General features: G+C 37.4%; 6 protein-coding genes across 12 annotated transcripts; 5 read left to right on the top strand and 1 right to left on the bottom strand.

Moving 5' to 3' along the window:
- Nucleotides 1-28,844: 28,844 nt before the first annotated feature.
- On the top strand, nucleotides 28,845-49,139 carry LOC149011829 (phospholipid:diacylglycerol acyltransferase 1-like). 3 transcript variants are annotated; one of them, XM_089161268.1, is made up of 7 exons: nucleotides 28,845-29,574; nucleotides 32,461-32,683; nucleotides 32,812-33,095; nucleotides 33,707-34,034; nucleotides 37,697-37,950; nucleotides 38,670-39,162; nucleotides 48,688-49,139. In XM_089161268.1, the coding sequence occupies exons 1-6, from the start codon at nucleotides 29,120-29,122 to the stop codon at nucleotides 39,151-39,153; spliced, it is 2,028 nt and encodes a 675-aa protein (XP_089017394.1). In that variant the 5' UTR covers nucleotides 28,845-29,119; the 3' UTR covers nucleotides 39,154-39,162; nucleotides 48,688-49,139. The 3 variants fall into 3 exon arrangements, with proteins under 3 accessions (XP_089017394.1, XP_089017392.1, XP_089017393.1); XM_089161266.1 differs by having other exon boundaries at nucleotides 48,586-49,139; XM_089161267.1 differs by lacking the exon at nucleotides 48,688-49,139 and having other exon boundaries at nucleotides 38,670-40,078.
- A 7,732-nt stretch (nucleotides 49,140-56,871) lies between these two features.
- On the top strand, nucleotides 56,872-66,077 carry LOC149011828 (nuclear transcription factor Y subunit A-3-like). The gene is made up of 6 exons (XM_089163090.1): nucleotides 56,872-57,186; nucleotides 60,720-61,104; nucleotides 63,243-63,355; nucleotides 63,436-63,507; nucleotides 64,512-64,679; nucleotides 64,792-66,077. Exons 2-6 carry the CDS (start codon nucleotides 60,951-60,953, stop codon nucleotides 65,164-65,166), a joined length of 882 nt encoding a protein of 293 aa, XP_089019216.1. The 5' UTR covers nucleotides 56,872-57,186; nucleotides 60,720-60,950; the 3' UTR covers nucleotides 65,167-66,077.
- Nucleotides 66,078-69,196: 3,119 nt separating this feature from the next.
- On the top strand, nucleotides 69,197-84,603 carry LOC149011827 (alpha/beta hydrolase domain-containing protein WAV2-like). 2 transcript variants are annotated; one of them, XM_089163916.1, is made up of 8 exons: nucleotides 69,197-69,666; nucleotides 70,352-70,387; nucleotides 70,508-70,586; nucleotides 70,709-70,763; nucleotides 71,004-71,120; nucleotides 81,737-81,901; nucleotides 82,086-82,326; nucleotides 83,989-84,603. In XM_089163916.1, exons 1-8 carry the CDS (start codon nucleotides 69,273-69,275, stop codon nucleotides 84,003-84,005), a joined length of 1,104 nt encoding a protein of 367 aa, XP_089020042.1. In that variant the 5' UTR covers nucleotides 69,197-69,272; the 3' UTR covers nucleotides 84,006-84,603. The 2 variants fall into 2 exon arrangements, with proteins under 2 accessions (XP_089020042.1, XP_089020043.1); XM_089163917.1 differs by having other exon boundaries at nucleotides 83,995-84,602.
- A 1,326-nt stretch (nucleotides 84,604-85,929) lies between these two features.
- On the top strand, nucleotides 85,930-87,886 carry LOC149011826 (6-phosphogluconate dehydrogenase, decarboxylating 1, chloroplastic). The gene has a single exon (XM_089162307.1). It carries the CDS (start codon nucleotides 86,137-86,139, stop codon nucleotides 87,619-87,621), a length of 1,485 nt encoding a protein of 494 aa, XP_089018433.1. The 5' UTR covers nucleotides 85,930-86,136; the 3' UTR covers nucleotides 87,622-87,886.
- Nucleotides 87,887-97,090: 9,204 nt separating this feature from the next.
- Nucleotides 97,091-112,233, top strand: AL4 (alfin-like 4). Of its 4 annotated transcripts, XR_016174357.1 has the most exons (7): nucleotides 97,091-97,459; nucleotides 97,621-97,653; nucleotides 105,630-105,858; nucleotides 109,142-109,277; nucleotides 110,701-111,368; nucleotides 111,491-111,734; nucleotides 111,837-112,233. XR_016174357.1 is itself a non-coding variant. In XM_089160965.1 (5 exons), the coding sequence occupies exons 1-5, from the start codon at nucleotides 97,363-97,365 to the stop codon at nucleotides 110,971-110,973; spliced, it is 768 nt and encodes a 255-aa protein (XP_089017091.1). In that variant the 5' UTR covers nucleotides 97,091-97,362; the 3' UTR covers nucleotides 110,974-112,233. The 4 variants fall into 4 exon arrangements, 1 of the variants encoding a protein (XP_089017091.1); XR_016174358.1 differs by having other exon boundaries at nucleotides 110,704-111,734; XR_016174356.1 differs by having other exon boundaries at nucleotides 110,701-111,734.
- Nucleotides 112,234-123,547: 11,314 nt separating this feature from the next.
- LOC149011824 (uncharacterized) lies at nucleotides 123,548-125,924 on the bottom strand. The gene has a single exon (XM_089164233.1). It carries the CDS (start codon nucleotides 125,257-125,259, stop codon nucleotides 124,180-124,182), a length of 1,080 nt encoding a protein of 359 aa, XP_089020359.1. The 5' UTR covers nucleotides 125,260-125,924; the 3' UTR covers nucleotides 123,548-124,179.
- Between the last annotated feature and the right edge of the window lie 18,255 nt (nucleotides 125,925-144,179).

Below are 144,179 nucleotides of genomic sequence, written 5' to 3'. Positions count from 1 at the left end.
GTCCAGCCATATAAGAAGCTAGAAAGGGAATGGGTGGCTTCTTAGTCCCTAGCCACTACTACAAAGTGCCTCATGCTTTCAATAAACAAATAGCCCATTAAGGGTCTTTGGCTTTTGATGCTTTTAGTATGCTTGTGACTTGTCTCCTCATTTCTATATTCATCTAAGTTCACCTCACCCATTCAAGAAGAAATTAAGAAGATCAGATAGCTTGTTTTGTATAGTAATTCTAGAGAGAAGTGCAGTAATAGGGGCGGAGGATCAAAGTTGTAGAGTAAAGTCAAGGAATCAAAATAGCCTTCAGTAAAAAATTGCTAGGGGGTTTCAAGTGGGTAGGGTTCTCCATAACCAAGATGGAGCCTTTTTAGGGGGTTTTGCCAAAGAGCGTCGGTCCGGGAAGCTGAATTAATTGCCATCAAAGAAGGTTCGACTCTTGTACAGGAAGAAGGTTTTTCTAATATTGTTTTGGAGTCTGTTTTGTTGAAGGTAGTGACTCTAATCTCTCCTTCATAGGTAGTTTATGAGAGGTTCGTCATAAATTTTAGATATTAGAAGGATGGTTGTTTAGATGATTGAGTTGAAGTGTATCATGTTGTTACAGATGCAAATAATGCTGTTGATCGAATGCAGGGGCGGAGCCAGGATTGAACATGGAGGGGGGCCGAATGTATGTGGGCCAATGTGGGACCCATTGTAGGTCCCATCTCATAATATATTATTATATTTTAATGTAGAGTCTACATTAAAAATTAGGTAAATTAATAAAAAATTCGTGAGTGTGAGAGTGAATAATTTTAGAAAGAGAGAGTGAATACCTGATGTGGAGAAGATTTAGGAAAATTCCAAAGTTTGCTAACAACTTCAATGGTTTGTGAGACTGTGAGAAAAAAAAGAGAAAAAATAGGAATAAGAGAGGAGATTCATGAGAGAATAAATATAAATGAAAATAGGAGAGAATATATCAGGAGAAATTCATGGATCGTGAGTTAGTTTTTATTTTTTAATTAGAATTTAACATTTTATTCCTTAAAACTAGGAATTTAATGATAACCATTAGATAAAGATTATGAATGACATTTGCACCCATCATCTTTATTTTAAATTTTTATTTTTAATTTTTGGAGGGGGCCAAATAGTGGTATTTCACATTTAAAGATAGAGAAATAAGGAAAAAAATAAGGATCTTTACAATTTCAAAAAATCCGGGGGGGGGGGGCCATGGCCCCCTCCGGTCCCAACGTGGCTCCGTCACTGATCGAATGTCTAGATTCTCTCTCAGAGAGTTGAATTTTAGGATCCCCTTTTGAGCTTGTGGAGATTGTTCTTGTTCAGGAGATGTTGGACAAGGCTTGATGACTCGCAGTCTTCCCCTCTTTGGAGTAATTTTGTTTGTTGGGCCTTCGGCCTCGTTATGTATCAAAGGGGGGGGGGGGAAATCCCTGGGATAAGATTTTGTAAGAAATTAACCCCTTGACGTATATTTATACAAAAAGACTTTGGCACTGGGTTCGTCCTTTTAGAAATACACTAATGATGCTATAGAATAAAATTATATTTTAAAATACAACAAGATTATATTAAATAGGAATAGACACAAAAGAGAGGATTTTTAAATTTTTTTTTTTTTTGTACTGGTGCTTTTTTAATACTGGAAGGGTAATGCCATCCACAAGGGTCAAATCCAAGACCTCTCCACTGAGAAGTATGGATCTTTACCACTCAACCAACCCTGCATTGGCAAAAGAGTGGATTTTTATTTACGGTAGCATTGTCGCCAGCAGTCGACGGTCGATATTCGACCACGTCATCAAAAAGTAATTCGACAGTCTATATTAAAAACTCAAGGGTATTATATGCAACTATAACTTCTTCTTCTTCTTTAACATTTTAAAGGCTTCAAAGTTTGTAAATTTACAAACTTTAGCCCCTGGTACCGAATCTAAACCCCATTGTTTCAAAACTTCAACTCCACGCCATCTTCTTCTTTTATCGAAAATCATCTTTTGTAAATCCTATTTTAGAAATGCCTACCAAAAGTTGTCACACCCCACCAAGTTGGATTTGGACTCACCTAAATACCAGTGTGAGGGTGATAACACTACAAAATTAGGTTCATAATCAATCCAAAACAATATAATATAACATAGCATAATCCAAAAGTAGGAAGGAAAATAAAGTATTAAATATCAAGGTATCAAAATTTATTACAGTTATCCTCAAATCATTTATCAAAGTTAGTCAAAATCATAATTAAAGTTTAAAAGAAGAAATTGTTTAACAACAGAAGTCTAAATGTTTTCAAAGAGGATTAAGAGTTCAAGTAACAACCCTGCCTAACAAATAAATAAAGAACATTCCTAATGACAACTAAGGCCACTACTTTCTCCAATGATATCCCTAGAACATCAAAAGGGTTGGACTCCATAAACACAGTTCCGTACGGGACTCGACTCTTCAGATATCTTTGTGTCCTCTCCTGTCCGTCCGTCGTAAGACTTAGCCGGCTGCGGACCCTCCGGGTAAAAAGAGTTCTCATAAGTTGCAGTAAAATCTAAGAGAAAATACATATAAATGAATGAGTTCCATAAAACTTAGTGAGGTCAACATAATCACACATCGTATAACTGTCGCACACATTAATATGCAATATAATAAAATGAGATAATAAATGAATATGCAATTATGATCCTAGTCTCTAATAAATGCAATCTTTACGGTAGACACACATTAAGATATAACACTAGCCTCCTCTGGGTGGTTTCGTCACTTTCCTTCACGGCACTCGAGCCGTTTTTTGGGTTCTCCACGACAATGGGGTTAAGTCACATCATACCATGGTTGAGGGTTATGTCACCTCTCACTCACAATTACCAATTGGTCTAAGAACTCGAGTGTGTCAAGGATAAGTCTAGCCCACATGCAAGGTCAACTACATCTCTTGCTACATGTGATCCGGATACCTTTCTTCATGCTTAGTGCCCTTTTGGTCTGCGTATCTTTCTCACCTAGGAATGTTATTCCTCACGCCACTCAAGATATTTTTTAGACTACCATTCCTTAACCCTATAGTTGTCACACCCCACCCGCTGGTATTGGTCCTACCTGACAATCCGTGGGTGCGATCCACAGTCACAAGATCCACGATTTAGCCATCAGTAATATATAAATGCACACAATACCAAATCAAAAGCAAAGAACAATCCAATAATTAATATGAATGAATACAACTGCCCAAAATCCAATAAAAGAAAATGGTATAAACCAAAGAAAAGAAACATGTCCAAAAAGGGTATTTCATTGGAAGCAAAGAGAATATCAAAGTCTAATTATTATTTTGGTATTTCTTGGGGCTAGCACTTTTCTCTTCTAATTTCTCGATAAAAGGAGTCATGAAACCCTCTCTCATCGATTTATCCAAATGGCAAACCACCTGGATCTTCTTGCCGTCAATAGGTGCTACTAGCGCACTCCATGCACTAGTATGAGGTTTCGTATTGTGTAGCACACCCATTGACGTCTCTAGAGTCTATTCATGGGGGTTCTTCCAGACATACGGGACTTCTCCTGCGTTAGTATAGTCGTCTGAAGAACATAGAAATAATCCACAAACGATGAGTTCTATCGAACTTAGTAAGGCAACAATCTCATATACATGTCAACATCATAAACATGACAAAATAATAAAGAAAATATGATATACATAAGTATGGATGCATCTAGCAGCTAACCATACAAGTCTTTAATATGGCAAACATGCTTTAAGATAAAACACCAGCCCTCCTCTAGGTAGGTCTCGTCATTTTGATCCCTCACAGATTGGCTACCTCTGTTGGTATCTCGGGCAAGGGGTACAGTCTTCGTCAATCAACCATGGTTGGGGTTTAGGTCCACACTCTCTCACCACAACCATTGGCATGAGTACTAGCGCATGTCAAGGCTTCTAACCCAATGCAAGGTCCTACGGTAACATACAACATGTGGTCCAGATACTTCCTCTATGGCACCGATCAACTCGATTCAATATCCTTCTCCACCTAGGAATGAGAATCCTCAAAGACTGATTACCTTTGTTGGACTCTATTCCCAACCCTATGGTCATTCACATATTGTTGGGGCTGATGCTCTCATGTCCCCTCACGACTCCTAAGCCGCTTATTGGACTCCCATGAGCTCAACCTTAACATATGCAACCTTATCATTGCATGATTAATAGAGGACCACTGAGTCTCCACATGGATTGACTACGATTGTAGGATGAAACAAAGTTACATCACCATTATCACTGGTCATTTGGTTCAATACCCCTATCGAAAGGGTAGTAGCATGTAAGAGTATCTAACCATCTAGTCTAGATCTCCTAGGTATGTAATCCAACGACCATGATAGTGTTGGGGGCATCAGAGAACAGTGTCTCATACCACAGTCCCTGATATCCTAAGCTAGGAATACCTAGTAAGGATAACCCTCAATCATAGTCACACCAAACACATTATCCCATATCAAATAATGAATCAAGTACATGTAATCATCATCCACAACATGTCATCATCAAGTAATCAATTTAAACTACTATTATAGCAGGTTATAAGACTACTTACACATTCAAAGTAATATACAGTTTATCACATTACAAGTCAATTCATATATATGCAATTATAACCTTACCTGTCTAAGTGGAAAAACGACTGAGAAAAGTATTAGACCTCACAAGTAACCACCCTAGCAGACTTCATAGATCACCTAGATTAGGGTTAGGAAGTTTCATTAAAGTTTGAGATCCAAACCGAGCAAAGAATCAAACTAACATGGCCATTGTGACCCAGAAAGTCATTCAGGGCGGTTGGTTGGGTCAATCAATTGCTCCTTCTTGCGCAGAATCTCAAGTCAGAAATTCAGACTTTGATCACCCATCCTCGATCTAATTTTTGGATGATTCAAATCCGAATTTTGTCCTTACAACTATAGAGAGATCAACACATTCCATATTACAGAAGAGGAAGATTTAGAATCCACTTCATCACATTCATCAAAATCAACCCTTGATTTGGATATAGAAATCCGTCTTCAGGCGTGATCTAGTCGTAATCATTGATGGAAAAGATTCTAAACACTTCAACTCACCATCTACAAAATCATAGAAGATGGAACAACACTCTAATAACAAAGAAAAATCAAGTAAGATGAGAGTGTGTTTAACTAACCTCTAAAAGATTCGAAAGTCCCAGCGAGATCCAAGCCTTTTTCGCGATTAGAGGATTCTTTACCACCAACCACGTGTACACTATCTCCCAATTGTCCACAACAGCCTCCATGAATAAAATAATACGAAATTAGGTCGTGGATGACTATTTATAGAGGGCCGGTGCTCAACAGGGTTTAAAACCCGCAAAAAGGTTGACCGATCGCTTAGGGCGGTTGATGGGGTCAATTAACCGCCTTACCTTGATCTCAAACATCTTCAAGCTTGACTTGACTTAAGCTTGAAATCCATTTGCCCAGTCCATCAGGGTTACCATTGGATCTCCTTCGGGTTTTCAGTATGGTAGGTTCTTCATCTGTAGAATCCAGATCCATGGGCTTCAATCAGAATAGCCCACAACTTCTTTTGGCTAGAACTTCGGGTACTAGGACCTGCGATATGGATCCAAGGTTAGAATTACAAGGGTTATTACAATAGTCATCCATATATGTTGGGGCGGATGTCTCTCATGTCTCCTCTCGACACTTGAGCCGTCTTTTGGACGCCCCATGAGCCCACCCCTAACATAGGCAACTCTACCATTACATTATAACAATGGGCCTCCATAATGCTCATAGGACCCAGTCACTGCCATCACGGGTCACTCGACTTCAATACCCTTGCCAATATGGTAGTAGCACTCAATCAAGTTTACTAGCCAAACAAGTCTAGACATAAACCGACCATGCACCTAGTGAGTCTATGTGGAGGCATAGGCACTAGGGGTAATGGGTGAATCCATAACCCTAGGTTGGTATATATATTTGTAGGTAGCATTCTACCACCAAACATCCAACATGTTACATTCACAATCATCATTTGAACGAAATAAATAGTAACATAAACATAAATATCAAATTACCGTGCAAAGTCTCACGCAATTCATAACAGAATATTCGGCATTTGTAATAGCAAGAAATAGAATCAAATTTAATACACAATATATGATGATGTCTTTCCTCACTTGTTAATGACAATAAAGATATACAAATGCTAAAAAATTCCATAATTAAAGAGTACAAACAACCCACAATTAACCTAGAAAGCATAAAAGTTAATAGGTTTAATTTGGGAATTAATCGATCATCAAACAGACTCAACTTGAGCTCCCGAATAGGGGTCGGTTGGTCAGGCTCACTAGGGCCGGTCGATCGCCCCTCTAGGACTGCAACCAAAATGTTCAATTTAAAGTTCAATCTGAAATCAAATTAAAATTTTTTTTTTGGGGGGGGGGGGGGAGTTGGGACTTTGATGGGACAATAGTATTGTCCTAAAAACATCTTTCAATCATTCCAATTAGTCAATAATACAAAAGCCCCAAATTGGTTCTCAAAGAGTCGTCCACGGCCCCAAGGGCATCTCAGAGAGGTTCGATTGGCCTCAAATGGGTGAAATAAGACCAACTAGCACTCAATAAGACTAGGAGATATAAAAGAAAGCTTCAACCAACACCCAACAACAAAAATTTACTCTCTTATCAACATTCTCCAACATTTTTCAAGGAAGGGCAACTTTGATTCTCTTCTAACAAAGATGGGAAATAAAATGACCACTTGGAGAGCCTCTTCTCTCTCCTATGCAGGACAGGAAGTTCTCATGAAATTGGTCCTCCAATCTCAATCCTTATACCTAATGCAATGTTTTTGCTTTCCTAAAACCGTGTGCAGAAAATTGGATGATGTTTGCCAAAGATTTTGGCTAGCGAAACCAAACAAGGTGAAACAATTAATCATATCTCTTGGGATCAGTGTTGCAGAGCTAAAGAACAAGGAAGACTAGGGTTTAAGATAATGGAGCACATTAACTGTGCTTTACTACTTAAACAAGGTCGACGACTTCTCAACAATCCAAATTCACTATGGGGAAAAACTCTCAAAGTAAGAAGTAAAAGAGAATCATTGATTTGGTAGAGTATCTCTAGTATCCTTCACTAGCTTCAGATAATGATTCTAAGAAAAATTGGGGATGGAGAGAATACTTGCTTCTAGTTTGATCCGTGGGTTCACACTTCAAGGGATCATATGGTAGGTGATCACGACTTTCATCTTTAGCAAAGGTAGTCCACAATACAAGAAGTCTATACTTCTTACCAACAAAGAAACAAAGAGTTACAAAATCCGACCAATGCTATTTCCATTCCACCCTCTTTATCTCAATCAATTCTATCACTTCATCTATCCTCATGAGCATCTATCCCCAACTCATGATTCATAGTTATCTCTATTATCGACAACAGGTGAATTCTTGGCTAAATTAGCCGGAAAGTCTTGTCAAAATTGAATAACCATGAGGCATCAACACCCCACTCTAGATGGTGGAAATTCTTCTAAAAATTACCATTTCACCCAAAGTTTAAAACTTTTTTATGGCGTTTCTTGAATGTAGATTTACCAACCAAGATCATTCTTTCTAAGTGGGTAGGGACAAATCCAACGTGCAAGTTGTGCAATAACAGGGATGAGTCTATTTGGCACATCTTCCTTTCATGCAATTTGATGAAGAGAATTTGGGCAGTGGGACCATTGGGACTTAGGACAGAATTGATCAATAATATCTCTCTCATTAATTTCCTTTGTATTTGGTTATGGCTTTGATAAAGAAACTAAAATCTGGTTCTTCTTTATATTCATAATAACTTGCATATCTTGTTAGAAAGTAATACCTAAGTCTATAATAATAAAGATCCCAACCTGCTAAGACTAATTACCAATGTCAATAGATGGGTTGGTGATTTGAAGTTAATCCCTAAAAATAGACCCAAAACAACCAATGTAGAAATTAGACAATTCTCTGCCTCCTTTAAATGCCTTAACTCGTCTAAGCATTTTGGATACTTACAAATTTTAATGTATGCAAGTTTACCTAATGAATTATAAGGTGACAGATGGAGTGTAGGACTTTTTTGGGAATGAACCATCCAGGACATTACCACTCGGATAGCACCAGCTAAACAACTTTTGGAGGAGTTAATAAAAGCCACTTGGACAGCTATAACATTAGCCCAACTGAAGCAAGTACAAATTAAACACATGTGGTGTGATGAAGTAATAGTAATATATATGCTAAAAGGCAAAGAGATAAAACACTTATCTCCTTCCTTATTACCCATTTTGATACATATTCTACCTATAACCACTTAGCTAGAAATTTGTAATTTAAGATAGGACATTGCTAAAAATTGGTTACTTAGTCTAACAACCCACATGTAAGACTTTCTTGTTTAAAGGCCATGACTCATGATGGATGTAATTGCAACTCTAAATCCTAATAAAAGTTATCTTATTTCTTATTTTTAAAAAAAAAATTCTCCAACATAAATGCTAACCACCAACTAAACAACTTGTAGAAAATGAAGAGAGATGATTTCCTTACCATTTCGTGCAATAAACTCCACAATTCATGCTTCGGCATATTTCAATCCACAATGATTTGGTTCAACTCTCCACCTTTCTCTTTCTCCAAACTTTCAACCTCCAAAGAATCACAAAGAATTTGTTTGTGAGTAACTTGAGCAATAAGATAGGGTTTTAAAGGTTGGATTTCAAAAAATGCCCCTTTTCTAGGTGGGGGCGATCAATCAAGGTGACCTACTACCCCAATCAACTACCCCCATAACTTTCAACTATGAAAACCGTTTTTGACGAGCTTCAGAGGGTAGGTACTCCTAAATATTTTCCAATTAATGGTATAATTTGGCATTTGAGTCCTCTATCTAAGGGTGTCAAAACCTAACCCGAACTGTTAAATCGGACCGAATCGGCCCCTTATAGCCCAAACTGGCCTAAATCAAAGCTTAATGGGTTGTGTTTCGGCTGAACAACCTCAGCCTGCATTGGTTCGGAATAGTCCGGGCTAGCCTGTGTGTGGCCCGCTAACCCGAACCCTTTGCCCGAAACCAGCCCGTTAAACCCGTTATAAATAAATAAAATAAAATAAATTTAAAAGTAAAAGACAAGAAAACCCCCCAAGTATCCATTTGTTTTCCTTAATTGTTTTGCTTTGGAATATGCAAACAACAAGCTTGTCAAAGCCTTCGCCATTTGGAAGATGGGTTTAGTAAATATTTAGCAAGTGTATTATCATTTGAAAATCTTTTAATGCTATATTTTGATATATTTTTACGAGTGTTAGGAAGGGGGAGGAGAATAAGCAGAGACAACCCACTAAAATTCATCAAGATGCCAGCTTTATTTTGTATATTAGTTCTATAATTTTACTTCTTTGTAGAAAAAAAGTTTTTGGTTTTGAACACCCAACAAAAGAGACTTTGAGAGAACTTAATGCTTATATGTGTTCACATGCTCTTGATAAATTCCACACATCAACAAGGTACTCAAAACATACCGCTAGTAAATTCGAACCCAAATCATTAGTAACCCAATTCTAAACCATTAGCCCAAACTGTTAGTTAGCCCGAACTGAAACCGCACCAGCCCGAAACCATTATTTTCTTAATGCGCCATGTTTGGGTTGAGGGTTTTTCACCTCGAAACCGGCCCAACCAGAACCGTTGACACCCCTAGCTCTATCATTTGTTTTCGTGCATGCTAAAATCTCATTTTTATGTTTTCCAGGTTAGCTTTCTCTCTCCTGTTGAACTCGATTAAAGTGGTCGAGTTTTTTTTCTAGTTCACCCAACTCCATAGGTTTGATTTCCATACTTTCGGGCTCAACTCGAATGATCCAGAGTTGCCTTCTACTAGAACTCCGAGTTTGCGGACCTGAAATGATGGGTTACCCAGGTTAGGATTTTAGGGGATTTTACAAAAGTCATCTTCTTCTTCTATCAAAATGTTTTTCATTTTCCCCCCTGGCTCAACTCGATCCTAAACCAAATTTAGCAAGTCCTAGTCTAAGAAATATGGATTGTTCGATTCCAACTAAAAGACCCAAGTTGACTTGAAGATGGAACCATAGTTCCAACGTCGGGGATTCCATATGAACAAGAAATCGCAAGATCAAACCAGTAAAAATCTTCTATGGCTGTAGCAATAATCACAAAATATCCTTTGAAATCATTCCTCCATTTACGGACAGAAGAAATTGGAGAAATTTTGGTGGTTACAACTCTAATTTGATTTGGATTTTCTTAAGTGAACTTCCCCCTTTTTGTTTGGCAATGGTTTCAAGTTGATTTGTTCTTTGTGCTGAGTGATTCAATCTAGGTACTGGGGGAGAAGTGCAGTGGGCCTAGAACTTAGAAAGTGTAGAAAAACAGATGGGAAGAAATGGAGAAGCTCGAGAGACGTTTTGGTGAGACCTCCTACGCCCACTCCTGCAATAGGATGGAAGAAATCTGGAGCATTGGAGAGTTCGATTTCAACGTCAAGGGTTTATCCAAGGATTCCTTCTTTACCTCCCGATGACCTGAAGAAAGATATAATCAAAGAACAGAAACGGCTGCAGGGTTTTGTTTTGTAAAATTTTCAACTATAAATCCACGAAGAAAAAGCGTATTTACAACTGATTTTACACCGTCCGATTACTTTTTAATGACGTGGTTGACCGTCGGCTACTGGTATATATATATATGCCATCCAATATCTTTTTTTTTTGTATCTTGAGGTTCATTCGGGCCAGCTTGCGGGCACCTTGATTACATCCTCAGGGGGGATGCTTGTCGTCCGCAAAGGTCGAACCCATGACCTCTTCACTGAGAAGTATGAATCTTACCACTCTACCAACCCTGAGTCATACATCATAGCGTCCAAAGTCAAGCAATATGATTTATACAAAACGACAATGCATCTGGATCAAATTTTATTTGATAGAGGTCTTGATTCTTGGTTTGACCTCCACTTTTAGCCATTATTTCTTAATTTAATTAATAAATGACAAAAAATCAATAGAGTTTTTGTTTGTGACAAAAGCAATAAAGGATTTTACTTGTGACAGTTGGCTAATTTCTTGTTCAAAAAAAAAAAAAAAAAGAGAGTGCTAAAATCAGGAGATTAATTAGCTTATAATGGGTTTTCTGAAATTGGAAGTTTTTAGAGGAAAACATCTTCTGGGGTGCATATCTTACTGCTGTGCATAGCAGTGCACTTTTATACCAAATGGTTGACTGAAAAAACAAAGCAAATTCAAGACTATTGAGAAGTTTCAAATTTTAAAATTTAGCTTTTAATCTTAGCATTCTATTTAGTACAAATGCTCTGCTGAGCATAACAGAGAATTTTTTTTTTTTCTTTTCAATTTTTATAATCTAGATAGTTCAATTAAGATTCCTCATTCATATGTCACAGTTTAATCTGAGTTACTTCATTAAATGAAATGAGATTTTTGTTTAATGAGAAAATAAAGTGTTAAAATTAGGTAGTGCATTACATCCGAAAAGGAACTTAGCCATTGTACAACTAATCCTCACATGGTCTGTAGTTAAATTGAGCAACCATTGTCTACTGGTTTGAGATCTGAAATTATAAATTTCTAACTTACTTGTAGCAGTTAGAACTTGTGCCATAATTTGGATTAAAGTTGGAGAATGATCCTTCATTTCTTTGTCTTGTAGCCCCTCCATTGCACCAGAATTCTTTGAGCTGTACTCCCTGTTGATGACCTGTTTGTATGGCTTTTAGAATGTGATGCATTAGTTCTTCTAAAATATCTCTTGATTGCCCTATCCCTGAGGCCTGGACGATGCCTTCGAATGCATCAACGATTTGATTTGTACTGGTGGCGAACTTAACCAAACCTCGCAGCTTGATAGCAACAAGCTCTTTCACATAGTGAAAATCTATTTCCAAGTGCTTTGTGCGGGAGTGAAATACTGGATTCACAATAAGAAATATAACACTTAAATTGTCTCAAAGAATAGTAAGAGCAGCCAATTGATAAACCCCAAGCTCAAACAATAAAGACCAAATGTGAATCAATTTGTGCTAGTGGAAACTATGGCCTATACTCAGCTTCTGTAGAGGAACGGAAAACCGTTTTTTGTTTCTTAGAACTCCAAGAAATCAAATGATACCCAAAGTATCAAAATCAAAATAAGCGGTAAGAGAAATGATGAATTGTGTTGAAAAGAAAAGCCCGTAAGTATTTGCGATGTATAAATAGCGTAAGATGCACTTTACAGCAGCCCAACGTACATCAGTGGGGGAGTGCATAAATTGCGCAACACGACGCACATTAAAGAGAGATGGGGCCTAGTGAATGACAAATATTGTAGGGCCTCGACAGTTGCAATGGGCTTGGCACATTAAAGAGTTAATGGGCTTAGCTGTACGTGATCTACAATATAAATTTTGTTGGAATAGAAGAAGCCCATCAGGGGAACGGTGTACTTCAAACACCTAAAGGGTAACTACATGAGAAGTCAATCGCAGGCCCACATTATTACCCATGATGAGGATATCAATGACACGTATAAAAAAACATAGAAAACTAAATCATCTTGTCGAAATTAAAAAAGAGACGTATCGCCGTATCGGACCGAGACGCAACAAACCCATGTGGCTGAACAAAATAGCTCAGTTTTGTTTAGGGGTGCATAAGTTCAGAAGGTGTGTAAATAAATTTTTTTTTTTTAGAGAAAATTACACGGCACTTACTATTTTTAAGGTGAAACTAATGACTATACACTATTGTCTCGAAAATTACATGGCACCTGTATGCATAATTACAAGTTTTCCACAGTTAAATTTGTTGTTACATGGATTATGAAATTATCTAAATGTCCTTACCTTTACTTAAGTTATTTAAAAATTGAATTTCAAATTATCCAATGCCCTCTGGGCAAGGAAATGACATCAATGCCCCCATTTTGATTAAGCAAATGACACTAATACCTTACTATCATTTTAGTGATTCAAAATCTGAATTCAAATTATGTAAATGTCCTCCGGTAAGCGACATTACCAAAATACTCCAAGTTAACTCAACATGGCCCTAATAGTGTCGTCTCTCTCTCTGCAACCCATCTTCTTCGACAACCCCTTCGCCGCTCTCCACCGTGCAACCCGTCTTCTCTGGCCACAGCACTAAGTACTAAACATCTTGAACAATCACCAAAGTCGAAGTGATTCCATCAACTCTATTAACACAACTTCTGCAACTCATTGACTCCATTAACGCAGCCTCTGCAAATCGCCTTGACCTTGATTCCGTCGACTCCATTAATGCAACTCAATGAAGGAATTGCATCCACCGGTTAGGGTTTTTTTCGTTTTACACCTCACCTCAACTCTGCAACACTCACCACCACTACATTGTCAAAATGTAAGGTAATATTAGGGTTTTTTCTTTTTACACAAAATCACATGCACAGATGATTCAAAATGTTCACCATGCCTGACGTGAGCTTCTGTGACAACCGCTGCTAGTCACGTTGGGCCATTATCAAGCGACCTAGCGCCCCACACCTGGTGCACTCAGGGTGCTCAACGAAATGCCTCTGCGAACAGCATGCAATGCACCCACCCAACGCACAGACGTAGGGCCATTATCAAGCGACCTAGTGCCCCACACCTGGTGCACTCAGGGTGCTCAACGAAATGCCTCTGCGAACAGCATGCAATTCACCCACCCAACGCACAGACGTAGGGCCACAACCCCCACCCTTAGCCCCACCTCGACACCCACAACCTCAGCCCCACCACCCACACCCTCACCCTCACCCTCAACCCCACACCCACACCCACCCCCCACCCCCAACCCCCACATCATTGTGAATGTATATCTTGCTTCAATGATATGTTCTATTGATTGAGTTTCCTATTTGAAATACAGACTTCACTACTAGTTGAGTTTCCTATTTGGAATGACAAATCCCTTATTGTAGTATCTGCTTGATGGATGAATCGTTGTCCTAATAATTGGACTTATTAGATGATGCATGTAACTGATATTATGAGGAATGATAATTGATGTAGCATTTGATGATGAACTTCAATAAAATTTAGGTTATTTGTTAACAATTTGAGTACCTAATTCTTACCTAGATTCCAAAATCTGATGACAATCGTATGACCCCCTGTTGGCCAAATGTGAGGAACCTTGACGACTTCCGCGATAAATTTACCGGAGGACTGGTGCAAAATTATTTTTTTGGTTGGAATCTTTGGACAACTTAAATTAGTTTGAACTTTCTAGTAAATTAGTCTAAACTTTCTATTAAATTAGTTGAACTTTCTTTAGGCCATATAGAAATACTAGAGACTGTTTAATGATATGTGTTATCTTCTTACAACATTTGATACACTATTTATCATGTAAGTGGGGGTCCTATCAATTAGTGAGGATTGTAACAATTTAAATTACTGATAACAACCTTAGACAATCTTAATAGAACATTAAAAACATTACTGATAGCAGCCTTAGACAATCTATAAACTGGAGCAGGGCAGAAGGCCCCAACACATAACTATGGTTATCAACTAATTTACAAGAATGAAATACCAACTCCTGTTAGAGTTGATGCTATCAAGAGAAAATATTATCATCCAAATTTGATTAGTTGAAATTGACCAATAGCAAACATGTTCTCCCTCCAAACCCTCCTTGTATTGTCAATTAAGGCTTAATACATGTAGAAAATATGTTACCTGGATATGACATTTGTGCATCGTTTTCATTCATCCAAGATGAGATATATTGGAGATGAAGTAGCTGACATCATATAAATGATCTCAAAATACTTCAATGGGGATTCTTGCATGATATAGGTATATATTCTGGATTTGAGAATTTGGTGGCATGATCAATAAAGAAATAAATGGAATTACAAGCCTCTCTCTTTGCATTGAAAATAATCAAAATATATTATTTGCATTGAAAATAATCAGTGCAAAATGGTTTGGACAACTTATCTGATTTGTATCTTGCAATTGAAAGAAGTGCATTGTATAGCTTTTGTTAGCATCATGGAATACTGAAATTATTGATGCATATGATATGGTGCATAACAGGTTAAGAAACTACAACAATGTTGTTGTTAACAAAGAATATAATGCATATATTACTTCTTTGTTGTTTAGTCTATAAACATATTTTTTTTGCTATTTTCGGATATAAATATCAGTTTCTAATGCATATGTTGTGTTTTCGAATGCAGGAAATTGGATATGGATATTACTACTGCTATTGAGTTTCATTTATATGGGAAATGTTCGAACATTTGTTGATCTTGATAAATATAGCCGCATAGATATGATTATTGACATATGGAACAAGGTATTATGGGATATTACAACGTCACCTTCAAAGTTAGAGGTGAGCTTGAATCTGGTGAAGTTCATAATGTAGATGGTGACGACACACTACTAGATATGTAAAGAAAGCATGAAGGGGGCATTATTATATTACGTATCAGTGGTGTAAACCACAACCCTTCAATAACCCCAACTTGTATGATAAACAATGTGTCAAATGTTGTAATTTGCCATGGACGAAGATCCCTAAAATCAATTGCTTCGGTTTCATGTCAGCATCAACAGAAAAGGTACAAGACAAAGTTGAGACTAGCAGGACACTGTTAGATGCCTCCAGAAACTCAAGCCATTCATTGCAGATATGGAGGAGGATACTTCAACTAACACACTCTAGACATCAGCAAGTCACCCAATTAGTAGATATGAGTTTAAGGTCGGTGACTTGTTTGAAGATGTATATGGTTTTAGGGTAACACTAGTGAAGTATGTCCATCAAGAAGGATTCGAAAGATGCTTACTGAAGAATGACAAGGGGAAGGTGCTTGTTGTTTGCAAGGCCCGCCATTGTAGTTGGAGACTGTATTCATCGAGGGAAAAAGCTAAAAGTCAAAGCTTTGTAGTAAAAACATACTACCCACTCCATAGATGTAGAAAGGGGGTTCAAACTATAGTATGTAAAGGCTACATTTATTTGGTTATATTAAGCTCCTTTATATAATACTGTTGACTTGCCCAACCTATGTTTATTTGTATGTAGGGATCTCAAGTGGGTGGTGAGCAAATGATGACTAGGACCATAAAAAAGGGTTTGGAAGAGGAAAATTTTATTGAGAAAGTCATATCTAGGAAGACACGAGAGAAGAAGAGGCTTCTTATGCAAAGACAACCAAGTAGACTTTGTAATTCAGGCTCTCAATGTCTGGCCGCGAGCGTCTCTGAGAGGTTTGAATTGGTTTCGAATACAAATGATTGCATGAACCGATTCTCACAAAGATTGTGAAACATTAATGGGGCAATGGGAAGCATTCAATGTGACCCAACAATGAAAACCAACTAACAATGTAAGAGATTCTATCCTAATTGCGTTCAGAAGAGAGGTTGCGAAGGGTTATCGAATATCCTTACCTTATCGCACGATTTCCTTTATTTCTCGCACTTTGGCACCACCCAAAGAGTGAAGAAGCTTCAAAATCATGAGCTCTCCTCCTCTCCCACGTTATCAGCCTCCTTTTTGCATAAACAATACATTTATGGGGTTAGAAAATCATAAAATAGGGTTTTAAACTCGAAAGTCTGAATCTGCTCCGAAATTGGGCAGAGGCGATTGGTCTAGCCGGTCAACCGCCTCCGACCAACCAGTCCTATATCCAAGGTTTAAAGTCTCGGTATTGAGTATCATATCAGTCAAGTGATTTTAAGAGACGTATCGTCCTATATCGAGTATTGTATCGCTCTGACTAATGTATTTTTGTGTAATTCAATGGAGAGACGTATCGAGATGTATCGTATCGGTTGGGTCAAATATGGATATGTATCGCATGGTATCGTGAGATACTTTAAACCTTACCTATATCTCGGTCATGAGAAGGCCTATTACGACGGGCTTCGGATGGTAAAAGGGTCATTTCAAGGGCTGATCATTGGTATAGTTTACCTCGAATTTTGAATCCTCTAGCGTTGGTTTACAGCCATGCGAAAACCTCCTTTTTATACCTTCAAGATTAATCTTCTCTCTTCTTTTGAAATCCATTAGAGTGATCAGGTCTTCATCACGATCATCCACCTCCATAGGTTTTATTTCCGAACACTCGGGCTCGTACTCCTTTCGCGGTTCTAGAACTAACGGGTTAAAAGAGTCAGAAATCCTGGGGATTTCACAGTTTTAAGGAGGTACATTATCTATTGAAGGAAATCCAAGAGAGAGTGTTATAAATAATATTTATTTGTGGATATCAATCACCCTCAAAGAAATAATATCAAAAGATGTAGTTTCCAAATGAAGATCTCTGCCACCTCAACATACAATTTTGCCAGTTTGCATTCTCATATTAACTGAAAATCACATCAATCTACCCTTCCATATCAAAAGCATCTTATTTTATGCAAGAATCATATATTGCATTTTCGTGTAGACTCTAATATTTCCATATCAGAGAAAATGCTATTTCCACTATAAATAAATAATGCACATAACTCAATGGAAGAATTTGATTCATCTTGTCCTAATTTTCTTTCTTGTATTTAATATATCTTCTCCATTTTATATAAAAGTAAAAAACAAGTTCCATCCACGTCTTTTATTTTTTACGAAAATCATCTCTATTCACCCCTGTGAAGGACCGAGACTACGAGGGTCTTGCCAAGCTTTACTTCTAAGTTCTAATGGCGTTTATTAGGGGAGAGCCTTTGGTACTGGCAAGGTACTGAGCTCTTCTTGGGGCGATGGTAGCTTCCTTAATCTATCCCCATGGGAGGAGTCTAACAAGAAGAACGTTTCAGCTTCCAAGGGTATTAAAAAAAATACATCCAAAGGGAATATCTGCAGACCTTCTATAATACACAAATGTTAATTCTATACTGAATTAGAATTGAAGGCGAAATGTCTCATGCTCCTGCAATTTGTTGATTCATTTTGTGGATCAGTTTTAGTACTGGAAAGCTGATTTGTTTGAATTTATGTGATCAAATTGGTTGATAATGAATCTATTTGGTTCTCAGGAAGAATTATGGAAGTAGGAATTAAAGATTTTATGTTGCCTGCTGATCAAAGCCTTCTCATTCAAAGGCATTCCACTGGAGATGACTGGTTGGAAGTCCTTATTTCATAGGAGTTCTAGATAGAGACCTTCTCTTACCAAAAACAAAGAAAACAAAAAGATGCCTTGGGTAATCAAAACTTGTTTTTGATTCATTTTGTTGCTTCCATTGCTCTTCTCTTTAATTTAGTTCATATATGAACATGCGTGAGCCTTCCTTGTAAGTTGTATAATGTTTTTCACTGTTCTCATCCCTTTTCTTGTTTCCATTTTTATGATCTGCAGGTGATTCAATCATATATACCACTTGGTATTCTCACCTGATGATACATGTACTTGCATTTATATATTGAAAATTCATTTTTGGTTGCACGCAATGTGATGATCATATGAACAGAATTTCTGATCCTTTCCCTAGTCAACAATAGGTATTAAATTATGCAATGGGTAATTAAAAAATTAATGAATATTTTATTAATTGAGGCGAGTTTTATACTTTTATGAAGAAATATCCAACAATCGCATCATTTTTACTCCAAAGAGGGCGAGTAACCCCAAAATTAGTACCAAGGGGATTTGAACCGCTATGAGACTTCAGGAGCTGCCTTATATTACACCAACAATCAGGGGCGGAATCAGGATTCAATATTGGGGGGCCGAAGAATGGAAGTCCATATTATGAAAACACCAATGGTTTTTTGCTACACATATTGTATGGGTCCTTAAGACCCATTGAAGGTCTCACGTATGAATTATTTTATTATATTAAGGAATAAACTCACATATATTTTGTGGGGCCCACACATATTTGATAAAAATAGGTAAATTATTGATAGTGATAGTTTTTTTTCAACAAGATGTAGATAAATTAAAGCATCAATACCAAAAAAAAAAAAAAACACGGCTTAAACCCTAAAATGTCATACGCAAACCAAATTTTTTTTTTAAGGTAAGAAATGCAACCAATGGTACTTAGTTACCTTACTAACTATAGACATTTTATTTATAATATAAAATCAAATAGCAAAAATTGTAGACAAAATAAAGAAACAAAGAATATAAAATAAAAAAATTTTAAAAAATAATAATAAATAAATTGAGAAATAAAAAGAGTAGCTAATTGTGGGGAAGATTTTTTCCCCAAATTTTCGTTAACCCACGCTTATAAAAAGGGAAGAATAAATAGGAAGAGAGAAACTTAAGAGAATAAATAGGAAAACAAGAGGAGAGAGGAGAGAGGAGATATGAGGAAATTTTAAGATTTTTTTTTCAGAAATTTCCTTTAATCCACATTTATAGAAAGAGACGAGAATAAATAGAAAGAAAAGATGTGATAGAGAAGTGGGGAGAATAAATAGGAATTGAAGAGGTAGTTTTTAACTAGAGATGACTTTTATACCCATTGTTTTATATTTAAAGTTGTTCTCAATATTTGGGGGGACCAAATAGTGACATTTCACATGTGACAAGAAAAAAAAGTGAAAAAATGAAGAAGATTAATATAAAAAATCTAAAATTTAAAGAAATTAATCAAAATTTTGAAAAATCCCTTAGTAGGTCCGCCCCTACCACCAATTGGCCACCTACTTCATTGCTTTTGTACCTGTGATTGGAATAAAAGAGAAGTACTTCTCAAAGGGGTCGTGCTTCAGTCCTATCATCATGCCAAACAATTTCAATCGTTGGATAAAAATCTCGGTCAATATCAAAATCTCGACCAAAACTTATAAAAAAATCTTAAATTTAAATAAATTTTAAAATATGACCAAAATACATTTATATGTTAAAATCACTCAAGTACCCCTTAGCTTACACCCTATTTTTGTACTAAAAGGGGAGCCACGAGTTTCATGGCAGGTAGGATGTATATGTAAAAAATTTAAATTAAAAAAAGAATAAGGGCAAATTGGTCATAAAAGTGATAATTTGTCCTTAAAATTGACCTTTTCTATAGTACAGGGAAGGCAAATACAAAATCTCAATTTTTTGGACTAAAAATGACATAAATCAAACCTCAAGGAGTCCAAATGAAATTTGCCCAAAAAAAAAAAGAATAAGGGCAAATTGATCATAAAAACGATAATTTGTCCTTAAATTGACTTTTTCTATAGCATAGGGGCTGCATATGCAAAGTTTCAATTTTTTTAGACTAAAAATGACATAGACCAAACCTCAGGGGGGTCATATGAAAATTACCCATTTTTAAATTATAAGATTCAAAATATTTTTAATATTTTACAATGAAAAGTTACAGGTAATGTTATTCCCTATTTAGATACCTAAAATAGTCAATAGATAGTCTATGGAAAATCTTGTTTGAATAGTTAACAAACAACACTTAAGGAAAAAGACATGGTCTGGAAGGTACCTTATGGAGATACCCCTTTGTAGGTGTCTCTTCCTCTTCTATATAAAGAGAAAAGTTGATCCCTGATGACTCTATCAGTTTAAACACCAATATAAGTCTCTTGGTTTTATACCAAAGTGTGTGTTTTGTTGATGAGTTTGTGAGTATTACCTTCGGACATTCGTTGCAAGTACCTCCCTTTGGGTGCATGCCATTAGATCTAAAGAGTTGTTGTATTTGAAAGTGAAAATGTCAACGTCAAAACCATTCTGCACTATGGGGGGCATTCAAATACCTTAAGGAAAAGTACTGATTTGTAAACCTCAACTCACCTTATTCGAGTTCTTATTGCTGTTATTGTATTGTTTATTCGATGACATACAGATGAATAGTAATGTTATCGATTTATTCTTCAACTTCTACAATGACATGTGTATCGTGTTAAACCCGATAAGTTTTATTTTGTTAACTCTTGGGACCTTGATTAATTCAAATATAAGGAATAATCAATGGAATTAGAAGTTGTTAGCCTTCCTACCTAGAGCAAGAAGAAGGAAGAAGGGAAAGACAAACAAATAGAGCAAATACATAAAAGGCAAGAACCTTACAATAGGCATCAAGTCCAAGAGAATTTTGCCATAGAATCAAGTCTCGTAGGCAAGTTAGTACCTATACCTCATTGTAGATGATATGTTCTTGAGAATACACATTGGTGTAGAGTGTAGATTCCTCTCACACTAGTAATTTAGTTAACTCTCCCTCTTAAAGGTTTTTTTTTTCTAAAGAAATCTTAAGGCAAATGAGAATCTAGGTGGTATGTAGAACTTGTTTTTGTGATTCTATTGATTTGAATATAGAAAATTACCTTACAATAAGACATTCACGTCTAAACACAGCGTAAGAAACTTACCAAAACAGAAAAAAAGGAAAAATATATTTTATTTTTGGTAGAAATCTTGTGTAGGTTACATATAGATTAATCCCCATGTTGGCGCTAAGGTCATATTGCACAATGGAAAACCCTCTCTATCACGGAAATTCTGAATGCCCTGCACCCAAATGTAGCTGCTCAACAGAGTCAAACTCTTTGTAACCCACCTTCGGAAGAGGAAGTTAAAGAAGTCCTGTTTAAGATGCAACCCCTCAAAGCTCCTGGAGTTGATGGCTTCCCTCCTCTATTCCTGCAGAGATACTGGGAGTTAATCAAACCAGAAATTATGTTTTTTCTAACAAATTTCTTTGCAACAGGTATTTTGCCATCAAAGGCTAATGAGACTTTGATCAGCCTTATCCCCAAACGTCTCTGCCCTGAGGAAGTGGATCAGTTTCGGCCTATGAGTTTGGTGAATGCATATATGAAAGTGGCTACTAAGATTCTAGCTGATTGCTTAAAGCAATTTCTACCTGAGGTAATTGACCCAGAACAATCAGCTTTTGTTGAGGGACGTGCAATCTCCGATAATGTTATGGTCGCGCATGAACTCTTCAATTATGTAAAGAAATAAAAAAGGAAAGAAGAAACTAGTCATCATGAAGTTGGATATGAGCCGTGCTTATGATAGAATGGAATGGGATTACATTCAACAGATTTTACTACGCATTGGTCTTCCTAGTAAGTTTGTGCAATTGGTTATGGTGTGTATCACCTCAGTAGAATATTCATTGATCATCAATGGTGCAATCCGATGTGATATCAAGCCTACGCGTGGGTTGAGACAAGGTGACCCCTTATCGCCATCAATCTTCGTGCTTTGTACTCAAGATTTTTCAGCTCTTTTAAGGCAACGAGAAGAGCAAGGATTGATCAGAGGAATTCAGGTTAAAAATAGGGGTATGAGACTCTCACACATGCTCTTTGCTGATGATTGCTTGGTTTTCTCGAATTACAACTTCAGGGCTCTTCATCAAGTAAAGGACATCCTCACTACCTACTGCAAAGTGAGTGGCCAACAGCTAAATTGTTCAAAATCAAGTCTATGTTTCAGTAGTAATACTCACCCCAAGTTCAAACACTGGGTATCTCATCTGCTCAAGATTCCTTATGGGGATGGTCATACTAAGTATCTTGGCTTGCCTTCTACAATTGGCATATCTAAGGTACAGCTGTTTCATGAGATTAATGACAGAGTTGAGAAGAGATTACAAGGTTGGACTCAAAAGCTTTTGTCAACAGCAAGTAAAGAAATTTTGTTAAAAAGCTCAGCCCTCTCTATTTCTAACTATGCAGCCAGCCACTTCAAGCTTCCTAAATCCTTCCATCGCACAAATTCTAAAATGGCAGCATCTTTCTATTGGGGTAACCAAGAAGGAACCAACAAAACTCACTGGATCTCTTGGGACTGACTCTGCAAATCAAAAGCACAAGGGGGACTAGGGTTTCATGATGGCATGATGCATAACAAAGCCATGTTGGCCAAATTAGCGTGGAGATTGCTAATTGAACCACATTCTCATTGGGCTAGAGTTATGAAGAATATATATTATCCCAAGTGTTGTTTCTTAGAAGCATGGTTAGGAACTTCTCCTTCTTGGGGCTGGCACAGCATTTTACTGGGTAGAGAGGTGCTTCATCTAGGCCTGGTGTGGAAGGTTGGACAAAGGGATTCCATTAACATCTGGACTAATAGATGGATTCCTGAGTTGGTAGATGGGAGAATTCCAGCCACAATTCCGACCTCAGAGGAATCAACACAAGTTGCACACCTTATTACCGAGGCTGGCATATGGAACATTGAGAAGTTAAATCACTTATTTCCAGTTGACATCAGTATCGCCATTCAGCGAATTCCCTTGCCGTTGTTCCCTGCGGCTGATCAACTCTTGTGGTGTCCAGAAAAATCAGGTATCTTCTCGGTTAAATCAGCATACCATCTATTGATGACAACAAGAAACAAAAAGAGAACAAATAAAGCTTCAACCTCTTGACGACATTCATGGGAGCTGATAGATAAAGGAGTCTGGAAGAAGGTGTGGACCATCAATGCACTACCTAAGGTGAGAGCTTTAATTTGGAAAGCATGTAATCAAGCTTTAGCTACGGGTGCCAATTGTGTTCATAGGGGTATGCAGATGGATGATAAATGTTCCAGGTGTGGAGCACTTGAAACCATTGAACATCTATTCTTCCATTGCACCTTTGCTCGAGCAGTTTGGTTAGGTTCAAATCTAGGGTTACGCTTTGCAGATCAGCAAGAATGTTCCATAGCACAATGGATAAGAGAGTGGGAGTTATTGAAGATAGAAGATAAAGGCAGATATAAGGCGTTGGAAGCCCACATAGGATTCATTTTATGGTATCTCTGGAGGGCACGCAATGTCAACCAATATACAACAGATCGATGGACTCCAGAGGAGGTGATTCAGCTAGCTACACATGCTGCAACAGAATACATTGAAGTGCAGAGTTCTGCTATAAGAAGCAGAACTGGGTTGCATGCAGTACCTCATTCACAGCCATGTACAAACAGACCTAGTACTATACGCTGGCAGCCACCCCTCAGAGGTGTGATCAAGATCAACTCGATGCCTGCTCTAAGGGCAAATAGAACAGCTAGTGGTATAGGTATTATAGCTAGAGATTGGAATGGAGATCCAGTTGTGGCAAAGTAGATTCCAGCAGTGTTTGGCGAAGCTGAGGTTGGAGAAGCGATGAGAATTAGACAAGGGCTGTGGTTAGCTGTTGAAGAAGGTTGGCTTCATGTAATGATCGAGCCTGATTGTCTCTCGGTGGTGAGGCTACTCTTACAGCCAAAAAGCCCTGTCCCATTTCAGCTTCAAAATGTGATAGCTGATATTAGATATCTGGCTACGGCCCCCCTTTCATGTGTTTTTTGTTTTACCCCAAGAGAAGCCAACTCTGTAGCTCATTCCTTGGCCTAGGAAGCCCTAGTGCTTGAGACTGCACTGGTTTGACAAAATTCCACTGTCTGGCTGAAGGAGCTTGTTCCTCAGCCAGAGCCTATGTCTCCTTCAATATAGTCTTGTTTTCTACAAAAAAAAAAAACAAAAAAAAAAATGGAAAACCCTCTCACATAAAAATAAAAGGAATAGAAAATATCGAATACTTCTTTGACATTTTTGTTTTAATATCCTTCTCATCTAATAAATAATGGGGTCTATACTCTATAGTGACACCGTCATGTGGACTCTATTTGATGAGACTATTTTCTAAAATCTTATGAGCATAATATGTAGATTTATTTTTATCACTATCTTAATTTAAAACTCTCTTCCAACCCAAATGAAAAGGAAAATTACAAGGAAATTGGTGTGTATATTTTTGAATTTTTTTTTGAAAAAAAAGGGATAATTACTATTGTTCTCTTATACTATTACTTAATTAGTAAAAATATCTTAATTTTTATAAAATTAATGTTACCCCCCTCAGTTCAAACATTGTTAAGAGACAGTTATAGTTAAATGTTTAATATTTATTTTGCCTTTCTAAAATTAAGAAACCAAAATGACCATATTTTCCTCATTTAGGAATAAAAAAATTATATGAAATACCAATTTTATACTTGTATTCTTATTATTATGGATTCACACACACACAAAAAAATTGTATCAATAATAACTTCCTAAATTTGATAATATCAAATTAGAAAGTAATAAATAAAAACCGATTAGAAGTAAGAATTTTTGAAGATTTGATAATGTCAAATTAAAAAGTAAATAAATAAAAAAGAGAATAAAACTGTTTAATCATGGTAAAATTTTCTAATTACTAAGAATGATAATATAACTTAATATAAGGTGGAAGTAAGTAAAATCTTAGGGTATTTTTAAATTTTTAAATAAATCAAATATGCCACATCATCACTTAATTACGGAACTTAATGGCAAGGGGCATTAGTAATTATAGAAAAAGTCTAAGATTGAATCAGTAATTTCAAAAAATTTAAAGAATATAAAATCATTAAACAATAATACAGGGTGACAATAGTAATTAACCTTTTAAAAAAAGATTTCGATAGAAAACCTAAGATAGATTAGAATTAGGTACATAAAATTTGTCTCTATCGATATTTTAATGCACTGAGTGGTTCCTCTTCTGGTTGGCGCTAAGATCATTTGTTTTTGTTTTTTTTTGATAATAAAACAGAAATCTGTTACTTAGAATTAGGTTAGTGTGAACCCAAAAAAAGGAAAAAAGAATTAGATTAGTGGGTTATCCATGCCATCAGAATTCATGGCTAATTATTTTGTTTGGCAAGCTTGTTTTTTTAGTTGAAAAAATTGACTAGAACTGAGTCGGGCTCAGGGCAGATTTGGACCGGTCCGAGTCAACAGGATTTTATTGACACCCAAATTAGAGTCTGTCATTATGTTAACCAAAAGTGGAATTAAACTCATGGACCATGCACTTTGACGCGGTCTAGGTAGAAAATCAAGTGCTTCATCTAAATTGCACTAAACTTCATGAACTTGTATGCTTAGTACTTTCGCTTGATCTAGTCCTGTCACAGTCGCAAGAATCAGAGTCTCCAGGCCATTTTTTTCGTTCGATTTGCTCAACGTTAGAAAAAGTGAACTTTTCCATCTCATGCTATCCCCACACTCCATTTAGACTTGCTCAAAAGTTGATTAGATGCCCCTCCACAAAATAAAGTAGGTGAGTGAAAAGAATGCATAGAATGCATGGATCACTTATATATCTTTGTATAACATTATTTGAATTGATAAATTGGCATCTCTAAGCTCCACCCTTTCTAAAACCACCGGGTTGGTTTTTTTTATCTATCTGTGGATTAGTTAGAAGAAGATTGGACACATGCAGGATTGAGTTTTGGGTCAAATGGTTTGTTCTTAGTCCTAATGGTTTTGTCGCTCAAATTCTCTTGATCTATTCATATGATATAAAGACAAGGTATGTGGTCTTTGTCTTGTCACAACAAAATTAACAAGTAGGGTTCGTCTCTGCCTATTTTGATAAAATAGACTTAGGTTGTATCCTATCCTGCATTTAAGAGATGTCAAAAAAATATTTAAATTTAGGATGTAGTGGTAATTTCCAAAAGAGTTTTCCGCCACGATAAAAACTCATTGAAATAGGTGGGGTATTTTTGTTTCATCAATGGTTACCACACCAGTTTGGTTGAGAATAGCGATACCCACTTGTCATTTGAAAGGGATAAAATGAAACTGGAGAAATTAGGGTTATAAACCCTGAGAGTAGAGAGATACTTCCCAATTCCTATTCATCTGAACATTCTTTGCCATTTGTGCCATCGTTGCTTCTATAGACCAAATCTCCACATCACTGTTTTCTCTTGAAACCCTTTTAGAATTTGTTAACCATGGTTAATTTGGACGAAAAAGAAAAAAAATCATGGGTCAAATCAAAATGATGTTTTTCTACCATTTCCAGTCTCTCTTCGTACCATATTTTTCAAAGGAAAAATGATGCTAATAGGTTTTTTCATGGCCAAGATTCATTTTTTCTTCCCATTTTTAGACTAAAGAGGCTAGTTTTGGGGAAGTATTTTGCTTTCAAGGATTTTGCCACAGTGAGATCAAAAACCCTATAACATAATAAAACAAAAGAATTATTAAGTATAATTGTGGGGAAATTCCCTACATCACATTGATAGCAACATAGAAAATCTTAAAATCAACAAAGGTCCCATGATCAAGTTAAAATCCATAAAGCAATTAAAAGAAAAAAAGAAGTTTGAAATTTGCAAATTGATTAAGATGTTAAGGTGAAACTTTAGTTGAATTATCGGATTTCATCTAAAATAAAGAATGATAGGAATTTTATTAGGTAAGAAATGGATAATCCATTTCCTTCTAAACGAACGATGCATGTCCATTAAAAGATTAAAAAAAATTTAGGGTAATTTTCATATGGACCCCCTAAGGTTTGATCTATCTCATTTTTAGTCCAAAAAAATTGAGACTTTACATATGCCTCCCCTATGCTATAGGAAAAGTCAATTTAAGGACAAATTATCGTTTCTATGACCAATTTACCCTCATTCTTTTTTCATTTGGGTCCCTGAGGTTTAGTTTATGTCAGTTTTTTGTCCAAAAAAATTGAGACTTTGCATCTGCCTCCCCTATGCTATAGAAAAAGTCAATTTAAGGACAAATTATCGTTTCTATGACCAATTTACCCTTATTATTTTTTGAATAATTTTCATTTGGCCCCCCTGAGGTTTGGTGTATGTCATTTTTAGTCCAAAAAAATTGAGATTTTGCATCTGCCTCCTCTGTACTATAGAAAAAGTCAATTTAAAGACAAATGATCACTTTTATGATCAATTGCCCTTATTCTTTTTTTTTTTTTTTTTTTTTTTTAAATAATTTTTTTACATACACACCCTCACCTGCCATGAAACTCGTGACTCCCCTTTTAGTCAAAAAATTATAGAAAAGTCTTCAAATTCAAATACATTTTAAAATATGACCAAAATACCCTTATATGTTAAAATAATTCAAGTATCCATTAGCTTAACCCTATTTGTAAAGTAAAATATTGGCCAAGATGGATGAAGAGATTCCCCCTTCACCCATCTTCTTCATTTCATATCTGCTCAACTCAACTAGGGAGCAAACATCCATCTCCATTTAATGTTAGTCTTTGTAAATATGGTTTAATTTAAGGGTTAATTGAGTCATTTTAACATATAAGGGTATTTTGGTGATATTTTAAAATTTATTTGAATTCTAAGACTTTTCTACAATTTTTGGACTAAAAGGGTGATCATGAATTTCATGGCAGGTGGTGGGGGTGTGTATGTAAAAAATTTAAATTAAAAAAAGGGAAGACAAATTGATCATAAAAATGATAATTTGTCTTTAAATTGACTTTTTCTATAGCGTATAGGGGAGGGAGGCAAATGCAAAGTCTCAATTTTTTTGAATAAGGGCGAATTGGTCATAGAAACGATAATTTGTCATTAAATTAATTTTTTCTATAGTATAAGGAGACAGAAGCAATTAGTTTTTTTTTTTTTACTATAAATGACAATGACCAAAATTCAAAGTGTAAATGAACATTTTTTAATATTTTAATTTAATTTGAAGTTTGAATGTGACTGATGAAAATGAAATGAATGATCCAACTGGATTGGCATATGAGTCAAGATATTCTTCAACTAAAAGGAAATATAAAAGTTAAAATGTCCTTCTCAACGTTACGAGGCATGGGGGAGAAAGGTAAACGGTTCCGATTGCCTACGGAAGCAACGACAAGCACGCAGAGTCCTTGATGAATACACCGTTGGATTCGCATCAAGGACGTTCATCTCTGACAGTTAAGACTAATTAGCCTCGTGATCATACAGAAAAAAGTTAAAAAGCCTTTAAAATAGCTAAAGCTGTTGTTGATCAGCTCATGGCTCCAACGTCATATACGAAGCTGTTGCGTGATACGTCACACCGGCTTCTAGGTTTTCCGAGAACCAAGAAGTGGAAAAAATTTATGTTTTTTATTCTTTTTATAGAAATTTCCCTTTTTGTGTTCTTGAGAAGATTCAAGAACCAGTCGACACGACGATTCCTTTACAAATGCAGTTCAGTGGATCAGATGCTACTAATTAAGTAATTGTTAATGCGGGAACTAACGTAGCATTAAAGGTTTTCAGCTTTTTCGATTTTAAAAGTTTAGTGGAGGAAGAATATGTCGATGTTAAGGCGGAGGAAACCTTCTGAAAATGAGAAAGCCGCCTCGAATTTAGATGCTGAGAGGAAAGATGAAGATGATGAGGAGAAAAAGGAGAAAGAGAGTAGTAAGGTGACGAAGAAGAAGGTGAATGTCAGGAAGAGGTGTTCTTGTGTTGATAGCTGTTGTTGGTTCATTGGTTGTATCTGCTCGATTTGGTGGTTTTTACTGTTTCTTTACAATGCTACACCGGCTTCCTTCAATCAGTACGTGACAGAGGCGATTTCAGGAGGGCCATTGCCTGATCCACCTGGTGTAAAACTGCTGAAAGAAGGCTTGGTAGCGAAGCACCCAGTGGTGTTTATTCCGGGAATTGTCACTGGCGGACTCGAGCTTTGGGAGGGGCACCAATGTACGGATGGACTGTTCAGAAAGCGGCTTTGGGGCGGTGCTTTTGGAGATATCTATAAAAGGTATATATTCTTCTGTTAGTTGAATGCTGTCTATTTGAGAGTTGTTTAAATGCATTTCGACGCTTTACTACTGGGATACGGAAAGCGAATTAGAATTTTGATATTGTTGACTTCTCGACAATGAATTTCTATAGATTTTGAGTTCACAGTTTTCTACTGTTTCAGTTCATTATATAGCTTATTTTGTTGGGCATTCTGAAGTGGAAATCGCATCTCCTTGGATAAACAAAATCTAGAAATTGGTGCTATTTTTAGGTCAGGAACACAAGAGTAGAGTGGTTTATCATCTTTCTGTATCTTGGACTTCACAATCTTAGCTTGGAAAGGATATATGGTGAAATTCTCAATTCCAGTAAAGAGTTGTGGCATTTCAATGGTAGCTGTACTGGGAGAATTATGGCATGACAACCACATGATGATTCTTTGAGAGTGAATGGGGTGGTATTAGAAAGTCGACCCCATTTAGTTGGAACTAGGCTTATTGTTGTTGTTGTATTGTGGTCCAACAATGATAGAATATTTGAAGTAATGGCAGAGTTATCAGTACACAACAACGAAAACAGCATAAGCTCAGCCTTACCCCAACTTAATGGTATCGGTTACACAGATCCAAACAAAACAAAGTAGAGGAAACTGAGATCTAAATGAAAGAGTTGATGGACAAATTAGGTGAGAAATCAAGTGGACATTGACAAATGGATGTAAGAGTAAAGAGGCATTGCCTAGCAAGTCTGGACTCTGTAGAACCTCAGCTAAATGGGGTTTGAACTCTGCTCTCTGGATCCTTGCCCTCCAAAGGGTCTATCCTAGGTCATAGTTGGTACAAACCCAAACTTTGGATGTCTTCCCTAAAATGCTTCAGATACTCAAAAGGTGTTTTAGTGTATTAGGTTGCCTAACCCAAACATAAACCTGTGTATCCAAATTGTTAGAGTTGCCACACCATCATGCCACATAGCTCAGGTAATGGACCATTGAGATAAAGCCTTTCCAACAGGTCAGTGTGATATGAACTCGATTTTAGGGTTAGGGTTTCTTTGATGAATTCCCTAAAAATTTAGGTTTTGCCAAGGATAGTCTTTTATGAACCAGCAAATAATACTATTAATGGGAAAGAAGGGGGATTTAGGGAGGGTTCTTGAGATTGATTAATGATAAATGTTACTGTAATCGAAGGCTTCAATGGGTGTAATTCAGGTATCCAAATATCTATGGGTAAACTTAAGGGTTATTGGGTAGCTTGCAATTGGGTCTTGGATGGGAAAGGGAACGATTGGGATATTTGTGGATCTTCAAAGAATTTATGGGAGGGAATTACTTGGGAAGTGGTGGGGTGATCTGTCTTCACCTAAGATTCTATTAGTTGTTTAGTTTAAGTTAAAGTATTTTGATTGTGTGGCTGAGATTAAATGTAAGGATCCTAAGTTATAAAGGATTCCCAAGTAGATCTCAAATCTTTTAATGTAGGCTATAACCTAAAAGTAGCCTGATCTTTTCATTGTAATCTTTAAGTCTGGATTAATAAACTTATTAAAGAATTGCAGCCAAGAAGTGTGGTGGGCTCCTGTTGAGGGGGGACCTTGTAGTTTCAAGCTCTCTTATTTTCAGCCAAGTTCTGTCCTGCGATTCCAGCAACCAATCTCTCTAGATTCTGCAAACAAGTAAGTTGAACACGTCCCCGACCCCAGCCCTATTCTCTCTTGTTTCTTCTTTTCTCCGTATACCCTGCGGCTCCTATTACTTGCTGTTTCAGACCAAGAAACACCAAGAAACCCTTCCCCATGCTTGCACAAATCCTAGAACCCCTACCTCTTGTGAAACCAACCTCCTTTCCCTTTTCTTTTTTTGAAATAACCCCCCAACCTCCCCTTTCTGTTTTTATTTTCTGGTTCTTGTGGCAATAGTGACAGGGCAGGAAAAAAAGGAAAGAAAATGAAAAAGACTGAAACAGAAATAAGAGAAAATAAAAGAAGAAAGGAAGAAAAGAAGCAAGACGAAAGAAAGAAAGGAAAAGAAAAAAAGAAACAAACAAAGAACGTCGCAAGACGCCTACCCATTTTCTTTCCTAACCGCAGGCCTTCCCTACCTTTTCCATTCCCATTCTATTATTCCCTACCCATTCCTCAAGTTCTTCATTTCAATTTAGGTTTTGCAAAATCCTGATCTTTTCCCATCCTGCCCCAATTAGATTTTGTTAAAACCCTAACTTTTCTCTACCAACCCATAGGATCCCAATTTTGTTTACTTATCCTTCTCTCCAATTTCCATCTAAATCAGAACATCCCATATCACTTCTAAGAGCGTTCCACAACTTTCCTAGTAACCCATTTACATCCCGTAATATTTTAGACTTGGTTGTTTGAAGATTCTTGGCAAACCCCTAATTTTAAGGAAATCAACCTAGGAACCCTAATCCTAAAATCAGGTTTCCATCACTCTATTTGGACTCAACCCAGGGCTTAGAAACCAACTTAACTAGGGTTTCTTTCATAACTAAGCATGCCCTTTTCAACTAAATATCAACCACATAAATTAAAGGAACTCTTCTTGAAATAAAAGACCTAAACCATTTGTAAGAGTCCTACTTAAAAGAAATTAAGACTCAAGAATTCAACTACCAACTCAAACTTAGACGTCAAAACATGACTGGACTCTAAAAATTAAAACTAAAATTCTGAAATTAAAATTGGCCTTGGGGCCCACAACAAGGTTTTGGCCAGGGGTGAGCCTTGTTCATATCACAGAGTGAATGGTTTTAGTCCTAAAAGCGATCATATTCATGATGAATCATGTTTACTTCATCATTCTGCATTTTACTCTTTATGGTACAAATGTGAAATTGACAACTCAGATTATTTTTTTGGACTTCTGTTTGGTGTTATGTAGACCTTTATGTTGGCTAGAGCATATGTCATTGGATAATGAAACTGGATTGGATCCTGCTGGTATAAGAGTTAGGCCCGTCACTGGACTTGTTGCAGCAGATTACTTTGCAGCAGGCTATTTTGTGTGGGCAGTTCTGATTGCCAATTTGGCTCGGCTTGGTTATGAGGAGAAAACTATGTACATGGCTGCATATGATTGGAGACTTGCATTCCAGAACACTGAAGTACTTTTTTTTCTTCTTCACTTTGACAGTTCTTTTTCTGAATTTTTATTTGAATAAGCTTTTCCTCTTGTTTTAGTTGATGAATATCTATTCTATCTGCTTATAAGTCCATCAAATTGACTGAATAGGTACGGGACCAAACCCTGAGCAGGATAAAAAGCAATATAGAACTCATGGTAAGTACAAATGGTGGGAAAAAGGTGGTTGTTGTTCCACATTCAATGGGAGTCCTGTACTTTTTGCATTTCATGAAGTGGGTTGAGTCACCTGCTCCAATGGGGGGTGGTGGTGGGTCAGATTGGTGCGCTAAGCATATAAAGGCAGTGATGAACATTGGTGGGCCATTTTTAGGTGTTCCAAAAGCAGTCTCGGGACTCTTCTCTTCTGAAGCCAAGGATATTGCTGTTTTCAGGTTTGCTCTATTTAACTACTCTGCATTGTTAGGTATTTTATTGTGTGGCCATACAAATATGTAGGTTTAAATATCTGAAATATAGGGGAACCCTACTTTCTTCAATGTATAGCCTCCTTTCAATATTTACTGTAAAATCTGAATTTGTAATTAAGATCTAGAACTCATCTGATTCATGTAGCAAAAAGGTATTCACTATCCATTACTTGGCTACATTGAAGTACACTTCTAGAGCTTGGCTACCGTCGGACCATAGAGTCATGCACAGCTCTTCTTAGCTCAAGTGCTCAACTACTTATATTTATCTTTTCACAAGTTGAAAACTCAAAGTAAAAAAGATTAAATTGCCTATTACTACCAAGAACCAACTTACCGGTCACTATTTTGGCTATAACATGCCTACTGAAATACTAGGACTGAGAATCATAGGTCCTATATTTCTTAACAACTGGAACTTAATAAACATATTAAGATTTGAACTACTATAAGTGGCTTCTTCTTTTGTCCATGTTAGCATTAACAGCTCCAACATCCATGCTATTGCCTTTCTCTATCACAGGGATCTGATTTTGGTATATTGTTTTGATTTCTTCCCTATCTCCCTAATGCAGGACAATTGCCCCTGCTGTTTTGGATAAGGATGTTTTTGGTCTGAAAACTTTGAAACATGTAATGAAGATGGTCCGCTCTTGGGATTCAACAATGTCAATGGTACCAAGGGGTGGAGATACCATTTGGGGCGGTCTTGATTGGTCACCTGAAGAAGATTATGTATGCAATTCAAAAAAGCAACGAAACAATGACACAACAAGTGCTGCCAACGGTATAACAGATAGTGTCCTCTCTCAAACGAAAAGTGGAAATTATGGAAAAATAATATCATTCGGGAAAGATGTGGCACAAATGAGATCATCCAAGATTGAGAGGACAGATTTTAGGGTAATGTTCCTAGTTTGCAATCTACTTTTCCATTTGATTAGAAACAATAGTATAAAATTATTTATTGGTTTATTGTCTCTACCACTGGAGTTCTGTTCGTGTTGATGCAAACTTGCAAACTTTTTTCTTTCTTTTTGACCTGTATTTTGTCAGTGGTTGATTATTTAACTGATATAAGTAATCATGTTGTGAAGTATAATATGATGATTGATAAAGCTCATATTGATGCAGTAAACATAGGGCACTGCCGCACTAGGACTAGGGATTTGTTTTATTTAGTTTTGTAGTTTCTTTCTTTTTTATCCTTTGATAGAATTTTAGGTAGAGTCCCTGGTAGGACCCTCTGAGAACTGAACTTGCCTTTCCCTCAAATCAGTAAATAAAGCAGTAATTACCCAGATTCACAAATGAAGAACATTAACATATTAGAGAATTGACTGTCATTCCATTAGCATCATTATGACATTCATTCAAAGGATTGATACAACCCAGATTCTCTACATCTGATAACCAGTTCTTGGAATAATAAAATAAACGAAACTAAGCTGCAAATAATCTCCACACAAGACCATTCCCTTTACCTGAGAGGCTCCCTCTCCCCGCAAGCTCAGCTTGCTGTTCCTTTCCTTCCCCTCTTTCAATCTCTCTCTCATCCCGGATGTATCCCCCCTCCAGCCTACGTAACAAACTCTAACAACTCTTATGCTTATCCAATGTCCTTCTGCCACCTAAACTGTCATTTCTGTCCCTCTGCTCATAACAGAATGGTGGAGGCTTCCACTAAGGGATTGCCACTTGTCCTCTCCCTACACCAGCTGCTGGTGTTGCTATCTTCTCCCCTGTATCAGTTGCTGTTACTGCCTCTGCTGGTGTTGCTATATTCTCCCCTGTATCAGCTGCTGCTGCTGCTGTCTTCCCCTGCTTCTTTCTACGTTTGTACACCTGAGTAATCAGGGGCGTATCAACACTCCCTCCCTTCAGTTTCACCTTGTCCTCAAGGTGAAATTCAGGAAATTGACTGTGTAGCTCACGAAAATCTTCCCAGGAATTCTCACAGCTTGGCAGCTGCTGCCATTGAATCAGCACCTCCAGTGAACCCCGAGTTGGAATAAGTTGGAGTTCCCCATCTTCGGCTAAACATGATGGCAGGGGCTGAGTTGTGATGTTGAGACCCACTACCTTCTTTGATTGTGACACATGAAAGACCGGGTGTACCTTGGAGTCAGGTGGGAGAGTAAGCTTGTAGGCAACCGGACCAATTTATGCTTCAATAGGATATGGACCGTAGTACTGGTAGCTGAGCTTCTCATTGGGACGTTTGGCTAACTTCTTAAATCGGTATGGTTGGAGTTTGAGAAAAACTTCCTCCCCTACTTGGTAAGTAACCTCTCTTCGGTGTTGATTTGAAGAAGATCACATACGGTCTTGAGCCACCCTTAGATTGTTCTTCAGCTCATCTAGGATTTGATACTGTTCCTGTAAGTAGATATCAACTTCAGCCACCTTAGAGTAATTCCCTTCCCACTTGAGCAAGGGTGGGGGCTTACGGCCATAGACCGTTTGGAACGGTGTCATCTTTGTGGACGAATGGTAAGTAGTATTGTACCAATATTCAGCCCAAGAGAGCCAAGTGGTCCAATTTTTTGGTTGTCTCGCACAAAAACAGCGGAGGTATATCTCAAGGCCTCGATTCACCACTTCCGTCTGGCCATCTGTTTGGGGATGATAAGCACTACTGAACTTCAGATTGGTTCCAGCTAATTTGAACAACTCTTTCCAGAAATTACTCATGAATAACCTGTCCCGATCCGACACAATCGACCTTGGAAATCCATGGAGTCGTATTATCTCCCTGCTGAAGGTTACAGCCACATCTCTTGCTGAATACGGGTGTGTGAGTGCAATGAAGTGTCTGTATTTTGAAAGTCTGTCCACCACCACCAATATGGTGTCTCCCCTGCGACTTTTAGGCAATCCACCGATGAAATCTAAACTGATATCCTCCCATACTTGGTCCGGTATGGGCAGAGGCTGTAGCAGCCCTGCTGGCTTCATGGCTTGATGTTTGCTCCGTTGACATGTGTCACAACTCGCCACAAAGTTCTTTACAGCCCTCTTCATACCCACCCAATATACAATTGCTGAGAGTCTTTTGTAGGTGCGAAAATATCCCGAGTGGCCCCCAAATGGAGTGGAGTGAAATTCAGCTAGCAATTTAGGAACTAACTTGGAACTTTCGGGAATGACCAATTGCCCTTTAAAGAAAAGAGTCCCATTCTTCAACTTGTAATCTGAAAATTTAGTAGAACCACTAAGTAGTGATTGCGTTACCTTTCTATAGCGTTCAGATGTTTGAAGTTCAGCTTCTAATTCCTCTCCACCTTCCCATATTGCTGTTGAGAAACTAGAAAGTTGGATTGGGCCCTCCATTTGTCGGGATAATGCATCTGCGGCCTTGTTTTCACATCCCGGTTTGTAAAGGATTTTGAAGTTAAACCCCAACAACTTCATAATCCATTTTTGCTGATCTTCGGCCACTAACCTTTGGTCCACTAAATACCTTAAGCTCCTTTGGTCTGTGTGAACCTTGAAGTGTCTTCCCAAGAGGTAATGGCGCCATTTTTGAATTGCTAACACCATTGCCATTAACTCCTTCTCATAGACTGATTTGGCTCAGGCTCGTGGAGATAAGGCTTTACTCCAATAGGCTATGGGATGCCCTTCTTGCATGAGGACAGCCCCTAACCCTACTCCCAATGCGTCTGTTTCTACCACAAACTCTTTCGAGAAGTCAGGCATAGCAAGTACAGGTACGGATGTCATCGCCTCCTTCAATGCTCCAAAAGCTGTAGTAGCTGAATCATCCCATTGGAAAGCATCTTTCTTAAGCAGCTTTGTGAGAGGTGTGGCTATCTTCCCATAATCCCGAACGAATCGCCGATAGTACCCCGTGAGGCCAAGGAATCCTCCAAGTGTTCGGACATTCCTCGGAAGTGGCCACTCAACCATGCAACGGATTTTTTGTGGATCTGCTGAAACTCCTTCAGAAATTTTGATTCTGTTTCCTAAAGAGTTCTTGTCAACTTTCCATTCTGATTCCTTTCTTTTTTCTCAGAAAACCTATTACTTCTGAGAAAAAAGAAAGGAATCAGAATGGAAAGTTGACAAGAACTCTTTAGGAAACAGAATCAAAATTGAAGGTTCCACCAAACTGTGCAGGACTATTCCTCGCCCAGATTAGTCCATTCAACCAGGTGTCTAGATAGACTATGCCGAATATTGTTCTTAGTTTTTAAATATGCTCTTTCTCCTTATACATTTAGTTTCTACTTTATTTTGTGCTCATATTAAATCCTAGTTTCTTGCTGGATTTTCTGGTTAAATGTTAGCCTGCATTATGACTAGCCATGCAGGAATAGACAATTGCTCTCTTGCTCTGCCTTCCTTTTTCTGTTTTGTGCATTCTGTTGTGAAAACCATCATAGGTCTCATCTAACCTCAAAGGCATCTTGGTTGTTACAAATTGAATTTGCATTTGTGATGTTGTATTCTAATGTGCCCTAGCTTCTGTTCCATAATATTTGATCGACAAATTGTTGTTCACTGAAACAATATCTTTGCAATTTCTGCATTTGCATGCTGAGCTGTTTTTTAATGTCTAGGGTGCTGTTAAGGGTTACGCAAATATGAGTTGTCAGGATGTATGGACGGAGTATCATGAAATGGGCCTTGAAGGTGTCAAAGCTGTGGTGGACTACAAAGTGTACACAGCTGGATCAATTTTGGATCTGTTTCATTTTGTTGCACCAAAGATGATGAAGCGGGGTGGTGCTCATTTTTCATACGGAATTGCTGAGGATTTGGATGACCCTAAATATAATCACTACAAATATTGGTCAAACCCCTTGGAAACAAAGTGAGCATCTATATTTAAGCTTTATATTGTTAATTGAGTTCCTTATTTGACTGGGAATAGTTCTTGCTCTTGTATGAAAGACTGTTTACAGTGGCTCAGTTCATGTTGGTGTCATAAGAGACATGCTGTACATTAGGTTTTGCACGTCATGCATGTTGATAACACTTTTCTGCATATACACTGCTCTGAGTCTTCAAAATATTATGTTTTTCTTATTTGACTGGAGAGGAATGCTTTTGGTTTTGCTTATACTTGTTGGTATATCATGTTCTACTATCACACTTATGGACTTCTTAATTTTTCTCCTTTGTCTTGTTTTTAAGTTAAAAACTTGAGGGGCCTGAAGGCTAACTGTAGAACTTGAAGCCACTGCACATGCCAGGTGGTCTTGATGCTTAGCTTTGTTACATTCACATATATGCCTCTTTACTCGTTAAACTCTGGATAAGGTTAATGTTTTTCTTAATGCAGATTTGGAAACTTTCTAATCACAAGTAGAATTTTTGATAGCACAGAATTGAGGAAAATATTGGCGATTTAGGAGACAAATTATGGTGTCATGTCGTGTACATTTGGGAGACATGTTTCTTGCAGATTGTGTTATCAGTTCAATACATGTCTATGCTGTTATAACTGCAGATGTTACTTTCTCAAATGTTAGCTAATATCCATTAGGGAGTAAACTAGTGCCACTTCATCTTCTTGAATGATTTTTGCAGATTACCAAATGCTCCTGAAATGGAGGTATATTCTATGTATGGAGTTGGCATACCCACTGAAAGAGCATATGTTTACAAGTCAACTCCTGCTGCTGAATGCTACATTCCATTTCAGATTGATACGTCAGCTGATGGTGACAATGAGGGTAGCTGTCTCAAAGGTGGGGTTTTTTCAGCGGATGGGGATGAAACCGTGCCTGTCCTTAGTGCTGGCTACATGAGTGCAAAAGGTTGGCGTGGTAAAACCCGTTTCAATCCATCAGGAATCAAAACTTACATCAGGGAATATAATCATGCTCCTCCAGCTAACCTTCTGGAAGGCAGGGGCACCCAGAGTGGTGCTCATGTTGATATAATGGGAAATTTTGCATTAATTGAAGATATTATGAGAGTAGCTGCAGGGGCTACTGGAGAAGACTTGGGAGGTGATCAAGTTTACTCTGATATCTTTAAGTTGTCTGAAAAAATCAATTTACTGCTATAGTGTTTACAGGTAATTCCTCGATCTGACTAATCTATTATTATTATTGGCAGTGGGTTTCTTAAACTGAATGCATCTTGTATTCCTGTCTCCACAGACAAACAGTTCTTGAATGGTTTGATTTCAGAACCAAATTTTCTGTTTATGTCTTGCACCCCGTATTTTAAAATCCTTACCGTGAGTGATGCTATTAGGAAAGTCTTTCTATGCAGTTCTCTATAGCTGCTACGGTTTTGTTCTAACCTGACTGTTCTTTTTATACTTGTGAGCTCTTGGTAATCTAAATCAGGTGATGCCAGTTTCTATGAAAAATTTGCTTTTTGTTTCCATACTCATCCATTTTTGGATACTTTGCAAAAACATTCAAATTCTGTTATTGATATACAATTGATATAATGAATTTATTAATATTCTTTCAGTTCCACCACCCATGTTCCTTTACACTAAATACCTGATGGATTTTCAGATGCCTATAGAATTAGGTTCAGGTACTTGGATTAACCAGGATAATGGTGATGCAACAACAACCTGAATGAAGGAAATATAACAGTAGATCAATGAAATAACGAAAGCAAAAAAAGCCATATGAAAAAAAGTACTAGAACAAGAACAGATTGAATTAGCATCCATCTCCCTGCAAATGATAAACAATAAGCTTTCTAAGAAGAAAAATGAGAAGACCCTCTGTCAACAATCAATTGTAAATCCTCACAGTTTGAATGGGTTGGAAATAATGAAGTACCCAATTACCTATTAAAGATGTTTTAAGTCAGAAATATCTATAATACTAGGCAGCTTCTTTCGATCAATAGAACCCAGATTTGTGCTAAGAAAAAGCTTTCCTTTCTCAAAGATTATTTGCTGTCCTGAGAGGTCCGAGAAAAGATAAAGTGCAGAATTGATAGTTAGAAGGTCCTGTTCCTTAACACAACAAAAAAATGAAAGATGCATCGGCAAAAGATGAGGGAGTGATCTCAGGACCTTGCTGGGCCACATGGATCCCTTTAAAAGAGTTCAACTCTCTATGAGCAGTGAGCGCTTGAGACAAGACCTGCATAACACAAAGAAACTGGTACAGCTATGGGGAAAACCTTGCTGTAACCTCTCTGAGGAAAAAAAAAAGAAATCAAAAGCAGAGCCCTCAACTTCTAAGGAGAAAGAGAAGGAAGAAATAAGAGTAGAAATAAACTTTAGCCAATGTTTTCCCAATCCAATAACAGAAAATAAACCCTAGGGCATTCCCCACTCAGCCCGGTTGTAGGCTTTAGAATTATCAAGTTCAATAATAACATACCCCAATTTCTCCTTCTTTTTGCTCCTGGAAATGAAAAATCTCATGAGCAATAAAAATATTATCACCAATGTGTCGACTAGGAAGAAAAGCACCTTGCGGAGGGGAAATAAAGGAAGCTAACAAAGGATGCAAACTGTTGGACAAAAACTTGGCAACAGTCCTGTAAGAAACATGACATAAACTGATGGGCCAGAATTGAGACACAATTGAAGCCCCCTGCAACTTTAGGGACTAAAACGTTACCCAGTTATTAATACCAAGAGGCAAAACTGCATTGTTGAAAATATTGGAAGCCATCAAACGTACATCAATAGAAACCATCTCCCAAAATTTTTTTGGAAAAAATAAAATAAAAGCTTGAAAACCATCTTAGCCAAGACCTTAAAAGCACCAAGGAAAACACAACCTTCTTAACCTTAGCTAAGAAGAGGTGATGGTCAAGGACACCAAGTCAGAAGAAGAACAAGGCTCAAATAAGCAACCAATAAAAAAATCCAAATTGTTAGAAGTTTGGAAATTTTGCTTATAAAAAGCTGAGGAGGAAAAAGCAATTTCCCTAGCCCTTGAAATATGATTCCCAGGTTGTGTGAACAAGAAACCCCAGAAAGTTCTGGTTGGATCTAAACTTGGCAGCTGCGTGGTAGAAACATGTATTGCAATCTCCATCTCTAATTAAAGACTGATAAGATTTTGAAACCAAAATGCTTCTTTAGCTGTGAAGACCAACTGCAATTTTGCACTCTCTCAAGAAATCCCTTAACCCATTTAGTGAGTCTTCCTAGTAAGATGCCTAAAGCATGGTTGTCAAAGCGTCCGCCTAGGCAGCAAAGCGGTTTTTCAACCGCTTTGTTTTGAACCGCTTAATTGACGCCCAATCTGCAAAGGAACTCCAAGGCCCAAAGTGACATAGAACCTAGAGTGGGACCCCCGTGTCCGTCGGCAAAAAAATGTGAAGCATAAGCCATGCTCAACATCAAGAATCAATGAATTAGTAAATGCCTAGGCAGATGCTTTGATAACCATGGTTTGATGAGATGAACTTATGTTTGTGTTCTTTTTTTGAATAATTTTTCATAATTATGATTCTTTAATGCTTTTTCTTTTTGGATGAATGTGACTATTGAGTATTTGTTTAGCTTATTATAGAAAGTAGTTGTATTAATTTTTAAATTTAAAATTGAAATTAATTAGTTTTTTTAATATTAAAAATTTTAATTATTTAAATATATATTAAATACAGTAAAATTACATAATTAGCAGAAAAAAAAATTAATTCAACACCATCACAGCAATATGGTGTCTCAACTCTCACATACATTCATTTGAAGCTTAAATGTACTATACATATACATTTTTAGCAATATACATAATTTAGTAAATAATTTTTAATAACAGAAAATTTAAAAAATAGTAGGAGGAATCAAAAAATAATTTTGACACTACAAATTCATAGATCAACACTCTAAAGTAAACATACATAAATTTGGAAACAATCTAACATGATTTAAGGCACAAATGAAACAAAAATAAAAAATGAGGAAGTTGGTTACTCACCTTGCAAGATTTGAGAAAATGCACAAATGGAAGAGCAAATCAAGTGTTTGAAGGAAATGGAGTTGTAGAAATTAGGTGTAAAAGGGGATGAAAGCAAGAGAAATCACAAAAAATTTAAAAAAGAGGTCGAAATGCAAAGGGCGATATCGCTCGAAATGTCGAAATAGCGTCGGTAGGTAAAAAATGACTCGATTTTGGGTATTTTATAACCTGCGTAAGTAACATTTCGGCCTGATATGTATTGGGCCGAAATTTCGACTCGTATTGACTGATACGAAACGATATATTACATTTCTTGTACCTGTACATGCATTTCGTTTTGATTTCATTTTTTGCAGACATTTCGGTCGAAATATCGAGCATATCGGTCGAAATATCGAGCATATCGGTCGAATTTTTTTCCATGATTAGTGCACAAAAGATTAGCAGAAAATTTAGGAACATTCAAAACAAAAGATAAAGTAAGGGAAGATATTAGATAATATATCCCTTTTCAAAGATAGGAGAAAGAGACCTATCAGCAGTTCGAACAACCTAAGTCAAGGGAATAAAAAAATTTAATATAAAACAAAGATGAAGAACCATTCATATGGTCGGTTGCCCCAGAGTCAATTATTCAGAGGGATAAGTCAAATTGACTCTGTGGCAATTGAAGATACCTATAGTAGATTGTGTATTTGAAGGGAGAACTATGACAAAAGTTACAGTTGCACTGGGAGTTGGTGCAAAAGAGGACACATCAAGCTTGGTCATCAACAGGCGAAGATGCTAGAGATTTTCAGAGTAGAGAGGTCTAGAGTACTTTGGGTGTCAGAGTTAGCTTAATGGGCGAATACTTGGTTTCCTCCCCAGTTGGTATTCCTTCCTCCTCCACAAGAATTTGTTGGACGACCATGCAACTTCCAACACTTTTCCTTGGTATGCCACTCTCTATCACAATATTCACATTTAATTGGTGTGCAAGAATCACTTGTATTAGTCTTATTATTACCTGTACCAACCACCAAAACAGATCTATCAGATGTCTAAGCATGCACCGTTGTTGTCTTGCGATTATCGTCAGTGTCAACCATTGCATAAGCTTGCTTCAGAGATGGAAAAAGGATCTGGTGAAAGAATTTGAGTACTGATATAATCAAACTCAATGTTGAGACCACAAAAAATCATACACTCGAAGCTTGTTCTCCCACTTTTGATAAGCAGCAACATCAGTAGCACAAGATGGAGTAAAGCGCCTGTAGAAGTAAAGGGTCTGATAGTAACCTCGAAGAGTATTGTAACATTGAGATAGGGTGAGCTCTTTTGTTGAAATTGATGACTTTTCTTCGAATCTCAAAGCACTGTGCATCGGTTCCAACCTTTGAATAAGTCTCATTGGCAACTTTCTAGATTGTAGTAGCCTTAGGAAGAAGAAGATAACTTTTTGCAATACTTGGTTCAATGGAATTGAGAAGAAATCCCATAACCAAACACTCATCAGTATCCCGCTTGTCTTGCACCATACCAAGAGAAGAAAGCTTAACAGAAGTCCTGTTAAGATGGTTAATAAGACCACAAGCACCAAACGCAAAAGAAATAGATCGAGACCAGTGAAGATAATTTGTCCCATTAAGTTTAATAGTGGTCATCTGAAAGGGAGAGAAATTACAATCCCGAGAAACAGAAGAAACAGGAGTCTCCTCCATACCAGATGTTCTAGAAGAGGCGGAGGTAATTGAATCGGCCATCGCATGGGAAAAAATTGGTCTAAAAAAATTAAATAGGAAAAAATAGGATCCATTGGCAAGAGAAAAGTGCTCACCACCAAGAAGAAGGCATAAAAGGGATTATTAGGGAATTTTTTTTTTTTTAGAACATTAGGGACAAAGGGGCAATGGCCCTAGAAGCTCTCGCAAGAGGGATGTAAGAGGCCTAGAGCCAATCGCTGGGGGACCCAGGTGGCAGTAGCAAGGATCAATGACCCTAGGAGTGTCGCAGGGTGAAGGGATGCTCCTACAGCTATTATTAGGGTTTTCGGGGCTAGATGTGTGGTGTGAAACCCCTAAGAGGATCACTATTAGTGAGTGATGCTCCTGGGAAGAGTCTCTGGGTCTGGCGGTGTTTTTGAGGGCTAGTGACAGCCAGGTGCTTGGGTACCTCCAAGGGCTATTGCAGGTTTGAGAACTGGCCGGCGATGGTTAGTGATGAGAAAGAGGAAGAGAGAGAAGGTGGTGGTGGTGTATCTGTTAGGGTTCTCAGATTTGAGGTGGCTCTAATACCATGTTGTAGAATTTGAGAAAATCTTGACTTGTGTCTAACTGACCCAGCAGGTCCTTTACTTACATTAGAACTTAATAAAATAGGAACAGATCTCCCCCATGTGGGATTGTTACCATGAGAATGATAAAATATCCTAACAAGGCAATTCTACTCTCAGTAATAAAATAACCACTGCTATGCCTTACAACAGAATCTTTATTGGAATCAATCAAACCAATAACTTTCTGATTCCACTTGTGGAGGATAGAAGAGATAAGAGGATATATTAGTAGATAGCAAACGGGGGATGAATCCAACGGACTAAATAAGAAGGAAGGAAAAGCTGGGTGATAAGTTCAGGCATCCTGAAAATGAAATAATTTTCGGTAAGAGCGACAAGAGGGATCAACTTGGAAAGCAACAGGTTATGATCAGACCCAGACGAAGCAAGTTTAGAGACATAAGAATGAGGGAACAGAGTGAACCAGCAAGAAAAAACAAGGACCCAATCAATTTTTCTCGGATTGTATAGGGGGCTTTAGCTACCAACAAAACCAAGGTCAACATGTGAGAACGACTCCAACAGGCTAACAGACAGTGGGGTAGAAGATAAAGGAGTTAAGCCAAGGTGCATACCACTTTCCAGATTTCCACCTTGAGGACAGTTGAAATTGTTGGGAGAGGAAGTGTTGATAGGCCTCTAGTATTGCAGGTGTATACTCGTAAAAATAAAAGGAGAAGCAAGGGATCACATGAGCAGCTATAAAAAGGGAACCAGATGATGTGAACCAGGAATCTAGGGTTTAATTGATTGGTGCAAACCCCTAGGTCTAGTTTCATCCTCAGGATCCTTTTCAAGTGATTCAGCAGTGACCTAGGGTTGTAATACCCTACAGTTGATGGAATTGGGCTGGATAGGGGGGGTTCTAGGTTTGGGAATGGGGTAGGGTTAGGTTTGGCTAGGGTTATGAAATCCAAGTCTTAATCCATTGCTGTTATTTTTAATTCAGAATTGAATTCCAATTCTAGGGTTTGGAAAATTAGGGTTTCTTAAATTCTGGGGTTCCTGGGGTTGAACTAGGGTTAGTGTTAGGGTCGAGCGCTAGGTGGAGAGAAGATGATCCTAAAAGGGCTTAGGGCTTGTATGATTGGTTGAAGAGAATTAAGAATTTGAAATTTTAGGGTTTCCAATGAAGAAGATGATGATTAAGTTGTACTAGGGTTTTGGGGAAAGGGGGAATTGGGGAATCAAAGGTAGGGTAGGCAGAGGGGAGTCTAATTCCTTAAAGGGATGGTTATTGTTTAAGGGATTAGGGGAATCTAGAGGTTGTAGGGTTAGGTAAAATTCTGTAATTTAGGTTTCCTCGCCTTCCTATGCTGCTAAAAGCTAGAAGGAAGAAGAAGGAGAAAAAGGAAAGGAAGGGACTGGGAATGATAACCTAGGACTGGGGAAGGGAGGGGGTTAAGGACTAGGGCTGAGGGAAGGGGTAGGGACCTGCTGCAGGATAGGGGAAAAAGGGGGGGGGGGGGTTAGAAAACAAGTTAAACTAGGACTCCTATCTTTGACTAAGGGCGCAAACTTACTATAATATGATCCAAATTGAAAAATAAAGTAGATATAGAATCCTTGTAGGAAGTAGACTGTAACTGGGGGACTCCCTTCCTACTTAGGAGAACCAACCTAATTTGGACTCTTCAATAACTTGACAAACAATGACTCAAATTAAATAATAAAGTAGCTCCAGCATTCTACTAACATACTAGATGCAACTAAGGAATCCTTCTCTGATTTGGACTCCTAACTAGACCAAGACTCTTTGATATAACCACAATTCTAGGGTTAGGGTTTTGTGATTGTTTCCCTAGAATTAGGGTTAACCCAAAATCCTTTCTGTTTTGTGAATCAGCAAAAAGTAATTATCAAACCTTGGAAGGGAAGATTTTAATAAACCTAAATGGGATGGCTAAGTTGTGATGCCCTGCATCTCATTATAATATTATTTTAATTTTGTATTAGTAATGTTCCCCTGATCCATAACCTGGTCGATACACATTTTTGTTCATAGGTGTCTTATATGGCGAAGAAATACTGAACTGAGGCCAAGAAAAAAATCAGCGCAATTTTATGAACCCGGAGGTATTAATATTTGCATCCCTGAGTGGGCCCTGTGTTAGAATCAGAATGGGCCTACAAGCCCATAAAGTAGGTCCATTAATTATATATGTATATCTATTATAATAAATAATATGATTTTATATTATAAAACTTTGTATTAGAGTGATCGTGTCGCTAACCAATCAAAAATAAAATCCTATACTAATCTAGCAAGCAGAAAGTACGGGGTCGAACTATGGGGAACTAAAAGGCTAAGTTACTAAGATTGAATTTAAAAAAACTAAATTTAAACTAAATCTATTAACTAATGTAAAACGTTAACTGTGAATATGTGAAGATCTTTGGGATTTCGAATCCCCAATGCTTTTCCCTAACTGATATAACTCTACACTTCAAAGTAAATTAGGGATGGTCTTCCTAGATATGCCCTATCTTTGCAAGACTATCGTCCTTCGTGGAAGCTTGGCACGCTTAGTTCGCTGAGTTATAGAACATCTTTGGCCAAACTCAAACACAATCAACTAGAAGATATAGAACAATCAACTTAATGAAATAAGCATGGTTCATTTACATTCCAAAGCAAAGGAATTAGCTACTCATTATTACAAAGTTCATAAGAAAAATAAAGATGAAACATAGGGAGAGAGAGAGAGAGGTGTGGTCTTCTTCTTCAGCAATGAGAGAGATGAGAGCCGCATTCGCCGTCCTCTTTTCTGTGGTTGGCTTCTCTTTTGTGTCTCCAGCACACAATGAATCCCTTCTCTTTACCCGTAGATTCGACCTTTATTCTTTCGGAATTTGGAAAAACTCAAAGCTGGAAAGTTTCAATGAATCCCTTCTCTTTACCCGTAGATTCGACCTTTATTCTTTCGGAATTTGGAAAAACTCAAAGCTGGAAAGTTGTAGATATTTTCAATATCGTTCCATAGCATCTTGAATCATCGAAATCCAAGCTCATACGAGAGAGACATGCCCAAAATACTGAAGGTAGGTCTGTTTACCCGATTTTCAGATTTATTACCAATTTTGTTCCTTAGACCTCCACCTATTTCCAATTTGGCTAAGATCTCACTTTTCATGATTTCTTGAGCAGCAAGATTGAATGCCATGATTTAAAATCCACCAATATCTAATATATTTGTCAACTTTACTCCATATTATCTCTAATATCCAAAATCTTCTTATTCCTGAAAAATACACAAAAATACTCAATTAGCTCTCTTTAATTAAATAAGTATGGGGAATTAAATCAAATAAATAATGGTAAATGCATGCTTATCATAGAGTGATGACACTTAAGAGAGAGGAGGAGGTGGCACCTTCCCTCTCTCCCTCCACATTAGGAATTAAGAAAAGCAACTGAGGTGTTAAAAGATAAATAAGAGAGAATAAGACGAGGATGGTTTTTTTGCGTGGAAAGAGAAAGAAAAGAGGAGAGATAATACAGAGAAAACAGAGAGAGAAGAGAAAGAGAAGAGAGGTGAGAGAACAGAGAAGATTTAAGGAGGATTGGAGGAGAGAGAAGAGAGGTGAGAGAACAGAATAGAATTTAAGGAGGTGAGAGAACAGAGAAGAATTTAAGGAGAGAGAACATAAAAGAATTTAAGGAGGAGAATGTAGAGAGGAGAGAGAAGATAAAAGAGGAGAGGGAAAGAGAGAAGAAAAAGAAGAGTAGGAGAAAACGAGAGACAGAGAAGAGGAGAGAGAAAGTAAAGAGAGAAATAGAGGGGAAACCTTGTGTGGTTCCTGCATGTTCTGAAATAGTCGAGGATCATCCAAAATACAGGAGAGAGGGCGGACTTTAGCTGAGTTAGGATAAAAAATGTGCCCAAAACAAGAACCGGTAAGTGGTATTGACTAACCTTAGTAAACAGATAACATTCACATGTTAATATAAAATCTATCTTATTCTTCCACTTATGCAATCTATGGAAGTGCATGAAATATTTTTTGTGAATAAAACAGAAGTGCATGGGATCGAATGAACAAAATACGGGATTCTTCAATTTGATACTTGAGTACCTATCCTGTTGCATCAGATAGTGTATCAAATGTTTTATTTAATCCTGGATTCTCTGATACGTGTTTACTTCCTAAGATTGAGCCCTTGTTATTTTTATTGTTGCTTCTGTTCTCAACTTTTCTATCATCTCCTCCTTATACTCTTTTTTGGGATCACATGTCCAATTATCGTTTCTACTACCTCTCAAATTAACGACTTCTGCATGCTTAGGTTCTATGGGTATTTCAGACCTGGGGCATGGCCGTGGGGGAGATGCACTACGATTCATTTTATGCTCTTGCTTTGAAGCTTACAATTTGAGCAGCTTTACAGAAATCTAAAAAGATCGAAGGACAACAGGCTCATGACCAAGGTTGGCTTGTAATTAATTGTATAATGGCATCACGAGCAGAGAAACAGATCTGTGGAGTCAGGACTCCAGTCACTCCCCCAAAGAGAGCTAGAGCTAGAGCTAGAGCTAGATCATTACTGTGATTTCCTCCAATTATGAGAGTAGCATGTTATTATGCCTCTCGTCATTAGCTTAAAATTTTCAAATGTAATTGAAGGGTACTACTGTCATTTTTCCCCTTTCAATGAAAGCAAAGAAGAAATTACAACGGAAACAGGAAGCATCCAAACCCACCAACACTGTTTTGCTTTTGCTCATCTCTGTTAGCTCAAGAAACATGGCTTACAGAGAACCCAGATGTGTCCAAGATTTGGCAAACTGTTCATATGTACATATATATCTAAGGGTATGGTTCCTAATGATTTTGTAGCTTACAGCCCTTGGAAAATCCCCTTGCTTTGTGTCTGTGGTGCACGCCTTGAAGTTGGGGTTTGGGTGGGGGGGGGGGGGGAACCTAATCTACCAAGTTGTTCTCAAAGTTTTTTTTTTTTTTTTTTTTTTTTGTGGTTTCTGAGGTTCATCCAGGCCAGCTTGCGTGCACCTTGATTACATCCTCAAGGGGATGCTTGTCGTCCACAAGGGTCGAACCCATGACATCTCCACTGAGAAGTATGGATTTTACCATTCTACCAACCCCGCATTGACGTTTTTGTTCTCAAAGTTTCCATCGCAGATTATAATAGGGTTATCAGATCTGGTTAACAATAATTTTGGAGCACCATTTGGAGCCATGAAAGTTTCATTCTCTGTTTGTATTGTAAATTTGCTTTCTCATAACCACGACATCTCCAGAAGGATTACCCAAAAGAATTGTCCTTGGCTGTAGCTTGGCAAGATTATTTGGCAGCAAACCAAGGGGATTTTTGTTTTTTTTTTTGGGGTGAAAACCAAGGGGACTTGCATGGAGTAACAAAGAGCCGCTGGTTAATCCTCTAAACTTGATGGCTCAAGGCAAATGTCAGTTCAGATAAGTTAAGAGCTTCTTTGGTTTGTAGTTTCCCTCTCGGTTCCCTTCACACTGGAATCCTGGAAACCTATCCCTGTATTTTTGTTTTTGTTATTATTTTTATTGATTTTTTGGGTTCTAAACAGGGGAATCTATCTCTGTAACTAACTATTCAAACCACTTAGTCACTCTAGTAGGAAGGGTAAGGACTAAGGAGGAAGCTACCCACTGTACTAGTGAGAGCCTGGAACAACTCACAGTTGGGCCTTAAGGGTTAAGGCATGGCCCAAACCTTTCCTTATTGTAGTAGTACTCTCATGTCTGTCGCTCTCTTCAAAAGAAAGGGTAGAAGTGCCCTTTCACATGGAAAGGAGAGAGAGAGAGAGAGAGAGAGAGAGAGAGAGAGAGAGAGAGAGAGAGAGATAAACTCATAGGAACCCAAATGAAAGTGTACCTGGTTGTATTTGGGCTCGACTTATAAATGGGCAGCACTGTGCTGTGAAAGGTTGAGATTGGGATCTCGACTGTTCACTGCAGGTACTACGCATTAATTACGCAACACCCAAGCAATTTCCGTCATTTTTAGACACAAGGTTACACAAAATGACTTCCCCCTTCCCCTCTTCCCTCATCTGCAATAATATAACACCTTTTATCCCCACAAAATTAAAATCGATGAGGAGAAGAAACTTCCCACAAGTTGAGATTCTCTATTTGCAGGAATAGAAGATTGTGCTCTCCTTACGCTCCTATACCACATATTCAAGAATGAGACCTCCTTTGGTTCACCTTGTCAGTGTTCAAAAGTAGATTCCCTCTTAAGTGAGTGCTGGAGAAGAGTAAGCGGAGGACATTCCAAAGGCCCTCTCCACACCCAACAACCACCACCATCACCCCCAAAAAAAAAAAAAAAAAAAAAAAAAAACCCCACCATCCTTTCCCCTCCCATAAGAAAAATAATTGAAATAAACATGAGGAAACCAGTATAGGGTGGGCCAAAATTTCATAGATTCAACTAGGCACGTTGGATAAGCCAATGAATACAACCTTTAATTGAATTTATACGGATGTACACAGTGTGTAACTATTAAAAGGGCCTACACCCATCTCAATCAAGAACAAGAAATGGTTGAATTGCGTTTAAAAGATCTATAAAATATAAACATATTCTATTAAAAAAAAATTTAAAAACTTGGCTGAGAATTGGTCTAAGGTCCTCTATCACAAGAACTATTTATTGTTCTTGTGGCAAATCGACAGTGGATTTCAAATTTTCAATTTTATCACCTGGAGACATTACGACCCAATAAATGCAATACGTATAACATCATAAATTGTATATTTTTTAAAATTATTTTTCTTGTAAACCTCCTTATTCTCTTTTCCTCTATGGAAGGACTTACATTTTTTTGGTGAATTTTAAAAAGACTCAATATAATACAATGGAAGCTTTCATTAAACTAGTTGCAAAAATGAAATTGTAGTTCATAATGACTATAATTTAAATATATTGAAACACTGCAAGTTGCATTATTTATAAATAATATATTGTTAATATTATTTTTTACTATGTATTTTTTGTGTGGGACCTGTATATTTATTTACTGCTTATAAGATTTTTGCATGCGCGCTTTTCTTTAATGTGCCGACACATGTTAAATTAAACTAACGATGAAGTTATCAAAATTTATTTATTTATACATTTATTTTAAGAATACTTAATAATATTAGTTACAACCGTCCTCAGATCATCATTAAACTTGCTTGATATAGAATTTGAAGCCTTGTCATATATTTAAATTATATATAGGAGCTACTCTAAGGATGTAGTTGAGGTAAGCATAAGTTGTCACGGATGAACCTCAAATCGAAAAGAATTAAAGTAAATGATATAAAATAATGAAAGTGGCAAATAAACTTTAATTCTATTTAAAGAAAAAACATAGTGTCTACAAAATATTACTTGAAGTGCATTTTAAGATTAAAACAACTATGGAAATACCACAAGATTTTAATAGTTCTTGTTGAATTTTAGAGTATTTTAATTAATTTAAAATTATCATCTATTAGTTTGGCTAGGTTGGTTTTATATTGTACATGGTATTCTTCACCCTCTAGTTTATTATCCAACCCGATCTAAATCTTTTTATTCTAGAATTCATTTCTTGTCCCTTACAATTGAATATGGCTAAGCTTACTTCTTCCATGCTTTTATATTCTTACGTTTCTTATTTACTTCTTCCATTATTAAACTAATGTGAAAGAGAGGCAGGATCAAAAGAATCTCTTAATTTGGGTATGAAATTAAACCAAAGTTTAAATTCAAATTTAAAATTGAAATCATCTGACAGTGTGGGATTATCTAATCTACGCATCCGTGGTACAGACAATTTGAATCCCTCCTCGTCCTCTGATGCAAAATCTATTGTATGTCATTCATGACTCATCATGATATAAGGCCTAAAGGCACAAAAATTTAATTAAACAAATAATAATCCAAGCAAGAAGGAGAAGCATGCATGAACTGGCCATTAGATATTTTTCTAGTTCTTACTTGTACTTAACATAAATTTCAAAGGAAACTTATTCTTTAGAAATTAAAATAACTAGTGCATAAAATTTCCCTTGCTAAGCATGAACCAAGCCAATGCAAGCCTCTCCTGAATACTTCACTAATTTCCTTAACATATCCTGATTTTTCTTTTGTTTCATTTTAATATTGACCTTGCTGGGCTGGTGGTGGTCTTATGGGCTATTTCTAAACTTCCCCTCTGCAAATCATTAAAAAATATGAATTAGTGGGAGGAAAAAAATTAAGGGGACCAGTTTTTTTTTTTATGTTTCACACTTCATTGGTATATGACACATTTTTTTCTTCTTTATTTAGAGAAAATTACATTTAACCCTTGGAAGTTATCATATTACAGGCATTCCCTTAGTGCTTTAACTCAGTGGTTCCAAAAATAAAATGGGCATTTTTACTTTTATTGATTTTTTTTTTATAAACATTGGAAATAATACTAAAAAATTAGTCATGGTTGCTCTTCACATACCATCCGTTCTTTTCTTCTTCTTTCTCTCGAAAGTTGAAGCAGATTAGAGGGTAAAAGAGTGCACTTTGAGAATAATGTAATTAAAATAGATGTTGAGTCATCACTTAACCCCATTATGCTCCACTTCTTTAGCGAGAAGATCCTTCATCCACGATAAACAAAGTAGAGGATTTGACAAACTCTTTCCTGTTGCATGGAAAGAAGTCCCAAGAGGCTTCACAGACCTTTGCTTTGGCTTCATCAGTAAATGATGCTAGAGCAACACAGAAGAAAGTGCAAAGATATTGAGTAATAAGTGCGCGAAAAAAGCTACAGGGGTGGTCGGAGATTAGAGATTGCTTAATAAGTGGTAGTTTCGGTTGGTTATTAGGGCACAAGAGGTGCAATATGGCCAACCAATTCTAATAATAGATCGAGATGAGATGCAAAGGTAATAGAATAGATTTCAAATGAGGTAAAGAGAGTCATGTCTAAACTCAAAGATATATATGCAATTTGCTCTTTCTTTAGGGTTTGGGGGGAGGAGAGTGTGTGTGTTAAGACTTAAGAGTGCTTTTTTAATCCTAAGTGAGTGGGTAAGGTTGGAAAATCATAAATGAAAAGGTCCCCACCTATAAGCATGTCTAGAGGCATCTCTACTCTATCATTTACACTAAATTAATGTTATTTAAAGTGTTAATTAGCTGGTATTATTGAAGGAAGAACTGTAACCATTATTGTGGTTTTGGTTCGATTAGTGGGTGGGGGACCGGTCTATTCATGGTCCCATATTGGACCACCTCTCCTCTTCTTCTTCTTGTTCTTCAATAACTCGTATATCAGAAAGTCAGACACTAATATATCAGGTCAAGTGGCCGTCCCCATCATATAATGAGAAATATCCTCTCCTGTGCACGAGTCTGTGTTGTGCATAGCAGTGCACATATATACCAAATCATTGGCTAAGAAAGTAAAGCAAATACAAGACTATTGAAAATTTTAAAATTTTAAAATTAAGCTTTTAATCTCACCCTTCTATTTAGTACAAAAATGCATTGCTGTGTACAGCAAAGAATTTCTCCCCATCATGTAATACAATTCTAATTAGAGTACTCACACCTTCATTAATTAGGGATTATATGTTAATGATATACTTATAATCCGTATCTGGACTCGTATTGACGAAAATACTGGTACAAATACGTACGGTTCAACGGTTGGCTTTTCTTAGATAAATTTTAAATTTTAAGAAACATTTTTTACCAGAAATATTTTTCCTTTGCACAATTGATTAGAAAAACCATTTGAAGGGAGTGTAAAAAATGCTTTTTTATCTTTTTTCAATGAATATAGTGCATTAGAGAGGGTTCTGTATGCAATTGGTATGCAAGAGTAGACTAATGAGTTATGCACAAAGATTTTCATTTATGGAAGGGCAACAACTAAAGGGAGAAAAGGAGATGGCAAATATACAAGTTGGGATCGTATGCTCTCCTCACATCGCTTCCCTGCAAGTTAAGGGGCGGGCTTATCTCTGGCCAATCTTATCAGTGCTTAAAGGTGAACTTGGTGGAGGAGTATAAGGGGAACACGGTTCTCTACCCCTACGAGTAGAGGATCCAGACTTCTAATACCTACCTTTGTGATTCTCAGAACCCTTTTCATATTATATTTAACTTTCATCATCTTTCTAAAGGAAATTCTGATTCTCGTTTTTCTATTATTATGATAAAAAATTAATTAGTATGGAGAATAATTTTTTTATTTTTTAGTAAACATTTTTTTAGCATTGAGTATATATGACTTTGAATGAAACAAAAACTACATAAAATGAAATTTCAAATATTTTTTAGTCAAAATTACCATTTTACCCTTGTAGCACTACAATTATGTAGAAGATGAACATTGTTATCATTAGGGAGAATAAAGAGATAATGTTTGAGATTAGAAAATGTTATATTCCTTAAGATTTAATGGTTTTTTTAGAAATGTTTAATGTTGAATTCTTAGCACTATATTCTTAAAAGCATCTATTAAATTTATTTATAGGATAATTTTAAATTAACACCAAAGCCTCTTTTACATAGGACTAACAAAAAAAGAAGAAGAAGCAAGCAGTGCAAGAATGACGCTCAAATATTCTTGCGCAAAAGGGACCAGGCTATGATACTCTGGTATGACTAACTAGGGTTTATTTGTCCAACGGTTAGAATTGTTGTACCATCCTGCTTTCTGCCCTAATAAAGTTCTCTCCCAATATTATATCAAGAGGTCAATCTTCAATTTTGTTCCCCGTTTCTTGCTAAGAGCTTACGATTCCAACTATAGCGTTCCTTGTCAACCCAATAGAGGCAAATGTCCTAAAAAGGGGTGAATTTTGCAACTTGAAGGGGAAGGGAAGGGTTATTTGAGGGATAAAGAAGTGGAGTGGAATATAAATTGTAATCTTTTTGCCCTTAAAGCATAACATAGATTTTAATTTTTTTACATGAAGGTAAATTAATAAATGTGACTAAGGTTTTCTTATTTTGAAATTTTTATTTTGCATAAAAGTTGAAAGATTTGTTTTCTTGTGCTTGTGGTGAGGCTGTGTAATGAAGTTAGGACCTGCTGTTCACGAGGATATAAATTTTTGTTCTCGTCACACCTTTAGTCAGCATTATTAGTGTTTAGACGTTGATCCCCTCCTAAATAAATGAATGATTAAAGAATATGTGAAATTATAATCCTCTATCCCTGCGGATAAAAGATCCGACCCTATGTAGCCCAGCAAGAAGCTTCGATTCCCACTAATGAAGAGGTGGAAAGTCGATTAATCTACGAGGATGTTTTTTATTAGAAGAAAAGCTATGTGGTTCATATATGGGATGTGAGAGGGTATGCACATAAATATACAAATTAAAGTTGAAACAATTCAAATTTTTCATAAAATGAGAAAGAAAAAAAAAATCTAGGCTTGCATGAATCATGTGGTAAGACACAAAAAGTAAAGTGAAATTATTGCCCCATCCATAAGACAGCTTTAAAGGGTTTAAAAATGGAACCAGAACCCGAAAGATAAACACTGACACTATTGAAAGTCGTAACGTATCGGTTGTGGAATCTACATCACCTGGGATTGATCAACAGCACATTCGCAAAGTTGGAAAGATAAAGTCTTGTTTGGTAAAATAAAGTCTTTATGTCAGCCCAGTAACTTTTTGTAAGAAATAAGGCAATTTTGAAAATACATAGAAAATCAAGGGCATTTAATGTTAATGTGTCAGTTCATTAATGAAAATAGGGAAATTATAGCTGCTCTTTTACATTTACGGCTAAGCCTGTTTACTACAGAGATACCCAAATGGGGAAAGTGAATCTTCTGGGATCCTCACTTACCTATATTTACTTAAACCCCCACTTTAAAGAACCAATTTTTTCTAATCCACACTTTGAAAAATAAGTCTTGGAATTTTATCATTCCCTAATGCAAAAGCAAAATTTGAAGGCATCCAAACATGTTTTGGAATTATGCCTTTTGATTCCAAAGTTTAAATCTAAATCATGTGAAAAACATGCTCCTAGCGAGATGAACAGCATGGCTGACTCCTTAGTTTCAAGTGCTTTTTCTCAGGCAAATGAGAAGATTTGACAAAAGGGTCTAGAACTTGTTAGTTATGCCGTTGTCCTTCAACATTTTTTCAAGTGTTTTAGGCTTAAACTTCATTATTGGTTGATGATGAATACAAAAAATAATAAATAAAATGATAAACTACTACTAGCAGAGGGTTGTTTGGTAGGAGAGGAGATGTGGTCGACTCTTTCTTATGCTTGATGGTATATGTAATCTCTCTCTAATGTATAAAATGTTCCCTTATACCAAAAACAAAGAAAAGAACAAATTCAATGGGAATTATAGTAGTCTTAGAAAATCTTGATTAGGAAAATTTGGATGCTTAAATTTAAAAGCAAAAACTGTATGAGGCCTGGATGAGTGTATACATAATCGTAGGATAGCAATATTTTATTATGGCGTATGTAGCGATAATATTTTAATTATAAAGAAAGAGTAAATGAAAAGGAGAGGGAGATCAGCAAAGATATAACAAAAGGAAAACAAATAAAAAAATAATGGAAGAAAGAAAGAGAGAGAGAGAGAAGAAAAAGGTGGTGGTCATGGTTTGATGTTTAATGGTGGCATTGGGTTTCCATAATAGTGTTTTTATTATCTGTGTTAGCGTGTAAGAACTGGGAACTGAAGAAGAGGAGCAAATGGGTTCTTTGTATTCAGGAGGGAAAACAGGAAACCAGCACTACAGAAGAGAGTGAAAACGCAGCAGCAGCAAAGCCGAGAAGACAGAGAGAAGACTTCTTAGTTGGAAGAGAAGGGTTCAGGTTTCAACTAGGGAGACATGCTCAGATCCACCCCTACATCACTATTGCTTACTTTACGAAATCCAAAGGTCTGTCTTGGTCTTGGTCTCTTTCTCTGTCTCTCCTTTTGTCTTTGTTTTTCTGCTTCTCATCTTCCTCTTATTAGCTGCTTCGCCCTTTTTCTTCTTACTCTTCCTTCTCAACAGAAAAAAGTAACTTTGATTTTAAAGTTTTCTTCTTCTTTCTCGTTCTTAAAGCAGAGCCTGGACATGCAGATTGCTTGATTGGTTACCCTCCTCTCTTTTCTCCTTCTTCTTCGTTTGTGATATTATCTTTACGGATATGGCCAGGTTTTCAAATTGTACTTGTGGGTTATCTATTAATTGAAGGTTATGGGTGGTTCTTTGGCTTTATCTTTCTTCTTCTGTAGATTCCGTTCTGGGCATTTATTCCCACTTATCCTTCTTTCATCGTCGGTTTGTTCCTCGTTTTTTCTCATTTTTTTAAAAAAATTTCTATTAGTACACTGCATCTATTTGATCTCGATAACGGGTAGTCTATTGATTTTGTCTTCTGTAACTAATGGATATCAAAGGAGTCAGCTGAATCTGAGCACGCTGGTTTTGTTTTTCTTCTTTCACTTATTTAGAGACGCTCTTGTTTGATTCATTTGGTAGGTATGTTTTACTATTCTTTTGAAGAGGTGGTTTATTGATTTCATTATATTCTTCTACGGATGGTTTCAAGGTTTTCATTGTTGGGATGTTTTCTTTGTGCATGTCGAATGGACTGTTCGAGTGTTACTGTGCTTGAATCTAGAGTTACTTTTCAATGGTGTCATAATACCCAAAATAGAAGCATGGTATAGGATTATTTATCATGATTTCGAGGGGAAAGGGATTGAAGAATTATTAAGAGGAGAAGATGCCACTGATGTTGTCAATTTTTAAAGAACTCGACAGTCTGCATTTCCTATTGAGTCAAGAGTATAGTTTTTATTTTTCACTGAAAAAGAAAGATAGTAATTATCATTATTTTGCAATTAACTGAAGATTTACACCATTTTTTTTTCTTTAATCATTAACACTGGTTGGAATAAGTCAGGATTTCTTTGATGCATTATAATTGCAACTTTTCCCATTTTATTACCTTTGCATATCAATTGAACAGAGGCCTTTCGGTTGCACACAATCCTTGTTGTGTGTGTGCTGTGATTGGTTGAGGAATAGTACGGAAGCCTCTAGTGTGGAAATTATCTATGTTTGAGAAAGGCTAAGAAGACCCTATTCTTTGGTCCATCCTATCAATCATCTTGTTTAACTGATGCTAAGCTGGGGTGTTTTTCTTTCAATTTTTCTTTTTTCTGTTAGAGGAATGGATATTTGCAGCATATTAGGCCTCAGCCTGCACTGTTTTGATTGGAATTCTTGGATCGTGTTTCTGTTTATGCTTTTTTTTTACTTCTTTTCATGGCAAGAAATTACTCGTTAGTTTCTAGATTAATTAGGCTTTTTCTTTACTTTGCTAGGTGGGTGACTTCTGGTATTACTGTATTGAAATTGTTAGATTAGTGGGTTGCTTCTATTATCATCCTCATTGCTATCTTTTCGGAATGTTTTCTAGTATGATAAACATTGACAACTATTGGTAGAAACCCATTTCAAATTTAAGACCAGTGAAGGTTCTAAATTTCAATTTTGATGGGCGTTTGATTATGGCCAAAACTAGATTTTTTTTGGTGAAATGGCATCATATTGATCCTTCCATTTTGGCTAAAAGGGAGAAATGGCCTTCTCAGTATCCAAAAAGTGGAATTTTGCCTTGAAACTTCAGGAAATGCTTATTTAAGCTTGATTACACATGTTTGAATTAGTAGATTGGAGGAGAAAAATGCCCATGGTGGTTGTTTGGCTCCAGGTCCTTGGCTGCTAGTGAATAGTGCAGCGTATTGTATCCCTTTTGCTATATGTTGCAGCAATACTTTGACTTGAGATGGACAGATTTTTATGGCTTTCAATTAATTACTTTTTGACATTTTTGTCTCATTTGGCCGATTTTTACTCGCTGTGATTTGAAATTTGGTATATTGATCAAGCAGTGTGACGTTTTGATTGTTTTTTAACCAAAATCTTGAGATTTTGATCGTTGCCCATTGCAAAAAAATATTTAAATCTTTATATTTTGCATATAATTCCATTTAGAGACCAGTGAAAACTGAAATATTTTGTCAAAACCTGTTATCTACTTTACATACTTGCAACAGTCAAAATTTGGCTGATCGTGTTTGTAAGGATTAACAACTTTCCTAAGTATCTCCACTTTTCTTAGGTATAAGGCACAACATGTACCAAATTAGACATAATAAGAATTAAATTTAGACTACCTGAGAGGTTCACAGATCAACTAAATGAATGCCAAGGAGTTTGCAATACTAATCACATTCCACAATTTCACAACAAAGCTGTGTTCCTATGTGTAGAAGAGCATCATAATATGATCTAGGATATCCTGCACTAGCGGATTGTAGTAAAATATTTTCAACATAATCAGAACACATTTTTAATCTCTTCCAACAACACACCATCATTCTTTGGCGCAATGGTGTAATCACCAACAGTTTGAATGAAACCATCAATTACCAATGCAGAGTTTATTTTACATTGATTAAATTGGAAACTTTACATTATAAGAAACTTTGATTTGAATATTGGATTTGGAAAACTATTTCTGGCGATGCACTGGGAAGCTAGCTGAGTTGGCATGTGCTAACTGCCATCTGGACTTATGTCTGGTGACTCTTATATTGGGTATATGAGGGATTCCCTGGATTGGCGACCTATTAAAAATTCGTTGCTGATCTAAACCTTATGGTCCATCATGCTTGGTCCTGTTCCCTTGTTTCTTCAGAGTGCACTTTGTTCTAACGAATTTGACTTTTGGGGAACAATTTGAATGAGTATTGACACATCGAAGAGTCATTTGGTTAGAAGTTTCATTGTGAGTACATAATGATGTAATTTGTTATTTTTTTTCACTTTAATTATGAGTTTGTTGAACTGCTATGTGGCAGTTAAATCTAGCACGTGCTGGATTGGCTTTCCTGTAGAAATTTTCTTGGTACAGATATATTTAACAGTTAAAGTTATTATTATAAGTTAGATAATGTTTTGGATTGGAAAACTATTAGCCAAATTGCATTTTAAATTCAAACACTTAAGCTGCTATTTGCATCTCTCTCTCTCTCTCTCTCTCTCTCTCTCTCTCTCTCTCTCTCGTCTCTGATTACTGTATACTCTTTTCTGATTGATATAATTTAAGATGATCCTTTCTGTTTTATCCAAGTGCTTTCACTGTTGAATTTCTTCTTCACTCTTGTTAATTTTGGGTAGATGTGGTTGCTCATGAGTTCATAATTCATTGTTTGTGGTTCAGATTTACTCTGTAATGAACAATTTCATACCCTGATTTAGTGTTATGGTCCTTTTTTCACTCTTCTTTCTTTGTTTACTCCCCCCCCCCCCTTCTTTGTCCTGTTATGCTATTTTTAATAAGTTTCTCTTGTGCATTAGATTTGGATACCTAGACTATTCTACAACTTATTCAAGTAATGGCTTCTTACCAGGACTGTCAAAAGCAAGTGAAAAAGATCCTTTCACAGCATTGTTGAGATCTTGAAGGGTTTCATAGATGTTTGGGAAGACAAAGAAATGATATAGTGAGGCAACACATTAGAAAAAGGGTTCTAATCCAAGTACTGCTCATCCAACATTGTCATCTCTCTGTTGCTACAGTTTCTAATTCCACCAGTTGATAAATTTCACAGTCATTTCTATCTGAGAAATTGAGCTTGAATATGGTCTCTCCAACCCAGTGTGGTAATGCTAAATATTTAGGCCGACAACAAGACCAAGAATCATCCTCAAGCCAATCAACAAATCAATCTAACCATGATGTGGTGGCCGTAGGGGGATACGGTCTTCACGGGCAATGCATATCAGGACAATCAGGTATAAGTAAACTTTTAATTTAATGGCAACTTGGATTACTTCGACTCCCGTTCTAGTGTGTATGTGAGTCGTTAGTGTATTGAAACAGTCTTCTTTCTTTCTGGTTATAAAAGATTCTCAAATTCAGGTTTTAAATGATTTGGATAAAGCTTTTATTGTTGCCAATCTGGCACACTTACTCCTTGTATGGTTCTGAAACTTTCTCTTAGCTTTGGATGAATGAAGTTTACTCTAGGAAGGAAATAAAGTATAGATTAGGAGCAGGAAATGCCTTCCAGAAGTATCCTGCCTGGCTTACACCAATCCAAATTTAACCCTTTTTTCAAGAGAAGGTCCCATGCAGAGAACAATGATGCATGCGAAGGTATTCTCAAAAGAAGGTTCGATTAGGGGTTTGACTTAATCATGTGCTCATGTGAGTTACGACTTCTTGTGGATGTCAAAAATGTGGCTTTTTCATATTGTTGGTTTCTAGTTACAGCTGCTCTTGATGAAGTGAAAAAAGAGGAACACTTGGAGGGGGGAAAAATGGTACATACTGTGTTGACTGTGTGTGTGTTTATAACTCATGTAATCCCCACATTTTGAAAAAAGATCATGTACCTCCCTACCTTTACAAATTATAACAGATTTACTCACTCTGTTAGTTAATCCATGTTAAATGATTACATTGTTGGATTATATTTTCTGAATGGCCAACATTGGATCAAACTTGAAGAAAGGAAAATTTACCATTTAGGTTTTTTTCTAATCAATTAGTGCAACCCTCCACCTCTTTCAGTGAACCATCTTCCACTTCCTGCCTCCCTGCAATACTTGTCACGCTCCCCCCCCCCCCCCCAAAAAAAAAAAAAAAAAAAAAAAAAAAAAAAAAAAAAGCAAATAAATAAATAAAGGAAAGGAAAAGGAAAAGGAAAAAACCTCTTTCTCCTCATTGCTGTAACCTACCCTCACCCTGCACCCTCCTTCCCTGGGAACCACACCCCAAACTGCCTGCCCTCTCTTATCCAGCCCTTTTCTGGACCCCCCAACCCCACATCACTACTTCCTACTACTCCATTCCCCACCAATCCTCCCACTACCTGTTGCAACCACTCTATATCCACTGCTTGTGCTTTGCTCACGTAAACTAGAAGTGTGAAAGCCTTTAAACAGTGCAAGTTGAGAGATTTGAGGTGTAGTTAGGTCTGCAACAGCCAACTCCTTTTGTCAACGCAAAGTGATCTGATGCTTTGCAATTAATTGGTTAGGGAAGAGATTTGGTCCAAGTCCATACTGAATTTGTCAAAAAGATTGGATCAGATAATGGTTGAAGCATTGGAGAGAAGGTCCATAAACATGCCTAAAATCACACAAAAAAGAGTGGTGCAAGTGTGCAACCACATTGCAAAGGTAATAAACGTGTGCAAAGTAATTTAGCAGGTAATCGTTGGTATATGAGGCGACCAAGTGGCAGAAAGAAAGATGTGAAGGGAGGGAATGTAGTGAATCAATCTGCAGGTATGGAACTTTCTAAAGATTCTTTTGGTAGGTGGCTGAAGATAAGGTAGGGTAGGTTGCTTGGGCCTTGGGGATGATCAGAGAGAGGGTTGGGTTGCAGTGCAGGGTGAGGGTGGTGGGGGAGAAGGGTAGAGGGAGGAAACAGGGTGGGTGAGGGTGGTTCTAGGAGGTTGGCACTCGGGAGGAAGAAAAGTGTTGCTAGGAGTGGGGTGGCCGATTATTTCAGAGAGTGATGGAGTTAAGTGATGGTTTGCAACCTGGGGAAGAAGAAGAAGAAATAGATTTGGCTTTCTTGTCTAAAATGTTAAATAGAGATGAAACAGGGAGAATAGGTTATATGGAAGGATATAACAAAAGGTTCAATGGTCTTTTTCTTTCAATGTGGTTAAATCCGTTACTCAAATTGGGTTCAGCTGTATTTTTCAATACATCAGGTTCTACGTGCAATTTACTTTATTTTTAAAAATTTTAATTTTCATGAAGTCATGAACTGGCATTGATGTGAGTATAACAACAATTTGTATTCCAAGATATGAAAGAGCATCTTTCTAAGTTACTTTTAAGTTCTTCTTGTTGTTAATTCTCGTATTGTGCAGCGGTCCAACATGATAAGGTGGATCTTGTCTCCATTTTTTCAGGAATTGTTGGAAGTTACGGAAAGCGAGCAGAATCTCACATGAAGCCTGTTGTATCACTGGGAAATCCTGATTTTGGCTTCCCTGCTTCGCAAGTTGATTTCAACCAAACATTGGTAAGTCAATTTGTTTGTATTGATGTTGAATGCATGCTGGTTATGATTCTAATGCTTCCCACAAAATGATCCTGTTTCAGGCTCCCATTCCTTACACTTATCCTGATCCCTATGTTGGTGGGCTACTAGCTGCATATGGACCACAGGCTATTGTGAGTATCCTTAAGTTTCCTGATTTTTTGCTTTAAAGTTGCATCATTATCCAAGGTTGCTTTATCCGGTGGATATGAAATTTCTTTCAAGCTTTAATGTTGTGAGACATTTATCCTTCAGTGTTTGCAGTTTGTCGACTGAAATCTGCATCTGATTTAAGTAAATATACAGATATCTTGCAAATAATTATTAATTTTCTTAAAAGAGAATCCTACTAATAATTTTCGAGGTTGCTATTCACCTGTCCATCCATCCAACCATAACATATTGCCATTGGATAGACACAAGAAACACACACATGCATATATTTTGTCCATAACTACTAACACTATCCTTTTAAGGTTCTTTTTTTTTCCTTCCTAAAATTTAGTTACCATTTCTAGCTTTTTATTAATATTTTAAAAAGATAATTTACTCCTACAATTTGGTTACACACTTTTATGTCAGCATAGCACCTTCTCTGAGATGAAAGCAACTAACTGTCTTAATTTTCTCATTACTGTGTTGTATCTGATCCAATTCCTCAGCATAGGTTCCCACAGCCAGAGTCTCCCCTGCCTCCATCTCTTAAGTAAATCTTTTCTAAACAGTAGATTAAGGAGCATTTCTCCTTTTTAGTCTTTATTTTATTATTATTATTCTTTTTCTTTTTCTTTTTTTTTGGGGAGGGGGGGGGTGTTGGACTGCATGCTTTTGGCTGTTGCGCCTGGTGGGTCTGACACTATGAATTCCGAATTGCATGGTTTTCCAAAATGGTTCCATGTTTACCTTCCCACCACCCCGGACCCCCAAAAAGAGTTAAAACCATTCAGAACAAGTATATAGCATGCATATTTGCTTATGAAGGCTTAGTGTTGATTTATAAATTCAAAGATTGATTTTTTCTTTTTGTCTGTGTATAATATGATATATGCTTTTGGCTTCATGTTTGCAAGTAATTTCTTTTTATAGCTATTTATCTGTCTTTGATGTACCTATGTGTCTATGATTGGGTCATGACCAGATTCATCCCCAAATGGTGGGAATTGCACCTGCACGAGTTCCATTGCCTCATGGTCTTGCCGAAGATGAGCCCATCTACGTTAATGCCAAGCAGTATCGTGGCATCCTCAGGCGTAGACAGTCCCGTGCCAAGCTTGAGGCCCAAAACAAACTTATCAAAGATCGAAAGGTATCATCCTATTTTGCTGATTCTTAAATATTGATTACCTGAAAAATCGTTGTCTGGACTCTTTAACATTAACCATATATATGCTCCTTTTTTTCTTTTTTCTTTTTTGCAGCCATACCTTCATGAATCTCGGCATCTTCATGCATTGAAAAGGGCTCGGGGATCTGGTGGGCGCTTTCTCAACACGAAGAAGCTTCAGAAATCGAATCCTAGTGCAGTCACTGATGGCGAGGATGCTTCATACTCTGGTCATCTGCATCTGGGAGGAAATGTTTCTGAGTCAGAAGCAGTTCAATCAGAAAATGGGGGTGCTTCTGGCACATCCTGCTCTGATGCAACCAGTGTTTCTAATGGTGATGAAATCTACCATCAATCTGATAACAGGTTCTTAGTATACCACCCTCCACACATGGGTCAGACCATTCAAGGTGGTGGCGGGGGCATGGTGTGTAATGGATCTCAGCACCATGTACCCGTGATGCATTGAGATCTCGGGCCTGCCACAGCCAGACGAGTCATTCTCCTCCTGGTCTTGTGGTATTGTTCCCGGCAGTTCATCCTTGGCTCTGTTACTTTGCTTTTGGTGTTTCACTCTTGTTGACTAGCTTGTTATAGACTCAGAATTAGACATGGATAGTGTTACTTACCGGTTTCTCGGATCGCCGGAAACAATTGATTACTTGAAGAGGACTTGTTTGAAGATTCCGCCGGTAAGTTCATATAGATATTCTCCAGGTTCCATACTGGATCTTATGCAGCTGCTTCAACCTGATGGTTGGTTGGTTTGATTTTTTGTTTTTGTATTGGAAAACCATTTTATCTGCCATGGAATGGAAAGGGAAAGGGAAAGGGAAAAGGAAAACTGTCTCTGGAGCTGCAGAGAATCAATCAGGTTCCATTGCTGTTGTTTTACTGATGGATGGTATTTTGTGAGCCATCAATTCAAATGTTTCTTTTTCTTTGAACTCTTTGTTCAAATCAAGATTCTGTCTCCCTGTGTGGTCCTGCTTGCTTAGTGGGAAAAATATTGTCTACCTTGGATCATAGAATCTTTTTATAATAAAAGGGAAACAACTAAAGTAAGAAATAATTCCAGTGTGTTAAATTTAGAGCTTATGTTGAATCAGATTCAAATTACAAAGCTAATTTCAGATCCAATATAATCATTAATAAGAAGACTAATGAGATATTTAGTCCAGTTCCAGATTCAGGATCTGATTCCTTGATAATCATTAACATCCTTGCAATCTTCGTGTGGGTTAGCTGTGTATCTTAATTCTAAAGTGAAGCATTGTCTTTCAATTGTCAGAGGGGGAGAATGTAATGTTTTCCTACGTCTGCTTATGGTGGGTTGGATTGAAGTTGATAAAGAAAGAGGCCACCTACTTGGGTTACAATTTGTTCTACAAGCAAAATAAATCACAAAATTTCAAATTCATTCTGGAGAGAATGACATGGAAGTTAGCAACATGGAAAACATCAAATCTAACATATGCAGGAGGGGGGGGGGGTACTGATGCAATCAACACTTCAATCTTTGGCCTTGTATTATATGCAGTGCTTCAGATTTCCCAAGGGCATATGCAGGAAGACTGATTCACTGTGTTGTAGATTCCGGAATGGTGGTACATGAAAGACCAAATCAATCACCCTAATATCATGGGACAAATGTTGTTCACCAAAGGATTTGGGAGGGTTAGGGTTTAAGAAGATGAAACATCATAACATTGCCTTGCTACTAGGGCAGGGGTGGAGAATGCTAATGAACCCAGAAGCTTTGTGGGTAAAGGTACTGAGGGCCCGTTACTTTAATGGGACATCTCCTTTTGACCCAAAAGTCATGCGTAAAAGAGGTTCATTGATTTGGAACAGCTTCGCCGGCATATTACCTACTCTAAGGAATATGGTGGTTCAAAAAATAGGGGATGGACAAAAAACTTCTTTCTAGTTTGACTCATAAAACATTTCTTTGCAAAGAAGTAAATCTCAACAACAGGACTTCTCCATTTGGCCAAGAAATACAACAGTGGCTTGAGTGGTTGAGGATCTTCAAGAACTTAACAAGGAGTTAACCAATACCTCTAAAAACTCTATTGCTCTCATTTCTATTCCCATCTCAATCTCTAACCAATATGACTCCTAGTCTTCTTTATTCTCTTCAAAGGGCAGCTTCACTACAAAATTAGCATCTTGTGCCTTAGAGGGACAAAAATTCCCAAGGATGAGGAATGGGTTCTTGAAGTGGTGGAGATACCTATGAAAATTTCCAATTCATCGCAAGTTTAAATTCTTTTTATGGAGACTATCGAATGCAGGATTACCACTCCGAGATACTTTATCTCGATGGACTCAGCAGCCAGGGAATCGCCTACTATGTAACCAAGAAAGAGAAACAATTTGGCATGTCTTTATATCATGCAATTGGACAAAGAGGATTCATACAACAGGACTACTTGGATTGAGAACAAATAATTGGACATACAATCTATACTACATCTTTGCCAAGCTTTTCATGCCAACAACCAAATGGATAAGCAATCAAAAATTTGGTTTCTTTCTATATTTACAATTACCTGTTACTTTATATGGAAAGAAAGAAATTTCACTCTTTATGAAAAAAATCAACTCAATCCCATTAATGTTTTAGGGGAAATCTACAAATGGATTTTAGATTTAAAAATGTCAGCACCAATCAGTGAATCTAGAGCCCAACAACAAAAATCTCATGCAATTGCAACTAGTAATCAACTTAGACCCATCTTATGTATGCATAATACTAATCATTCGATGTTGCTCTGTGCAAGGATATCTCAGGAATGGATAGGGAGCGCATGTTGGAGCATGGGGATATATAGTAGCGGTCATATACAGTACTGCAGGTATGAAATAATTGATAATGCCGATGCGGTGGAGATGACTTTGGTAGCAATCCAAGAGTGATTGGACAAAGCTAAAGAGATGAATAGTGCGATTAAGGAAATATGGAGCAACAATTCTGAACTATTAACCTTCTAGCCTAAACCTGCTAGGCCTTGGCTGATTAGTAACATTGAGTCTAGTAATTGTGGCTGAAGCAACAAAACAAATTACATATTCCATGTTTGAATGTCCCTTGCTCCAGGAAACTTATGTTAGCTTAGCTAAGGAAGTAGCTAATAGTTCAACAATAAGGTTGGAACCACAATCTTTATTATGTAACTGTTTTCTTTCTCATAAAAAATAATAAAAATAATAAAAATAATAATAATAAAACCCTAATCCAATCCCATAGGATGATCAGTGAGATTTTAGAAAGCCCAACACCCCCCCTAGTGCAGTTTCTTTTGGTCCACAAGATGGAGTAATAGACCATATGATAAATATCAAACTAATAGCAGCACAAGGCTAAGAATCCTAGTCCTCTACTTACGTGGAGATGAGATTTTTGAATCCACATGGTTAGATTCTTGATGTGAGTTCCTCCTTATACCAAGATACTCTCTCTTTTCTTTTCTTTTTTAATAAATTAGCTAAAATAAAATCCCCCCAAGGTGGTTTTTTTTAAAAAAAAATCTCCAAAGAGGATGTTAGGTTCAAATCTCCTCTGAGTAGGGTGAAGTCCCGCCTTATATTAAGTCTTTTAAGAAGCAGCAAAGGTGTGAGTAAGTCAGTTCGATTGAACCTAAGTAAAAAAAAAAAACACTAAGATAGAATTCAACACCATTAATTACCATTTCAACTAATTTGTTAATACATATAAGATCTTGTTTTGAGAATGGACACGTGACAAAAATCCAACTATACAAATTGAAAATTCTTCTCTCTATGTGGATAAAGGATTTCGACAGGCTCAGAGGATATTACCGAGGAAATGCATTCAAGTAAATTAAGTAATCATAGATATCGCACATGCCAACATTTTAAGTTTGGGTAGAAGCTTCGGACGGACTCAAAGGGTATTGAAGAGGAATTGAATTTAAGTAAATTAGTAATCATAGGTGTTGCATACGCTAACATTTTAAGTTCATGGACTTGTAAAGTTGCCTTGTGGGACCATTGGAGAGTTGCTCAGTCGACAATGTTGGCACCTCTTAGCAAAGAGCTCCTAGGTTCAAGTTCAACGCTTCATGTGGTACATTAAATAGTCCCCACTACCATCAAAGGCTAATTTAGTTGGTAATATTGATATCTGTTATTGAAGAGGTTATGGGTTCAAGACTCCCGCTAGTAGTCCGTTAGTTTGTGCTCCTTGGACGCTTTCAGACCCCAGAATAGCCCACCGGGGGGGCACAAGATGCCATTGTGGGTCCTGCCCCCCACCCCTTAAATTTTATTTATTTATAGGTCCTACCTGATTTTGTGGCTGAGAAGAGTAAGAAGAGCACTTTGGGGAGATGATTTTGTTGTTTGATGTATTGTCAATAGGTAAAAAAAGATGATTCGAACTCTGCCTTTGGTATACATAGAAGTCCCCATCCCCTATTATAAAATTCTTCTAATTCCAAAAAACTATATAGTCCCCACTCCCTAGTTTAAAACTACCAATTTTCCCCCAGAAAAGTTGTCCGGTGGGCCTAGGATGGGCTAGGAGCCCAATCTTTCTGAGTTTCTTCTATGTTGGCGTTCAGTTCAAAACTCTCAGCTCAATGCCCAGGCAGCCTTGCTTGTGCTTTCCTTTCTCCGGCGGTCCAACGTCGCGGTGACAGAGAAAGAGGGAGGAGGAGAAAGACAGTGGAAGAAAGAGGGAGGAGAAAGGCAGTGAAAGGAGAAATGGTGTCGTATACGAATTTGTTTATGTATGGAGTTGGAGGGATAATGGTGGCAGGGATGACAGTGTTGGTGGCGCTTCAGGAGAGGCTGGTATATATACCTGTCCTTCCAGGGCTCTCCAAGGCTTACCCGATCACCCCAGCTCGTCTCCGCCTTCACTACGAGGATGTCTGGTTTACATCGTCTGATGGAATTCGCCTTCATGCCTGGTTCATCAAGCTCTTCCCTGATTGCACAGGTACGTACACAATTACATCTCTCTATCCTTTATCTGTCTCTAACAGTTCTTCAGTTTTAATTCTTATAGTGATTCTCTTCCCCAGTTGGATTTGCTTTGATCTGCTCTGGGTTAGGGCTTTTTCGTGGTTGTTATCTATTGAAGCATTTTAGTTTTTCCATTTATCCCTCTGGGTTCTGCTTTTGCTTCGTTTCTTCTTGGTAATTTGACTAAGCATTTTTTGCACATTGCCTTTGCTAGACCTGATTCCGTGAATGAAAATTAGTTTATGGCATAGTATGCTTGTTTGAGAATCAAGGAACCTTTTTGCTTTTGACAATTGACATCCTAGAATTCTCACATACTATGGGATTACCCAAATTCTGATAATTTTTCTCAGAGTTCTAGTTGTACTAGATTACCTCCTCTCTGGGTTATTGTCCTGGAGATGTTTCTATTCATCTGGTGCGCAATAAACACGGAACAGTATGTGGGTATGGCATTTTACAGGTTTGAGGACAGCCTGCTTGCAAGCCGATGATTTTCCATGAAATTCTCCTTTGCTTTACCCAGTTTGCGAGCCAAAATCTTAGTGTCTTTTTCTGTTTTCACCAGTTCAGAACTAATTTCTATATAGTTTGAGGTTCTTACGATTTTGATATTAGTTTACGAGATGAACCTGTAACGTCGGAGTTGTCATTTGCAGGTCCAACCATCCTATTTCTCCAAGAAAATGCTGGGAGTATCCTATGATTTTGTTTTCTGGGTGTTACTATTTGTATTCGTATTTATATTCAATCATTTTTATTCATACTTATTTAGGTTCAGATTATTTTTGTTGACCTTCAGTTACATCATTCAGATATTGCCCATCGTCTTGAAATGGTTCGCGTAATGTTACAGAGATTGCAATGCAATGTCCTTATGCTTTCTTACAGGGGGTGTGTGTATGGTTACAATTATATTTAAACGGTCTTATCTGCTTCCTGAATAATTCTTTTTTGGCTGCTGGGTAACTACTTAGTTACTGAACAAGCATAAATCAATCTTGCCTTATGTACAGTTATGGAGCAAGTGATGGCTACCCTTCTCAACTTGGACTTACAAAGGATGCCCAGGTTTCTATTTTTGTCCTGATTTGGTTTCCATTCATTTGTAGTTGGCTAAGTTTTTGCTGGTTTTTCTGATTTGAGTAGAGTTATTTCTCAGGTCTGCTAATGTTGTTTAGACAGATTCTGGCCTTGGGGTGGGAGAAAGATAATATACTAAATAAAATAAGAGCATTATCCTCATAAATCCAATTCCCCCCCCCCCCCAAGCTACAGCCTTGATGGTAGGTTTCTCTTTTTTCTGTTTAGGCTGCATTGGATTATCTGACTCAACGAACTGACATTGACACTTCGAGAATAGTTGTTTTCGGAAGGTCGCTAGGAGGTGCAGTTGGAGCAGTGCTTACGAGAAACAATCCTGATAAGGTAATTTTTTTCTATGTTCTGTCAGTTATATCTTATCCATGTTAGTTCTTTTTCTCTTATTCCAGGTGAGTATGCTTCTTTTTCATTAATCTTTTTATTATTAGTTTTTTAGTTTTCCCTTCAAATCATTATTTCAGACATTTTGGCGGGGGGGCTGGATTGAAATGCTTGAACTCTCTATTTTCTAATATTTCCCCATTTGTGGGGAATGTGGTTGAGATGTAACGGTTTATGGTTGCCAGGGGGATTTCACCTTGCGCAATTTTAAGACTTGTCTATTACTGTTACGTGCACTTTCCCCATGCACACCTTGCGGTAACTTTAAGGCACAAGGAGTAAGTAACTAGTGGCAGTAAGTGAGTACATATGTTGTTGAGTTGCTATAGGATAGGTTACTATTTTACACCGGGGTGGGTTATTATGTTCTCAATTACCTGATCACGTAAATGAGGAAAATAAGCTCAATCCTTTAAGGATGCCTTCCTAGGACAAGTACCTTGTGATGTAAACCAAAATCCTAGGGTTTGCCTTGTAATGATGTTGCCCTAGAATTAGGTTCACTCAAGGATCCTCTCTCAGTGAACCAGCAGTCTTATAGCAGATTTCTTGGAGGAATTAGGGTTTCAAGTTAGTAAACAGTACCCTAGAAGGGTTCAGCCAGGCTTAGGCACAAAGACAATGGGGTTTGAAGCTTGTAACGTTGCTGCAATCTCAGTTTCAGAACTGGGAATAGGTCTAGGTTATTTTAAGGCTGAATAGGAGGGTCTTGAAGTTTCGGTTGCTACTTTACTTCCAGAACTGAATATAGTAGTTAGGGCTTAGGGAATGCTGTTGTAGGGTTTCCGGTGGGCTTGGGAAGGGGCTGTTGTTGCTAATTCATATATTAGTTAAAAAATGTTTAGGTCAGTCCTAGTTAGTTTACGATAGGTTTGAAGAGTCCTAAGGGGTATGGGATTCTTGGTTTGGGCTGGGACTGGGATCAAGTGTGGGAGATGGGGTGGGGATGCTAATCTAAAAGGTTGGGCTAATTGGAGTTGAGGTTTGGAGTTGAGTCTTCTAGGGTCAGGGAAAATTCTGCAGTTAGGTTTTCTGGGATTCCTAAGCTGCGGTAGGTTAGAGAAGAAGGAAGGAGGGGGAGGGCTGTACTTAGGGTTTAGGGTTAGGGGATGAACTAAGGTTGAACGGGGAGGAGCCCCAAGGGCGCTACAATGTTTAGAAGGGAGTTTTGATGTCTGCGGTAGAGAGGAAGGTTGGGGGAGCCTTGTGTTGGTTAAGGGAAAAGGGTGAGGGGCTTTTTACTTGGAGAAGGAAGAGGGCTGCTGCTAAGGTTGAATTGCTACTAGAGATTGAAGAACAAAGCTGGAAATTGGTGAAGATGATCTCACAATACTGTCCCGGCCCTCCCAAGAAGCCACAACTTGACTTGCCTCCAAACTCAGATTCTCTTATTCAATTCGAGTTAACTTTATAGAGAGTGGAGGCTTAATTTTATAGCCTCAAAAAAATAATAATAATAATAATAATAATAAAATATAATAATAATAATAACAATAATAACAATAATAACAATAATAATAATAATAGTTATAATAATAATAATAATAAAAAGACTCAAAAGTTGGAAAACCAATTAGAACTCTAATTGGCTAACCAATTCTAACTCAAGCTAATAATTGACTAAGACTTTAATTTGCACAAGGAACCTCCCTAACTTACTCTAGAGAACTCGAATTCAAATTCTAAAAGTAGATATGGAGTTCTAATGAAAAGTAGAATCAAAGTGGACTCAAGTTTGGGGATCCCAACACAATTAGGAATCACAACTAGACGGGGTCTCTAATAACTTGCAATATATGGGCTCAAATAAGAAAACAAAATAGATCTAAGGACCAGACAACAAACGGGACTCCATAGGTCCCAAAGCTCGACTCTACAAGATTTGGTAAAATTACTAAGATACCCTGGTTCAAATTTGGGGTCCTAGGGTTCAGGGAATCAGCCCTAGGCCCTAGGGAATCCCTGGAAATAGTTTACATCACCTTAACTCTCTACTCCCTTTATCATTGCCTCTCTACCTATTTTGGATAAGTGTTCCGGAAATATAAAGGTTAAATTAGAAAAGACTGTTTACTTCAAGGACAAACGACCACCTAAGCCAAGTGTTGTATTTCAAATGTTCATCAATCGATGTTTACACAGTCCTAATTTATAGACTTCTAAATTTCTTTATTAAGTCATTCCTAATTTCCTACATAAATTACCAAGGAGCAAGCTGAATAACTTTGTTCCTATCATTAATCTGGGAAAAATCTGCCCGAAAATTCTCTCTTTTCAAGCTTGTGATGTTTACCAAACCTATTTTCCCCCACATCTAAGAGATAGAATTACAAAGAACCCCCTCTCTAGGTTTAGGAAAGCACATTGTCCATAGAGTGAAGCATTACCAATTTTTGGAACGGTAGAGCCAAAGTAGTAAGCAGTAGCTGAGACTTCTTCACCCTTTGCGGAGACAAGCCAGTAGATTCCTGGAGTACATAGGCGCTCTTCAGGATTGCAACCAAATCACAAGACATCTGAAGGACCAAGCCAGCCAGACCTTGCTTCACCAAGAGGGTGATGGAAGAAACTTGTACTAGGGCACAACAGGAGAAAGACATGGTGTGATAGGATCATTGGGATTATTAGGGTTAGCCATAAGAAAAGAAAGGAAGCAAGAATGTTAGCATTCCTAAGGGAAGCCGATAAGCCTTGAAAGGATTAATCCCTCAACTGAAAAACAAAAGTTGAGAACAAGGAGCAACAAAATGGAAGCCCCATCAGGCAAATCAATAGGTAGCAACCCCTTGTTAGGAAGCCAAAGAACAAGTTAGAGAAGAAAGTAAGATTCTGGAATGTCCAGAATCAGAAAGACCATTGCAGATCAAGAAACGAGTAAAAAGAAGAAGAAATGAAAATGCTATGAACCACCAAATCGCCTCGTTTGGAATGAAGAGAACTGCCCCTTCGTTAACCCTAGGTTGCTATGTGGCAATCTACTCCAATGCGAGAAAGAAAAAGGGGATGAAACAAGGAAAACCAAAAGGCAAGAAAAGGGTAATAATGAGTGTTGAAGTATACGTAAAATTGGAAGTTTTACTGTTCACGTTACTGTTCACGTGAACAATAAAAACAGCTTTTACCGTTCACGTTACTGCTCACGTGAACAGTATTATGCTATTGTTTCTATCATATTTTCTATTTTTAATGTGGGAGTCTTGCTACATAAGTTTTGGGAGTTTTTAGAAAGTATAGTTTCTATTTTGGTGGTAGTTTCTATTTTCAGAACTTTCTATTTTAGGAGTTAGGAAGTTACTAAAGCTGTAATATTTTGTTTCCTTTTTCTAGAGGACAATTACTTGTCTCTCAAGTTATATTAGATTCATTAGAAGCTATAAATAAAAGTGCTCTGTGATTCTAGACTCTTAAGCAAGAATCACAAGCCTCTTCTACTAGTTCTTCATCTCTCTTTTCTTCTTCTTCTTCTCTCTTTTCTTTGTTCAAGTTTAGCTGCTGTTTTGATTATTTAATGCTTGTTTTCTAACATGGTATCAGAGCAAGTTTAATCAACTTAGGGACCGTTTTCTCTCTCTTGGCTGCCCAGTTTTTTTTCTTCTTCTTTTCGTTTCCTTTTTCTTATCTAGGGCAGCCCCAACCTTCGCTGCAGTAATTGTGCATGGCTGTCCTTCTTCTTTAACTTTTGAAGCACCAAGTATCTCTGTATTAATACTACAAAAAGGCCCTAAGCTTTTTGGGGATATGTCTACCTATTTGATTCAACTGAGGCTGCTACTACCTTCTTCTTTTTTTGACTGAAGGTCAATCTGCACTATACTGATGTCTTGGGATTCCTCTTGATTCTTGTAAAGATATGCCCATAATTCGGATTGCAAGACTTAAGTATTGTCTTCCATTGTTTGTGCTATAAGTTTAGTTGCAAGTCGTATACTAGTACCCCTATTTCATTGAATTTCTCTCTTCTGAAAAATTCTGCTGCTACCTTCTTGCTTTACTACTTCTTCCGTTGTTTATTTCATAATCAAGTTTAGCCTTCTTTTTATCTAATACTTCTACAAAGACCTAGAGGACTATTTTTCCTTCATATCGAGATCTGTTAGAGTTTCAAATCTAGCAGAAGTTTGTTGCTATGGTCCGAGATCTGATATTATCTGCTACTGCAACAACTATTATTGCACTTCTTCCGAGTGGATTGCTGCAACGACTACTGCAATTTTGAGATTCCAAGTTGGTTCAATATATATTTTTTCCTGATCTAGTTTGCTCCTGCCTAAGGGTTAGCGGTGGTCCAAAATTTTTTTTTCCGCTTTGGTGCACAAGACTTTGTCCTGTGAGACGATTTTCTGCTACTTGATCAGCTTTATTGGTGAATAATACACTGCTTTGTGGCTGCTACCTTTCCTTCTTGGGTTTCTTTTGTGCTCATACTTTAAGATGCTTGTCACTGGTCATCATTAATTGTCCACGTGTAATGCTACACGTGAGGGGGAGAATGATACCTTATTCTATATCTACTCAAGATGTGCTGATGGATATTATTAGTGAGATCTTTGCCCTCAACTTATGGCATTCTACAACAATATCATTACCTATCTTTACCTATATTGCCCTTTTACTTACCTACTTGATCTGTAGTTACCCATACTACCTTACCTACTTGGTCCGCAGAACCCATACTTGTCTTTTACCTTACCTACTTGGTCCGCAGTAACCCATACTGTTTTCCACCTTACCTACTTGGTCCGCAGTAGCCCATACTGTCTTTTACCTTACCTACTTGGTCCGTAGTAACCCATACTGTCTTTTACCTTACCTACTTGGTCCGCAGTAACCCATACTGTTTTTTTTACCTTACCTACTTGGTTCGCAGTAACCCATACTGTCCTTTACCTTACCTACTTGGTCATAGTAACTCATACTGTCCTTTACCTACCTACTTGGTCCGTAGTATTATCCCATACTACGTTACCAACTTGGTCCACAGTAATCAATATTGTCTTTTACCTACCCATACTTTACCTGTTACTTGCCTTCTTGTGAAGCATTTATATGGACATTGGAGTTGCAATTTTGAAGATTTAGTGTGGATATTTCTCCCTGCTTCCGACATTATGTGGATAATGCCTTTTGCCTACCTACTACTTGCATTCTTGTGAAGCATTTATATGGACTTTGGAGTTACAATTTTGAAGATTTAGTGTGGATATTTCTCCCTACTACCGGCATTATATGGATAGTGTCTTTGATCCTGCTATACTTATGGACTTTGTTCGTCTTCAGCATTGTCGATTGTTCTCAATATTGGATGGTTCTATTGCAATGAAGAATTAAAGTTTTTTTTAAAGTTGGTGTTGATTATCTCCTGGGTGAAGTTTTCTCAGTGTTTATCGACAGTCTGCCATTGCTACACGATTCAAGGTTGGTGCTACTTTTCAAGTTTATTCTTATTGTGCAAGCTGAAGTTTTCTTTGTGTACACTTCAGCTTGAGGGGGAGTGTTGAAATATACGTAAAATTGGAAGTTTTACTGTTCACGTGAACAATAAAAACAGCTTTTACTGTTCACGTGAACAGTATTATGCTATTGTTTCTATTATATTTTCTATTTTTAATGTGGGAGTCTTGCTACATAAGTTTTGGGAGTTTTTAGAAAGTATAGTTTCTATTTTGGTGGTAGTTTCTATTTTCAGAACTTTTTATTTTAGGAGTTAGGAAGTTACTAAAGCTGTAATATTTTGTTTCCTTTTTCTAGAGGACAATTATTTGTCTCTCAAGTTGTATTAGATTCATTAGAAGCTATAAATAAAAGTGCTCTGTGATTTTAGACTCTTAAGCAAGAATCACAAGCCTCTTCTACTAGTTATTCATCTCTCTTCTCTTCTTCTTCTTCTCTCTTTTCTTTGTTCAAGTTTAGCTGCTGTTTTGATTATTTAATGCTTGTTTTCTAACAATGAGGTTTGTTTGCAAAATAAAAATAACCGCAAGTACACAGTATCGTGTAGCTAACGGGTCGATCTCAATGAAATATGCCACTTTAGAATTTAACTTCTTAATGGTAACGCGAGAATGCAATGATTCAAAATTTTAACTAATTAAGTAAACTAAATGAGCGGTCCTAACACATACATTTAATGCGATTCAAATTGAGACTAAAAATAACACAAACGACCTAACCATTCATCATCTAATAAATAAAAACGTATAAATAAAAAGCAGGAATAAAAAAATACGAACAATAAATAAATAAATAAAAGGGAAGTGATTCGAGTGTCATCTTTGGATCGAGGGAAGGGGAGTATAATTAGGATGACTTTGACCATGGACCCTTTGAAGTAGCTTATAGTTCACTAATCGGGGGATGGATATTAAAAAAAATGCAGAAAGTAAATAACAAATCAATAAAAGGAAAAGGGAAACCTTAACCAAAGAGAGGCATGACTATAGGCATATTTGATTAAGGACCCAGGAGGAAAGGAAAACAATAAATAAATGCTGAAAAATAAATCCTAAGTTAAGAATATGGAGGGGTAGACAGAAGCGGGAATAGAAGGGGGAAGAGAAGATTACTGACGAATGCTACTTACTTGCATCTTCGAATCTTGAATGACAAAAATAATCCTTGAACAATTGATTTGAATCTCAACCAACCCTAACAACCAGATCTGGAATGATCCAAATCTGCAATTGCTAGTCCTAGAGGACAACGAATCCTCTTGAAAAAATAAACTCGAAACTTGAAGCTTGAACTCGAAATTGAAATTGAAATTAAAATTGCATTGATCAAAAGAAAGGAAATACACTTACATAAAATAAACTAAACAACTTCAATATTCATTGCATTACATAGAAAAATTTACCTAAACATTCAATCTAGAAACTAGAATCCCACAAAGTAATCAAAGAACTAAAGAAAACCTAAGCAAGCTAAAGAGAATAGAAGGTGTAGACGGCCTAAAAAAAACTAAAGAGAAAGGAAGTGTAAACACTAGGTCTAAGAGGGGAGGGTATATTTATAGGAGATAGTGAATGACTTACAAATAAGGAAAGAAAGAAAAAAAACAAATAAAGAAAACCTAAATTCATTAGAAATTCTAAGGAAGAGAGAGAGAGAGAGAGAGAGAGAGAGAGAGAGAGAGAGAGAGTAGAAAGTGGGGAGAGAGAAAAATAATTAAGGAAAAGAAATAAAATCTTCTAGAAAATCTATAGAAAAAATAGAAAACCCTAATCTTTGACTACTTGTGGGCTCCATACATTTTTCAATTAAAATAAAGTAAAATAAAATAAAAATCCTAACTAATCTCAGCCGTAGATCAAAATTGGCTTCTTTATTTCTAAAATATTTTGGAGTTGTCCCATAATCACATCTTTAGCCCATTATGCTCCAAATCAGACCCATTTTCGCATTTGAGAATTTGAACAGATCCCTTGACGTGTAAAATTGCATGTTTCATACCCAAAACTCCAAATATTTGCTTAAATCTTGAAAAGTCCTAAAATCTGCAAAAACAACATAAAACCCAAAGTAGCTCCATTCTAAGTGTGTAAAATGCATGCTTTATGCCCTAAGATTTCACACATAAATGTGCTCATCAAAGTTTATGCCACAGGATGTGCGAGTAGCTAAACTAAGAAGGCACAAGTGGATTGAGCCTAGTGACATCTTCCCTTATAGGTAATATTGGTGGAGAGCTTTTCGTCCATGCTAAAAGTTCCACCTTGCCAAAATCCTTTTTGTTACAACCTTATATATAAAGATTTTCCAAAGGGGTTCCTCAAGAAAGTAAGTGATGCACTAGAAAATAACTCTGATGTAGTGTTAAATGAGTAAGGTCTAGGGTATCACCTTTAAATGATGCGCTTTGCATCAGCACCTAGATATGATGGCTACGCAGGTGAAGTTTTCAAGTCCATAAGTGTAGGACTTGGTTGAGATCTTGAATCTGTGGATTTTTAGCAAGCAAGGATCTTGAATCAATATATATTATAGGAGAAGGATTGGCATAGTGTACGGGAGACCAGATGGAAGGGTATAAAAAATAAGAGTTGGAGGACTTCAACTATGTTATATCAGGGATCATATCCACCAAGTTTGTGTTTTAGGAGTTTGTCAATAAAATTAGCTTTTACGCACCTCTAGGAGTAAGAGCAAACTCATGAAAGTAGTAAGTTACAATCTTGGGAACAGATGGATGGACCAGTGCAAGATTTTAGTCAAGGAGAAAATATTATTGTAGGGGAAGATTTGAATGGATATGTGCCATGGAGGTACATAGAGGACATGGTTTTGTAGAGAGGAATGAGATGGGGAGCTCAGTTTTAGATTGTAATGGAAGGACTATGAGATTATAATAGAGGAGAGCCTAACCACACAACATAGATTAGTGGTCATGGATATGTGCCTTTCTATATATAATCATTAGGAAGATGTTTTCATTTTTTTAGGATAAGTTGGTGGGGCTTAGAAGGAGACATGTTCAAATAATTTATTGATAAAGGGGTCAAACATGAAAAGTGGGAGTTGGAGGGAGAAACTAATATGATGTGGAATGAAATAGCTACTTGTATTAAAATGTTTGTGGATGATGACAGCACCCATTTGAGGTGTCAATAGAAGTATGCAGAGTAGGAATTGCTGTTCTGATTCAAGAGGATGATGCGTTAAGTCGTCCAAGAAGCAGCACAATCATCCAACAAGTGGCAAAATAAAAAGGTTAAGCACAGGTTCTGATTCACTGGAAAGGCATATATCAGTCTGACATCTTCTGGGAAGACTGCAAGGTGATGGAAACCCGATTCCTAAACTCCGGTCTTTAGGATAAACCTGTTTCACAGGGGTTGGAATTTGTTGCATGCACACCATGCAAAACCTTTCATGCACAAGGAACAGTTTGTCGTAGTTACCCATTGCGATAGAGATAGGCGTCAAGGCATTATGGAATAGGTTATTGGTGCAAGTAATATTGCTTGCAGTAGTAGTAGTGAGCATAGGGAGAAGTTGTAACTAAATTGCTAGGTCCTGATGTGTTAGTTATGCAATGGTATACATCCTCTACAACTTATTTAGTGGCAGCTGGAACTAAATGTCTATCTTGAAAGTCCAAATTGTCTTTCCAGAGCAGGCGGTGCTTGCTTTGTAGAGTTCAAGATTCATGTAGTATCTCAATCGATCGACCTTATTTATCACAATGGGGAGATGATATCAGTCTTTTACACACTAGTTACGTTGCTTGTGGACATGGACTGAATGGGTTCAACCTGCTTAATTTTTCTCTCCATCCAAGGTCTTCATCATTACATATTAAAATGAAAAAATAAATCATTTACTTTTAGTAAATGACAACATCAAAAGAAATAAAAAAATCTGTTTTTATCGTAACATATTAAAAATAAAAAAATAAAATAATCATTTATGTTTACTAAATGACAACAACAAATAATATAAATCTAAGTGGACTTATTGGAGCAGAATGACTTAGGGTTTGGATTAATGTTAGTATAAAGCTTAATATATTAAGATGAAAGTTAGAATTAGGATAGGGGCCAAAATCAAGATAAAAAAAAATTAGAACTAGGATTAGGGCCAAAATCAGGGTTAGAATTAGGGTCGAAATCAGGGCTAAAATCGAGGCCAAAATCAGGGCCAAGGTGGGATAAACAGTAATTGCAGGCCCGCCCTTGGCCCTAATTCAGGGCCAGAATATTTTGGCCCTGACCTGCCCTTAGGGCCACAATTTTGAGCCCAAGCCCTATTTGGGCTCAGGGTGGGACAAGGTAGGTCAAGGCCACTAGGGCCTACCCCTACTATTTCTTGTCTAGTACAGGACTGGGCCATCTAATTTAAAGTTTCCAGTGGAAAGACTATATGGGATTGCATAATATGTACTTGATTAACTGTTATCAACTCAAAGGGCTAGAGATAGTGAGTGCAGATAAGATTGTTACTGTCATTCCCGAAGCACATATTTGCATCTTGGGGATTGACTGCTGTAGAAGTTGCCGTTCCTGGTCCCGTAGATGTGTTCAATGTACTTGTACTTCATAGCTAAAAGTTGTTTGATGCAGCTCTATCAGATTTGATAGATCTGGCTGGCCTGTGGGGTAATGGACACACTAATGGTATAGAAGAGTCCTGATCTGCAGCTATGTATTTGCTGATTTGAATCTAGATCCATCAACCGGACTGTAAGTTGGTAACTAGAAGATCTTAATTACTAGTCTGCAGAATTTAAATTAGTCAGAAATAGGAAAGCATTAGAATTTAATATGAAACAGGAGAGAGGAAAAAATGAGGATGCACTGGTATTATTGTGAAAATAAAACAGGAAAGCAACAATCTCAGACCTAAGATGGGAGAGAGGAAGGAAGTGGTCTCTGCTTATTTTCCTTGTTTTCCTTTTCCTTCAAACCCTGATCAGTGAAATAACAATAATCTGTATTTTCAATTTGACATTCCCACATTTTCACCCAGTTCTCATTGGAGGGATTTTTTTAATCTTTGATGGCTATATTTTTCATTTTTATTTTCCATTTTTTCATTTTGTAAATATGTGTTCTGTGATGCAGGTTGCTACTTTTATATTGGAGAACACTTTTACATCTATACTAGATATGGCTGGAATTCTACTACCCTTCCTGAAGTGGTTTATTGGAGGCAGCAGTTCTAAAGGCCCTAAGATTCTCAATTTTCTTGTTCGTTCACCATGGAATACATTTGATATTGTTGGACAGGTGAGTTTGCTTATTCTAGAAAATATTGATATGCTTATTTAAATCGTGTGATGTTATGTGACTTGCTACAAGATTCTGTTGTGTATTTTCTGCCTGTCTGCTGGGAGAAGTGCTTTTTTTTCTCTTGCAGTACATTATGCTCCATACCCTGCTGGCTTCACAGGCTCTTTTTAATTTGCTGCAGATCAAGCAGCCAATCCTCTTTCTTTCAGGATTGCAAGATGAGGTGGTTCCCCCGTCTCATATGCAGACACTTTATGCCAAAGCTGCCGCACGTAATGAGAAGTGTGTCTTTGTTGAATTTCCAACTGGTATGCACATGGACACTTGGCTTGCTGGAGGGGACCGTTATTGGAGGTCAGTCCAGTTGTTCTTGGAACAAAATGCCCCAGGGAATAAGGAAAGGGCTCACTGCTACGAAAATGGTAATGTATTTATTAATACTCCCAATGGTTCTTGTGGGTTTCTTCTTTTGTTCAATTATTTTTGGTTGATAATTCTTTTCTTTGATTTAATTCTTGAGAAATAGACGCATGAGTTGATTTTACTTCCCTGGATAAGTAAAACTCTACCATGGTCTTATTTGCAAACCGTTTATGTCTGGCAAATCTGTTGACTGATGTGTTTACTTAGGTCTCAGTAATATGGGTTGTCATCCTGTTGTATGCAAGTTGGGCATGTGTGATATACTCTAACTTGCAGCCAAAGTGTTGTAATTTGGATATAAGGGTTCTATTGTACTTAGGTTTAAGGTCTCAGTAATATGGGTTGTCATCCTATTGTATGCAAGTTGGGCATGTGTGATATTCACCAGCTTGCAGCTCTGAAGTGTTGTAATTTGGATATAAGGGTACTATTGTACTTAGGTTTCTCCACCCTAGGGGCAGTATTGCATTGTACCTTATATCGTTTGTTATGAATAAGCTAGCTTTGTCTCATGGACGCATCAAATTTGCCCAAAATGCTTCAAGAATGAACTCACTCGATTACCGTCCACTTGTATGTTTTTACCCCTCAGAAAACCCTCTAGCAGAGCAGCAGTCTTACTTGTATAGAAAAACTTCAGGTGCACTCTGTGGAGGAGCTAAAGGAGCAACAGGACTTAAAATGACTTTGGGTGAAAATGCTAGAAAATAGCATGGATGAGTTGTGTTTGAGAAGGCTGAATAGAGTTGATTGGAGAAACAAAATCCATGTAAATAATCCCATTTAGTTGGGATAAGGTTTAATTAAGTCAGATGTGCTCCCAGTTAGATGACTTGGTACCACAGTACTGTGGCTTGTAGATTCAGGGTGTGAAGGTTGTCTCATGTGAGTGCTCCAGGTTCTGATGGAAGCACTGATCCCTGCACAATGGCCAACTCATTTTGAAGGTCATGCTTGTGACATCGGTCAGGTGCTCACTCGCTGAATGCTTGATCCCCAGGTTCAAGTCTTCATAGCAGCCTCTCCGGATAGAGGAGTAAAGTGGCATACACTTTTCCCTCCCCTTGTCCTGCTAAACATGTGCTTGTGGACTGGTTACAGTTTTTACCTTTATTTGACCCATGTGTCTGGTGAACATGCCCAAAACAGGATAAAGTGATGAGGGAATTAGAAATGGAATTGGTAGCTGCCCTTTATATTTTTTTTTTGAGGACTTTGAATTTGGTTTCTGTTTCAAGAGAAGTACACAACGACATAGTGACATGCAATATTTGGCAGCGAACTGGCAAGAGGTGGATAATTAGGAGCTTCCAACTCAAACTATGAAATTAGAACTAAAAAAATCAATTTTAAAACCAAGATTGGTAGGACGCAGGTAGATATGCCAGATTAGCACATACTCTGCTCCATGTTTGTTCATATTACATATGACTTGGAAATTCTTGACCCCAGTTTGGCTGGTAGACAGTTGAACATACTCAATGCCGTTGTCTTTGGATCAGGTTGGTCAATTTTTTTACAGCCCTGTTTCTTCTCCTCCCAAAGAGGAACTTTTTCCTGTCATTATAGGTCATATCTTAGAATTTTGTAGCCATTGATTTCCTTAACAAAGGGTATGAAATCTTACATTGGCCTTGCTTTGCTCCTGGTTTCGGATTCAGATTCAGATTCAGATTGAGAAGGAAGGTGACAAAACACAATGAAACTCAAGACTCTGGCGCACAAGTAGATACCCAGAGGGCTATCGTTTTTCACCCATTCATGAAACTACAGCAGTTGACTTTCGGAGAAGATGATTCTGGTCAATTGGCAACGCTTCAATGGGTCCTCTTGCCTTTTCACTTCTGGGAGAACGTTCAGAAGATACCAATAGATATGCACTCTGGGCTTACAGCATTTTACTTCTTGAATTATCCAACAAATGGTGTTAACATATTACACATTGTGTTGTACTTGTAATCTGTTAACATATTACACATTGTGTTGTACTTGTACCATGATACTCTGAAAATTCAGATGGATGAACCTGAGTGATGTTGGTGCATTGGCTTAACCTCTAGTTTGACATGATCTCCACATTTGAGTAGCCACCAGCCATCAAAGATTCACATTCAGATTATCTCTTGATGGCCTTTCACAACAAGCTCATTCTATTGTGACTTCTCATAGCATGAACTGCCAATCAAGGTGTTTCATTTAAAATTGTAAACATTCGGGATGATTTATCATTATGTTATAAACTTATAATCATGTATCATTTTGTTTTAGTCACTTTTTTTTTTTTTTTGGCGATATCTTGGGTTAGAAGTTTGATTGGTTTAAGGCTTATCAGATGGACTAAGTTATGTATGCAATCACAGATGAATATAAAGGTTTTAGTAAATTAATCTAAACTTTGATTTAAGGTTTAAAGTATCAATATTGAGTCTCATATTGGTCAGGTTCATATCGCCTCGTATTGAGTACCACTAATGCATTTTGATGCAATCCAATAGAGAAACGGACTTTTGAGTTTGATCTATGCAAGTATTAGCTATGTAACTATTAGCGCAAGTATTAGCTCTATAACTACTAGCGCAAGTACTAGCTCGGTCAACATAGCTCCACCAGAGGCCTAATATAGTCCATAAAAGCCAGCTTGTGCCCCCTGTTATGGAATGTTGGAACTTTCGAGTTTAACCTATGCAAGTTTTAGCTCTGCGAATTACTAGCGCAAGCACTGGCCCCATCAGCGTAGCTCTACTGGAGGCCTAGTGTATAAAATCCATAAAAGTCAGTGACAATCTCATGCCCAAGTCAAAGAGCACAAAATTATCCAATGCAAATATTAGCTCTATGAACTATCAGTACAAGCATCGACTCCATTAGCATAACCCCACCGGAGGCCTAGTATAGTCCACAAAATCCAATAGCAATCAATCAATCATGTTCAAATCAAAGAACACAAAACTGTCGAATGCAACAGCAAAGGGGATTTGAACCCGTGACATGAGGACTACCAAACCACGTAAAAGTAAGCTTAAGACCACTAGACCACCACACATGGCAATCACTTTGATGTGTATTAGTTGATACAAAGTTTACCAAAAAAAAAAAAAAAGAAGAAGGTTGATACAAAGACACAAAATGATATGGAAACAATAAAATCTAGAGATACGCGCAAGTTGACCCGAATGAACCTCAGATAAAAAAATAAAAAATAAAAACTTTTAAATCTCGGGTGCAACCTTTTTAAATTTACTAAACATCAACATCCTCAAATATTCAAAGCACAAATTCTACCAAACAACCAAAATTAAATTCCTAAAAAATGATTTCAGCAAGAACACCACCATGATCAAGAACGACGGTTACCAAACTAATAATGCTAGTAATACAGGCCGGCAGCATGGAGAGAAAGAAATCGGCTCGGAAGGAAAAAGATTCCAATTTGGCAATTCCCAACTCAGATGACGTGGCGTACCTAACACTAGCAACTGGCAACTGGTGTGTTAGTTGGACCGTAGCAACTGGAGAAGGTAACCCCACTGGAGAGAGAGAGATTTCAAGTACTCTTTCCGCACTCCCATGGGTCAGTTGGACCGTTGAAACTGGAAAAGCCGAAATCCAATCTCGATTAATCCGTCTCTCGACCCGGTGAATTAGATTTTATTACTCATTAAATATATAAATAAAAAAATCGATATTTTTTCGCTGGTGTTCTTTCTTAATCTTTCCGCCTGGTTCTTCTTCCAATTCATTTGGGTTTCCAGCTACATTTCTTCACCAAACTCCTGAAACCCTAGTTTCTTCACCTGAGATCTGTAGCCATGGAAGCCTCTACGCTATCACGTATTGGACTTGCAGGGTTAGCAGTGATGGGTCAGAATCTTGCCCTTAATGTTGCAGAGAAAGGTTTTCCAATCTCAGTCTACAACAGAAGTACTTCCAAGGTCGATGAAACCATTGAACGAGCCAAGCAAGAAGGTAATCTACCTCTTTCTGGGCATTACTCACCTCGCGATTTTGTTCTCTCTCTGCAACGCCCTAGATCTGTGATTATCCTCGTCAAGGCTGGATCACCTGTCGATCAGACGATTGCCAATCTCTCTGAATTCATGGAAGCTGGAGATTGCATCATCGATGGTGGAAACGAATGGTACGAGAACACCGAGCGTCGCATGCGTGAAGTTGCCAACCGTGGTATTCTCTACCTTGGGATGGGCGTTTCCGGCGGCGAAGAAGGAGCCCGTTTCGGCCCTTCGTTGATGCCTGGCGGCTCTTACGATGCTTATCTCAACATTAAAGACATCGTTGAGAAGGTTGCTGCCCAGGTCGAGGATGGCCCTTGCGTCACCTATATTGGTGAAGGAGGCTCTGGGAATTTCGTCAAGATGGTTCACAACGGCATCGAGTACGGTGATATGCAGTTAATTTCCGAAGCTTACGATGTCTTGAAGGTCGCCGGCGGCTTATCCAATGCGGAATTGGCCGACATTTTCGCCGAGTGGAATAGAGGTGAGCTTGAAAGTTTCTTGATTGAGATTACTGCTGATATTTTTAGGGTTAAGGATGAACATGGGGAGGGTGAGTTGGTGGACAAGATATTGGATAAGACCGGTATGAAGGGCACTGGGAAGTGGACAGTCCAACAGGCTGCGGAGCTGTCCGTTGCTGCGCCCACTATCGCTGCTTCCTTGGATTGTAGGTATCTCAGTGGGTTGAAAGAGGAAAGAGAATCAGCAGCCAAGGTCCTTGAAAATGCGGGCATGGAAAATGATGTGTTGAAGGTGAGTGGTGGAATTGATAAGAAGAGACTGATTGACGATGTGAGGCAGGCGTTGTATGCTTCCAAGATATGCAGCTATGCCCAAGGAATGAATTTGTTGCGCGCTAAGAGCATTGAGAAGGGTTGGAATTTGAACTTTGGGGAATTGGCTAGGATCTGGAAGGGCGGCTGCATTATAAGGGCTGTATTCTTGGATCGGATCAAGAAAGCTTACCAGAGGAATCCTGACTTGGCGAGCTTGGTGGTTGATCCAGAGTTTGCCAAGGAGATGGTACAGAGGCAAGCGGCTTGGAGAAGGGTTGTGGGATTAGCAATTCAAGCAGGGATTACTACTCCAGGAATGTGTGCGAGTCTCGCTTACTTCGACACCTACAGGCGTGCAAGACTTCCTGCAAACCTTGTACAGGCGCAGAGGGACTTGTTTGGTGCTCATACTTATGAGCGAACTGATCGTCCTGGAGCGTACCATACAGAGTGGACAAAGCTCGCCAGGCAGAGTAAGGGTGGTGTTGCTGCTTTTAAATGATGGGTTTTGTAGATTTTTTTCCCCCTTTTGTTCTAATGGTTGATAATTTAAGTTTGCAATATTCTGGGGAGGCTTGTTTTCGGCTATAGTACACTGCGTTGGTTAAATAATTGATGTATCTGCCCATTAATTGAGCTCTGATCAGCTCAGATTATGTTTTGAATTGGCTTCTTCTGTCTTCTTTGAATTGGAGGGGATACATAAATTGCAGAGTTAGCTTTTTTTCTTCCTGTTTTCTTGTGTAAGACATGTTTGTTTTTGTTTATCCTGATCTCCATTCTTTTTTTTATGCAAATGCAGCCCTAGTCGGTGAATGATGATATACTCGCTTCTTTTCTAGCATTCTGCATATTACTGTTGTAGACTTGTAGTGTTTGTTTGCACAATAAGTCTTGGTTTGGTAACTATTATGTTCTAAGTGTTTTACCTGTTTCTCTGCTGGAAGCCTAGAAGGTTGTTGTTTAGTAGTAGAAGAGCAACTGAAGAACACAAAAGAACAATTCGGCATTTGGAAGTAAACCGAGTTATACAGTTAGTCAATCACTGTGGGTTGTGCCTTCAGGCATGCAATTTCATACCATTCCATTCTAGGTTTCAAGCATTCATTATTCACATTTCATGCAAGACATTGTTGTTGCCCTGAAAATCACAGGATAAAGCAGTGACTTGAGATCTTTAAAATAATGGAAATAATTCTGGAAGCGAAATAAGTAAAGTTAGTAAATCAAGAGCATGTAGAGAAAATCAAAGTTTGTAAACAACTGCCCAAAACTTCATACCCCTTTGTTAGATAAGAGATGAAATCCCCATAGTTGGATTCGAGCTACACTTCAGATTCATCCCGAACACAGTTCACAGGAAGATAGACAGATTGAGTGTGAGAGAAAGGTGATAGTTGTAGCAATAGTGAAGAGAGAGTTCAGAGTCCACACCGGAAGGCAATAGAAGCCTATGGAGAAATTTCTGCAGCTGCTTGTCTTTTGGGGAAGAGATCTCTTCTTTCTCATCTCTTGGATCCACAAAGAGTATCTGCTATTTCTTCTTGGTCTCCTTCTTCCACTGGTTAGTTTAAAGTTAATTGTGATGCTGCCTGAATTGAAGACTGTTGGTGTGGTGATTTGTGGTTTTCTGAAAATCCTGTTACAGCTTTTACTTGTGGAATTAGGACAGGATCGGTTCTTGCTGCTGAAGCCTTTGCCGTTAGATCAGGTTTTCTTCAAGCTGCTAGATGTAATCTCAAAGAACTGCGGTTGAATTTAACAATTTGGAGCTGGTGAACCTAATCATCTCTAGGTGTTGCTTAGACTTTCAGATTGAAACTGTTCTTCAAGAGATTCATTATCTTCATGACTCTTTCGATTATTGTTCTATCCAATTTATTCCGACTTCCTCGAACGATGCAAAGGTGGCTCTTGCGGTTGAGTTGCAGTTTGTTTGGCTGGGTACCAACCAGTGGCTTCCACAAATCTGTAAAGTAGATTTTACAGAATGTAACAGCTCTTCTACTCAATGAAATTCTCTTTTACTGAAAAACCAGAAAGAAAAAAAAAAAAAAAAAAAAAAAAAAAGACAATAGTAGGCACTAGGGACCTTATCCTAAAAGCAGTTCTCTGGGAGATCTGTAACCAGAGTGAGAGACACCTGCAACATGAGAGTGACAACAGAGGCCAGGCCGAAGATGCAGAAACTCTGCTCAAATGACTTGGGGTTGTTCTATCAGGAACAACATAGCACAATGTTGAGTGTTTCTTTCTTGAAAAAACAGAAAACTTCTAGGCACACCCTAATAGCTGGTCTGTGCTACGGGAATACAACAGACTGGATTTTCACATGAATTTTGGGTGTTCATATGTCCCTGTAGGGTTCTTTTGGTTGCAAGGGAATGTAAATATTTTGATGTAAAGTGAGTTTATTTCCCCTCATAAAAAAATTGAGATGTTTGGTTGCAAGGGTAATATTTTTCCCAAGTAGAATAGTTTTCACATTTCAAATAAAAATGTAAAGTTAATTTACCGACCAAAAACCCAAGTAAACTACAGTCCCTCGACTCTCGACCCTCCACTCTCGACTTCTCCCTCTTCCTCTTGCTGGATCAGATCATCAGCTTCTTCCCTCTCTCTCTCGATCATGCTCAGGTTCTTCACAGTTGCTGTTGAGTTCCGTTCATACAGTCCTTGCCTGTAGCCATTCTTATTTCCCCCCCCCCCCCTATCTCTGCTTTTTGCAGGGGCATCTGTTTTCGCTAACCAAAAGTGGGATTCTTCAACCAAATCAGGAATTTCAATTCTAGGTATTGAAACCCCATTATTGTCTCACTCTGTTAAATTTCCTCAAGGGTATCATTCTATTTGTACAGGCTGAATCTGAAAGTATTATTAAATATATGTTAGGTAGGATTAATTGCCGGATTGAACTAATTGAAGCTGTAGAGGTTTAATAAGGCCCCCTTGCTGTTAGTCTTAGCTTCCCCAAATCAACAATAAAAACAGCATCAAAACAGTAGGACAGCAACAGAATGACATTCATTTCATTGCAATATTCTGATAATTAACATGAATAGATACAACTCTAATTCTATTCATTGATACTCAGTTCTTGGAATAAGAAATTAAACATACTAAATCTGTAACTGATAACATTACAGACCCGATACCCTGCCTAAGAGGTTTCCCCCTTCCCGCAAGCTCTGCTTGCTTCTCTCTATTCTTCCTCCGTTTTTCATCCTTCTCTCCCTCCCCCAGCTTTCGTAACAAACTCTAACAAACTGTTACTTTCCTATCCAATGTTCCTCTGCCACCTGGACTGTTGTTTCTGCTCCTCTGCCCATAGCAGAGTGGTGGTTGCTGTCCAATAAGGGATTGCCATTTGTCCTCTCCCTTTCCTTTGTTGCGAGTGTTGCTGTTGTCTCCCCTGCATCAGCTGCTAGTGTTGCTGTATTCTCCCCTGCACCAGCTGCTGCTACTGCTGTCTTCCCCTGCTTATTTCTACGTTTGTACACCTGAGTAATGAGGGTCTTATCAAGGTTACTTTGTGTTTTGTCATCCTACTGTAATCAAGGCATTTCAATAAAGAAGATTACACAGTTGAAATTATCATCGTCTCTTGGCATATACAGAACGCAGAAGAGCTGTCCACTTTTTTATTATCCTAACACTTGGTTCAGTACTATGAATCATTTTTCCATTCCAATCAACATTTAGGACCCGGACTTCTGTTATTTCATTACCGACGTCATTTTCTGGGATACCGTCAACCCAAGTTACTTCTTCTGCAGTGTCACATGGCTGGAAAATCTCAATTGACTTGTCAGATTTTTGTAGCTGTCATCAGTTCTATATTTGTACTATTTCTTGTGTTGTTAGTGTTGGCTCTTCCGGATTCTTCTTCTTCTCCTCTTGCCATTTTTCCGGTTCTCTAATTGATTTTCAACTAGGATTTGTTTAACTAGAAAAAATCTAGTGTTTGAATTTCCTAAGATTTGGACTAGTTGACTCTCATTCCCAAAGGGGAATTTGATCAGGCTTGGTGAGATCAGACATGCTGATATGGACATACAAAAGGCATAGCCCCTCTACCACCAATTCAGTGACTAGTTTAAATTATCCTTTAACTCAGAATTCAAAAGTTATGTTCATCACTATCACTGGACATGCAAGACCAATCTTGTCTCTTTTTAATCCAAAGCTAGAACATTCCAAAGAACAGAAGCATGCCTGTAGATTCTATTGTTTTTTCCTTTTTGTTTTGTCTATATTCAGATTTCATTTCAATCCAAATCGAAATAAATATTAGCATAGAAACCATTTTTGTATTAACAAATCAAACTGTTAGCTTGAAGCAATGGGTGCTCAGATAAGTTGGTATCTCCAATGATTGGTTTCAAAGATCAAAGTGCTGTTTCTGGAATCTTTAGGATTGTTCAAAGTTGCAGTGAGAGCATTATTGTTAGACAGAAACGTTCCTCTTCAATGGGCCAAACTAGAAATTTTGGAAGGAAAAAAACAATACAATTTCATTTTTCTTCTTCTATTCATGAAGAGGGTCTGTTGATCTTTAGTCTGACAAGGCTACGTGAAATGGTTTTCTTCATTTTAATTTTTCTTTACCAAACCCAGTTTACATTTTGAAAACCAAAACTCAACAGGAACCACTGAATTTCAGCTCGACCACAGGAGAGAGTAGTAGACTAGCAATAAGAAAAAGTTCAGATAAAATAGGGTCAAGAACAATTTGATCCATTCTGCTGGATAATTTACTACTTAAAAAAATGAGGTCTGAAACAGTCAATTGGGTTTAACAGTAAAATAAGGAAATGAAGCTTTTTCAAACTGTTACCAAAGATGGTTTCCTTTTCCATGAAGTCCTATCCAAGTTCAAGTAACTCTGCATTAAGCCACAAGATCCTCATTTTCCTCTGATTCAGAATGCTTTTCATGTGAGTATTCCACAACCCACCTCACAGATGGTGTTCTCACATCTGTGCCCTATTCCACTTAACCTTCCCTAAGCAAGAAAATCTTTCTCAGACAACATTATGGAAGCTCCAGTTATCCTCTCCTCTGCAAAATGGTTCTCAACACCACATCAGATACCAAACTAAAGATTAAACGCTTGGTGTCACCATCTTGTGGTGTGAAGCTTGGGTGTTTAAGAGTTGGGTTTTAGTATCTGTTTCAGTCCACTGTACTGTCATTAGTTCTATATATATTATTTCTTATGTGTGGGATGCATTGGATAGAAATGCAAATTATTTACAGGAGCCAAGTGACCTTGAGAAATGATTTCACTCATGCATTTAGCTTTTGTCTCGGTTCACATTTGCTTATGTTTGAATTCTCCTACTATCACATGAATCTTTATGGCAAATAAGCATGGCATTTAGATAGTAGCTTCCATATTGGTTCCAACTTTTTAGTTAAGGATTTGTTTGATAGCATCCTAATGTTCTAGATTGTAATCATGTACCTAATTCTAGTTTGGTGGCATGCTCATCTACTGATCTTGAATTATTTGACACAGCCAACTCTGCCATTATCAAGAAATTGTTCTTCAAGTTAAACTTGATTGTTCTTGTAATTTTAGCTGAATGGATTGTTCAGATTCCATCTCAGTATATTTCTCTTTTATGTAGTAGATAGATTTAATGGTCCATAAAGTGCAACTAGGTGCAAATAGAATTCAATAATCTTATGGAGGACACAAGATAGTGACTTTTGAGGATGAACTTTTTATTGACATTGCAACCTCAGTAGCATTGGCTGCAGCTGTAGTCAGTTCTTTCAAAGCTAGCTATTTGTAGCCACCCTATTGAAAGGGCCATAAGAGGTTTTTTTTTTCTTACCCTCCTTGCGCGGATATATTTACTCTATCAATAATTGAGCCAAATCTGGTGTATCATAAGGGATTTGCCTTTTCTATTGATTCCTACAAATTGGAGCTGCCGTAGCAAGGCCCACGATTACTATTATCGAATTTTACCGAGCAATGAGGGCATGCCTCTAACAAGACTTATATTTAGAGTTGTGGGACCTATGATGAGAGGCTAGAGCAGACCTCTCTACTAGTGTAGTGTTGAGTGTGGTTTTTTTTTTTTTTTTTTTGGGGGGGGGGGGGGGGGGTAAGAACTAATGTAGGGTTGAGTACCATTCAATGTATGTGGACAAGTCCCTCTATAGGAACACTTAATTCTAGAGATTTTGTATGGGCTTGTTTGGTTACATGAGTCTGGTGATTTCAAATATATAGAAATTTCAAATTTATCGAGTCATAATTCATAAAATTAATTGTTTGGTTAACCTGAAAATGTGGAATGAAATATGTGAATTCATCCTGGAAAATTATTTGGTCAATGTGATTTTTGTGAATGCACAAATATTTAGCACTTTTATAGTAGAAGTGAAATCCATAAGACCCCATACCCATAAATCTAGGAATTCACGTTTTTAGTGTAAAAATATGAATTTCTAGATTCATGAATCCAAGGATTTTCACAACTAAATCGGGTAGAAATTTCGCATTCATGAATCCAGAGAAATCTCTGGATTCATAAATCTCTAGATTCATGTAACCAAACAAGCTCTAAGTTATTTATCGGAGTCAAGAGGATTATTGCAAACACATGCTTAGGATGATTGTAGATTGCTTTTAACACTTTGTTCATTTCTTCAAAGAATCAGGTCGTCTTCATGATACTATTCATTGCCTTGGACCAAAGGAATCGTGGCATAACTTTTTATACAAGGAGGTTTGGTGAGCCCTTGTTTTGTTACTTCCTTAGGGTTCTAGATGCTATTCTAGATATGCAAAAAGTACTAATCAAGGATCTTATTGCTGAAATCCCTCAACAAAATCAAGATAATCCTAAAAAAATAGGGTGAATATTGAAAGTCCAAAAGAGGGGGAAATTCCTAAAATGGGGTGATTTTATAAATTTTAAAATAATTATACTAATTTTACTGTTATCCATTCATGCCTCATTCTATCCTGAAAATAATGAAATTTGCATATAGTCCTATAAAAATGTCATTTGCATTTCTTGTCCCCCCTCAAAAAGAAAAAAAAGACTCTTCTTGTGTGAAAGTTTTCGGTACCTGGTTTGTTCCTTCTTTATTCTTTTATACAGTGAGAAAAGATGCTAAGGATATGATAGTATCAAGTTCTCGTATCAATTTGAGTCCCTATATAACCATTTCAATATTCTCTTGAAAAGGTGTGGGACTGACCTTTCACTATCCAAACATAACTAAAAATTGGAGAGTTTTTGCTAGGTAGGTACTGTAGGTTTTGGGAACTTATCCACATGCATTTAATGCAGGGTTGGTAGAGTGGTAAGATCTATACTTTTCAGTGAAGATATTATAGGTTTGACTCTTGCGGACGATAAAGCTCACCCCTAAGAATGTAATCGAGGTACGCACAAACTGGCCCGGATGAACCTCAAATACCATAAAAAAAAAAAAAATAGAAGAAAGAATGCACACAGATCTAAAGTGGTTCGGTTTCAATGTGCAACTTAGGTCAACTGTTGAAAGCGTTTTCTCTCAGTGCTTCATTGTTTAAGATAATTTACCTCTTATAATTGCTTTACACATGGTCCTTGTTTGATCATCAACTGATCCAAGGGTCCTTATTACATTGGATCTACCCTAACTTTTAACATCCAAAGTAGCCAAAGGTGGTATGTTAAAGCGGTTAAAGACCCAACTCCCCTTGGGGAGGTCTTGGGTTCGCACCCACTCAACTGCATTAATTTTAAAAAAAAAAAAATTCTAAAGTAGTTACTTGTTGTTTTACTACTCTTTTGAATTGGAAAGGTAGTTTTGCATGACCATAATTGTTGTATAAAATAAAGAAGAGGGGAAATTTGAAGAGCAACTGATTTGGATTAGGAGTACTTTTCAATTTTAAAACCAACAGCAAAATATGTTTTTTTTTTTTTTCACTCAACATAATATGTGGGCCATGTGGACTCATTGGGAATCTCACTTTTAAATGATGTTATCAACAATTTAAAATGGATCCTACATAATATGTGTGATTGAAAAACATCAGACTCATAAGATGAATAATTTATAAATCCAAGGAGTATATGTGTAATTTCATGGCCAAAAGGATGTGATTCAGTCTCCTAAGTGAATAATCTATGAATTTAGGGGGATATATTTAATTTTTTCTAGGAAATTTATGAACCGAACCGATATTCGCTCAAGTATCCGGCAAATCCAACTTTTTCCGATAAGCACGCAATAGCCATGAGCAAGGTTTAAAGTATCAGTATCGAATATCGTATCGGTCAGGTGATTTTAATAGACATCATTCTGTATCGAGTATTGTATCGCTCTGGTTACTATATTTTGGTGTAATTCAATGGAGAGACGAATCGAGATTTATTGTATCGATTTGGTCAAATATGGATACGTATCGACTAGTATGTATGGTATCGTGAAATACTTTGAACCTTGCCATGCGGAATACAATAAAACAAGGATCGTAACGCTGCTGCGTGCTGTCCCTCCTTTTTATCCTTTTGCGCGGGATTTTTTCTTATCTCAAATCCGGTTAATCTCATACTTTCAAGTTCTTGAACTAAAAAATAAAATACTTTCAAGTCCACAAACTATTTTCTTCAATCTCCACTTTCACTTATTATTTTCTTTTACAATCTCCCTGTTTCTCACAATCTATTTTCTCCGATATCCACGCATTCACTTTCTCTCTCCACACACTCATCTGAGAGTGGTCAAATATTTTGTTCATTTCTCTCCTTTCAAACAAAATCCCAACTTTTCTTTCTCGCTCCAGCATGTTTGGTTACATAAATTCAAGGATTTGAAATTAAATAGATTTTCTAATGTACGGATTCATGGATCAAAAATTAACTATTTAGTTAGCCTCAAATCTATCGAAGTTCATAAAGTTTCATTGTGTTACTCCGCGTGAATCCGCAGATTTCATCAATTTTATACTTATGGTGGAATTCATGAATTTCACCAAATACCCAAGAATGACTTAATTCACCTTTTTAGGCAAGAAAATGAAACCCCGGATTTCACGTTTCATTCCGATGGTTTTTAGGTAGTGTTCTATATTTCCATATTTCATTCCGATGGTTTTTTTTCCATCTCATCCCAACTACAAGTTTTTAATGAAGAGGGAGTTGCTTCTTCCTTAACTACTTGTTGTTGCGCCTGCATTTTATAAGATTTTTTAATAGAGAATTTTAAAACCATGGTACTAAGCAGAGAGGGGGTGTAAGATGAGAGTCTGAATCACCTCCTCGTTAGGAGAGCACAATGTGCTCCTTTTTTCCTACACATATTGTGTGGAGCCCCATGTGGGACCCACTAGAGTCTCACCTCTAAATTATTTTATTAACAATTTAAAATAAGTCCCACACAATTTGTGTGATAAAAAAAACATCATTGAAGCATATTGTGCTCCCCAGATGGGGAGGTGACCCGAACTTTTAAGATGAATAATTTATAAACATGAGGGGTTTATATGTAATTTGATCATCAAAGGGGGAGGTGATCCGGATTCCGAAGATATTAATTTATAAATCCAAGGGTATATATATATATAATTTAATCTATTTATATATTAAAAAGGAATTTTTGACCCGATACAAGGACCCTAACCGATATCCGCTCAAGTATCCGGCAAATCCAATGTTTACAATAAAACAAGGATCGTAACGCTGCTGCGTGCTTAGTGCTCCCATTCGGGTTTCTTGGCTGGCGGCGTAGACTTTCCCTACTTTTATCCTTTCGCGCGGGATTTTTTCATTATGTCAAATCCGGTTAATCTCATACTTTCAAGTCCATAAACTATTTTCTTCAATCTCCACTTTCAATTATTATTTTATTTACAATCTCTCTGTTTCTCACAAACTATTTTCTCCGATATCCACTTTTAACTATAAATTTGTTTTACAATCTTCTACTCTCTCTTTCACACGCATTCACTTTCTCTCTCCACACACTCTTCTGAGAGTGGTCAAATATTTTGCCTATTTCCCTCCTTTCAAACAAAACCCCAGCCTTTCTTTCTCCCTCTCTCTCTCTCTCTCTCTCTCTCTTGAACAATGTTGGTTTTACTCTCTCTGGTTTCAAATTCCAACGTTTACTCCTAAAAACCCCTCAAATTGCTGTTTCCAATCTTCTCTGCTAGTCTTGTTACAGTAGTTTATCATCTTCTCCTTCCTCGTTCGTCTACCTTGGAAAGGTTTTTGAATTTTGGAACATGGAAGGTCCCGGAGCTTACAATCCTCGAACTGTCGAGGAGGTTTTTCGAGATTTCAAAGGTCGACGAGCTGGCATGATCAAAGCTTTAACCACCGGTACTCTTTCTTTTGTTTTACTCTTTTATCGTTAATTTCCCCCCCTGTTGTTGAAAGATTTACGATATACTTGTTTGTTTTCAATTTTAATTCTTTTGTTTGAATTCTGGGTTTCGTTTCCTGGTGACCCTAATGTGTCTGTTTTTTTAATTTTTCTGCAGACGTTGAAGAATTCTTTCAGCAGTGCGATCCTGGTTAGGGTTTTTGTTTCTTTTTACCTTTCTCTGTGTTTTTAGTGATATAATATCCGCGTGTGTGTTTTCTTTAATTATTGATTAAGTATGGAAGGTATAATGTTGAGTTATTTACGGAGTAGCGCGAATTTTGTGATTTCTATTCGTTTTCATTCCTTTTTTCGGAATAAATAGTTTTTCATTTTTCTGCGAGTCTTTTACTGCCGACTTTGATTTATTATTATCTCTCTCTTTCCTGGATTCGTTTTAAATCTAACTAGTGTTTCTCGCTCTCTTATCGCATGTGGTTCTTAATGTAGTTGTTTTACTGAAGTTATGGGTGATGGCAAATTTTTTTTTAATGTTTAATGTTTAGGAAATAGGCAGCTACCAACTGTTGATTGATTTTATTGTAGTATTTCTTGTTCATGGGTTTGTATTGTATCTCTTCACTAATGTTTCATTCAGTTGGATGATTAACTGCGTCATGGTTTCCGCATTTCAAGCTATTATTATTTTTCCCCTTCATGATTTCTGTGTTGATAGTCCCATCTGGTTGTCGTTTCTCAGTCTTGGTGTGACCTCAAAGTTCTATCTATCATGCTTTTGTTCATTGTTCTTTGTTAGGATTCATGGGTATTATAATAAATTCAATGTAGGAACACCATTTAAGTTCTTGTCATGGCATGTGAAGAAGGACCATGGCCAATCTCAAATTTGTTGTTGACTTTCTTCTTCAGGAAAACTCCATTGCTTAGCTCCTCTAGATTGCTTTACCTAAGGAAAAGAGCTGCTCTAGATTGCTTTACCAAAGTAAAGAGCTGCTCTGGATTGCTTTACTCAAGTAAAAGAGGTGCTCTAGATTGCTTTACATAAGTAAAAAATGACACACCTGATGCATTGGAAGAAGATATCAAAGATTGCGGCATTAGATTTTAGACTAACCCAATTGTGTAACATAAGATGAATATTTCTTTCATTATTTTCGAAGTTGTCATTATGTTTGGGTAACCTAGTTCATTGAAAGGGACTTGTATGTGAAGGAAACAACAAGGAACTTGGACCCTAAGGCAATGTGGCACTTTGAAAACAACTACTACTACATAACCTCATTCGTCTTTATGGGATCTGGCTGCGTTGATCCTGGGGGGTGGGCATGAACACAAACTCTAGCTTATAGGCCCTCTTAGCTACCGGTTGATCTTTAATGGGCCTAACATTCTGCTCCAAGCCTCCAGAATGAAGTGTAATACAACAATAGCATCACAGGCCTGACCACATGATTATGGAAATCCTCATTTAGGGCTGAACTGAACTGGTGGTTGTCTAGGCATCATGTCTACATGGATTTCGAACTAGCTTTCAACATGATTTTTGCGGGTTGGGGCTTAGGTTGTGAATGTAGGTAGGTTGGAGGGGAAACAGATGAAAGGCTTGCACTTATAAATGTTTGACTGGAGAAATCTCCATCTTGGATGGGAGAAAGGATATATCAAAGGAAGGAGATGAGTTTAAGGCTGGAACAGGAGGTTTTTTTTTTTTTTACACTATGATTTCTTTGTTATTAAGTTCTTTGCATTTCTTTGTGTGTTTGACTGCCAACATTGATCATATTTCTTTTGATTTCCCAAAAGCATTCTAAGTTTAAGTAGTGGTTTTCATTCCCATGGCTAGATGGTGGGCCTTAGAGCGACTGTAAGATTGCTCCACCGTGGCCATGTAGTCACTGATTTTAGTTTGGAAACAGCCTCTTTGTGAAAGCACGTATAAGGTTGCATGCATTATAACACTGATGGGCTGATGGAGTGCACCCTTATTCCTGTTCCCATGTCTACATGTAGTTTTTAATCTTGCATATCTGAAATTGTGGCAGTGATAATGTTTTATTTATGTTCAGGAAACAGGGAACTTAGAAGCTGTTTATTGGTTTGTTGTATTATAACTTGTTTGAGGATTTGTTTGGTTATGTTACATTCATTTACCAGATGATGAATTGCGTCTTGGTTTCTTCAATTTGAGCTATTCCCCCCTTCTTTTATATAGACTTTTTGTATCTAGTCCCATCACGTAGTCCTTGCTTGAGATTTCCCTCCTTTGGTCTCAGTTTGACAAAGATGTTTATAGAGATACACCTATTGGAATTAGAGTTTTTTTTCGGCCTCAAATATCAATTTGAAGATTTAGCTTGTGTAATCACTATTGGTTTGATGCCAATCAATAGTAGTCATTTCAGTCATTCCAGAATACATTTTTAAATTAGCAGATACTAGATATTCCTATAAAATCTGATATTTTAAGGCAAAAAGGAGGGGGGGGGGTTGTTGTCTAGTGATCTTAGCATAGGTTTCAATGACATATCAATCCTTAGGAGTTAGGACCACATTGTGGGATTCTGGAGTAGCCAACAATTTGGTCTTTCACATTGTCATGTTCTTTAAGAGAGTTAGAGTTTTTTTTAAATAGAACGAGGACAAAATATCTAGTGTGTAACTTTGGTTGTATTTCAATGGATGATGACATGATGTAGCTTGATGAGAAGGAGATCCCACACAACGATTATTTTAGTGGCTCAATCATCATAAATAATAAAGGTGATACAAAGGATGATGTTCCCTGAAAATTGAAATAGGGTGGATGAAGTGAAGAGGTGCATTTGGGGTCTTATGTGACTAATGTTTTACTTGAAGCTCAAAGGAAAATTTCTATGGGACCATGTTACAACTAATCCTAATGTATGGTGCAAAGTGTTGGGCTGTTAAGAAGACTCATATAGGTAAACATAGGGTAGCAAAAATAAGGATGTTAAGATGGATGATGGGCAAAACTAGGAAGGAAAGGGTATTAATGATCATAGTAGATCTGGTCTAGGAGTAGCTTTAGTACATCAAGCTACGATAAAGTTAATTGAAGTATGCTGGCTATGTTCAATGGAGGCACTTAAATGCCCCTGTATGAAGAAGTGATTTAGTTCAGATTGAAGGAATCAGAGAACTAGGGGCAGACCTTTAAGATAATCTTAGGAAAAGTGGTGAGAAAGGATATGCATAGCTTGGGCCTCATCATATCTAATGTGGCCGCAAATAGATAGCTGATTGAAAGGCAAGGAACCATGTAGTCGACCCCACTTAGTTGGGACAAGGTTTGTTATTGTTACCTTTCATGGTACATGGAAGGAATGTGGATAAATCTCAAACTAGGTGCTGCACAAGTTGCTCTAGATTGCTTGTTCTTTGAAAAGATACATATCTAACATATTTGAAGAAGACACCCCATGATATTTTATGGCATTATAACTTATATTAATCTAGAATGTGACTTATGGTGAATATTTCTTTTCATTATTTCCATAGTTGTTATGGTTCTTAGGCAACCCAAGGTGTTGGAGGGGGCTTGTATGCAATGCAACACCAATAAGGCAAATGGTTGTCTTTCCACGGGGGTTGCCAATGTGATGTGTCACATTTGCAAACAAAGGGATTATCTTAAAATAAATCCCCTTGTCGCTAGGCCCTTGCTGAATAGCTTGGCTTGATTTTCGGGCGATTGAATATGACTTTCAATTCCTTCTTAATAGGAGATGGGATCCTCTTCATTATATTATATAAAAGCACCAAAGGAAAGAAAGACAAGGCTTTAACTCGGATACGAAACAAACTACATTATTAAGGCATTCATTCAAAAGATTTTTGCTTCATCTGGCGTCCATCAGAAAAAAGAAAAAGACCGATGATACATTTCCGTCCCTACTTAACACCTATTTTTAATTCTCAACTTTTCTTTCTTATTTATATAGTATAGCAGGAAAGTCAGAAAAAGCAATCTGTTTTTATTTCCCCTCTCTTTTTATTTTACTTTTATTTTTTCTTCTTCTTCTTCTCCTCCTCCTCCTTAGAGCTAGATTAGGTAGACAACTCTTATTGCGTTGAGGGTAAGTAGCAAAAGATGGAACCCTGGAAGTAGTTTATGAGGGAAATTAGGTACATTACACGGAAGCAGTTGTTTCTGGGACAAAGCTGAGCCAATACAATATGCGGGCGAAGTAAGCCCTACCAAGCTGAGCCACTACTGGAGTGGTGAAGGAGGCCGACTATACGTATACTTGATTAGTAACCATTGAAAGACAGCTAATAGTAGTTAAAAAAAAATAAAATTCAGTGAAGTATTGAAGCTATCAGTGTGATTGATTAGATAAGTGCCAAGGGCTTTCGGTAGCCTTCTTTCATTTTCAAAATTGCTTGAGACAAGTCCTTTCATTTGTATGAATTTGTTGACCGTGTTAGGGCGATCCTTCTTGATGACGAACCTTAATATGTATTTCTACACAAGTATTGAAGCTATCAGTGTGATTGATCAGATAAGTGCCAAGGGCTTTCGGTAGCCTTCTTTCATTTTCAAAATTGCTTGAGACAAGTCCTTTCATTTGTATGAATTTGTTGACCGTGTTAGGGCGATCCTTCTTGATGACGAACCTTAATATGTATTTCTACACAATATCACTCACATTCTTGTAGCTAGACTGAGTTGGTGGTTGTCTAGGCAGCTTGGCTACATGGATTTTCAACTCAGGTTTCAGTAGCTTGTAAATTTGAAGTATTACAATTTTGAGTTCATGTGTGTTAGCATGCTCATGCATTCTCACCTGGAGTAGGAGTTCGTTTCTTTCTTCTTTTCTCTCTCCCCCTCCCCCCCCGGTTCTTTTTGGGTGGGGGTGAATATTGGTACATTAGTCAAGTGAAAGTGGTGTATAGGTATTGTGATAACATCAATGATGCAGGATCAGTACCTATTTGGAAAAATAAATCTGTGGTAGGTCTTGGGCTCTTGATCCTTTGCTTTTAAAGTGAAATGGGCCTGTAACGGGAGCACTTAGGGTACAATAGTATAATTGATTAAATCATGTAAATTCTGCCCAACTGAAGTTATTTGTAAGAATGGTCTTTTCTGATGTTTTATGTCAGTTCCAAGTGTCCCAAGCCCTGAGTCTATTAGGACCCTTAGTCTAGTTGGTTTTTTCAAGTTTGGTTTCTTTTAGGAGTTTTGTTCCTATATCTATTATTAGTTGTTAGGCTATTTAGCCCTACTTATAGCCCCTAGAGGGAAGATTAATGTGTAGACTGATTATTGTATGAAATTTCTCAGCTTTATTGTCTCTAAACTGTTTTTAGTTAGAATGGTCTTCCAGCCATTGGTAGGGGATCTCCAAGGCGTTTGGTAAAAGTTTCTTGGTGAAGACAAGTCAAGATCCTTCTTTTGGTTGAGGAATCAGCCTACACGCACGCGAAACTGTGCGCAGCTTCATAGAAGGCTCCCTCATCCGGGTATCTGGTAGCTAGCACCCCATTTCCCTTCTATTTCTTTTGTTTTTTATTTTCTGGATTTTTCCTTAGTTTCAGACTACCTCAATCCCCTAAAAGAAGAAAGTCCATAAGACTACCAAATCCCCTAAAACAAGAAAGTCCATATTCCAAATTTAGCCATCCAAACCCAACCAAACTTGGAAGATCCTATCCCCATATTGTTACCTATATCTTCTCCAGGTTTCGGCCCATTCCGACATTCATAACCCTAGAAACTAGCAAGGTTCTTGAATTTTCATAGTTTCATAGAGACATAGAACTCTAGATCTACCCCAAATTACTTACTGAAACATCACCTAACATGGAGGGTCATCTCTAAGTATCGTTTATCTACATTCTGTCTGAGTTCCATCCCATTCTAACACCTAGAAATCTCCCGTCTGCTGGACTTAAAGAAATTACAGGTGCATCCCATTCAGGTAGTCATATTTTCGCCTTAACACCTAGCCTAATCTCTTTGAAGCCTAACCTAACAATCCCATTTGAAATTATGCATTAACCATCTCCATCACTAGGCACAAAAAGCATCCCATTCTAGCCCAAATCACAAAATCATTTGCTAAATCTGACCTATTTTGGTCCTATAATTTGGTTGTGTTCAGGATTTTGGGAGGACTTGCTTCTATTTATCATCCATCAATCTAGGACTACTTCAATCCATTTTAAAAACGGAGCAATTTGGATACGTGAAAATTGAAGAGTTCTTCTAGATCTGTAAAGTCTGACCGAGCCAAATAATAGTAAGTTATGCAGGTTCCTGGAGAATCAGGTTAAGTTTGATGGATTATAAATTTCTTCTTCTTTTAGTTTCGATGCATACAAAGCTAGATATTAATTTTCCACAATTTCCACATGATCATATGATGACATGATATACTTAATTCAATTCAAGTATCTTTTTCTCTATCAACATCATGTCCTAATTTTTTTCTTTATTTTTTATGGTGATAATAAGAATGAATTATTTTATAAGTCATCTCTAGTTAGAAATTTGGGACAGATACTTTTTCTCAATGTTTATTTTTAGGGTTTAAGTTGGTTTGAATTGATTTTAATTCAACTTAGAATTAATAGAAATTGATCTTTGAATTCAATTTTGAGTTTATTGAGCCTTAGATGATAATAATAACACAACATTGCTTCTATATATCTATTAAAACAAATTACAAAATCTTTCAAAGACACAATAACTGAAATCAAGACTGATGTCACTGCTGGTGCTCTCCCATGTCGGAAATCACTGGTTCTCCACGATCTTGCTTTGACTCTACACTACTGTATCCAAACCTTCCGATTTCACTCAGGAATTGTTTGTTCAGAAAAGAGAGGGGGGGGGGGAGCACTTATTTGTGAGATTAGGATTGCCAAGAGGTTATGAATCTCTAGTTTCAGACAAAATCAAGAATTTTCGGAAGATAAGGGCAACATTAGAACAATAGTTCAAAGAAACAGATGGCAGTTTCAGAGTTCCTGATGTGAAACTCTTGATGACCCTCGATGATGTGCCGAAGTAACAGCAGTCCCAACGGCAGCTTCAGAGTTCCAGATGAGATGAATCCAACAGAGCTGAATTAACAGTGGGCTCCGAACGAATGGAGTTGAAAACATCCCTCCTGCACTGAATTACTGAAAGCCTCACCCAAACGCTGGCTTCGGAAACTTCATCAGAATAAGGCAACAAATCTGGTCGCCATTTCGTATATACCGAAGCAAAAAAATAAAAAAAAATTTGAAAAAAGAAAAAGTTTCCCTAAAAAAGTTGTTACAACAGAGGATCGACACGCAGATGTGAGGAAAATGATTTGCAACCACCTCTTTGGGTTTTGATAGCGAGGAGTTTCTCAAGAAATGCTCAATGAGTTCAATATCTAGGGTTTTGAGGAGAATGAACTTCGAAAGAATTACTTGTTTTCCATCACACAGGAATTCACGGCCTCTAGGCTGATGCCAGTATGATTCATCAAAAAGAAAAGTTTAGGATATATTCAACCAGGGTTGGATTCTAAGTGGGTTAGTAAGGGTAGTTAGGGCATTTCAATTGATATTAAGATGGGTAAATTAGGGTACTATCGTCTTTCAATTTTAAATTTAAAAGCGTTAACTTTTAGGGGTGTGCATGTAATTGATATCTTTTCAGGGGTAATATATGTAATTGATTGTAAACCTAGGGGGGCTTTATGTAATTTGCTCTAATAATAATAATAATGTGCAAGTACCCTAGAAACTCAGGTGCTATGAATGTTTCACTTGGGACTTCTCTCAACCATGGATTGGGGAATAGATAGCTCAGTGAATTTATTTTAGGAAGAAGATGGTCTAAGCGGTTAAAGAAAGTCCATTCCCCCCCCCCCCCCCCGGTGTTTGTGTTTGTTTTCTCACTTTTTTTTTTTTTGGGGGGGGGGGGGTTTTCTCCACAATTACCTAGTTTTGGTAGTTGGATGTTCAAATCCTTTTCCAACCACATCAAGGGATTTCTTGATTATGGTTTACTTCCCATTGTGGTGGGACCTGATTTATGATGTGTTCTACTTGGTTTCTTCTTTTAAGTGTTTTGTTGTTCATTGACTAATTATTTTTTTCATGTTCATGATACATTTTACCATATTTATAACTGAGTGATCACTGCTCTGTACTTTTCAGAGAAAGAGAATCTGTGCCTGTATGGATTTCCTAGCGAGCAGTGGGAAGTCAATTTACCTGCAGAAGAGGTGCCTCCAGAGCTTCCTGAGCCTGCATTGGGTATAAACTTTGCAAGAGACGGAATGCAGGAAAAGGACTGGTTATCTTTGGTTGCGGTCCATAGTGATGCATGGCTACTTGCGGTTGCATTTTATTTTGGTGCTAGATTTGGATTTGACAAAAATGACAGGTATGCTTTATATGGGTTTCTTTTTTGTGTACTCTGGTCTCAATCTATACAAATGCAGTCTGGTGGAATTTTACTTGGTTGATTTGTTTGATTCATTTGTGTAATTTTTTTATTTTTATTTAATGTTTCAGCTCTTTATCATGGTATAGTAGAGATGTCTTATTGTAAATCCTGCTATTTGCTTTTAGTTGCAGACCTCTGTTTTGTACTTTATGTAGCATTGAAAGGGCCGATGGAAATTAATTTCAACAAATTCTAGGTTATTGTGTCACGAATGAATGGTTTGTTTGGATAAGTAAATCTTAGAAGTTTTTCCTACTGTTTCTCTCTCTGGGCTTTAGTTATTTACTTTATCATCCTGTCCCTTAGGGGCTGTCGCTTGATACGATGGTAAAAAGCTTGGTTACCAGCAGTAGCACGCAAGCTGCCACTTTGTGCCAAAACATCGAAGGTTTGGACTGTCTCGAATCCACCCTTCCTGGGACCCTGACAAAGCAGGAGTTATATGTGGCTACAGTCGCTTTGTCTTCCCTCTTCAATGACATGTAACATGCTCATCTTTGTTCTCTCTTTCCCCTCCTTTGGTGTTTAAGCTAGACCTGTAAACGGATCGGATTCGGCTCGGATACACCAGTATCCGAATCTGAATCCGATTAGCAAAACTGCTATCCGAATCCGAATCTGGCAGAAATTTAGAAAATGCATCCGAATTCGAATCCGGAACTTTATCGGATATCCGATAATAATCTGATCTGATAAACTATCCGATTATTGATTGGTAATTGTCGTTTTTTTTATTTGTTTATTTTTGATTTACAATTTCCGGTTACCGATTACTAGAATCCGAATCCGATTATCAGTCATTTTTTGTGAAAAATGTTTAATACTTTACTCTAACCGGATAATTTTCTATTTCCGATTATCCGATTACCGGTTTCCGAATCCGAATACCGGTTTTTGAATCCGATTTTCATTCATTTTCAGAGAAAAAAATGTTGGATACTTTACTCTATCTGGATATTATCCGATCTGATAAGCAATTATCCGAATCCGGTAAGAAAAATTTCGGATATGGACACCCTTAAATGAATACAAATGCGAATTTGGAGGCGGATTTTGGCTATCCATTTACAGGTCTAGTTTAAGCTAGGTGGCATGGATGTTATGACTAATTAAGTTGTGGGCTTAAAATGCGAGGTACCAAGTGAGACCCTGAGTCCCCTATAATAGTGACTTCACCGAATCCTACAGTTGCTTCTGTAGCTCTGCTTTCTGCAAAGCCTCAGTTTTTTGTGGTATTTGCAGTTACTCTCTTACATCAGGATGTGTTTTTCTGTTATTTGAAAAATATAATTCTTGAAGGTTTCTTGTCTTTATTTCCTTGAGTAAATGTGCATTATTGCTGTGCAATGGTGGCCTTTTTCATTACAAAAAGAAAGAGCTGACTGTTGCAGGGAAGTATTTAAACATTGGTATCTGAGACTGGATTGCTGGCCACCGATCTAGCCCAATTTCCACAAGTATCAGCTGAGATCAGTCAGTAAATGGTTTGGTGACTGCTGAATCCTGCCTGAAATTGGGGATCCTGCTGATCCAATCCCGATCCCCGGAACCAGGGTTATTGTGTATGCTTTGGGTGGAATACTATGTGCATTAACAGGTGCCAGAAAATTACAAATTGTTCTACTAGTCTTTGGATTATGGTCTGTCTGGTTGTTAGCATTTTTTTTAAACTCATCTGCTAATGTTATGTGAGGCCGGGCAATGAAACCAATGTTGGAACGTGATTGATATCATCTTGGCTTCATAATCTTTATGCTTTTAGAAGTTTGTTTCCCAATCCAAAAGCAGAATGATACGAAGAAACTCTGAAAGGGTATTTGTATTGAATTGCCTTTTCTGCCCTAGAAGAGTTGATATGAAGCTCCTGCCTGAATTCTTACTACACACCTCAGATTCCTCCAAGTATTCTGTTTCCACAAACCTGAAAAGGCGAACCCTTTTCGCATTTTTGTTTTTACTTCAGCACTACTCCACCCTTAAAACTTAAAGAAACCTTCACTGTTAGGTTCATGGTTATTCAATCAGTATAATCGCATCATCAGACCGTTAGTCCTACAAATCCTGATCCTAGTTTTGACTCAAACCTTATTTTTAACTCAACTGAATTGACTAGTTCATCCTATCTCATGGGTATTGGCTCCTGTTGGATCCTTCCTTACCGAGTACTACGTCACATGAACTGCTTGCAAAGAATTTCCAATAATCTTGAAAATCTCCTTCAGAATTTCTTTGTCAGAACTTGGGTTTGGTGATAAAAATCAATGCAAGGGGATGGGGAAGGGAACAGGGATTGGTGAGGTTGGCTTATCGCAGCCAGTGAATCTCAACATGGGTATTTGACCATCCTCTAGGATTTTCACATAGGTTCAAGCCAGTAGTTCAGTAATCAAATTCTTGTACAATGCTGGCCTCCTGACAAAATTACATGAATGACTCAGAAATAAACTTAGACACTACAAGGAATGGCCTAACCCTATCCTTAACTAATAAGGAAAACCTAAATTGACCTGGAAAGTGAAATAATAAAAGAAATAGACTTAAAAGGACATGACTAAATAATGTAGTAGATCCTGTGTTCCTATTTTCTACCCATATTCTAGGGATTGCATTTGAAACTGTTACCTCACCTTTCATGACATTATATATATGAAGTATCAGGAATTATAAAAAGTTAGGTTTGATCTTCTTCCAGAGCTTTGTATTGCCATGGAAGACTATGGTTTTGCTGGTGGGAATTTTTTGACATGATATTCCATCTGGGTAACTACAATCGTATTATTGGCCTGTGCTTCCATCCCCCTCCCTTTTTCCTTCTTTTCCTCTAGAAGACATTTGTATTAAAGTGAGGAAAATACAAATGCGACCCAAAACCTCAGCATATATGAGGTTCCCCACAACTCTTATCAGTATTACTTATCCCCGGCTCCTAACCTAGCCGGAGTTGGCCTTAAGCTGGTGCTTATTGTATAGAGCAGCTTAGTTTTCTGATTCAGCTTATTGATGTATTAGCAGAAAGATGCTACTAAATGGGCTATAGATTCAGCCATAAGACCAACCTTGAGATCTATGTATTCCTGACTGTCTTGTGTGATGACTTTGATTTTCCTAGTTTTCAGATCTCTTTGAAATCTCAGATGAGAATTTACTTGCTAGGTTTTCTTCCTTTTTAATCTTAATGTTGGAATATACCTAACATAGTCTTGCCGGATATTTGGTGTAGGAAACGTCTCTTTGGCATGATAAATGATCTCCCAACAATATTCGAGGTTGTTACAGGAGCTGCAAAGAAACAAGTAAAGGAGAAGTCATCGGTTTCAAATCACAGCAGCAACAAACCCAAATCCAACTCTAAAGTGGTAAAAAGGACTTCTGGTCTACTAGTTTTTCTCTTGTTCGGGTGTTTTATGAATTAAGTTATTAGTTGGTGGAATCACGTTTTGCATATTTTAGTATGCACCTGCTATGTGGTGATTTTTGCATGGATCCATGAAATAATGGTCCGAGTGTGGTTTGGTGAGGACTTATGAATGAGTGCAATCTCTATTCTGCTAGTTGATGCATGAAACCACTTAGGATTGTTGGATACCATGTATCTAATGGCTACAGATCCTTGTGTAATCAGAAAATTTCTTTTGAATGTTTAGCCTAATTTCTGTGGCTGTAAATTATCTCGACTATTGTTTGAGTGAATGATGATAGACTTCTAAATAATGATAAGCTTCTAAGAGCCGTGTTTGACTCCTTTTGATGTGCAACTTCAGTCATGAGGCTTGGGAACCTTGTTTTGTTCTCTTATTGGCCTCCACAAGTATAAATGACTTAAGGAGAGAACCAAGTGGCACTTTGTAAATTTAAAACATCCAAGTCCCTTCCAGAATAAGTTTAGTAGTGGGGCTAAATCTAGAATTGGTATTAAAGACGAAAGGTTGGGTTAAATTAAAACAAGTTCTCAAAACAAGGGTTTCCTTGTAAATAGAGAAACCAACCTTTATATGTAAATTTGTTTTTCTACCTCATGTTAATACCAATATTAATTTCGAGAGCTTGATAGAAACCACCAGTAGACACCAACCACAACGTCAACCCAACTAAATGGGGTGATCAATAGATACCATCAGTAGACTAACTCCCTGAATTTCATCAGAGCTTTCTGAAACACAACCGAACAAGAACATAAGTCACCAAACAAATCACCGAGACCTAGTGGACTTGTTTTTTAGTCACGAAAAATGGAAAGACTTGGTTTCTCATTAATATGATATTCTGGCTGCTGTGGGTTGAGTGGCTGAGGTAAGGTGATGAGTTAGTGTGGAAGTGTTTTGTTGGAGATGGTGCCTAGAAGATAAGCATGTTCATCTTCCCCTTGAACATGCATGATTCTTGCTTGAAACGTTTTATGTTCTACCCTACCGTTGCATTGATGCTTCCTCTTGTCCTTTCGTGGTTGTTTTTTTCTTCTTTTGTTATACTCTGTGTTCTACTCAATTTTCCTCTCAGATATTATATGCAATTAGAAAAAATGTTTTGCTATAAAAATATAGATTTTCTTGAACAAGTAGCTTTGGCAACATCCAACTACCTCCCCAACCCAAAAAACCCCCCACTGCCCCAGCCCAAGGGAAAAAAAAGGGGGGGGGGGGGTAGGTGTTTATTTGGTGTGGTATTGACCTCTACTGATGATTAATGGGTTTCCCGTACTTGCTATGGTGTTAACCTCTACTATTAACTAACGGTTTTCCCATACTTGCGATGGTGTTACTTTTTCTGTTTAAACAAAAGCAGCGGGGCTCTGAACCCCCCCAGGGCAAATATGCAAAGGGGATGCAGCCAAAGGAAGAAGATGATTGTTTCGATGATGAAGATGAAGAGGAGCATGGGGACACGCTATGTGGGGCATGTGGGGAGAACTATGCATCTGATGAGTTTTGGATCTGCTGTGACATATGTGAGAAGTGGTTCCATGGCAAGTGTGTGAAGATCACCCCCGCGAGGGCCGAGCACATCAAGCAGTACAAGTGCCCATCTTGCAGCAACAAGAGGGCTCGTCAATAAGAAACAGGTTCTCAAACTCTAAGCAGGCGTGGTGGGTTAGCTTAATTGTCTAGTTAGGCCTGTTCTTTTCTCTCTGGTGTTCTGCGGGACACATCATGTGTATGAGTACTTTGATTTTAGGAATCCAACTGTTGGACCTGATAATGTTTACTGTGTAGGCCTTTGGGAAAGTTATCCTTTGTTTGATCAGAAAATTAGAAATTTACTATTCTTCATTAGAAATTGACGCCCTTTGCCAATGTAGTAGCATGAATTATTGTCATCTGTTCATTTAGATAATTTTTTAACTGTTTTAATTTAATTTCCTTCCTTTAACTTTATTTCCAATTAGCCAGTTGGTAGCTCAAGGTATCAGAAGCCTCAAATCGTGGCCTGTTTGTGGGTGTGCCACTCTGGTTAGTTTTACAGATGCCGGTTCCTTTGAGTTGCTACCTTGACCCAGTGATTTTCTAGAATCCACTTTTGCTCCATCAGTTTCTTTGGATGGTTTTCATCTAATTATTTTTTTGACTTTCAGAAAGAAGAAAAATGCATCATATTTGAGATGTCTGAGGTCCAACCTTTGATGGGATTTGCTCCAGTGGGAATTGTTGTTGATATTGATGGCTCTGGATTTGCTGTGAAACCTGGTATATTGTTGTAACAAGAAATACTTTTGAGTGGTTATGATAAACAAATGTTAAACGTATAAAGTTCAAACCCGTAGCCAAGTTGAGATTGCTATGGGGGCTTCTTACTAGTGAGACCTAAGCGAAGAGCAAGTAAGAGAATTTACTTATGTTTTGAAGCACAGTGATATTTTGTTCTGTTTACATTTTCTTAGGAGTTCTGAAGAATGTACATCTTGTTTTGCTGTGAATTAGATACGTGGACATTGAGTGGTGATGCTGAAATGGTATAATCTACACCATGGTAGGAGAGTAGGAGCAAGAGTTACTCTGACCAGGAGAGTGGTCTGTTGATTTTTGTGCTTCTCGTCTCTTTGCTCCTAATAGGTGCAGATATTTCATTTTCCCTGTTTTATGTTGGGACTTGGGAATGGTAGGGGCCTCATGGGGGTTCTCAAGACCTAGAACAGAAGGGGTATGTTGAAGCTTTGTTGGGCTGGTTCCACGCATATAAAAAGGTCTGTATTATTCTCTGGGGCTCAGACCTAGGGTTTTGTATCCAGTCTTAACTTCAAGTTACAGGTTGAGCTCTGGAGTGTAGCATTGTACTTTTTCAGCATTTATGTTTTTCTGTTTACTCCGTTGGTCCTTATTTTCCTGCTGTCTTTTTTTGTGTGTTTACAGTTGGTATGCCAACCTTCAAGGTTGCTTTCCCTTCTCTCTAATTGGATTTGCTTTTCTTCACTTCTTACACTGTTACTTTTGTTTTGCTTAGGTAGGGATTATGTACTGGGATTCCATCTTTTTTGTTTTTTTTCCTTTTCTTTTCTCCTTTCATCTTGTCGATGTTCTTTTCTCTTGTTTTCTATCATCTTGCTCCCTCATTTCCTTGGGTAGATAGTCTTTTCTTAATATCTTAATTACTTCCTTGTTAGAACAAACTGTTTTATCAAACGCTTCTAACCTTTTCTTCCGCTCTCAAAGAAGGCATTTTTTAGAGCATTACCAAAATGTTACTAGTATGCCAACTTTTCTCTTCCCCTTGAACGAACTCTTTGAGCTCAAGGGAGTTTTGTAAGTATTTCTTGCAATAAATTGATAGATTATAATAACTGATTGGTAAGAATCTCTTTACCAAAAAAAAAAAAAAACTGATTGGTAAGAATCTCTTCAGCATAGGATTCTGGGTGAATGGTTGCCAATATGCCAAAATGCTACTAATCGTCTGAACTTTTACCCTTCTAAAAAATTAAATAAAAAACTTGTCTTCTATTAAAAATTCAAAAAAACATGAATTCATTTAAAGAAGTGGCTTACTGCAACTCTGCAAGTATGGTCCCAAGGACCACAACGAGAGGGTTGGTCACAGAGCTAAAAGTCAGGCATATGCCGTCTCCAGTGCAGACTGCAGAGAGTTGGGTCCATCAATTTATGGGCTCTAGGACAAACGTGGATGATGCCAAATGCAGCAGATGATGGTTTTTTCTTAAAAAACTGGAGCTTTTTAATGCGTGGTCCAAGCAAATAGAGCTGCTTAGATCTGCTTTGATGGCCATCAACTCAGAGTATTCGTTTTATGGTTAACTTACTTTAAAGCCTTTTCCCTTGCTCTGACCACCTTATTCACCTCCTTACTTCTGTTTTGTTCAATTTTGACCATTCTTTCTGTATGGTGTCCCACCTTGTGCACCATTGAAGGTGTCACCCGGAGCTTGTGTGTGCATTAGGGTAAAGTTCTTGAACCCCATGAGTGACAGACAGCCTCCCTCTCTCTCAAAAAATGATTTCAGTGCCCTCTTATACACAAAACCTTGCTACACCTCATTGATGCATTTTTTCTGCTTTACTTGCTAGCCTTCTCTCTTGAATTTCTAGGCTTCTACACGGTCTTATCATCTGTATTTCTTCTTCTTCTTCTTAAATAGCATCTTATCATTCCATCCATGTCTGTAAATCAATTTTTAGCTCCTTCATTTATAGGGTTGCAACAGGGATGGATTGGGTTAAGCTTTTCCAAACCCATTCCCAGTCTAAATTGTTCTCAGCTAAGCTCATTTCTACCTTTAACCTAATGGACCAAGTCAAACCCAAGGACGCACTGGTTGTCCCTAATTGCCCTAATTGAGGCAGGTCGAGACGAGTTCGTCCCATCCTTGATGGTCTTATCTGGTCCTATATCACCCATACTTGTTTTTTCATGTGTGCCTTTTAATGTATTCTCATTGGTCCCCACTCCTATAAAGACTGCAATTAGAAAATTATCTATTTCCTCAAATTTTTATATGAGAAAAGATATTTTATTAGTTGGACTTGGATTAGGGAACAGTAGAACCCTTCGTCTCTACACTCTACTCTATTCTTTACCTAAATTACCTCAATGTCCTCTAATTTATGAAACCATTTTTATTTTTTTTGGTAAAAATGTATGAAACCATTTTACTACATGTTATTGATATGCTCTACATTTGTTTAAAGAACCCTCTCTTTTGTGCAAGGTCATGGAATACATATGAAATGACTATACTACCCTTCTTAATGTTATTAACTCTGAGATAGTTAGATAGATGTAGAAACCATATTCTTTAACCCAAAATAAAAATAAAAATAAAAATAAATACCCCTAATTATATTTGAAAAAGAATAATACACGTTTTAGAGTGAATGAGCAATTTTTAGGATTTTTATTGAATAAACGTTCATAGTGGTTAGTGTTAAGTTGACTTGAGAGCATAGAACAAAGTTCCATCGAAACTTGCGAAATTTCCACCGAAATTTCCCATTTTGGAAAATGCGAAACAAAACTCATGAGGACCGAAAAAAAGTCCTCAGTTTCTGTCGAAACTATCGAAATTTCGTCGAAACTTGTCGAAACCTTGAAACCTATCGAAACTTGGTTCAACCCAGTTGGACCAGCTGGTTCATGAGGGAAAAAAATTCCCAAATTTTGTGGGAAACTTAGGAAATTTCGGGGAAACTTGGGAAATTTCGTGGAAACCTAGGAAATTTCGTGGAAACTTGGGAAAGTTCGTGGAAACCTGGGAAATTTTGTGGAAACTTGGGACTTTTTTCCTGTAAATTTTGTAGCTTCCCAAATTTTTAATTTTTTTGTTTATTTCATGTTTCCCCAAATACCCCCTCCATCAGGACTTCTTTATCTAAAGTGCGTATTCCCTCAGGTTGGTTATCTACTTCTTTTAAGCATATTGATGACCAGACTCATAAAGTTACAGTTGTCGATTAACTTGACAACCATAGGCATAAAATGTCATGGGATGTCTATGTTCGTTGGTTGGAGGAGAGGATGTTACAGGCATAGTACTACTCAGCTCATAGGATGAATCCACTCTTGGCACTCCTCTTAACACTAAGTTGTATTTTCCTTTTATTGTCAACTATTTTGAAGTTAGAAATTATATATTGAATGTTATGTGCTTAAGTAGTTAAGTTTATAATGTACTTTTGGACAACTCTACATTGATGTTATGTACATTGAATGACATATCTACATTGATTTTTTTAGCAAAATACAACAAATGCATTCTTTATACTCTAGTTAGCTTAAATATAAGATCCCACCCCAAAATACTCTCTAAAACCTGTCGAAACTTGTACGGAAAAGTCCTCGGTTTCCTCGAAATTTCCCAAGTTTCCACCTAAGTTTCCCATTTTCACCCGGTCGAAACTTGAGTTTCCCTCGAATTTTTCACCACCCCTACCAGACACACACAAAAAAAAATATATATAAAAAATATTTTTTTTAAAAAAACATAAAAAAAATTAAAAAAAAAAAAGGTTTACCAAAAAAAAAATTTGAAAAAAAACCGTATCCATTGCTTCAACGAAATACTCCCCTCACAAAAGTACTTTTATTATTATTATTATTATTATTATTATTATTATTATTATTATTATTATTATTATTATTATTATTATTATTATTATTATTATTATTATTATTATTTTAACATAAGGTCATAGACCTAAAAGAGAAACTGAACATTTAGCGAACTCTGCTCACATGACCTCCTCCAACTGCCCGAGGGGTCCAGAAAGAATATAGAAGTGTTGTCCAACAACAAAAGTGCCTTTGACATCAATAAAAAGAATAGTACTTTTATATTTTTGAAAAAGAATAGTACTTTTTTAGTATGATATATAAATTTTTGAGCAAATGAGCAATTTTTAGGATTTTTATTGAATAAAAAAAATTCACATTGGTTAGTGTTAAGTTGACTTTAGAGAAGCTCACTAGAATCATTATATATAAACCATGTTATGTTTGAAAGTCTATGATAACAATTTGGAAAAAACCTTATACATTGCTTCAAAATAAAACTCCCCTCACAAAAATATTTTTTATTATTTTTTAGGGATCAATGTGGATGCTTTTCTTTTCTTTTTGTGTGTGTGTGTGTTTGGGGGTATATAAGTGGGGTCATAGACCCAAAAGAAAGCTACATCACATCAACTGAACACCCAACAAACTCTACTTGCAAGACCTCCTCCAACTGCCGAAGGATGTTTGAAGTGTTGCGCAATAACAAAGGTGTCTTAATGAGTGACAATATTGACCTCCCTCTACATGTAGCTAAATAGAATTAATCTACCAGCACCAGTCAATGATAGAATGTCCAAAATAGGCCTCACATATTTTCCATGAACACCTAACCAACCAGTTTCAAGGAGCCTTACAACCATAAAGAGTTCATATCCTTTACCTTAGGGGAGTGGAGGCAATGGACCTTTACTATACATAGGGTTTCAATTTTTTTTATTTTTTTTTAATTTCATGTTTCCCCAAATGCCCACGACAAATACCCCCTCCATCAGGACTTCCCTATCCAAAGTGCGTATTCCCTCAGGTTGGTTATCTTAAGCATTTTGATGACCAGACTCATAAAGTTACAATTGTCGATTAACTTGACAACCATAGGCATAAAATGTCATGGGATGTCTATGTTTGTTGGTTGGAGGAGAGGATGTTACAGGCATAATACTACGATTCAGCTCATTGGATGAATCCACTGAGCTAAGTTAAGTTTATTGTTAACTATTTTGAAATTAGAAATTATATATTGAATGTTATGTGCTTAAGTAGTTAAGTTTATAATGTACTTTTTGGACAACTCTACATTGATGTTATGTACATTGAATGACATATCTACATTGATTTTTTTAGCAAAATACAACAAATGTATTCTTTATACTCTAATTAGCTTAAATATAGGATCCCACCCCAAAATACTTTCTAAAACCTGTCGAAACATTGATGTCGAAACTTGTACGGAAAAATCCTCGGAAAATCCTCGGTTTCCTCGAAATTTCTCAAGTTTCCACCTGGTCGAAACTTGAGTTTCCCTTGAATTTTTACCATACTTACAACCATAAAGAGTTCATATCCTTTACCTTAGGGGAGTGGAGGCAATGGACCCTTACTATACATAGGGTTGAAGGTCGGGCACTTTAGCACCCATGCCCTAAAGGTGAGGGGCCCACCTATTTTTACATTTTTAAATCTTTTAAGGGAGAATTTTCTGAAGGCATTTCTCATGCTTTATGATGGAAAAGTATTTACTGAAATAGTATCCAAAAGCAAAAGAAAAGCATTTAGAGGAATATGACAAGTGACAACTTGAAAAAGATGTTGGGTTAAAAAAAAACACCTATACGAAATGCTCTAAGCAGTCACTTTTTTTAAGGTAGATAGCATGATGATTTTCCCCAACGAAAGCTATAGTTTCATTTATTTTTCCTTAACTTTATTTTACCATTTTCTTTAGAGAATTTTCGAAAGGCTAGACCAAAGCAATGATAGAAGACAAAACTAGATCCACATAATCCCTAATTTCTCCTTTTCTTTTGTTATTCTTTGGAGACTTGAAACCAATAAAAAACTCCCTTGGAAATTCTAATGTTTCTTCTCAACCATCACGTTCAGTGACATTTGAAAGAGTTAACCTCCCCCCCCCCCCCCTTCCTTGCTTTTTTCTCTCTTTTTGTCCCTTCTTTATTAAGAGGAACCAAGGCCCACAATCCACTAACACAAAATTAGGTTTTGTTTTCTTTCTTCCACTTGAGGAAACACAAATAGATTTAAAATTTTTAACTTTTTATCACTCTCATTGGTGGATCCATTGCTCACTAGCTCCAACATAAGTTCAACTTAAACAACTGGAACAAGAATAGTAGGGGTTATAGGGGATATAGTAGTAAAAAAAGGAGTTTGCTAGACTCTTGAGAAAGTGGTTTATTCCCAAAGTTGAAGAACAAGGGGTAGATTGGGAGAAAGTGCCGAGGTGAGATGATAGATAGTATACCAGGGGTTGGATGTCTCCTTCCACTAAGAGAGAAATTAAGCACAAATCAAGGCCATCATTAGATGAGAAGCCAAAACCAATGGCTTACACAACATTTATCTTTTAAAGAGGCAATCACTTGAGCATGTGGTCCAAAAGGCGAGATGAGATCTATACAACACATTGCAACAATAGGGTTGAGAAATGGAGTTAAAGCATAAACAATGCATGGCTGTAGATGGGGTTTCTCTTGGCAGCAACATGAATTTCAAACTTCTCCCTCTATTGTGATGATCCATTTCGAGAGTTGGGATAGCAGAACATGTTATGTAAGGCACAAATTTTTGTACTCAATTTTGATGAATAACTTATATTGACATATTTTAGTTGGGAACCTGAATGACCCATTATTTGAGATTTGAAATGAAAGCGGAGACTTAGGCTGATCCCACCCAATGTGTCCACCCGTTTAGTGATTGAAGCTCCATATAAATGTACCTTATGCAAAGGTAAATAACAGATAAACGATAAACTTCCATGCTACAATTTATGTGCTTGTTAAGTCTGATATCAATGACCACAAGGTTTGGAATCAGGGCAAGAATTCAATAACCGATAGGAATGCATTGGGCTAGACAAACACTAACTCTAGGCACATATTTTGACCCTGATTAAGGGCTAGAAGACATCCTTTGGACCAAAATCTTGATCCCAGATCCTGTTCATGCTCATGATGGGTCAAGGCGGGTGAAGACCACCAAGGTTAAACTTGCACTCCTAAGTATGACCTCCAAATGAGACACCACTTCTGTGGTCTTAGTGCCAATGGTTGCCTACACCCATGCTTTTTGCCCTTAGTTCCAATAGTTGCCTCCACCCCCAACCTTTTCTGTAAAGACCTTGCAAGAGAAACAAACGCGTCAGTCTCACTGCCAACCTGTTCACAATGACCTGGATCCCTAGCACCCAACATAGGAAGGAATGTAGTGGAATTGAACAAAGATTCCACTTGAAAAGAGCTACAACCTTCCACTAAGGAGCAGTGGGTATAATAATAAAACCATACTGGACCAAAGATCTAAATCCAGCTTTAAGGCAATCTTCTAGCCAACAACAATCTATCGACAATAACGATGAGTTTGTTCATAGAAAAAGCTCCTATATCAAATCTTATATAAGGGTCTACTACAACTGTGAAGTTTCACAATTAAGAATTCTAGTTTCTAAGCTTCCCTGCACAATGCATTTTTCCTTGAATTAGACTATAATTCATTATGTTCAAGCTGCTTTTATGTGTCCAAATATGATCACACCACTTGTCTAATATTGAACAATCATTATGTTAATGATAATAAAGATTTATCTAAACATTTGAGATGAAGGCCTACCTCTGGATATGGACAAAGTGGACAAGAGATTGAACGGATTTTTATCAGGTCCATTTCTGGCAGGACACAATGACCATCAGTCACATCCAAAGATTGAGGTAAAATTTAGAAGATATAATTTTTTTTTAATTTTAATTTAATCTTAATTTTTGATGTGATTGATGGACACATCTCCTTCATTCAGTGAGAAAATGGATGGTCCATTTCTTTATCAGAAATAGACTTGATATATAATAGAAGGGTTAAAAAATGGGCCATCCATTTCTTGTAGATGTGTGATACATATTCATAAATCACATCAAAGGATTGTGATTAAATTAAAAGAAATTCTTTTAATCTTCTAAATTTAATCTCAACCTTTGAAAGAGTTGACCTCCCCCCCCCCCCCCCCCGCCTAACCCCTTCCCTCCTTTTTTTTTTTTTTTTTTTCTTTCTTCTCTCTTTATATCCCTTCTTTATTGAGGAACCAATGCCCACAATCCACTAACACAAGGTTTTGTTTTCCTTCTTCCATTTGAGGAAACACAAATAGATTTAAAATTTTTAACTTTTTATCACTCTCAATGGTGGGTCTACTGCCCACTGGCTCCAACATAAGTTCAACCTAACAACTTGGGAACAAGAACATATGAAGTGGACAATAATCAAAAGTAAGGGTTATAGGGGAATATAGTAGTAAAAAAGATGTTTGCTAGACTCTTGAGAAAGTGGTTTATTCCCAAAATTGAAGGGATAGATTGGGAGAAAGTGCTGAGGTAGGATGGTAGATAGTATATTAGGAATTGGATCTATGTCTCCTTTCACCAAGTGAGAAATTAAGTACAAATTAATGCCATCATTAGATGAGAAGCCAAAACCAATGACTTACACAACATTTATCTCTTAAAGAGGCAATCACTTGAGCATGCGGCTCAAAAGACGAGATGGGATCTACAGCGCATTGCAACGATAGAGTTGAGAAATGGAGTTAAAGCATGGCTGTAGATGGGGTTTCTCTTGGCAGCAACATGAATTTCACACTTCTCCCTCTATTTTGATGATCCATTTCAAGAGTTGGGATAGTGGAACTCATTATGTATAACATAAATTTTTGTATCCAATTTTGATGAATGACTTACGTTGACATATTTTAGTGGGGAACCCGAATGACCCATTATTGAGATTTGGGATGGAAGCAGAGATTTAGGTTGATCCCACCGATGTGTCCACTCATTTAGTGATTGAAGCTTTATATAAATGTACCTTATGCTCTCTAGCTTGTAGAGTCATTGTGAGATTTGGGATTTTGCCTTAAAAAATTTTAAGTGAGAGTTTTGTATTGGTTTTCTGATGATTGGTGAGAAATGTCCACTATACTATTCTTCCACACATAGTGAAAGTTTATCTTCTTCATTCGTGGACATAGCACATTGCTTTGGTGTGTAAACCATTCTAAATCTTTGAGTTACATTGATTTGTTTTTTTAATCCCATTTGTGATTTCTTGGTGTTTGTTTTAAAGGAACTAATAGCAACAGTTGGATAATAAAAAGGCTGATGGTCAAAGGGATATAGCAATTGATGCTAGGTGGAGTAACCCACTCATAAATCACCTCCTGTTGAAACCTTGGGCTTCTTGACATTCAAAAATGAGTTGATGAAGATCAATTGAAGCCTATATCACCAATACAAATGCAAGCAAGAAAAAGAGAGCTCTTTCGACTAAGTATACAAGTTAGAATAAGGAAGACTTCACAATGCACATCTGAAAGCAAAAGGCATCAGATGTGGAATGGCTAGGCTGGGAAACTCATCCAAAGCTAGATGACATCAAGTGTGATTTTCTTCAAAAAAATGTTTAGGTCTTTAAGGCCTATAAAAATTTGCCTTAGTGAACTCTATTGCCAACATCTAAAACTCGTGGCTTGTTTTCTTTGCTATAAAAATTGAAAATGGAAAACCATTTTCTACCTAACACCTCATCCGCTGTGCTTGAAGTCCTCCAAAGTCTTCATCCTACAAAGATTCCAATGCAAGTCAAACTCCCTAAAAACAAACCACAATAAAAGGGTAATACAGTAGGCTTCCTCTATGCAAGGGAAACTAGGGCCCTCCTGTGAAGGGTGGGGAGCTCAAACAGAGAGATCAGTCCTGACCTTCTACTATTAATCTTACAAGAGGGATGAGGGGCGAACGCGAACAAAGCGGAGAAAAGCTCAATCCTAGGGCTGCAACATCATCGGGTTGGATCGGGCATTTTAAAAACTTTAACCCCGTTCCTAACCCTAATGGGCTGGACCAGGCTAGATTAGACACTTAACGCTGATCTTGACCCTTACCCTGGTCTTGATGATACTTACCCTAATCTTGAACATAACCATAAAACAATAAACCAATGCATATTCCATATTGTTGCTCTATTTCTCCAAAAAATAACCTATAAAGTGGTAGTGTTAGGCTAGGCCACAGTCAAACTCCTACCCTAGCCTAACGCTCTCCCATAGGACTAGAACTTTGAGCCTTAACCCTATTCTAGCTCAAGGTGGCCCAAGGTGGGTTTAGGCAATAAGGGTCAAACTTCCACCCCTACCCAATCTTAACCTAAACAAAAAATCGCATCCACCACACCAATCAGACTAAGGCTGCAACAAGAAAGGGTTGGGTCTGGCTTTTCAAAACCCAATCTCGACCCTGAATGCTCCTAAATAAGCCCAGTTCTACCCTAACCCTAATTTAGGGCCTAAAAATTTTGTCCCTATCCTAAACCTTAACAGGACAAGCCAAGCCCAATCCTACCCTAATTGGGCTGAGCAAGGTCAAAATGGGTTGGCCTTGACCTTGATTGGCCTAGCCTTGTTCCTATCCCTGGGCACGAGTTTAGCCGATCTAATATAAAAATGTAACTCATCCAAAAGTATAAATGTCTTAGCTAAATTGAAAATTAGATGAACAACTGAACAATGTAAATTCCAAAATCCAAAACTATTGTTATTTTGTTGATCTGTTAATATGATAGAATAATATCTCAAGTAGATGCTTAACAGAAAAACAAAACTTTCATAATTTAACCTGTTGTTAAATCTAAATTATCTCATATAAAAAAAAAAGTAAGTAACAGATAAACGATAAACTTCCATGCTACAATCCATGTTCTTGTTAAGTCTAATATCAATGACTACTAGGGTGGGAATCAAGGCAAAAATTCAAGAAAACACTAACCCTAGGCACATCTTTTGATCCAGATTAAGGGCTATAAGACATCCTCTAGACCAAATTCTTGATCCCAGATCCTGTTTAAGCTCATGATAGTTCAAGGCGGGTGAAGACCACTAGGGTTAAACTTGCACTCCTAAGTAGGACATCCAAATGAGACAACACTCCGGTGGTCTCAATGCCAATGGTTGCCTACACCCTTGCCTTATGCCCTTAGTTCCAATAGTTGCCTTCACCCCAGCCTTTTCTATAAAGACCTTGCAGGAGAAACAAATGCATCAATCTCATTGCCAACCTGTTCACAATGACCTGGATCACTAGCACCAAATGTAGGAAGGAATGTACTGGAATTAAATAAAGGTTCCACTTGAAAAGAGCTGCAACCTTCCATTAAAGGAGCAACGGGCATAATAATAAAACCAGACTGAACCAAAGATCTAACGGTTTAAGGCAATCTTCTAGCCAACAAGAAGTCAAAAAAAAAAAAAAAAAAAAAAAAAAAGGATCAACAATAATGATGAGTTTGTTCATAGAAAAAGCTCATACATCAAATCCTATATAAGGTCTACTGCAACCAACTGTGAAGTTTCGCAATTAAGAATCCTAGTTTCCAAGCTTCCCTACACAATGCATTTTTACTTGAAATAAGACCATAATTTCATTACGTTCAGGCTGCTTTTATGTGTCCAACTATAATCACACCTTTTTTTTTCTGGTAAAATCCAAATATGATCACACCACTTATCCAAGATTGAACACTCATTATGTGAATGATAATACATATTTCTCTAAACATTTGAGATGAAAGCCTACCTTTGGATATGGACAAAGTGGACAAGAGATTAGACCTCTTAAAGATATATAATAGAAGAGTTAAAAAATGGACCATCCATTTCATGTAAATGTCTGACACATATTCACAAATTACATCAAAATGTTTAGATTAAAATTAAAATTTTTATTTTTTAATCTTTTAAATTTAATCTCAACTTTTGATGCAATGTAACAACTAACAACATGTCACACATCCACAAATACATGTCAGATATGGAAAATTCTTGTGAACATAGTGTTATCTTCTACCCACATCTCAAATTCTCTTACCTCACCCTACCTAACACTCTTTACCAAGTTAGATTTTTCAATAGAAAATACACTTCTTTGACTAATAAACCTTACCTCCACTTTTTTTCTGTCCAAAAGAAACTTCACCTGGTCAAGAAAGGGAGAATTCCTTCTCCAAGAAAAAAGGAATGGACCAGACTTGACATGCAACCCCTACCAGAACTAAATGCTATTAGCATTCCAAAGAAAATGCCAATCTCTTGCCAAAGATAATGAATAAGCAGTCAAATCTTGCCTAAGTCAAGCATTGACATGTCCAAGCAATTGTGGGAAACAAACAGACGATCCACCTGCACATCCCATAACAAGGGTATTTTGTTAAAATTTCAAACTTCACGAGATCATTTGAACCTTTCTGGGGTACAAGTAGGACATGGCACAAGTAATAAACTGACTCTTTACATTATTTAATAAGCATCCTACCATAACCACCAGAAGGTCCCCACCAACAAAACCTAAAATGGATAAGATTTCAACGAAGAAACAAAAATTATTTATATATTTGAAACAACAAAAATTAAAGGGTTTTTTTTTTCCTGGGTTTTTCCATTACTGAGACGTCTGAGTGAGTTCATCTCTATGTTCTCCGGGTTGTCACTCATGCAGGCAGGTTGTCTTGATTCTTAGCAGACATACGTTTTAGAAACTCATAAGTCGTGATCATGGTAGTTGCAGACATGGACATAGAAGCCCATCTTGGGCCTAACCCTCTGTAACAAGCAGACCATCCACCTTCCTTAAGTAAATTCTTGAAAGTTTGTCCAACAGTTGGTGGTCGACGCCCATTCTCTTCTCCATCCAAAACCTGCAATCTCGTCTTGATTGTATCCAATGGCATTGTAATCAACGCTGAAACTCCACCAGCCATAGCCGCACTCACTCCCTGCACTGCCACCACTGTTTTTGGATCCGGCCGGAAGCTGACAATGCTTCCATTGCTGCCATTGTTATTGCAGTTCTCTTTACTCTCATCCTCTCTCTTGCAGAGATAGCAACCAAGACCACCCCAAACAAGTCTCTGCGCCACAGAATACGATGCCCACCAAACTGCATTCGAGGGAGCATAGGTCAATATGGACATACCAAATCCTCTGTACAGACCACGTAAACCATCGGCGTTGAGAATTTTCCTGAACGCATCGATCCCACCACGATATTTACAAGGGGATGCATTCGGGCTGTTGGGATTGCCGGTGCTGCAGCTACCTTGGACCATGAGCCGTTGACTGACCACATCAATCGGTGTCCAAACGAGCTGCGCAGCCATCGCCGCGCTGACGCCGGCGGCAGCGTTGGCAATCGCTGAAGCCGTGGGTTCTGACAAACCGAAACGAACGGTAGCTGTTCCCACACTACTCTTAGTAACCTCGAGAGCTGTCATGTACAGGGCACGAGCAGGGATCGTTCCCATCAGGGAAGTGCTAAAGCCTCTATATAGACCTCTGATGCCTTCATGGCGCAAGATTGTGAAGGCCGTTCTAATGGAAGAGAGCTGCGTCTGTGATACCTGCTGCCGGGTCTTGAGAACGACGACAGGGTAAAGAGAAGCAGAGACTCCAGAGAAGAGCGCGGCACCAAGAAAAAAAAACCTAGATTTGTCCAGCATTTGCCAATCGATATCCGCCGGAAGATGTATTTCTGCGGCCGAATCTTCTTCGGCAGCAGTGCTCAAACTCATCTTCGCCACTTTGGAGGATTGGATTAGATTAGATGGAGAAGAAATTTCTGATTCGCTTCCTTATCAAAAACCAAAACTGTACAAAACAGAGAAAAGATCTCGCCTCCGAGAGATCACAGAAACAAGGGGATCTGTAAGAACCTAAACCTAGCCGGACTGAAACCTCAATACAGATTACGAAATTAATCGAAATTATGATACAAAAGTTTGAACAAATTACAGAGGGTGTGATGTGTCAGTTAATGCATAATTTTTTCCTCTTCCAAAACCAGAACTTAGATCGAGTTCGTAGGTAGATTAGCATGTAGGGATCAAACATTTCTCAGAAGCAAGATCTGATTATATGCTTCTTACCGGAAAGACGAAGAGATTAGTTGTTATGTGAGGCATCATCTTGAGACGCCGATCTGAATACTTCTCCAGTAATCACAACCAATCTTGCCGTTGCCGGCAAGCACAGAGATTCGCTCATCAGAAATTTTCTGAACCAGATGATATTTACAGGAAGGAGAGAAAGAAATAGAGAGAGAGAGAGAGAGAGAGAGAGAGAGAGAGAGAGAGGAATTTGGGTTCTGAAGAAGCGGAAGAGTTTATGGCCACCGGAGTGGTGTCAAGAGAGAAGGTGCCAACAAGGGTGGTGTGCGGCTTTCGCAGTTTCAGCCTTTTTTAGGCGGGTTTGAGTTTTAGGGATTATTCGAGCGATGTTGCTACGTGTTGAATTATGGTTGGATGATCCTTTTAGGGTTTTGAGAAACGGTGGAAATACTGATGTTGTGACACGTGTATCATTACAGTGTCAGCCCAAACCCTATCCACATAGGGCTGACTCATCCTCGTCTCATCGTCGTCTTTCGTAATTCGTACAACGAGTTTGTACTCTTTTCTTTTTGGAAAGAATATAATACGGCGGCGTAGCCTAAGAAGACTTAATGTTCTTGAGATATATGTATTAATACCATCCAAGGGTAGCTCAGTAGATAATACAGGTATCGGTACACAACTAGCACTATTGGTAAGGATTGTCATATCTGCAAATCTCCACAGTTGTTAATATAAGAACGCCAAATAATTCAGATAGACCAAAATGCCCTCCAAATTTGGGTGACCCATAACTTCTCCGCTTCAACTTTGAATTGAGCGTCATTTGCGGTCATGTATCTATGACAACTACCTCTAAGCAACAAATCGGCCATGTTAGCAAATATCCATTGTTTTACACGAGAAATAACACAGATAGACCAAAATGCCCTTCAAAAATTTGCAACCTATATCTTCTCCGCTTTGACTCTGGATAGGGTGTCGATCACGCCATCACGGCCATGTGTCTGTGACGGTTGCCACTACCTATCAAATATGCTATAACAACAAATCTATATTGTCTTACAAAATAAAATGAAAAATAGCTTAAATTGACCAAAATACCCTTCAAATTTAGGCGACCCATAACTCATCCATTTTAGCTCCAAATTAAGAATCAATTTTGGCCATGCATCCTTGACAATTAGCACTAAGGATTGTCATATTAGAAAATCTCCACTGTTTTCAATATGAAAATGAAACAAACTTAGATAGACCAAAATGCCCTTTAAAATTAGGTGAATCATATATTCTCCGTTTCGGCTCCAAATTGGGTGCTGATCGCAACCGTGTGTTCGTGATGATTGTCATTACCAATAAAATTTGTCATGCCTGGAAATCTACACTATCTTCCATAAGAAAATGAAAAATCACTCAGATAGACCAAAACACTCTTCAAAGTTAGGTGACCCTTAACTTCTCCGCTTCATCATTATATTGAACATGGACCACTTCATCATGGTAGTACTCTTCGGTAGATGACCCCATCTATAATTATCTAGGAAAAAAAGGATTTAAGGTCAAAGCACTACTGAATAGAATTGCACTACTGAATAGAATTGCAGTCTACATTTGGTGCCTAAGGGATCCACATTTGGTTGAGCATGTCAAAACATGATGCTCTCTATGCATTAGTCTTTTTTGGTAAGATCTCTCTATGCACAAGTCTCTTTTTTTTTTTTTGGTAACCTCTCTATGCATAAGTCGTAACTTATGTCCAGAGATGTTACATTTGACACAGAAGCATATGTACTGCAAAAAAGTGTACAATTAGCCATGATATTTTATCTGAAAATGCGGTAAAGTTCATTTGCTACGGTTTTAAAACGGCTTTTTTTTTTTTGGTTTAAAAGATAAGAGCTTCATTAAATAAAAGAGTTTAAGCCAAGAGACTTGGACAATAAAAACGACTGATCAATCATGAAAATAGGTGGGACATTCCACTATGATCTAGAAAGAGAGAAACGACGGGCTCCTTTAGCAAGGAAATCAGTAAACCTATTTGATGAAATTAAAATAAACATAGTTGAACTCTAAGCAGAGTCACGAAATCTCAAAAGCTAAACTAGAACAAATCCAATCTAAGGAACTATGAGAACCCTCAAGTGCCAAAATTGCAGGTAGAAAATCTGAATTTACTTGGAGATTGGAAACTCCTAAAGTCTGCCCAAGAAGTAAGCTATCTCTAATAGTTTGTAGCTCAAGAATTGTTGCCGAGCTACCCAAGCAATCAAAACACTGTGCTGCGACAAATATGCCAGCCGAATCTCATAAAATGCAACTCCAACTGCCCTTGCTCGTGTAAATGAACATGGGTACCTCCGCAACCGTGACAAAGGTACCTCCACAATTAAAAAATGGTTTACTACCACAGTTCTAAAATCCGCACGTGTAAATAAGCATTTACTGTAGTTTTGTGGAACTGCGGTAATAAATGAGCTACAAAGTACAAACTACAAATGCATCCAATCATACTAGCTATACTTATACAACCGTGGTAAAAAAATATATTATTCTATTTCCTATCAAACACTGTTTATTATATGAATATTTTTGAAATTGAAAGAAAATAAATAGTAATTTAACGGTTTTCAGTGATAAATTAGGCTAATGTGTCCAAAGAAAATCCAATTTTGGGGTCTCTGTGTTTTCTAAACCTAAAGTGCTGTGTCAGTGCTTTAAGACCTCCATTTTAGGGGTGCCAATGCAATTTGCTCTAATTATTTAAACCGTGGTGGAAGGAGCTTCGTTAGCTAAAACTATTACATGATCCAACAGTAAATTAAACATGCAAAACCAGCTTCAGAACCGAGATCCAGATCACAGATATAAAGATAGGTGAACCCTAAAGTGCTACTGGAATGCGAAGACCATCGTAACTTGGTTGAACATCCAGGCAATTCTGCTTCCATTAACTTTTCAAGATCTTTAGAAACCTTTTCATGATCCGTTAGATGCATCATTCCTTCAAATAAGAATGAAAGTGGTTTAAATTTTTGATCTTTCAGGCAAAGTTGCCATTGCATTAACAATAAAAAGAAAGTCAAAGGTAATGCTGCTAGCTTAAATAATTTGCAAAGAAATCATATGCCATGCTTGAAAAAAAGCCCAGTCATACCTGTGACAAGTGTTCTCTTTGGTTGAATTTCTGAACACCAGCACACTTTCTATATCATATTATACAGAAAGATATAGTAAACGATCAACAAATGCAGGAAAGCAAGGTCACCAATTTCTGATTCTGCTACAAGAGCAATCATAAGAACTTCAAGATATAGCTGACACATAACAGCATTATGCCATAATAAAAACCCTGACACCAACTAAGTGAGTGTCACCTTACAATATTGCTGAATCAAAGCAAAACCTGTCACAGTTGGAAGGAAATCTGGCAATATTGCTGAATCAAAGCAAAACCTGTCAAAGTTTGGGCTTCCCCATGGTCCAAAATCAATTAACCAATCTAAATTTCAAACCTTGTCACTTCATCCAAAAGAAAGGCAATAGGTTTTTTGAGTAACCTCTAAAACAAAATTAAACTAATTGATACCTATTTTCATACTCATGTACCTACACAATTACTACAGAAACCCAGTGGATCAAACTCCAAAACCTTTGTAAACCATCCATAGGCCATTACCTAAGAAAAGAAGCCCAATCTTGCTGGATCTGCATCAAGGATTTAGCTGATCTTCAACATGCCAAACTAATCTATCATTTTATTCCTTTCACTCTCCTTTCCTGCTTCTGAATGTTTTAATTTTTTTCCTTTATGATCTTGGTTCCTATAGAGCTCTTATGTTACTGTCAACAGTACTTTTCACAACCCTGCAAAATTATGAGAATTATTTACTTTCAATTTTCTCAAACCTTACATCAATCTCTCTCAAGCTAAACCTTCTCCAAAACCCTGGTTTGTAATCTATTACTGCTGAATGCTGATAGCTTACTCTATCTTAACTTTTTCCCAATGAACAAAACACAACTAGAAATTAAACGAGAAATACCATACTTGCAAGGGGCAACAAATTGAATAACTAACTTGCAAGCACTAATATGACAGCCTCCATTTCTTTCAATACATTAATTAGTCTCTTTGCCTGTAGATAAAATAGAATGATAATAAAGGGCAACAAGGATCGATTCATGGAATAAGTTTCAACAATAAATATTTGATTAGGGACTTGAAGTATTGGCTTCTACTCAAACAAACTGCTGCTGTAGTAGCCTCTTTTAATCCAGCACATATTGCCTTCAGCCACAACAGTTCTCTTCAACTTCCTGCACACCAAGCAAAAATAAGATTCAAAATCCTGAGGATGCTGCTCAGAGATTGAAAGAAGCTTGCAAAACAAAACAGAAATGAATGATGAGAAGTACCCACATATAGGAGACGGAATCAGAACATGTTAACATGATTGTTGAGTATGGGTCATACTTCACATTGTGTTTGCTGATGAACACAGGGATCCCACTCCTGGTGAGCGAGTAGGATCCGGGGAGGCCGTCCTGGCAGGAATGCGGGAGGATCGCCCCCATAGCCTTTAGAGAGTCCATGTTTCTGTGGGCTTCAGAGTTTCTTTACAATTTGGGCTTGGGCCCATGAATAGCTACGGCTTAGAGTTTTTTTTTTTTTTTGGTAAACGACTTAGGATTTCTTTTTTCTTTTTTTTTTTTGGTAAAAACGGCTTAGGGTTTCTAAGTGCCTATATATATATTCTCTTGTAACAAAACATTGTATGTAGTTGTTTTTGAGAAGAATATAGTGAATAAACCTATTGCTGGACGTAGCCTCACATTGAGGTAAACCAGGGTAAAATCCGTGTCTCTTTTTTCCTTGTTTTCTATTCGATTGTGTGTGATTGATCGCTTTAATCCTTATGAATATTTCATTCACCGACAATTTTCCAGATGCAAAACAATGAGGAGATAATTGATTCCCAGACAAATATTACGATGAGTTGATACAGAATAGACACTGCAAATCAACTTCGAAGACATGGTCATAGACAATTAAACCCTAGCCCCCATTGTACTGTACCTCGATATTGAACATTGTTAATGACTTGAGTTGGTAAGATGGTAACATCACCCCAAGATCCTCTGCCTTCCTAGATTACATCTTAAAAGAACATATAAGTTTACTTAGCATTCCAAATTATAATAGAAAATTTACTAGTATGCTATGTCCTAACGCATAGAGCATCAGGTATGTTTTAATATGCTCAACCAAGTGTGGACCCTTAGGCACATAATGTAGACTCTATTCAATAGTGCTTTGACCTCAAATCCTTTTTTCCTAGATAACTATAGATGGGGTCATCTACTGAAGAGTACTACAAACATGATTAAGTGGTCCAAGTTCAATATAATGATGAAGCGGAGAAATTACGGGTCACTAAACTTTGAAGAGCGTTTTGGTCTATCTCAGTGATTTTTCATTCTTATGTAAAATAGTGTAGATTTTCGGGCATGACAAATTTTATTGATAGTGACAATCATCACGAACACATGGCTGCGATTAACACCCAATTTGGAGCCGAAACGGAGAAGATTTGAGTCACCTAATTTTAAAGGGCATTTTGGTCTATCTAAATTAGTTCTCATTTTCTCTAGATTGGAAAATTGAAATATCTTAAGTAGGCAAACAAGAGTTTAGGCCCAACTCAAGTAAAAAAAAAGAAAAGAAAAAAGGACCACCTTAAAATTGGGCTAGGCATGAAATAAGGTCACCCTAAGTTGGGCCTGGGCCTGGGCCTTGTCCTGGGCATGGGTCTTTTTCTTTGAGTTTCCACACCTATTCCTAGCACCAGTCCAAAAAACAATTTGGGGGTTGAATGGGAGGGTTGAGTTTGCAAGCTGGTACACGTCAGGTAAAGCCCAACTTGAAGCTCCTTAGAATGTAATGGCAAAGGCCCAACTTTGTGCTGGATTGCCTAAGCCCAACCATATTCTTCTGGGCTTCAGTTGGATGCTTGGGATAGACTGGACTGGGCTCTGAGAAAGGTTGAACCCCATTTTATTATTATGAGAGTTTTCTTTTATGACGCTTACTCAAGTTGGGCGAAAACTCTTGAATGCCCACTTAAGTGAAAAATGTATCAAAATGCCCGTACTAAGTTTTTGAAAAATTACAAGTTACCATTAAATTTTAACCCATTGACTATTAAGTTTTTAAATTTTAAATGTTGATGGACATGAAGACCCTGCCCAATGTTTGTTTGCTGGAATAAAGGTGGGGTGGGAAAATTCTTGAAAAGAGTGTAGATTTCTTACTTTTCCCTTAGGCTGCGTTTGTTTGCAAATGTGGGGTGGAAAAAAAAATGTGGGTCCCACTTTATAGTGGGGTGAGGGAGAAGAAAAGGAAAGGAAGGGGTTTTGTGAAAAAGTGATAGTGGTGGGTCCCACTTTTTACTTTTCTTAACTTCCCCACAAAGTCCCACCAAATATATGGGGTTTTAAAATGGCTTGGGGTGGGAAAGTAGGGCTACCACATCAGCAGACAAGTTTCCTTGAAATATCTCTCACTTTTCCACCCTAAGCAACCAAACAATCTACCATTTTGGGATTTAATGGAAAAGTAAGAAATCTGCACTATTTTCAAAAATTTTCCCACCCCACCTTTATTCCAGCAAACAAACGCACCCTTAAATAACCTGTGATTGAGATTATAACCTTTTGGTCAAACTCTGCTTTATAAATAACGAAGATTGGCTTAGATGTGAAAGAACGATGTGGCATATCTAGCTGTTAGATGCCTATGTATTGCCTATTGTATTTGCGTGTGATATTTCAGTCTCAAATTCAACCATTTAACTTCCTGTTTATATTCATCCACCATTTGGTAGTGCTAAATTCTGTTTTCTATGTGGCATATTTTGATAACCTTGAGACTTTACATTTGAGTAGGCGACCTTGGGATGCCCAAATTTTCAGCCTCTTTAATAGAGACCAATATTGAACTAGCTCTTCAGTGGATTCACCCCTATCTCATGCGATAGGAAGAATGTGCATAGTTTTGTATTTTTATTTTTACATGCCTAGGTATATGAAAATTAGTGCATACATATTAAGATTTTGATAATTTTAAATGTTATTTGTCATTTTAGGTGTTTGTCTTTTTCTTTTTGGATTAAGATGATGATTTTCATTAATTTAAAATAAAAATAAAAATAAAAATGCGATAAATAGTTAATAAAAAAAAGTCATTTTCGGCGACGGTTCACGAGCAACCGTCGTAAAAAATGTGATTTTGGGCGACGATTTGTGAGAACCGTTGCCCAAGAGTTTATTTTTTCCGCAACAACAGTGGCGACGGTCATAAATCGTAGCCATATATTTTTGGCGACGGTTTTATGGTTTTGAAACTGTCGCCAAAAATAGATTTTTTTGTAGTGTTGAAAGCTATATTTAACATAAAAGTCTTTGATCTTGAACGATGATGCGATGATCTCCTAATCAATGCAACTGATAGGGGTTGTAGAACGATGGATTACAATCTTCCTTCAGTGCTAAAGCAAATCTAAAGCAATGTAATTGTTCAAAAAAACATAAAAAAAAAATCTTAAGAAAAAAAAAACTAAGGTAATGTTGCTTTTTGGTTCTTGTCCTTATTCTACAAACCATCTGTCCTTTTGCTTCTTATTTTTAGTCAAATCAGCCTTATATGTGGAATTGATTTGCTTGCCCAATAATGATGGTCTCACATTTGTTTTCTTTCTCATCGAATTAAAATTACTTTGGATGAGAATGGAAACAGATCCAACTTCAAAGGAAAACTACTAGCGGGATTTATTATGAGTACGGATCCGCTTGGTCTAGCATCAATTACAATCGATGCAATTCAAGTAAGAGATGGAAGAGGAGAAATGAGATAGTAGATTTTAAAAAATGATGAAGGGTATTATTGTTTTTTCTAAGTTGTAATACATTTTATATTTTTTTGGTACGATAAGTTGTAATATATAAAAAGGGGTGAAATTGTAATTTTAGTTTTTAGTACAAAAATACGTGTAAGTACATATTTCCTCAAATTCAATTTACCATTGTAATAGAAAAAAAATATAATTGTCAATTTTAAGATACATTTTGAGATGTTTTACTAATTTAATATATTTTTAAAGTATGTCTAATTTTTGCTATCTATTTTGAAGTGTGTCTTTTTTTTTTTTGGGATAAATGAAGAATGGTAAAGTCACAATTACCTAAGCGTTTGAGAATATATGACTTTCCTTGTGGGGTTTTGTGGATTCACATCCTCTGTAATTCCTTTCCCTACAATTCCCTCATAGGATTGTGCCATGTGGTATTTAAGTAATCTAACGGTTATTCAATTCAAACTAAATTTGAATTTTATCTAAACTTACCCATAAATTTGAATTTTATTTAAACTTTAATTTGTTAAGTAACCGTTGAATTACTTAAATTCCACATTTCACAATCGTATGAGGGAATTGTAAAAAATTGCAGGAAATGAAATTCCAGAAAATGTGAATCCAGGATTTGCTTCCTATAAACTCAGGTTTAGTCATAGTAGCCAGTGGTGGCCAATGATATTTGGATGGGTCAATTTTTACGTAGGGTGACGTGTGAGCATCAGATGAAACGGGTAAGTACGGTTAAGATTTGACGTGAAGCATTACATGGATATAACACGTAAGGAGCTCCCCATGTCTTTCTAGGAAAGTGATTCATTGGGTCTTTCTAGGAAAGATTCATAGTTTCCAACTTTCCATACTTTTTGGTGTTTAATCCCACGAAAACACCCCTCCGTAGTAGGCTGTAGGCATCAACCAGTAACGATTTCCCCCACCCCCCGCCAATCCTTTTTTCTTATATTTCCTCCCCTTCCTCCCCTTCCTCACCTATAGGCATGCTCTGGAGGTTCATAAGTTTGTTCATTAGCTCGATCGATCCTCTTGCTCATGTATCAGGTGAGAAACTCTCATTCCCAACTCTCATCATCAGGTGTGGAAAGCTCAAACCCAGTGGCTTTATTTTCATTACTTCGTCTGTCAATTTTCTTTAATTTCTCTCTACATATAGATATATTTATGTTTCATTTGTCTAGTTTTATAAAGATTCTGCTCTAATCAAGTTTGTTTTCCTCAAAATGGACTTATAAGAGATGATATTACAGACCTAAAGGGAGCATTAGGCCGGCCGGCCGTAATTTGAACTGTATTGAGTAAGCTTCAGTATTCTGCTGTTCAAAACAGGGGAGGAGCTAGGTGGGATCCTCGATCCTTTATAACTTCCTTCATTCTCTGTCCCCAATTCTCCTCGCAAATCCTCCATTATTCCTTCATCTTCATCTTCAACTTCATCTGGTTAGTGAAATCCGTAAACTGTGTTCTTCACAACTTCCTTTTCTTCATATTAGTTATCGTGTTAATATCATCATATATACTGTTTTTTTCATTTTCAATTTAGATAGAGATGTCCTGCATTCATATATTCCATATGAGTATAGTAACGTTAGAACACACTTTGCGTACGTAAGATATATAGCCTAATTCATCACTTACTCGACCTCCGACTGGAACACCTCTCCGGTTGCACTCCCATGATCTTGAACCAGCTACTCTATCTTCACCCCTAGCTGCAGGTTAATTAGTGCTTAGCATTACCGTTGTCGCTGGTGATTCTGAAACCTTTCTCCACTCCTGAATCATCATGCCTTCTTTAAACACTTCCAGGCCGGATTCCGCTAGCTGGAGTCAACTTTCATGCAGATTTTGTTGGTGACGGAATAAAGCCAGAGACGCCGGAGCATGAATTTTCTTCTGCTCGACAATCCTGGCCCTTCCCCCCCCCCTCCTTCAAAACACAAAAACCCCCCCCGGGGGGGAGAAAAAAAAAAAAAAAAAAAAATTTTAAAAAAAAACCCCCCCCGGGGGTTTGGGCCCCCCCCCGGAGAAGACAAGACCTTATCCACGGAACCGGATGATTAAACAAATCACCCAAATGAACAAAATAAACCAAGATCTTGTGCAATATAAATTGAAAGACAATCACAAAGCAAATAAACAACAAACCACCACAAGAATGAAAATGAAATGCAAACAACACACAAGAATTTTACGTGGTTCACTAATCCGAAATATTCGAGATTAGCTACATCCACGGGGAGGGATTTCACTATTTTAATCTTCAAAATAGTACAAGATTTGAGTGTGATACAATGTTACCTCAACCGGTCACATAACCTCTCAAAGCTCCTTAGAATACCCTTCCACCTTAAGCTCTTGAAGAAAACCCTTCAATCCAAGCTCAAGCTTCAATGGAGATGCAATGGAGAAGAACACAAGAGAGGAGAAACCCTTTTCTTGCAAAACCACAAGAAGAAGAAGACCTCAAAAAAGCTAATCCCGTTTTTGGACAAAACCCACTTTAGAAGTCACTAGAAACTCACTTTTTCTCTCTCCATTTACCTCTCCCAAGGCCCTCTTAATGATACCAAACACCTACCCATGTTAAACACTAAGTGGGACCCACCAAATTCAAAATTTGAATTCAAACAAAGATAAAGTGATTTTCATCACTAAACCCAACAATCTCCACCTTGATGGAAATCACTAACTTGTCGAATCATGTTTCTTGAAACCAATAGAAGATAGAGACCAATTCAACTTCTCTCCTTGGACAACCTTGGTAAGCATATCCGCCACATTCTCATTGGTTCCAACTTTTAACAATTGGATCCTTCCGTCTTCAATGACTTCTCGAATGTAATGATATTGTACCAATATATGCTTTGTCCTCTTGTGATGTACCGGGTTCTTGGCTAAGTAAATTGCACTCATATTATCACAAAACAAATGCATACCTTTTGATTCAATGCCAATCTCACCCATCAAACCTTGAAGCCACACCGCTTCTTTACAAGCTTCGGTTGCCGCCATATATTCCGCTTCGGTAGTTGATAATGCCACCGTTGCTTGAAGCTTAGACATCCAACTTATTGGACCATTTCCATACTTGAAAACATACCCCATTGTAGATCGCCCCTTATCACGATCATCACAATAACTAGCATCCACATAGCCTTGAACTTGCTCTCCACCTTTGCTAAATGTGATAGAGTAGTCACTTGTGCCTCTCAAATATCTAAGCACCCATTTTGCCGCCTCCCAATGCTTCTTTCCGGGATTTGCCATAAACCTACTCAACACACCAACCGCATGAGCAATATCCGGCCTAGTGCACACCATTAGAAACATCAAGCTCCCAACTAAACTTGCATAAGGGTATCTTGACATCTTGGTCTTTTCATCTTCCGTATTTGGGCTATCATTTGAAGATAATTTGAAATGTGATCCCAATGGAGTTGAAACCGCCTTTTCTTTACACTTGCCAAACTTCTCAAGAATTTTCTTCACAAAAGACTTTTGTGAAAGTAATAAAGTCCCATTCATTCTATCTCTTTGAATCTCAACTCCAGGAATTTGTTTGGCTTGACCAAGATCCTTCATTTCAAACCTCTTGCTCAAACATCCTTTGAGCTCTTCAATTTTAGCTTTATCCTTGGACACCAAGAGCATGTCATCCACATATAAAACTAAAATCACATATGAACCATCATCAAATAACTTAATGTATAAACAATGGTCATATTCACTTCTTTTGTAACCAAGACTTAAAATGAAGGAGTCAAAAGTTTTGTACCATTGTCTTGAAGCTTGTTTAAGTCCATATAAGGATTTCCTCAACTTGCGCACGAGCTTCCCTTTGCCTTTCTCAACAAATCCTTCCGGTTGCCTCATGTACACCTCTTCAAGAAGATCACCATGTAAAAACGCTGTTTTTACATCCATTTGTTCAAGCTCCAAGTCATGCATAGCAACAAGTCCAAGCACCAATCTAATAGTCACCAACTTCACAACCGGGGAAAATACTTCAAAGAAATCAATACCTTCCTTTTGTGCAAAGCCTTGGGCAACAAGCCTTGCCCTATACCTTTCCACCTTGCCATCCACCCCTCTCTTGAGTTTGTACACCCAGTTACAACCAATGGCTTTTCTTCCTTTTGGCAATTCCACCAAATCCCATGTCTTGTTCTTTTGAAGTGCTTGAAACTCTTCATTCATTGCATCCTTCCAATGCTTTGCATCATCCACATTGATGGCATTAAGAAATGTACTTGGTTCTTCATTTAAAGCCACCACCAAAGCTCTAAGAGTATTTGGATCAACACAATCCTTGTACCTTTCCGGCAAACGAGTTTGTCTTATTGGCCTTCCTCCCAAAGGTACCACAATTTCTTCTTCAACACCAACCGGTGTCTCTTCTTGAATTTCTCCTTGTACATCTTGATTATCAAGATCTATAACATCTTCATCATGAGCATCCTCATTTGAAGAACTTGTAGGTTGCATGTGAAATTCATGGGTATCCTCAACAATTGATTTTTCTTCATCACATTTCTTTTCCACCCCCTTAATCAACATAGAGGATTCATCAAAATGTACATCACGACTTATGATGATCTTATGGGTACTTGGATCCCATAACCGATACCCCTTCACATTCTTAGCATATCCTACAAAAATGCACTTTTTGGATTTTGGATCAAGTTTGCTCCTTTGACAACTTGGAATCAAAGCATATGCATCACATCCAAAAATTTTCAAATCCGAATAATCACAAGGAGTTCCATGCCATACCTCATTTGGAGTCTTTCCACCCAAAGTCATTGAAGGAGACCTATTCACAAGATAGCATGCCGTCAACACCGCTTCGGCCCACAATTCTTTCTCCAAGTTTGCATTGCTAAGCATAGCCCGAACCCTCTCCATCAATGTTCTATTCATGCGTTTCGCCACTCCATTTTGTTGTGGAGTATGCACAACCGTATGATGCCATACAATTCCTACTTCCTTGCAAAAATTACCAAATTCATTCTTTGCATATTCCATTCCATTATCCGTCCTCAAAACTTTGATGCTCTTACCGGTTGTTTTCTCCACCTCAACCTTGAAGTTCTTGAATGCCATTAACACATCACTCTTTGACTTGAGAATTGTCACCCATACTTTCCTTGAAAAATCATCAATGAAAGTAACAAAGTATTGAGCACCACCATAAGATATATCCGGTGATGGACTCCAAACATCCGAGTGAATATAATCAACAATCCCTTTACTTGTGTGCATACCCGCTTTAAAAGCCCTTCTATGATGTTTCCCATAGACACAATGCTCACAAAATTCCTTCTCTAAAAAATTCAGATTTGGGATAAGTTTCTTTTCCATCAAAACTTTCATACCTTTTTCACTCATGTGCCCAAGTCTTCGATGCCACAACCTAAGAGAAACATCTCCTTTGTCAACCGCCACATTTGCAACATCATCAACAATGGAACTACCCAACAACTTGTACAAGAGACCAACCCGGATTCCCTTCATGATAACAAGAGCACCTCTTGAGACTTTGAGTACTCCATCTCCTCCGGAAAATTTACAACCTTCCTTCTCCAAAGTAGATAAAGAAATCAAACCTTTTGTCATGTCCGGAACATGTCTAACATTTTCAAGTGTGCAAACAATACCATCAAACATCTTCAAGTGTACCGATCCAATGCCAAGTGTTCTACTAGATGAGTTATTCCCCATTTTCACCAATCCTCCTTCACATGGCTCATATGTGCTAAACCAAGATTTGTGTGGGCACATATGATGTGTAGCACCGGTGTCAAGAACCCAATTTTGGTGAAATTCCGAATTGCAACCCACTATCAACACTTCATCTTCGATAACACTAGATGTGGTAGCCACAACTTGATTTGCCTCCTTAGAATGTTCACCAACAATCTCTTTACCTTTTTCATTTCCCGAATTAAAACCATTTTTCTTTCTTTTGAAACAATTCTTTTTAAGATGTCCACTCTCTCCACAAAACCAACAATTGTACTTGCCATCATGCCCCTTGGATTTAGAACGATGTCTTGACTTGCTTCTTGAAGAACCCTTTGAAGAATCATGACGTTCTTTGCTTCTACCCCTTGTCATATTAGCTTCCGAACCCACCTCCATAGAACTTCCCAACGAAGCCTTTTTCCGGAGTTCATCGGCAAGTAATGTACTACAAACCGAATCAAAGTCAAGAGAATCCCCCTTACTACAACATAGGGTCGTTACTAAATGATCATAAGATTCCGGTAGAGTGCAAAGTAAAATCACCGCTTTGTCTTCATCCTTCATCTTTTCTTCAACACTTTCCAATTGACAAAGTATATTGTTGAACTCATTCAAATGATTAGAAATATTTGAACCATCCTTCATTCTACAAGAAAATAATTTTCTCTTCAAGAAAATTCTATTTGTGAGAGACTTTGTTTGGTAGATGCTTTCCAACTTTGACCACAAATCCGCCGCCGATTTTTCATGTGCAATATTAAATAAAACTTCATTGGACAAGCTCAACCGAATAGTAGACATGGCTTTGAGATCCATCTCTTCCCAATCATCATCTTTCATTCCCTCCGGTTTCTTATCCTTTCCCAACAATGCTTTGTGACAACCATTTTGAATTAACAAATCTTTCATCTTCATTTTCCATAATTCAAAATTTGTCTTTCCATCAAATGGCTCCACCCTAAATGTATGAGCACTCATTGTCTTCAAAATAAATGCACAAAACCTATGCTCTGATGCCAATTGTAGAAGACAAGACCTTATCCACGGAACCGGATGATTAAACAAATCACCCAAATGAACAAAATAAACCAAGATCTTGTGCAATATAAATTGAAAGACAATCACAAAGCAAATAAACAACAAACCACCACAAGAATGAAAATGAAATGCAAACAACACACAAGAATTTTACGTGGTTCACTAATCCGAAATATTCGAGATTAGCTACATCCACGGGGAGGGATTTCACTATTTTAATCTTCAAAATAGTACAAGATTTGAGTGTGATACAATGTTACCTCAACCGGTCACATAACCTCTCAAAGCTCCTTAGAATACCCTTCCACCTTAAGCTCTTGAAGAAAACCCTTCAATCCAAGCTCAAGCTTCAATGGAGATGCAATGGAGAAGAACACAAGAGAGGAGAAACCCTTTTCTTGCAAAACCACAAGAAGAAGAAGACCTCAAAAAAGCTAATCCCGTTTTTGGACAAAACCCACTTTAGAAGTCACTAGAAACTCACTTTTTCTCTCTCCATTTACCTCTCCCAAGGCCCTCTTAATGATACCAAACACCTACCCATGTTAAACACTAAGTGGGACCCACCAAATTCAAAATTTGAATTCAAACAAAGATAAAGTGATTTTCATCACTAAACCCAACACTCTCGTTGTTCTCTCCTACTATAGATGTGCAGAGAGAGAGAGAGAGAGAGAGAGAGAGAGAGAACAACTAAGAAATCAAAGCTACAAGGATATCTGGGCCTTCAACAGATGACTCCACTTCTGGCCTCTTATGATTTAGATATAAATAGTCAAATTATGTTATTCTTTTTATACACTTACTTAATAACCATGTCGACAGTGATGGTCTATCATAATAGCATAATTTGCATACATTTCCTGCTTCATTTTTCGTTTTTGGTTAACATTCCCGTTTTATCTTACAGGAGGAAGAAGAAGAATCTTCAATTTCTTCACCAAACAATATGCCAACTTTGCACATTCAACTAAGTATGTATATTTCTCCAACTCTATCTATCCTTTTTTCAGCTTGCACTTCTAAAGAAAAAACACACTACTTTATCCAGATAAATGGATTGAACCCAGAAGTTGTAGCTTGTGTTTCCTTTGAATGGATTGCAGTTTACCATTAAGAAAAGCGCTTTTTGCAAATCAATTTCACTCTTTCTTGCCTAGTCAAATTTGCCTTGTTTCTGTAACTTTCTACAAAACCCACTTTTTTAAGCTTAAAGTATGAAAATAATTATTTTGAACCAAAAAAAAAAAAAATCTATTGTAACCTCAAAGCACCTGCATGAAATTCTGTATTCATTCTGCCCTTCATCTTTTGTTTTGATTTGTTTTTGTTATTATTTTTTTTCTTGAAAAAGAGTATAATATAAGTATTTACATCTTGCTCCCTTTGGGGAAGAAATTTTGTAAAAGAGCAACTAATTACTAATTAATGTTTTAAATTCCTTTTCAGGTAACAATGTCGTGTTTAGGTGGATTTTTGGTGCTCTGCAATTATTATATACGATTTTTGTGGCACCTGCAAATCATCGAAATCGAGTAATGACAATATCCTTTTTTTATTTCTAATTTTTTTCTTAGTTCTCATAACCATTTCTCTTTTTACCATGTAGATGATAGAAAATGGAGCTCAAGGAAGTCCTGAACCTCCATTACAAGTGAGTGAGAATAAAAAAGTAAATAAAATATTAACCATGAAACCAATTAATACACAATTATTTCTTGTCAAAATCCAATTGTACAATATACACCAATGTGCAGAAGCAATTGATCAAATCCCATTTTATTTCTCACCTTATTTTTGGAGAAAATATAAACTAAACTGTTTCTTTTTCTACCTTGCAGATAACTGAAACTGTAACTCAAGAAAGTATTGAACTTTCACCGCAACTGACTGGGAATGAAGAGGTAAATGAAATGTTTTCCCAACTCTTTTTATCAGAAAACCAGGGTGAAAATAAATTCAGATCTGTTTCCTTTTTTTGTCATGCAGACGATTGAAAATGCTTTTCAAAGAACTACTCAACCTTCATCCCAATTGAATGGGATTCAAGAGGTAAAATAAAGTGTCTTCTTTATTTTTCCAAGCCTTGGTATGAAGAACATGATTCACTCTTTTATTAGATCAATGAAAAACCAAGGATTATTGTCAAAATTTGAAAACCTTTTCCCATAAAGTCTTTTCAAAGACAATCTCAAATTTAATAACAAGATTAACTATGCACCAAACTCTACAGTTTAGTCAATACACCAATCTTTTCAATACAACTTCAAAATTTTTAATTGTTTGTAAGACATTTCAAATATTCAAATTAATGACTAACCCCTTAAAGATGTAATTTATTTTTCTAATGACTTGTTGAATGTTTATGTAGCAAACATTAGACATGCACTTTGAAGCTACTACAACAACAATTGTTGGGGAGAATGAACCATTCTTTTCCCAAAGAGCTTTGGAGATCATAGCTCTACTATTGTATGTATCTACTGGTGGAATATTTGGTTTCTTGCAAGTTCAAAATGCAAACCAAAAAATTAATCCAGCATTGCACATCATCTACATTATTTGCAATGTATCCTTTGGTGCATGGACCTTCATAGGGATCCTATATTTGATACTTGCTCTTGCCCACCAGCATTTTGCAAGGAACGCTCTAATACTTAAACTAGTGATGGGTATTTCATTGGTTTCGATAATGCTGAATGCTGGCTTGGCACTAGCTTTTAATCTCCAAAAATGATCCACTTCTAGTTCCTAAGGGATTTCACCTTGTAGCATTAATACCATAAACCAAGAGCAGTACTTTTGTTGGATGGTATTCCATAGGGTGAATGACATGTTTTATGTAAGAAGAAACTTGAGGCACGTTTTTCGTATGTAATTTGTTTTGGTTCCATGTTGTTACCTCAGTTGTACATAATCTTATTTCGGCTGGTATAAAGAGTTTTATGCACCTTGAATTGAGTTAGGCAAGTTATGTCCGCATTGTACCTCATTAATCCTTGGCAATGGAATTTTTTTTTTCTTTTTCTTATATGGCTTCATTTCTTGATTTTGAAGATATATGGCTCATATTAGGTCCTAGATTTCATTTTTTTTTCTTCCTCTAATGTATAAGTTAAGTCATCTCTCTTATTCACCAAAATGAAAGAAATAGTAATAACCTCTTCTCATAATAAAAATTATAAAATAATTGACTACGAATGGCTTTATTGGAACAAATGATAAATAAAGGGAGTCTGGTCTAGTCTGTTCCAGCCTGAAACCTAGTCAGATATGCTTGGGCTTAGGCAATCCAACGTAAAGTTGGTCTGGGCCTTTTGCCATCACACACCAAGAAGCCTCAAGTTGGGCCTTGCCTGACACGTATTAGATTTCAAGCCCATTCAACCCACAAATTGTTTTTCTGCACTAGTACTTGGAATAGTGGTCAGGTGTGGAAAATCAAAGAAAAACACCCATTACCAAGACAAAGCCCAGGCCCAACCTTAGATAACCTTATTATAGGCCTGCGCATGGACCAGCCCAACTTTAAGGTAAACAAGAAAGAATGTAATTGGATGGGCTGAGAAGTAGAATGTGGTGTATCAATTGGGAGGCTCTAAGAGTTATCAGGCAAAAGGGCCTCAGATGGAATCTCCCCTTGTGGAATGTATTACAAGAACCGTTGGGCCTAAGGTTTGGACATGTATTTCACATAAAAAGAAAATAATAAAAAAAGACTATATTACTACCTACCTACAAATGATTTCATGTTTGGTTATCTAATTTTACTTTACTAATAATAACGCACGTGTGATGTGTTCATGAATATATTGCTTTTTAATTTTTTCACTAAACAATTCCTAGTGCTATAACAGATTGTCAAATTTATAGGAATTCAACTTTCAC

The sequence above is a fragment of the Hakea prostrata genome, chromosome 7 (assembly GCF_041222555.1).
Source record: "Hakea prostrata isolate BN-2017 chromosome 7, UWA_Hpros_2, whole genome shotgun sequence".
Taxonomy (NCBI): Eukaryota; Viridiplantae; Streptophyta; class Magnoliopsida; order Proteales; family Proteaceae; genus Hakea; species Hakea prostrata.
This window is presented reverse-complemented; position numbering and strand designations above follow the sequence as displayed.

Bases quoted from the DNA above. Each gene is read 5' to 3' on its own strand.
- LOC149011828 (XM_089163090.1), top strand. From the start codon at position 60,951: ATGGTCTCTCCAACCCAGTGTGGTAATGCTAAATATTTAGGCCGACAA. The intron at 63,508-64,511 runs GTGAGTATCCTT...GGTCATGACCAG, and splicing joins CATATGGACCACAGGCTATT to ATTCATCCCCAAATGGTGGG. The intron at 64,680-64,791 runs GTATCATCCTAT...TCTTTTTTGCAG, and splicing joins AACTTATCAAAGATCGAAAG to CCATACCTTCATGAATCTCG.
- AL4 (XM_089160965.1), top strand. From the start codon at position 97,363: ATGGAAGGTCCCGGAGCTTACAATCCTCGAACTGTCGAGGAGGTTTTT. The intron at 105,859-109,141 runs GTATGCTTTATA...TATTTGGTGTAG, and splicing joins GGATTTGACAAAAATGACAG to GAAACGTCTCTTTGGCATGA. The intron at 109,278-110,700 runs GTAAAAAGGACT...TTTAAACAAAAG, and splicing joins CCAAATCCAACTCTAAAGTG to CAGCGGGGCTCTGAACCCCC.
- LOC149011826 (XM_089162307.1), top strand. From the start codon at position 86,137: ATGGAAGCCTCTACGCTATCACGTATTGGACTTGCAGGGTTAGCAGTG.
- LOC149011829 (XM_089161268.1), top strand. From the start codon at position 29,120: ATGTCGATGTTAAGGCGGAGGAAACCTTCTGAAAATGAGAAAGCCGCC. The intron at 29,575-32,460 runs GTATATATTCTT...GGTGTTATGTAG, and splicing joins TTTGGAGATATCTATAAAAG to ACCTTTATGTTGGCTAGAGC. The intron at 32,684-32,811 runs GTACTTTTTTTT...TTGACTGAATAG, and splicing joins TTGCATTCCAGAACACTGAA to GTACGGGACCAAACCCTGAG.
- LOC149011824 (XM_089164233.1), bottom strand. From the start codon at position 125,259: ATGAGTTTGAGCACTGCTGCCGAAGAAGATTCGGCCGCAGAAATACAT.
- LOC149011827 (XM_089163916.1), top strand. From the start codon at position 69,273: ATGTTGGCGTTCAGTTCAAAACTCTCAGCTCAATGCCCAGGCAGCCTT. The intron at 70,764-71,003 runs GTTTCTATTTTT...TTTTCTGTTTAG, and splicing joins GACTTACAAAGGATGCCCAG to GCTGCATTGGATTATCTGAC. The intron at 71,121-81,736 runs GTAATTTTTTTC...TCTGTGATGCAG, and splicing joins CGAGAAACAATCCTGATAAG to GTTGCTACTTTTATATTGGA.